Source organism: Anabas testudineus, chromosome 15 (genome assembly GCF_900324465.2).
Source record: "Anabas testudineus chromosome 15, fAnaTes1.2, whole genome shotgun sequence".
Lineage (NCBI taxonomy): Eukaryota > Metazoa > Chordata > Actinopteri > Anabantiformes > Anabantidae > Anabas > Anabas testudineus.
This window is the reverse complement of record NC_046624.1, coordinates 14,757,489-14,874,991: the sequence shown is the minus strand read 5'-3', so window position 1 is coordinate 14,874,991 and position 117,503 is coordinate 14,757,489. Positions and strand designations below refer to the sequence as shown.

Genomic DNA, 117,503 nt, shown 5'->3' with positions numbered 1-117,503 from the left:
ATATAAATATCTAGCAGGGTTACTCTTACATACGTTTTTTAAGGGTTGTTCTCAATAATAAACTTTTTTTATGTTATTATTTATTAATATATTATTCTCTTGACTTAGATAAAGATCAGATCACATTTTATGACAAATTAATGCAGAAAACCAAGAAACAAGGGTTCACATATTTTTTCTTGCCACATTATATACATGCAGTATATACTGTAGCTAGCAGTCACTGAATTTTTATCCAGCACCACCTTCCCTCAAAAACAAATCTCTTAAAAACTGCTCTGAAAACTAAAGTGAACTTCTGTGTGACTGACAGATAGAGGGCTCAGGAACTAAAACAGAAATGATGTGCAGTGAAAAGGTCATGATTTGTAATTTTCCCATCTTTTTTATGTGCAATACCTGATGGAATATCAGGTAATGTACTGTCATTATAACTAATTCTATATATCATCTTATTACATTTTGAGCTTTATATTTTTGAGGAACTAACTTCTACATCAGAATTGTGTATTATTCACAATTATTAGGGCGGCTTAAGGGCAGGTGTTTTTCATTTTCATCCTCCCTGACACTGCCCCCTCACTCAGCACGTGGCCAGTCTCTTGACATATGGTGCTACTATTACCAAGTGTCGAGAGGAAGTGAAAGAGAGCATTAAAAATTAACTGAAGCTGTTTGAAGTAATTTAGGGAGCCTATTTCAGTCATGGAAATTTGAACTATAAAATACAAATGTGTTCAAAAAGTCCGGTGGAATCATGACATCACTGTGTATTCATTAAGTTTCCATGTCTTTAAGAGTGTGTGTGCATCCAAGAGTAGAAATTAAAATTGAGACGAAGCGTGTTTGTGGCATGTACAGTATGTCTGCATATGGCTTCAGCTCTAGCTTGTCATGTGCCGGGCCGTCAGGAAGCCGGGCATAATCTTATTGGAGTTGGCAGCATGATTGTCCTGTCACAGCGATTATTATCAAATAGCGTTGTATGTTCTCTCTTTCTGCAGAGACAGCACTCACATACACATCTGATTTTGTGAAGCTGCCCTTGTTTGTACGTAAAGATAATCAACCAATTAACCTCATTTTTCAAAGACCAAATCTTTGGGTGAAAAACATTTTCTGGTACAGAATCATACAATAAGGGTTCTTATGACCCATTTCTTCTAAAACACTAAAAGAGGCTTGAGTTCAATGAGACGGTTCCTTCAGTTCAAATTGTCAGGACAGTGAGAGTTGAATATTGGGTTGGAATTACCTATTTGATTCACATTAAAAATTGCTTACTTGGATTTTGTGTCAGGTTAAATACATGAGACTGAATGCTTCAAAGACCTTTGTGAGGTTTCCAGACAGGCTATTCTGAGAATACCTTTGATTACAGGAAAACCCATTTGACTGTTTAAAGGACTCGACCATGAAACATAATAACATAAAAGTCCAAAACAAATGTGCACATTCTGCTACTGGTTTCTCTAATTTGGGCATAATTGTCTAGTGTATATGTGTAATACTAATCAACCACAATGTTAAAGCAACCTGGTGGTTTAATATTGTTGAAGCAAACTGCAACTCGCTGTGCGAATAACATCTGTTAATCTGGCCGCTATCATTTTCCCATTTGGTCTTAATGTTGAATGTTGTATATTACGAAATTCATATCCTGTGTGTATGATCTGATAGCACATTTACATCTGGAATCATAATTAGAGTCTCCTATAGCTAGTATCACAATATCTGCAACAGTCATGGCCTAAATAATGAGATTCAATGCTGTATCTGTACTAACAGGAAATGTAATTCCTTTTCATTCGAGAAAGTCATGCTCTGGATTATGTTGTTATCTGCTTCATACTGTACATTGCTTTTCTGCTCTGAGAGCTCCAGCCTCCAGGGAAAAAAGCCAAAGCCTCAAACAAACAGGCTCTTGACTGATCATTGCTTAGGATCGATGGAGAAGAGAAAACATTTTTTAACAACAAATAAACGTAAAACCTTCATGAAACTGGTGAGAAGGTGTGAGATTGTGTGTGGAGAGTTGTGCCAAAATCCGATTTAAGTTAAGTTATCCTAGCTTTGATACCCTAGCAGCTCTGTGCTGTCACAGAGCAGTATGTTTTCTCCGGCTATATCACACCTAGAAAAATGGATAACTGCCTCTCATCTTCTGGCAGAGAGGAACACTGCGTTTTGCTGCACACCATGTGTATAGTGAGAATCTCAGGTGTGGTGGGGAATTATAAAGTCTCAGACTGTCCCAAGAAAACAGATTTTAAAAAATGAGTGAGAAAAACAAACCAGCCGATCGGTTGAGCTACTCTATCAGCAAGCAAATGAGCAGAATAGACCACTGAGTCCTGTAAAGCTGCCATCCACCTCATTACCTTGTCCTCAGCAAACCCCCCGCCAGTTAGTCAGCTGACCGCTGAACTGCCTCCGTTTGTCCACCAACCAACCAGTCAACACGATAACAACCCAACAGGGTGTACTTTGTTTTAACTTTCTCTCTCTATCTACCTCTGACGCCCCGTGGTTGGGAATGGGCTTAAATCAGAGGAAATATCGCCGGCTCCATTTTTTACTAGGCAATCACTCAGCAGGACTGTGGGGCACAGTAGCCGTCCACCCAGGTAATATTCCCATCCATCTACCTGATTTCATTACCCTGTCCTCCTGCTAGTGCTTTGCTTTGCAGTTTCCAGGTCTGCTCACTATAAGATTGGCTATCAAAGTTTGATTATCACACCCCTGTGACTATTATTTTACCATAGGTGTAACTCTGTAAAGGCGAGTAAAACTGCTTCTATTTCGAAGGAAAAGTCTAGAGGAAAAGAATGTGTACCGACTTTATCTACTTTCGTCACACGTACAGTGCATTTACAGATACATGTCACATCATCTATGAAGAGAGGAGCTGCAGTGATGTGCATCCTGGTCTTATTTATAACATATCATTTCAACAGTCTTTTTTAACAAACAAAACAAAAACAAGAACTTACTTGGAGGCTTTTCAATGAGTTTTAGAGACATCCTATTAGTCATGAATTACAGTCGCCCAGTCTAGAAGTAACACATTTGTTTGAGACAGGCTGCTCCTAACTTTAGTGATATTCCTCAGGTGAAAGAAAGCAGTTCAACAGAAGGTGAAGGAGATTTATTCTGGTCAAAGATTCAATTCAATCACTGTGTCTTTGTTAGCATGGTAACAGTGCTGAAAAGAAACCTGGACTATGTGTTATATTTATATGTGGTTCTAGCATATTTTCCAGTATTGTCAACAAGTTAACTGACTTGTATGGCAGTAAAGTAAAGATGATGGAATCATAGTTTACATAATCATCTACATTTTCACGTGGACATCTACTGTTGTTGAATTCTTAATTCAAATGTTAGACAAAAGAGAGTTTGGGGAAAATGTTATTTCAGTATTGTGGCTGTGATTAAGACAACCAGCTAGTTTATGTACATTTTGAGTTAATCTGTGAATGAGTGAATGAAATGCAATGTTGAGGAAGTTGTTGGTAACATCTACATGAATATTAGTTACCCACTATAATAACTTTATCTGCACTAACACCTAAATCAGATAGAAAGTCTGAAAATCCAATTAAAAACAGATGTAGAGTCTACAATAATATCAACTTTTACCTTTTTACATTAGGTGTAGAGTTTTACCGTCATAAGTGGGGTGAATGTTGTCTCTCATTATCAACACAGGTTTTTCCCAAAGGTTTTACAAATGTCCATGTAGTCCACGTTGTTTGCTGGACACCACCCGGACACCCGGTGGTTGAATGACACCATGCCATTGCTGGTCAGATTGGGTGGATTCAACTATGGCTGTTGAAGTCTTTTCTTCACATTTCTCAGTATCAAGCTGCCAATTTTCAAACTTGGTTTCTTGTCTGTGGTGTCACAGAGTGGAGACGGTCTATTAGAAATGTGAAATAGCTTGGAGTGAACTTCTGTTTGCGATGAAATCGTAATCCCAGCTGCCCCTGGCTTGGTGGACTGCTAATAGGAGCCACACTATCTCGGCTACTCGGGCCTGACTAGCTGACTTGATTTCCATGTTGCAGAGCTCCATTTTCAGGCAGCCTCACCTCCAATGCTGCAAAAACCTTACACTTATTATAAATACCATTATCACTAAAGGAGGCAGAACAAAACGAAATGAGGTACAGTGCAGATCAGAGGCTGCAGGAGCTAGATACCCCTATGTATGATTCTATAATGAAAGTCTAATTGTGTGTACATTTTGTAAAGGTGAAGAGGGTTCATAGAAGAAAAAACATGACCATCTTGATAGACTTGTTCTGTTGCCCTTGTGTACACTGACTAAAACATCCTGCAGTTAAAGGAAACCTTCTTTCTCCATTTTTCCAAAGGTTGTACCAAATTGAATTGTCATTCTCTCTGTGAACTGATTGGAAACTATGATTGCAAAATGTCTCTGTACTTGAATAGATTTTTCTTGTAATCATAGATATTCTCTCTCTCCTAAGTAAGACTTCATGGTTTTACAGTGTGTTTGTGCCAACCAATTAAACTGTAGAGCTTATTTTGCTGTTGAACATTGAGCTACAACGTGCTACAGAGTGAAGTGTAATAGAAACTCAAAAAGCCTGGTAATAATGACCATGATCAAACACACATACGGAGTGAAGTGAAAAGAGTGGCATAATGGAACAGGCTGGGTTATGCAACACATCTAATTCTTCCCCCCTTCTATCTCAATTCTCCTCCCTCAAGTGGATGTCAGATGACATACATGCATATAATTGTAATTCTTTACTCATTATTATGCAAATTTCCCCTTTTCAAATGTCCACTTGCTTCATTGTGAATTCTTCTCCTTTTATGCAGAGAGACTGCAGATAACATCTAGTTTTATTACTCAAACCACACTTTTTTTCCAACTATACCACAAGTGAAAAAGGTAGGCACTACTAAAAGACCCTCATGGCACGCTTCTTTTATTCTCTTTAATGAAATAAGAACAAAATCTCATCTCCGCCAAGGTTTATATGACACACGACTTTGACCTCAGTCCCAGCAGACAGCATCTGCCAGGGCATGCAATGAGAAAGATAATCTCTATCCCTGTAGATTTCCATGGTGCAGTGTGATAAACGGATCTCCTTTTTTATATTACTATTGTTCTTCATGAAAATCATTCTCATTAGTGGATAGTTAGGAGCAGTCGTCCTCATAAGAGCTAATTGAAGATAAGTGAATTTATATGATGGTTGATGCTTTATCCAAACATGTATGCCTCTTGATCACACTGGTTTAATTTTCTCTACTTCCATATAGTAGGTTATTTATATTCATCGCAACACAACAGCAGAAAATATACCTCTGTCACCTACAGACAATTCAGACCCTTTCCCATGTGTATCTTAACTTGTATATGCTCAGGCAATTTTCTCCCTGTGTGCCTGGTGGGAAATACAAGCTGAAGTCAATTTTCCATGTACAAATTGCCAAAACTGGCTTTAGTAGGGATAAAACATAACAGTAACAAGTAACATTAACGAGGAAAAAGTTGAAGGATTTTTATGTCTGATGGATTTATAGACACACAGTGGCAAGAAAAACTATGTGAACCTTTTGGAATTTCTTGTTTTTTTTTCCTGCCACTGTTTATCTGATGGTATATAACGGGATGAAGTGTGTTGTGTTTAGCTCTACTATTACAATGACTTTTGTAATAGTACTACTGTTCTCGCTCCACAATTTTCTCTGCTGTGTCTAATCTAAAAACACCAACACCAAATGGGAGTTGCTATTAATAATAAAAATGAAACAAACAAACAAAAAAAAAAACTGAAAATGAACCTGACTGTGCAAAAGTGAAGTAATTATCCAAAGTGTTTCTATCAAGGGACTGAAACTTGAAATTAGGTCTGGGCAACAAAACACATATTCAACACATGGGAGACTTCCAGTTCAACAGTTTATGTGATTTCAGATCAATTAAATAGCCTGAAACTGTTGCAGCTTTTTGTTTAAAGGGCCTTAGGGATGAAGGCCTCCATAAGTTACTATAAATAAGATTAACCACTCTGCTCTATCAAAATGAATGCTCCTATTTGGAGAAGTACAATAAAAATTATCTTAGTAAAATGAGGAATATTCTTAAAGGTTTGTGTTTGGCACGTTAGGTATAGTCTTGACAAAAAGAGTGAGATTCAAATACAGTGCCTTCGAGAACAGACAGCCACAGGACCCAGCTTGGTCCAGACATGATTATTTTTAAACCTATTTCTATTTCATTGCCTATACATTCTATACATTTTTTGTCACAAACATTGAAGTTTAAATTGAATATTACATTACTATGGTGTCATTATGGGATTTACATTTTTGGTTTTGACTGAAATGCCTCAGAAATGAAATTTGGGGCAGATATTTATTCACAGAGGATGAATTCAAATGAATTTAGCTGTGATACATTCATATGCTAATTTAATCACACTATTACTAAAGTGTAAAACTAAGATGATGAACATGGTAAATATAATATTACTGTTACCTGTTAAAAATGTTACCATTATAATTAGATGGATGTAAATGGAGTAGTGCACAGAGTGCTGAGGTCACAAATACCTAGAATTGTATTAACAACACATAAGCCTCAGACAGCTAGTATTATATCTTGGTTAGCACTAAACTGATTGCAGCCGAGCTACAGTAAATGCAGTATCAAGTGCCTAGATTGCCATAGAAGCAGCAAAATATTAAGTTTCCTGTGAGGCAGAGCCGGAGGGCCAGCCAAGCAAAAACAAATGAAACTGCCCTTTATATGATTTTCAGGTTGAACTTTTTCTCTCTGCTGTTTTCATCAAGACTCTTCATGTACTTTCAGTAAATGTTTAATAATTTGTTTGAAATCGGTTTGTTTGCTATGGTGTACAAATATGCATATAATTTATTATATATCACAGTGTGAATTGCTGCGCTTTTATTTTAAACCTGATTAAAGGTTAACGCGCAGTGTAATTGGAGAGAGAACAAATAGTTACAGCTTTCGTTTCTACCCGGTTTGTTTTAGAAGGGGACCATACCGGAAGTCGTCGCTACGCCATTAAAGACCGAAGTGCGAAGGAAGATAAGTCTTTATTGTTTATCTTCTTGAACTCTCTACGTTTCATCAAATAAGTAGTAAGTACGTTCTTTACAGTTATTTGCTCACTAAGACGGTTCTATTTAACGGAAACTGACGCTTAAAGCTGTGGTTTGGGGGACTTTTATTGAGCTAGCATGAGCTAGCTAATCTCACGTTTTTGTTAGCCAGATAACTGCTTAAAGTTAGCATGCTAAGATCCAAACCGAGTGAACTGTTTACTTTTAAGTAGTAAAAGTAAACGATTTAAACGCAGATAAAATGGTTAATTTTAACTAAAACTAATCATACATGTTGTTGTTGATGAATAGATAGCAGCAGCATTGAAAATAGCTCTCATATCTTTCTCAGCATGAATCCTTCTTAGCTTCACTTAAGCTACATTCTCTCTTTTTTTCTTCCTTCTCTGTCCAGAGCCTCAGGACTCTCATCTCATCCACAATGACTGATAGATACAACATCCATAGTCAGCTGGAGCATCTACAATCGAAGTACATCGGCACAGGACACGCCGACACCAGCAAATGGGAGTGGTTGGTGAACCAGCACAGAGACTCTTACTGCTCCTACATGGGACATTTTGACCTGCTCAACTACTTCTCCGTCGCTGAGAACGAGAGCAAAGCCCGTGTCCGTTTTAACCTGATGGAGAAGATGCTTCAGCCATGCGGACCGCCGGCAGACAAACCCGATGATGCCTAGATTACACTGACTGGAGCCTTGGATATGTTTTTATAACGTGATCATTTTTGTTGCACATTCAGTTTAATATTCTGTCACAGATACACTTTTACACCTGGACTACTGGGAAACATTTCCTCATCTTCACATTATTCTGACAGCAAAAAGGAGAATCAGAAGAGTGTCATGTTTAGAGAAGATAATAGAACCATGTACAAAGTTATGCTCTTTCATCTTTCAAGTGTTTGCTTTAACTGATAGTTATACTCTGTTTTTTTCATTGAATTAAAATGTTCTTCTCTTTATTGGCATCTGTACATCGTGATTGTGTTTACATTGTCTTATATTTGGTAGGTATTAGTTTATCATAGAGTCCGTATTCAGAATAGTAGCAACAATGTAAAGTAAAACCAGCAAAATATATTCTCTATTTAGTGCTACAGCAGGTTTTAACACCTATCATTTTAGATATTGTTAACCTACTAACTCAGGTTTTCTGACACAACAGATGTAAGTTGAGTGTTTCTGAATTGGGTGTGCATATGTGTATTGTATCACCGTTCAACAGGGGAAAAAAGAACAAATCAAAGACGCACAAGAAGCAAGCGAAAACAAGGAGATGAATAGGCTTAGACTCCTGAGGAATGAAGATCTGCATGCAACCAACAGCCAACAGGCCGGGAAATTTGGGAAATATCAGACACTGGTGTAATGGATCTTTTGCACAGTGCTGTACATGCAACTAACATTTGTTTGGCCTTGCAGAATCAACAAACTATTGTCCACCTACATGTGCATCACACAGACACATGTTGTCCATCCAGACATTTGAGTGCACACAGATCATCTGTGAATGGTTTAAACACACACAGACTGATATACTGAACCTTATTTTGTTAGATTGTCAAGTACATGATCACATTTGCATGTGTTAAAAATGTGCTCTCTCTGTTAGTTTGTCATTGAGATCAATGAAAAAAACTAAGTAAATAATTCAAAGAGGTTTCTCATAACTAATGTGCTGTATCTAAGTGCAATTAGATTGCAGAGTGCAAATTAACTTCTCAAGCTGAAACACACCTCAGGATAGACATTAAAGAAATTATTCTAGTGTTGAATTTCAATCAGTGCCCTTGATCAGGAGATTCAGTTTAATAAGCTACTAGTCACGAAAAGGTGTTTTATAATGCAAATTGCCTTGTGGTGGTTTAAGTAGAATAGATTTTTGAAGCTGCAGCGGGTACAAATCTCTTATTTCTAGTGAGGAGGGCAGCAGGGACACTGAGATGTGTGAGCAGAAAGGAGCAGCAGGCGCTGGGGTTTGACTGGTTGACGTCAGATGACTTATCAAAGCACACTGCCAGCCGACTTGACACGCGCACACAGACACTTGGTGGAAGAGGCTGCCAGGCATTACTCATTGTTGGATTGAAAAGACGAGTCAGGGGGTGCCAAGGAAGTTCACCGTGTTGTGCATCACGTCTGGGTGTGGGTGTGTGTGTGTGTGTGTGTGTGTGTGTCGAAGGGGTTCTTAGGGGGGTAAGTCCTTGCCATCTGTCCTGACTGTGAGAGTCGTGGAGACGCCACTGCCAAGTCAGGCGTGAAACCAACATGAGGTCTGTCAATGTGCCATCACACACGCACACATACACACAGTAAACACTCACATGTACTTGTGCTTACTTGTACTCTCTGAAACACAAAGACACAAGTAGATCTGTTCTCAGTTTCCAGCTGCTTTAGTGGATGCAGACTCACCTTTTGTTAATAGTACAGTTATAAATCTTGCAGGCGGGTGGACTTAACAGCTTCTGAGGTTCTCACATCACATTATTCTGGAATATTTATTACATTTTTAAATGTTCTCTCTGTCCTATGTTTGTGATGATGCACCTGGTCTCATGGTCTCACCTTATGCAATAGAAAGCTTGTGTACTTGAAAACCACTGATGTGCTGTGAGAAAAGTCTCATCAGAACATGTTTTTGTTCTTTTACCAAAGACAATCTGTATTGTGTGAAGTGTGAATGGAAAATCACCAGCAGACAGAAGAAATGATTGGATAGGCAACCATCAGCATCACCTCAGCCACAGCTTGTTTTTTCTTGTTTATTCCTTCTGCCAGCACACACACACACACACACACACACACACACACACACACACACACACACACACACACACACACACACACACACACACACAGTAAGGCTTTTTTTGGAACAAGAATATAAAATCTATATTGCTATATAAAATCTTTTTATTTAACTATTTTTTTACACTTGCAATTTTATTAAGTTGTATGTAGGATTAATGTTGTGATACTGTACATAATAAAAACATAATTTGACTCAACACACAAAAAGGCCCTATCCATCCCTGCAGATGTTGACCAGATGGTTCAACTTGGTTCTCAATGTTATGACCCAAATAGAAAATTAGGTCTGATAATCAAGTCCTTTTTGCACATATATCCTATAAGTGAATGAAGTCCTGTGTGTGTTGTGTTTCTTGGTTTGCTTTTAAGGGACTACATCATTTTAAACAGTTATTTCCATTTAGTCATTTTAGTGCATAGAATAATCATCTGGGCTATGCAGAACTTTTTCCTCACCTCATTTCCCTTTATTTTTCTAATCTCCAGAGTTACTCAACCTGAAACCTCCAGAGGAAATAAAGTTCAGCTCCATTGGAAGCAGTTCAATCGTGCTGACTCTCCGTCGATAGTGAGGTGCCATCACATTGGTGCAAAGTGCAGTAAGGTCCAGGTCCACTTGAACATCCTACAGCACATCACCCACTGAACTGGCCTAATCGCACATGATAGCTCACTATCAAATCACCTCAGAGAACATTCGGGATCCTGCAGTGTTTTAATCCTTTAAAAGCTATAGCAAGACTGGAAACTGCACTGGCATCAGTGCTTGTTTTCACAGTTAAAGGCAAGCTTTTCTGTGACTTTAATGCTGAAGTGAGCGTCTCGTGTGGCCGGTCATCTGAGCTCAACTAAATAGTGAAAAGGTTGAAGAAGCACATTCACCTTCATCAAACATAAATTCTCCCACAATCCAATTATCTTTGCCCTTCTATGCCACCCACCTGTTCTATTTTTATATCTTCGTTACCTCTTCTTCTTCCTTGTTCCCCTCCACTAAACTCCTCGCTCTCGACTTGTTTTCTGCTTACACCCCCTTCCACACCTCATCACTCCCTCCTGCTCCTTCTTTCTTCCTCCATCTTTGCTGCTCAGATTGGCTCTCTAGTGAAGTGGAAACATCCGAGATAAAACACACAAGTAATGACTCTGCAGCACATGAATATTTTGAGTGAAGGACGTGCCTGCATGATGTTTTTTTAATAACTAAATGCAACAGAAATCCTGAGGCATAATGGCACTTAGACGATAAAAGGTAAAGAATGCTGAACCTTTGTGACTAAAAGCTGTGTCTGGAAATGTCTGAAATACTGGAAGTTTTGTGTTATACAAGTTCACCCTAATATCATTTTTATTGTAACAGGAATCTTTTTTAAATAAAATGCTCCACTTGCTTTTCAATCACCTCTTCAGAAAACTCCTGAGCACAGAACATGAAAAGTTTGGCTGATCTTTTTATTTGACTTTTTACCTACTTTGTCAATCTGTTATAACCTTTCAGAATGGAGGTAATCTGAGCAGTGGTTGGGATAAATCTCTAATAATCAAACTTTTTGTCACTTCAGGGTCTATTGATTAATATCCAGCCTTTTCCCAATGAGTTGTAGAGCTCCATTATGGCAAAGACTTCCAGGCAGCGTGCCAAGGACAAAACTGCCTTCCCATCCTGCCTGGGAAACCTCATTAACATGGATACCGTGTGTGTGTGTGTGTGTGTGTGTGTGGCTATTAAGAGGAAAGTTTTCGGAGGTAAATCCTCACTATAGATTTAAGATTGAACTTCAGGCTCTCAGGTGACAGAAGATGTGTGTGTACATGTGTGTGTGAGAGAGAGAGAGACAGACAACAGAAGGTTTATGATTGCTGTGGTCCAGAAGGGCATCTTTGAGATACCAGCACCAGCTGCTACAGTTACCTTGCTGCTCGTCTTTGCCCTATAAAACCAATTATCACCACTGTCAGAACAGTGGACGTATTTATAGTATATCAAACAAGGGAGCTGCAAAGTCGACAAGTGGGTGTGCTTCTTGAGCAAATTGAAAATTTCAGCTTACAACCTACCTGTCATAGAGGTCATGCTGTAGCACATACGTGTTGTCAAATAAATTCCAAAGCCAGCAGGATATAACAGAAGGACTTTAAAGTTGAACAGAAGCCTCAGTGGAGATTAATTTCCTTGGACTCGTTCTCATTTTTTTTTACCATCTCTGTCACCACAATTTCTTTCTCAGTCTCCGTGTCCCATGTTTGCTTCAACCTCTACTTCTCACACAGTGACTCCATTACATCCCCATCCTCTTTAAAAGCATCGAGGGCTCCTACTCCAGATGACTAGATGCAGCTGAAATGTGACACTTTAATAGTCATTCACACAGAAATCTCCCACACAAATCAAAAGACACACTTGCTTGAGATGTTTGCAGCACATACAAAATGATGATATGCATAATATCTGTATGTGCAAGCAAGCAGGTCATGTACCATCACAGCGCAAATAGCATCGACATTCATCAGGAACATTTATTAAAAATCTATTTGGCAAGATGAAGTTTTAATGGCCCTGTCGAGCAATGCAGTTTATCACAGACTCCTGTGTTTGTCAGATAGTGTAGTAGATCAAAGATATTGACTGTTTATCTAGGAAAGCAGCTATTAGAGTTACTGGAAGTGTCTTATTTTGATTGTGTTAGATTAAACTGATTTATTATTGCATGCAAAGAATTGGATTAGACCGTGAGTCCTGTGCACTTAGTTTTATTTCTGGTCAACTGAGCTACAAGCTTGGAAAGAGAGGAAGAGAAGCTTCAGTGTAAAGGAGTCATTTGAGACATCGCTTTGATTCAAAGTACAGCTCAGTCTAATGAGAATTCATTACATCTGTTGGTATTAAGTCACAGAAAGAGAAGAAACATGGAGGTTCATTGTGAATGTCTGTACTAACTTTCATGACAATTGATTTTGAGGCATTCCAGCCAAAAACAAAATCAACCTCATGGTGGCAATAGAGGAGTCACAACTGTGTGGACCAAAGTAGGTGACCCACTCACCCATGCACTATGAACCACGCGGCTATCATGGCTAATAGAAATTGTCTATCACCTCACTTTTTGCCAAATTGTTCTTTTGTAAGCAGAGTACAACACTTCTCAGAGTAATGACACTGTCATCACCAATAGTTTTTCTAATTTACGGCACTAAATTGAGTTGATGAGAAAAGCTTTCTTCATTTCTTTTCTAATATCCCAGAAAGCTTTAATTGGCACTAATTGGTGCCAATTGAGGCCTTCAACCTGCTAGGTTGTACATTTTCCAATTTCCAGTGCTTTTTAACCCCTTGGCAAAAATCTGGATCATTTCCTAATTAGTTCGGGAAATCTGCAAGGAATAATGTAAAGTATTTAAAAATAAAAGCCTACTGAGACTATGTGTCTTGCTCTTCGTGTCTGGGAATAATGAATTGGGTAATACGGCTTTCAAGAAGAAATATCTGCCTCCTAAAACTAGCTCAGAGTCGTGCAGCCAGCAATGATCTAATGAGAAAAGAAGAGAAGCGGGGTGGAGGTGTTACATGCTATCAGCAAGTGCAAAAACTGTATGTTATGTGGATCTATAGTTAGGAAAAGAGAAAAGCAAGAGGAAAAAAAGAGGATGACAAAATATTTTCCAATGATCCTTTATATACAAAAACAATATACACAGTTTGGATGTAACAGTAGCGTTTTTGGGATATACGACATCATTCTATGAGTTTGAAGATCAACCTTTAAAAAAAAAAAGTGCTTGAAAAAGAAATAACAAAACATCACTGCATTTCAACAACATTCACTGCATTTAAAGGTGGAGGGTTTATAGTACGAGTGACTGACACGCGAGAATCCCAGAGCAAAGTGTGACATCTTAGAAAAGGGATAAAGGAAGTCTTAAGCACCATTACTACAGCTGACATTCTCACATGTAAACATCTTCTCCAGCATTGAAAATAAGTAGATATCGGAAGAAGCGAGTGTCAAAGAGGCTGCAAATATTCTAAACTGACTCTATGCGCATTTTAAAGAAATGCTTTTTAAATGTGACTGCATGTGGGACAGTGATGTTCTGAGCTACCCATGAATTATTGGGTGTGTTACAACATTTAAAGCTACTCTTGGTCTTATTCCCTGAAGATTTTGTGGTTCCATTTAGCGTGAGATGAAATAGGCTGTGGTAAAACCATCAGATAGATACTGCAGCCAAATCTGGAATTATCAGTGTTGAAGAAAAGGAAAATACAAATATCATAATAGTCCAGACCAGGGTCATGATTTCTATTTTCTTATTGTAGAAATAGATTTCTTATTAGTTACCACTTTATATTAACCTCTGTATTTAGCATTTATAAGCAGTATATTTACTACAATGACAATCCTGCTTATGATGTATTATGCTACTGGACATTCAACAACAACAGTAGATGCTTAAAGACTTAAGACTTGTTAAGAAACACATTAATAAACACTTTAAAATATCAGTATATCTACTTCCTGCTGCATAAGCATTAACTTATTGACACTATACTGCTTACAACTGCTAAATACATCAGATTAAAATAAAGTGTTTCCAGTGCTTCATCTGGTTTAACTTTCATAGGTGCTCATTTCACACTACATGCAACTAATCACACTCATGTTGACCTAATTAAATAAAATGCACATTGTGAGTATGCTATTAATGTAATTATGTCAAAGTTTTAAGTTGCATCCTGATATTTTTCTAGTTGTGCAGGGTAAACTATCAGACAAAATAAACCTGAGGTCCAGAGAGGATTTATAATTTGCTTTTAAATTGAATCACTATCAATGGAATATCTGCTCTTTCCCACCTGCTGCCTTTAAAATCAGTTAAAATCAAGGTGGAATGAAACAACCAAGAAGAAATTCATCACCGGCTAAAAACGTCTTAATATGCATTGTTTGTTTAGTAAACAGGCAGGTTTGGTTCAGTAAATACACGTCAGTTATTCAACATACTGTGCTTGACATGCTGCGTAAAAACAGCACCGCACCTTCATGTATGCTGCACTGTTCATTTTATCATCAGTGTCCGGGGAATTATAAAAATAAGAACTAAAATCAGACCTTAAAACATTCACATGAAAGTTGTATTGTATCATATTGGTAGTAAAATTCATTTTGATGTATGCACATGCTCGATATACATTCTGTACAAAAGAATCACTATATAACAACATAAACATTAACATAAGGAATACTGTCGGTGCTCCTCCATCACTGTACATCCTTTTATGTACATCCTCTGCACAAAATAACAGAAACAATAAATCTGTCCTTTTCAGTTACTATTCCTAAGATTGACGAGTGTTGTGGAGGCTGGAGATCTATTATGAGAGAGCAAGCCTTTGGACGTCAGCAGGCTTCATCTGTCAATCACTTGTGAGCAAACATTTCCTTTCTAGTCCAAATATGCTCAGGAGGGAAAGTAACTAATGTTCTTGTATGATTTTAGACAAGCATCCACATCAATGAGTAAGCCGTTTGTTTATTTCCTGTTCCAGCTTCGTCTTATACGTAAGTGTGGATCCTTTAAACTCTGACTTTTCTGAAGTTTCCTTTTCTGAAAGCTCAGCCAAACATTCTGACATTCACACAAAGACAAAGCACGGTTTCCCCCTTTTTTTTTTGCATTAACATGCATCTTGAGTGCTTGGATTTTGTCTTGACAGAGCATCTGACAGAAAATCTGTGACTACAGCCAAGATGAATAGTGATCAAACCTAAAATCAGCACACACATACCTCAGCCTGTCTGCACTGGTAAACAAAGCCAAATCCTCCTGAATGTACTTAAGTTATCGTACAACTTCTATCTATCTATTTGTATTTAGCATGCACAAAATACAAATTATACAAAGTTGGCTATGAAATACTGCATGCTGTTTCACAACCACTTACTGAACATATGCCAATGTTTTAATTTTGTCTAATGTGGTATATTAAAATATTAGTTTGATATTTTCAAGATGAAAAGGTCGCTTCTGTGTGTAAAATTAATTCAATTAAAGTTTAGCTGAGTGCTGTTAATATTCTCACGTCACAATGAGATGGAGAATATTGAAAAAATGCCTGTTAAAATATACTGTAAGGTCGTGACTTTGACACAGTACAATTTCAATTAAAAAAGCTTCTTTAAAATTTAAATAACCTGATTAAATTCTGAAGGTTTTCAGTTTAATATAATGTACGAGAACAAAGGGCCACAACTTCCCACCTGAAAGGTGTATTCAGCATTTCATTAAAAGTAGCTGAAATAGTTAAATGATAATGTTGTTGTTGCTGCTGCTCTCTTATCAAATATTATTAATTAATGTACCTACAGTTAATCAGGTCCTTTCAATTAAGTGGCTACTGATCAAACTGTGTGCTGATAAAACCATTTCGACTGGATTCAAGGAGCATGTTAGGCAAAGTGTAAAAGGGGCACTTATCACCAGCTCTGCCGTGACATACAGTCTATATCAGGCCAACAGAAAAGTACTTCTCCGCTGCTTCAGTAGCGCACTCGCTTGCTTCAGTGCTGAAACCCTCAATGTCTGCTCATTATTTAAAAAGGAGTCTGCCACGTCACTCTGAGTAAGAGCTCCAGCCAAAAGCCGAAATCAGAAAACTGAGAAAGCTGGAAAATAGATCCACTTAGCTGCAACTCCAACACTTTGATCAAAGGCTTGCACTTAATAACTCCACACTGGATACATGTTGGTACAGGACCATCATGTATCATCAGACAGAGTGCTGAGGGATTGGAATTGGAGAGATTTGCCATTGCACTTCACTATTAAAGCCTCAGGTGCCCAACAGCCCTTCAGCTTCAGCAGCTCTAAATAAAACACTCACAGTTTATTTATTATCTACATACACATCTCCATCCTTATAGGCCATAACTCTGGTGATACAACGCCCTCTAGTGGCAAATTACTTTAAACATGTCTGAAAACTGCAGTATTTCTGATTCAGCTCAGACGCCACAGGAGAACCGAACCAACGGCCTGTCCTCCCCTCTGATCTATGACATAGGCACTGACATCAGCACATAACCGTCCAATCAGCCTCATTTCCTGCTCTAGGAGGATGTCCGTATATGGCCATTTGGAAGTTTATGACAAGGCAAACCTTGGCAAGTACACAACCTCGATAGTGCACGAGAGCCACATTCACTAGGGAAAGGGGAATTTGGCCCATTTTTCCTCTCCAGAGCCCCTCAATACAAACAAACAAACAAATAAACAAACAAACAAAAAAAATCATAATTTTCCAGTAGATTCTGGACATCTACAATAAATAAATGGTCGTAATCAGAGCACTATAGACACCACCATCTGACTGTAGATATGTACAAATGTCCCACTGCTGCCCATGGATGGTCAAGGCATTACGACACACCGATACACACAACGATACACATAAGTACATATCATCGGGAGCAAGAGGATCCCAACGCAAAGTGGACCAAGCTGTGCACTGAGGTGTGTGGAGGGCTGGGAGCTGTGGGCTGGCAGTCACAGCGCTTAGGGCCGATGGAATCTGAAAGCACAAATACCCAGGATTAGTTCATGAAATATAAAAATGAAGTCACAATTCAAATTACGTCTCCTATCACTGCTGTAACCGGCATTTACTGTATATCTTTAGTACAAAGCAAAACACTATCTTAATACTTTTAGGGGAAACTATATATAACATTAAATTGCACAGCTCTAATAACATTTACACTGCACCAACTGGCGTGAAGTGAATTAACATATGAAATTACTTTAATCTAACTAGAGGAAATTGCTTTGGGGGCCCCGAACAATATAAATGAGTGGCACAGTGAGCAAACAACCAGCAGTCTTTATGATGATCAATTACTGATGAGACACAAGTTATCAATAGTGACAGGTGGGGTACCTGGTGAACTGTTTGCTGTCTTCATGAACCTCCATCTCTCGGCTCTTAAACTCATTCAGCTCCTTGCGGATAGCAGCCTGAGGGACAGAAGACGCGCACACACACACATACACACACACACCACGTGTTAAATCAGCTGAAATCTGAAGGTGCTTGAGGGCAGGTTCAACTATTCACAACTTACAGTACATTAGATACTTATACGGGACTTCATACCCACAGACAGAGTCCTGCCCACCACACTTGTGATTTTAATGTTGAGGCTGGTACGTGTGAATCAAAGGGTTCAGTGTTAATGTGTAGCTTTAAACACCAACAGCAGAGGGCAGGCTTGACATAGAATCTACCCTCAAACACACCCAGAAAACCTTTCTCCTTTTACAGGGAGGTTCCTCTTAAGACATTAAGACATTTGTACAGTAGAGCTGGTACATACATGTAATTCTATACTTTCTATTAGTATATATAAATGATGCATATTATTATTTCACTTTTCACGTACTAAACGACAATTTGCAGAAAGCCTTTTTCCTCTTTCAGCATGACAATGTCCCTTTGCCCCAATCAAGTGGCATAAAAATAAGTTTAACTGAGTTTGTTGTACAATAACTCAACAATCCCTCACACAGCCCTGACACCCAACCCTGGAACATCAGCTGAGAGCCAACATCCAACATCTTATTAGCCAACATCCGTGCCCGACCTCGCTGTTGTACTAGAAGCTATAGGGCGCTTTAGGTGACCAAAGGCTTTAAGTCATGTAACATACTTCAAGCTTTAAGGGCATCTTAGTCAAATTATTCCAGATTGACACAGAGTTCATTGTATAAATTTAACACCAACAAGCAAAACTGATAAATGGTCGAAACTAAAAATCAGGTCGTATCTCTCCCGTCATCAATTACTAATGAGGGGTATTAGCTGTAGTACCTTATCAGCAGGAGTAAGCCGGGTCCAGGGTTTGTCTGCCCTCCGGTCATAGTCCTTGGCATCCGTTACTTCCACATACTCATTAAAACGCAGGATCCTGCGAGCGACAAGCTCTGCCACTGTAGGCCTCACACTCAGCTAAGAGAAAAAGAGAAGGGAGGGAGAGAAGAGAGTTAAATTAAAATCTAACATGTTGTACATGCCTTAGTCTTAGTCTTCAGTTCCTTCCGTGTCCACTAGATGGCGCATTTCACCACACAAAGCATCTTTTCTACCTCCTATCATGACTCATAAGGTGGAGCAAAACATTAGCAGCTAAATTTAGACTTTGCCTATTTCGTTGTCTCCAATATGTGTGTGTGTGTTTGTGTGTGTGTGTGTGTGTGTGTGTGTGGTTGGTGCTTACAGTACCTTTCTAGAGAGTCTCCTTTTAATCTCTTGCTTGGCTTCTTGTTCCTCGGCTTCATTCTTTTCTAAATGCAGAAAACCAGAGTCATTTCACACCTACTGTTGCAGCAACAAGCTTCTGCTCTCTATTTAAAACTAGGAGATGTGATTCATCATCATATTAAAAGTGTTCACGGCTACGTAGAGGTGCCACTGCCTTAACATAAATAAAACGAAAACAGGAAATTATAATGTTCGATGTTGTCTGGTGATGAAATTAATCATATGGGCAGCATCTATGATGTAGAATAAATATTGTTATACTGTATTAACAGATTTACAATATTGTGCAGCCACGCTGCACACGCTGGTTAACTCCTTAACCCTTACTGGTCCCATCAATAATCGAAATATGAGCTGTCTGGGATTCACAGCACATCAACCAGTCAATTACTGTGTTAGACTCATTCTTTCTTACTGTATTTCCTCATACATGTAAAACCACAGAAGAAATATGTGCCTGAACTTTGTGCTTTACACATCAAAAGCTGGATTCATTTTGCCTGCCTTATGTAAGGCTGTGTGTTACACTATAACACACAGTATCACACAATATATTAATAGATCAGCATCACTGGAATTATTTGTCACTACTTCAACACATATTACACAATTACTTTCACAATCATGATCTGATGCAAAACCTTTACAATAATAAAAGACCTGAGCGTGATCAAGCGCGTCAGTTCATTGTAGGAGATGTAAAGCTTCCAAAGGACAGTAACTCATAATCTAGACAGACATATCTGTCTGATTTATCTGATTAGTGAGACACACAGGGTCACATCACTTTAGATCAGATCATCAGGATCAGTCTGGCAGCAGCCGATTACAAGAGAACATTATTCTCTGCATCCATATTGATTCTTGATGTTGTTAGAATTAGAAAGTTACTATTAAAGTTTCAAACATGGTACGGCACAGAGATGGCGCCTCGGTTTTGAACCGTACTTCACTTACGCTTGAGGATGTTTCTCTGCTCCAGTTCCTCTGTGGTGGGTCTTTGGCTCAGACGCCTGAAAAGAGAAATCAATGTTCTCACACCTCTCTCTTTTTTTTTATTTTACACCTTTTCTTTTGTTGTTAGTCCAAAGCACTGGGCTTTCTGCCTCATCTGGTCAAACCAATAAACTAAACTTCAGCACAGATTCTCTCCTGTGCATCATTTGTACTAGCACAACACCCACAACTAGACCAAAACCTAACGAACAATCGCAGCCAAATCTGTCATGAAAATTCACACCTAGCTACGTATTCGTAGAATGCAGAGCATGTGCGTCTAGATGTGCGTACCTGACTAGTTTGCAGCCTATCTGCTGGCGTAGCTCGTGTCTCTCTGTTTCAGAGCTTCGTGGCAAAATGTTTTTCTCCTCCAGCTCTTTCTTGCTGGGTCGGTTCCCCAGCTTGATGTTCAGGGTGTCTCGTCGACGGATCTTGCTGGCCAGGGAGCCTGGAACAGGGAAAAACAAGTTGTAGGCTTATTAAGGCCTTGAAACAACCTCCAAGAAGATCAGCAAATTAGGCTTAAATAGAACACCATGACATCTCATGGATACAGCAGGTGACAAACACGAAGGTGTTGGAGAAATCTATGAATCAGACCTTTCATATGTCAGTTTTAACAGCAGGTAACGAGCAGGAGACCGCAATAATTATCTGTACTCCGTCTGTTGCATTAGTAAAAAATGTGTAGGTGCCCTGAGATCTCCTCTGAATGTTCTTTGGCTGGTAAGAGCATGAAAAACTCAAATGACAGTTTACAAACACACCTACTGCATGTCAGTGTGTTGTGCCTCATTTGACAGTCATATCAAAAAGACTTTGTCTGACTTTGTCTCCATGACAACTGCACCAAGCTGAAATGTCTGAAATGCACAACCACTGTAAAGTGAATAGCTTCAGTGAACTATCTCAGCTGTGGGCTGCCCTTTCCATTACATCGTGACACGTGATGACTGCTGCAGAACTCAGCGGCAATAAAAGTTCAATGTGTTCCTGCAAGCGTTCGGTGATGATACATCTCCTGTGACATGATGCAATCCTATGCTGGAACTTTCCATCTGTGATTGTACAGAGCCCACAAACTGATAAATGTCAGAAATAATGAAGATCAGTTTGACGGAAACACTGATGAAGACTTCACAAGCTGTCAGCTGCATTGTCAGCTTCATCCCCCTCAAACTCAACATCACCTCACATTATTTTCAGTATATTAAATATAAAACAAAAAGACTAATGCCATACTGTTTGTGTACTCGTCTTCCTCCTCTTCCTCCTCTTCATCCCGATACAGGATTGGTCCGTCAGAGTCAGAGTCACTAGTTTGACTGTCTCTCGGCCTATCTGGGATCACCGTCACCTCAGCGTTCTCTGTTTTGACACTCAGGCCCTGTGGCTTCTCAGCTTTGTTCTCCGCTGACCTGAGAGTGAAAATCAAAATAGTGTAAGCACATACAATATATTACATTAATGCACACACTTAGATAGATCAAATTACAGACAACTCATTGCTTAAATACTTTCTGCACTTATCGTGTGACTCCAGTAAGACTACTGTGTACTTATGCAGTGTACTTTACAAATAGAAGAATGACACGAGGAGAAGGCAAACATAAGGAATGTTTCACCACATCCTAAGTAGATACCTCGGGCTGTTCTGCACAGCAGACTCTGTTTCTCCCTTCTTCTTTTCTTCTTGTCCTCCCTCCCTTCTTGTTCTCTCCTGCTTGTCTCCCTGTGATGTGTTGTCTGTCTCTCCCTCTGTGAAGGACGTCTCCTCTGTAACATTGTTGATATGGGGAGACTGACCTGTAGGTTCAGGAGCCATACCGTTTTTGGTCTCCTCACCTGCAGCAGGGGTATTGGAAGCAGACTGAGAAGTAGCCTGAGCTCTCTCTGCCCCATTGCCGGAGGCTTTAGATGAGGCAGGCTTGGAGTCAGAAGAAAGGGGCAAGGTTTTAGAGTCTGCAGGCTGGCTAGGAGTCTCTGTGGAAACCTTTAGAGTTCCTGAAGAAGAGGTGGGAGCATCCGATTTCCGTTTGGTTGTATCTCTCCCGTCAGACTGTGCCGCACCGCCTGCATCCTTAGAACGAGGGCGAGGGGTGGAGGTGGAGGTGGGAGTGGAGGTGGTTTTTGCTGTGCCTCCTGTCTTCTTTGGATGAGAGGATTTGGCTGAGAAGAAGCAGAAGCAAGAAAAAGTGAGAAGGGAAAGACACACAGTAAAACTCTTTCCCCCAGGTGCTCCAGTATCCTCCCACAGCCTGTAGACATGCCCGTTACATAAACAAAGACTCTCAAATGTCTGTAGGCGTGAACAGTCGTTCAGTCTATACAAATTCTGTACTAATATTTACTGTAAAATCTAACTCACATGCTTAGATGAACTATACAGTTCATCATTTTAATATTTTTAATAGAGAAAACAAGTCTCTGAGGGAATAACGCACTCGCTTTCAACTCCTCAGCATAGAAACGAGAACTTAAACCTGCACTGTAGTGAAGGCCAGACCAGCATCCGTACAGTCCAAAGTGACTTTTGTGGCTCTTGTGTACAGCAGCTGTGTGTATTATTGATCACTGACATTACTGCTTTAGCTAAATGTATAGTGGTTTTAAATGAGGCTATCGGATTGGCTACTGCTATTTTGTCAAGTTAGGGTACACCTTCATGAAAACAAAGTGTGGTTGGACTTGGCTGCACAAAATAAAGGCTTCAATGACTTAAACTATCATAAAGCCTACTGATTATATTTCAAATTAATCTTAATCTTAAGATTATAAAACTGTAAAAATGTCCATCTCTAATTCACCAATTCAGATTTCCTTTTCTGTACCGATGAATTCATAATAGTAATCACGTCCGCCATAATCTGCATTATATACAGTAGGAATTCCATAATTCAAATGCTCTCTTAGAACAGCATACAATTTTATTTTTATAAAAAATATTTCTAATCATATATTTAACACATTTCTGCAACAAAAAGACCTAAACTAACATTGACATCGGACTGTTTATGAACTTCTTTGTGTGTGGATGATTAGACACTAATGAAACTACTTTGGTACCATAAATTCAGTAACAAATAAAGTCCACCCAGACCTTCAGATAAGACATCACATGCAGTATGCTGGGCTCTGATATTCTTAGTCTCACTGTGCTGGAGGCTAAACAAGTACACACACATGCCCGCCTACTGTATGCTGGTATTTATATAGTTGTGAAGACACTCATTGACCTCATTAAACCACTCTTCGAAGGTCTCACAACCATCCATAATGTCCTCACAATGTCGATTCGGTGTGCACATAAACACAGAAAGACGTGTACAGACAGACAAACACAGAGGGTGATATTCATGCCTTAATATCATGCCATCAATCAAAACCACAAACCTGTAGGAACTCATTTCATACCTCATGTTAAATCGTCTTCTCTCTTTTCTTTTTTTATACACACAAACAAACGTATTCTCACACACTCTGTTCAACAAACACATCTTCACTTCTACTTTCTAAGAAGAGAGACGGTGAGATCATAACTGAAACACTTTGTACAGTTACTTGACAGGAAATCCCGTCTAATGGGAAGGACACTATGCAGACAGAAACCTTCACGTAACTACAAATACATGAGAGACAGTGTACGTGAAGTCATATTCTACAGGTGGAGACGGCTGCAGTAATGGAAACAGTGATGCACGCACACTTTCCATGCAGGGTGGCAGGCAAGAACATCGACAGGCAAACTGGCTCCGACCCCACCTAGCTGAACTTACCAGTCCCGTGACTAGTGTTGTTAGTGCTCCGAGGGTTAGCTTTAGCTTGTGAGGATGAGCCTGCCTTGCCTGTGGTTTTAGCTGTCTTTTTAGCCCCCGAGGCCCCCTCTCTGTGCCTGGCTGTGGTTGCAGTGCCACCCGCAGATTTTGTAGAGGCAGGCAGAGCGGCGCTCTGCTGTTTTTTAGCTTGAACGTCTCGAGGCCGCACCTGGTTTGCCCGGGCGGGGGTTTTAGTGTCACACCTCTCTGAGCAGATCAGAGGAAGCAGGGTGGGAGAGTATGGTATTTACAGGATAAATAGAAACAGATTTAAACAGATGCACAGACAATAAACAGACAGCAGAAATACTTAACGATAACAGGACAGAGCGAGACAGAGAGATGATGACGATAGAGGCAGCTTCAATGTACCTAGTGACCTTCCCAGTCTCCAGTATGATGCTGTGTGTGTCCTGCTACAGTTTTTGCAGTGTTTGTTGCCTGTGCCTTTCTGACTATTGACAAATGAACAAAACAAATGGCTCGGAGGTCAATACTAACAGGATTGAGACTAAAAAAGCACAACACTTAGGCTTCAGACAGAAGTACAGTGGGCTGTCTCCTGAGGCAGAGAGAGGCATTAGGAGAAGGAGATCCTGCTCCGTTCAGACTGTGAAAGCCTGCTGCTGATTTAATGTGGATATCTATTTGAGCACATTAGACTCGATCAGAGATCCCACAGAAGATTCAATATCACCCATAAAACTGCTGCCGATACAAATGCATTCCACGACAACGTAAAAAAATAAAAAAAAGATCTAAAAGAAGCTGCAGTGTTTAGTTTTTAGTATATAAAAATGGAAATGCTTCACCTTCAGTGAAACGAAAGCAGAGGATGAATGAAGCCATATTGATCAATCCAACATTTACTCGCTCAGCAGATTAGGGCATTAGTTCTAGTATGTGCTTATTAGCATGCACAGGAAATGATTCCACAAAGAGTCCTAATCTTTATTTCTAAAAATGACCATGTCTGTCCAGTGAGTACCTGGGTAACTGTGCAAACCTCCAAATTAAGAGAAATCTCCTGGACTTCTAGACAATGAAAAACTGCTATTGTTTAAGTTGTTAAAACTAGTATCCCATGTTAACACACAGCAGGTGATCGAGGAGTTACCCGTTTTGTCGTCAGTGCTGGCCGGCCCAGAAGCCTGTATCTCCAGCGGCGTTTCTGGAGACTCAATGTCAACTTTGATCTCCTCTGATATCACACTGGACGTGGCGTGGCCGTTAAGATTTTCACTGCTGACTGGTTCGTCTAGAGAGAAGAGTTACTTGTAACTGATTTCCTCTTCTTTTCAGCAGTAGAGTTCTGCTTTTACTGACATTACAAAAGGCAAATGTAGCAGCATCGCACAAAGGGCAACGGCTACATCTGTGTGTGTACAGCATCATTATGTTGTATAATTTTCCTGTCTTTAAGCCGAATATCAGTTATATTACTGTCTGAGACAGACGTGTGAATGAATAATCAGACAAACCTTGATCAGGGATGAGAACTCCCTTCCTGATGAGCTCCTCCCTCGTTTGCCTGGTGGAGATTTTTCTCTCTAGGACTGAAATATGAACAAAAACAGGAGGACTTTATGACTCAAGTCATTTTGTTTTGTCAGCAGCTACGTTCCTCTTATTGCAAAAATATCATCGCAATTCACACCTTGTAAACGCAACCGCACCATACAACTCAAGTCACAGATGAGGAACTTAGCTCAAGTGTCATCCTGCTGCTATTTAACTATTGTTTTTCTTTGAAACCTTTTGATGGAATCAGCCGTCACGACAAGATCTGGGCACAGCTGAGTTACCTAATGAGTATGATTCTACCAGCTGAACAGATTAGTCATTACTGAATTAGTAAATCACCACAAATAATCTACCACTATGTTGATAACTGTTTATTAGTCATTTTAAACAACAATGTCAAACACTGTCTGTATCCACAGTCTCAAAGAGGGGTATTTGCTGCTGTTCTTTGTGATGCACAATATTAGACTGAATGTTTTTGTATTTTAGACAGATACAAGGAAAAACAACAAGGAATTTGAAGATTTCACTTTGGGAAATCAATGTTTACACATCTTAATAATCCGCTTAATTAAAAAAAAAGTTTTTCTATAAATTTCATCATGTGTAACTTGTGTATCAGCTGTCTCGACCCCTGGCATCCAAAAAAACTAACCTGTTACCTTGTAAACTGGAAAAGATTGATAAAACTAATACTTACATATTACATAACGATAACTGTAAGTGATTACAGTCAGTCATTTATGTCATTTCTCTTTTCACAACTGAACAGTAACCTGAAAACTGCTACAGGGAAATCAATGTATGTACATACAAATGAATAACGGAGAAAGGATCAGATACATCCTCTGCCTTTTAGATTTACTTCTATCCATTTTTATTTCCTAGCCAACCCTTCAGGAATGAATCAGCGTGAGTTACAAACAAACCGTTCACTCTTTTCCTTTTAAAGCTCTTCTGGGAGCAGCACTGCTGCTGTTCACGCCGAATGTTCAGCACAAATCCAAAAATGTAAGCCCTGATGTTGTACAGACACTTGATTGAGGAGAGCAAATCAGAAGCCACTCATCAACTTGTTCATACAACGCCATTAAAATAAAATACAATACACATAAGCACGCATTAAAACATACAAGACGTCCTACCTTTGGAAAGATCCTGGAACTTGTCGCTGGTTTTCTTCTTCCTCCACTTCCAGGGTTTGAACAGTTTTCCTAGTGACGATAGTTTGCCTCGCTGCTGCCGTGATGCAGGGGCATTCTGGGCATTGGTGGCGAACTCCACCCCCACGTCACAGCTGGCCAGCGATGCCGATTTCTCCAACCCTTCAACTAGAGGACACGCATGCAGAAACAGAAAAGACAACTCAGATCAGCATTACGATACAAACATGAGCACATACAGGGGCCAATGTCATACACACACACACACACACACACGATCATATTACATTATGATAACAGCTGCTAATTTCAAGCAACATAATGGTGCTTTGTGTTATTTTGCTCAAAAACCACTTCTTTCAATATTATCCATGGATGCTCCTGTGCATCCAAATAAAAACAAAACAAAATATAAACACAACTCGAGATATTAAAAAACTCTATGCTAACTTTTTTTTTCTAATAACAGTTTGTGTTCTCTCTTGTTTAGTACGACACCCCCTAGAACGACTTCACTACAACAATCTGACAAGGTAAACACTACTCTTTGGTTAAACTGCTCAGTGCTTACTGACGTGTGCAATCACTTCCTTCACGCAGTAGGTGTATGTACTGCAAAGCCTTAGTGTGCACCTTAAATACTCCTCCTGTCGATAGCAAAGTTGGATTATTTCTAACTCTGCCTATGTACAGTTTATGCAGTGCGTCTGATCTCTTGACTGTAGGCTAGATCCCTGTCCTTTCACAACTCCTCCTCTTCCTGCTGAAAGATTAGAAGTGCTCTGAACCTTCTGGAAAAACGCAGACAGCGTGTGGAGCAGTGGGTGTGTGTGTGTGTGTGTGTGTGCCGGAACCTTACAGAGGAAAGAGAAGTGGTGTGTGATTCCTCAGATTCAAGAACAGGAAGGTTTTTGTTTTTTCAGCTACATAACACTACTGAATGACTCAAGCCTCCTGACTGTATGGAGCCCAGAACCAACGTGAAGGTATTTTTTGCTTGAATCTGATAATCTCTGCCCTCTGGTTACTAAATTCATCCTGTCTTATTGAATTGAAACTAATTGAGGTGTTAGTTCACACCACACCACTAGTTCTAATCAGGCATTGAGCTGAGATCTGTAGCTGAAATGCTTCCCTCAAGCTGAAATGAGGAGCGGACTGCAGTGGTCTTCACTTCTTCCGCACCGAGATTTTCAAACGTACAATACTTCAATACTCAACCAGCATTAATTACATTTTTCCACTGATTAATGTATCACAACACTGCATCCTTCAGGAAATTAGAAACAGCAAAGCCATCTGTAACAGTTCCTCTGACAGATGCTTCCTGTTGATGACAGATCAATATATTGTTTCAGTAACAGTTGCATTGTATCACAAGGATCATTATATTATTACATAAAAGCTATGTATGCTTGCTCCTAACTGGATGACCCTGAATACACACACACACACACACACACACACACACACACACACACACACACACACACACACACACACACACACACACACACACACACACACAGGCTCATTTCCTGTTCCTGTGTTGATATCAAATCACAACAATAGGTGCATTTCGGCAGCTGCTTTGTGCTGCTAATGATGGGAAAATCAAACCAGTGATTATCATCACCATTAGTCCAACTATTAAACCTCTAGTGGGAACCAAACAAGGACAAAAGACAAAAGAGAAAGAGAGAGAGAGAGAGAGAGAGAGAGAGAGAGAGAAAAGAGAAATGAAAGTGAGCGAGTGGAAAGTCTGAAAGGCAGATAATTAACCGTAGAGAACGGAGAAAAAAACGGTAATGGAGACAGATAAAAAGATCAGACCTTAAATCCACAATAATCAGGCATCTTCTCTATCACAAATCCTTATACTTGCAGAAAAATGGCCATTTTATTTTCAAGCTATTTTCCTTTTTTCTCCTCAGAAAACCCAGTAATCCTGCCCTCTACACCAGTGGTTCCCAAGTGAGGTGCCTTAGGCCATGTTCACAGACTTTCACAGAGTGTGAAAAACACAGCTCTTGTAATTCATTGGAAGTGGAAATGCATTTTGCTCAGCAGGGACAGGCACTATGGGTGGACCCCTTCAAAACAATATGGTTCGGGCAAATAAGTTGGCGTTTTCAACAATCTTGTTCAACTTTTTCTACAACACAACATAATGTCATCCAGCAAGGCAAAGCATTCACTTGCATGGAAGCGAGCATGAGCTGTACTTTCACTCTTTACCGTAACATCGCCACAACTAAAGATAAAACAATCTCTGCCGAGATAACTTGAAGTTGTACAAACCACTGTGCAGTGTTTGTCTAATAAACACATAATCTAGCCCTGAAACTTCCCAGATCACATTTCACTGTTCTTACTGTATTTACCATATAAAAAAATGAGCTGAAATTGACTTTAGCTACAATTATGAGAATAAAGAAAACAAATAAAAGTAGCACACCTAATTTTATTAATGGTACAATCACACCTCTGTAGTACAATATACAAGCCCACTCCTGACACATATGAATCAAGGCTGTCAGCTGCACAGGAAGTGACAGCATGAACTACTATGAGTGACATACAGCTACAGACTGCAACACCGCTTAACCTCAAAGCCAAACAAAGACAAATTTGTCCAATTAGACAAATAACATATAATGTTGCTGCAAATCCCCATTGATGGAGATAAGGGTAATCCAAGGCTTCAGTTTATAAATCTTCTTATTAACACAATGGTAAGTATTACACTTAATTAAATCTGGGTCAGTTATACTGTACCAATTTAAATCAATTTATTACACATAGTAACGGCAAATGTATGCAGTTTTATAGCAATACAACACTAAAAAAACAGATGCGTCCAAACAAAGCAACTGATTTTTTTTCCTACTAACCTTAACCCTATCTCAGCGATGCTATCAGACATTACAACTGCTGACTTGACTCTACGATTCCACACTATCGCTCCAAAGTGTTTTATTTTACAACAGATGACTCACAATGCCGTGCACGAAGGGTGAGTCAAGGTTCTGATTCGCCGCAGCTGTGGAAATGGGTGAAATAATAAGAAACACAGCTTGATACAAAACAGACATCTGAATGAAGTAATGACACTTATTTAGTGAACTGTAAGACGTTACACTGAACAGCCTGCTATTTTCAATATGTCTCCACTGGTATGGCATCTTCTGTGTGGAAACTTTATTTATAAGGGTTAAAGCAATGTATGTATTGTGACAAACCCAGTATGTGACTTTGTGAAGTTATAGCAAGAACATGTGTTGAGGGTTGAGGAGGAGGGGAAAGGGAGAGGCTTCCTTCCTTCACTGCAAGTCACCAGGGAGTGAAGAAGCAAACGTCAATGAACAGAGGAAGAGAGATCGAGGTGGGGGGGGGTGTGTTAGAGAAAGAGAAACAAAAGAGAGGAGATGAGAAACAAGGAGAGGGGTAGAAACTGTGGCTGGAGAAAAAGGAGATGTGAGAAAGAGAGCGTCAGAAACAGGGAGGAGAAGAAGAAGAAAACCAGGCGACAAGAGCTGCTGGGCGAGAGCGAGGCAGTTTTAACACTTGGGTCATTTCTTCCAGATCTTTCTCTAATGTAGGCCAAAAAGCACAGCACAGCTTAACTCATGATATTCACAAGACCCAGCAGCTTGGATTAAATCAGGAGTAGCAGGCCGAAAAGAAATCAAACAGGGAAAACACAGTGCTACCGACACATTCTCATCTCTGCAGCGTCACTTCACGATGCTTCCCCACTTGGCGTCTCATAACAATGCTAAAGGTACCGTCACCTGTGGACACCATGGGAATGATGGCTACTGCGGACCGCCCGTCATGACAGTTACAGGGTGGAGGCATCACGATCTGACTGACTTCATGCACAAAGACAGCTGGGTTAGAGTGGATAGGTCGCATTAAAACATAAAATAAGTACCTCCTGGACTGGTCTGGTCTCATACAGTCAGAGGCTCAGTGGTGGCCTTTGCGTCAATATGCTACGGTAAAGGATGTGACAAAGCGTCACTGTCTGACTCCCTTTGAGTGAGAACAGGCTGTTTGAACATACAGTCATAACCCGTTGAAGCTTACGGGATATCATCAGAAAAGTTAATGATCTCTCTGTGCAGTCCTGACAGAATCACTTCCTGTTCCTGCTCTTTAAACTGTAGATTCAGCATTAACACACATCACAGCATCATTATGTAACCCATAATGCAGCCATGCAGCACACATAGATCGTTATTCTAGCCTCAGGTTCCAGTGCATGTTGTCTTAAGTGCGCTACTAACTGGGTTTTACTTTAAATCCTCACAGCATCATAAAAACCCCCAATTTTGTTTTGCCCAGCGTCCCTCATCCCTTCCTGTGGATCAGTGCCTTAAGGTTTTCCCATAAAAATTGTTTAGTTTTGTGGCTCATGGACAAAACAATGACTACAGATAGCATGAAAAGGTTATGTACTGTATGAAGGAACAGCCAGTAGTTCCCACACTAAAAACTGTGCCCCTGAAGGTGACATTTTGCACTATAGTGTTATACTTTCTATGTCAATCTCAGGAGTGCAGCTTGATTATTGATTATTTAACCCTTTGGAAAATAAAAAGGTATGGAAAACTATAATAATGCTACACTGACATCATCATTGTGGTTAAGCAAAAATACAAAACACCTGGTTCCACCTCCGTTCCTGTAGCACAACGATCCTCATAAACCGCCCCTGAATATGACCCCGATCATAACTGGCATCTCATACCTGACGCAAGAAACTAAATGTTAACACAACTGGTACGAGAAAATGTCAGGAAGTCTGGAAAACATCATAAGTGATAGACTAGAGGTGTGTACCTATTGGGTTTCCTACCAGTGCTGATATAAGTTTACAGCCAATAAACCAATAATACTCTGAATATCTTATATTTCTTATTTATTTCTATTTTTATTTTTGTCTTTAAGTCAGTCACCGTAGAGGAACAAGGTCACTATGTGCCTTTTAAATCGATGTGAATCAGATGCTATGGTCTTTAGTGTCAGCAGCTTTCAAACGAAGTCATGTGTCTCCGCCACCATGATGGAAGAATCATAGTGAACCCTCTGGTCACATTTCAGAGAATAGTCCAAGCTGCAGTCAAGTTAACACCTCAAGACGTTTTGTCTTGGCTTTTACTTTTTTTTGTCGTCATTCCCTAAACTAAAACTAATATTTCCCCAAAGCAAAGCTCACGTGTCAATGTTGAACTGCTGGTTTTCTACTGCATCCGGTGCTTGTGTTAACTTTTGACTGCATGTGTGAACCACCCATGATGAGGTCGAAAACCTGCAGCACCCTCGCTCACAGGAACTGAAAATTAAACTGAGGTTATGAGCAAAACATACAGTAGAAGGAATCCCCAAATAATCCACACAACTGAGAACGAAACCAGAAAGAGTTTCTCTATAGCATAAAAATGACTGAGACGTCCAGTAAAAGAGAAATCACTTTTCAGTCAACGTTAGACAGCTCGAGTTCGTCATTTGTGAGGATGCATTGGAGGCTTTTCTTTTATATGTGTCAGGTCATCACACATCTTTACGTGGTAGTCGCCTTATTATGCTTCACCCAAACTGTGGTTATGTTTCCCTCTGTTTAAAAATCATAATAGAAAACGATCTTGGAGCAAATCAAAACCTTGAGCTTTCCGGTTGTTAAACCTCAACTGTATGCTGAGTGACGACATGTCCTGTGACGAAGACAACAGAGCCACTTGCTGACTCAGAAATAATCTTAGATTGTTTGACTAATAGGTTCCTGGCTGTGAATGTAATGTAAACCCCCTTTTTTTTAGGCTGCACTGAGTTAAGACAGTGTCTGTCCTCTGGTCACTCTCTGGTCTCTTCCAACAAACTCCTGTTGAATACATAAAACACACCAAACAGATCTTCACTGCAACTTGAACAACAGCCCTTTGGTAAAACGGTGCAGTGTGAGCAGCCTGGTTGTTTCTCTAGTCTGGGTTAAAGCAGCCGGTGACAAATTTAGTAACGGGGGGGGGGGGGGTTTAATGATGCAAGCAGTTTAAATTAATTTAGCACACATCAGCACCCAGTTTGGAAGTGACTGTGTAGGAGCTTCTATACAATAAAAGAGGCAGAAAGTTTAAAGAAGCACAGTCAAAATGAGCAGACTTCCTGAATGAAGATAGCGGAATGTGTGAGAGAGAAGGAGGGAGGGTGGCTGCGCATTACGCGCACGCACATGCACATACACACACACACGCACGCACACACACACACTCACCGCTCGCTGTCTGAGACACGGTAGTCAAAGCAGTCTGACCCATATTCGGCTTCTCCGGAGCACCGGGTCGGACCGGGGCCCCCAAAAACCCGCGATCACGGATTCCTATGTGCGCGTAAATCCCGTGCGCGGCCGCCGAGTGCGTTCATTTCAAGAAACTTTGAGACCGCGACGGCTGAGCGGCTACAAACTTGCTTCACTCACTGACTGGGTCGCTGCTGCGTCGTAACTTCCCCTCCCACCGCCTCCTCCGCCTGTGAGCAGCTGAAGAATGCCTCTCATTCCTCATGCAGATTAGAGGCGCTGCTGGGGTCAAGGGTGAAGCGGTTTGACACCCGCAGCCACTGGTTTACACTGACCGAGACCGAAAATAAAGGAGCGGGGACAGTCTGAAACACACTGCTGATGAATGATGGGAGGTTTCCTTAAAAATAACAGATGGAAATCAGTGGGTCCACATTGTGTCACAGTCAGTTTCCCAGACATGCAACAATTGTGATGATTAGTCAAGTCAAATGCAAAAAATAAAAAGATTTAATTATAGGACAAGATTCTCATATTTGAATATCTGCACCTTTCTGTAATAGTAACCCCACCATTTTGGAGTTTTTGTGACTGTTGCCCAGATTAAAAACTACATTTATTTCATTTCCCATAGAAGAAACATGTTTTCTTCAAGCACAGCGTCCCTAAAAAACACCAGGGCTCATAGAGTACATTAAATAACTAGTTTCTTTGCAAATGATAGAAGAAGTACTCAGATCATTTACTTAAAGAGAAGTAACATGTGCTGATCATTTTAATGTTGTAAGTGCTAATGATGAAGCTCGATTTAACACCTATTACCATATGTTTTTGTTTTGATGGTCATATGCGTTACCATGGTAGTTTACATTGCTTCCATACTGATTAGTAGCTTGTGAATTTTAATCAGTAAAGTCTTATGATTATTGAAGATTATTTTAGATTAGTAACCAGATTGTGAAGTGATCAACATAATAACATAAACAAATACATAAAACATAAGATGAGGTAAAGTATCTCTGTGTTATCCCAAATAAATTTACTATTGATTATTTATTACAGTAAACAAAGATAGAGTCAGTATTATTCATTTAAGTAATGAAATCATTTTGATGAATAATATATGAATTCTATAATATTAATGAATGAATGAATGTTGAGTCACCACAGACGTCACATCTGCCTTATATTAGACACATGAGGGCATGCGACTTCTCACAACAGACGAAGGTGGGCAGCTAGGAAATGCATTATGTTAAGGCAACTGTAATTATATCTGTGTGTGTAAAGGAGAGACAGTTTTATCTGTCATCACTGTCAACAGAGTGTCATTGAAACTTTGCAGCGTGCAGCTTGACAGAGTGGAGAGTGGCCAGTGCAGACACACACACACACACACACACACACACACACACACACACACACACACACACACACACACACACATACACACACACACACACACACTTATCTAATCCTTAACTGCAAACTAAATGCCCAACCATTACCACAACCTTAAACTAATCCTAATTTTAACCATAACCAAAAACCAAGTCTTGACCCTCAAACAGCTCATGGGAGGCCAAAGTAAAACACGCCTGGTTTTTAAAAATACAGCCACACATTTAGGGCTAAGACTGCCCCCTGGTGTTAACTACATACCTCAACTAACTGCTCTTCGGGTTAACTAAGAAGATTTGTTTATTATGCATTTCTTGTTCATTCTTATTGTGAAACTAGCTCCTTGCTACCATCACTGTATAGCCTTTGTTTTCCTTCTATGTGATTACAAAAAAGTCACAGTCAGTCTTGGCATGTAAGTAATAGAGCACACTCTCGCTATGATTTGCTGCAGAGGGGAATCAGGCCAGCAATTCACTCCAAGTAAAACTAATTTGGCATGTTCACACAGGAAAAATTAGGCAATCAAAATGAAGAAGCACACTTGGCTTCTGCAGGCGTGTGTGCAGACCAGTGTTTTACACTCACTCGTGCCCTTTGAGTGCGGCTGAAATCTTCTAAAATGAATTCAGCATGAACATTAGTATGTTTCATGTACTTAAAGCACTATGTCTGGCTTTATTTTCCTCTGCAACCTGGTTTGTATTATACAATAATCCAAGTGTTATAAACACTTGTGACTGGGAGCTTCGGAAACAACCACTCCTCAGTGAATAAGATGGACGTGGATAACAGGAAGGAAACCAGTGAGGAGGTGTGACGATAAAGATGGAAAGAGGCTGAAAGATTTAAAGAAGTTAACAGAGCAAAGTGACTTTGTTAGCATCGACAGAGAGCTATGTGATCAACTCCATGTACAGTATCAGCAGCAAATGCCAAATGTGTTGAAGGCTAAACATGCTGAGTGTTTGTTAAGGCACAGAAAACGCTTCAATTTAAGAGGTCACCAGGTACACTGACCCCGCCCGGGTGATGCTCAGCCTGTTTACATGTAAGACACAGAACCCTTTGTAATTCGAATCAGTGGGACTTTGGGACAGTGGGTGTTTCATCTAGATTTGTATTTGCATAGTGATTTAAATTGTTACTGTAAATAACTTTTTATCAATTATTTGTGAAACTACAAAACAGTTTTGGGCCAAATATTGATAATTATTAATTATGAACATGTTCTTAGAGATGGATGCTGTCTTAGAAAATAAATCCTGGACTCTAGTTTCTTAAAAGCAAACAGTAGTGAACTACCTTTTCAAAACAGCTTTACTTGACCAGATTAAATGCCTCTCGAGGGTAGCTTTGCTGTAGTTTAACTTCTCTTGTGAAGTAACTTGTAGCTTACAAAATCACTTTACCAACACTGTCAGTTGTTTTTTTTAGCAAACACTGGCACAGCTTTCAAACTCCACTCTGCTAGTTTTCAATGCTGCTGCTAAATCAGCCCAAAGGTAATTAGATCTAGTTCAAAATGTGGTCAAATCAGATACAGATAAATATACAGAATATGTTATTTGAAGTTCAAATCACCACAGCTCAGGTGTCTAACAGGGTGAGTATGTCCTATCACACCTATCACACTGTTACATTGTTAGGATAAGTAAGCAGGTTTCACCAGTGTTACACATAATATAGTTTTTTTATTCTTTTTTTTGTTGTTGTGCATTTCATGTCTTTTATTATGTTTCAGTCTGAGTCTGTTAATGGCTGAATGACAATTTTCTCTGTGGGGCTGAAGCAATGTAGTTCAATCTGTACAGTTCACACTCCATCTGTCTGAAAAGAAAAAAGAAAACCATTTTCCACTAATCCACTCCAGTATTACACATATTGACACACGGATAGAAGTTGCAATATAATGGAACCCTACCTATCCAATGATACGAAATATAAATTGAATCCAGTCTTTATTCTACTTCTATTCCCAAATGTAAAATTATTTATAAAAAAATTCTACTAGCCAAATACAGTTGGACTCAAAACTGTCAAAACTGTGGGTTTCTTATGACTACTGCAATTTTAAAATGATTTATCCCCCTGAATACCTCATAAGAACACACATCTGCAAATCAGGTATTGTCTAATGCACAACTAAAGCAAGTAATCCAGGGCTTGATCCGCTGCACCAGGTGTGCTTAGGGTAGAACGCATTAAATACTTGTGGCTCAGGGTTTGTTGACCATCACGTTTGTTGCATGTTACAACTATGGTTAAGTGAAAATAATTCAATCAGTGCAAAGCAAGGAAACGAACGCAAAAAGATGGTAAAAGCCGTGAATGTTCCGGAGAGACTGTGGGAAGAAACAGTTGTGGCTACGCTACCTGCAACCAGATTTCTGAGGAGGCAGGTGAAGAAAAACCTTTGAGTGAGTTAATAAGACCTGAAGAAAGCAAATTTTTGGTGACAACAGGCACTAAGGATTCAGTTTGTACAGAAAGGGGGTCTGTAAATGCTGAGGGTTTCCAGGACAAGAGGTAAATCACTACGGACCCAACAACACAAGAACAGTTGGCTCCAATATGCTCAATAATAACATTTCGGGCCCTTTTAGCTACCATTGCTTCAGATTCTTTATTCTTCTGTCAATTAATGATCAGACACATGCAGGTAACCACTCCCTCTGGATTTAGCTTAAATCAATCTGATGCTTTTACTGTAAATCTGTACAAGAATAGAATATCCAACATGGAGATCTTTGAGGATACATTCAAAGTCTCTCCTCCTTTGAGTGTGGACATGTGTATCTGAAGGTGACAGGAACCGGTTCCTTTTGGTCACTACACTAAATAACAGAGATCAACTGAGGCAGCCTGACCGTTGACCGGAACAGCAAATAGAAAGACAGGAGTGGAGGAGGAGAAGGTCCAGAAGAAAGGAAAGGAGTCATCAAATATTAAGTAGTAGGCTCAGCGGAACAAGGAGGTAATAATTGTTTAAGTGCTGCTTTTCCAAGTCTTTCTCCCATACCCTTGATTTATTTATTAAACTCAGTTTCCTTACAGTCTCATTATATTGTCATGGCCAAAGTATAAGAAATCTATGTGCACGTGTGTCTGTGTGTCATTTACATGTTTCAATAACTTGAAGCAATAACAAATGTTGAGTAATCGTCCTAAAAAGACAAGCACTTTAGCTACATACACTGAATACTTGCAGTTACAGTATATTTAACCATACTGTTAAATACTATACTGCTGTACACTCTGCTTGGTAAAAGATGACAAAGAAGAAGATATGACACGAGAAGTTACATCGGAGTTACTCCCATGATTTGAAGCTCAGAACCGGACATTTCTGCACCAGAATAATTATTCAGACCACAAACTGTCAAAACAGTAAAGTGTGACTCAGCAAGCAGCAGGCTCTGTTACACAAGCAAACCAAGCTGAGCTGAGAGGAACTGAACATAAATGGTCTTAGTATACAACTACTGAAATGTCATCATAGTATGGTGAAGCTTTATTGGTCCCGATATTTGAAATACATGTATAATTAGAAATGATTGCAGGAAACTACGTGTCATTTTTTAAATACACAAACATGGTACATAGTATTTATGCAGAGTGTGTGTGAGTATTCCCCATCACTAAGTTTCAGAACTCACTGAATACTTGCTTTCCTAATTCATTTTCTTTCCTACAAGCAAGTTTTAATCCAAAATTATTGTATTTAATACATTTTATTCAAATCAAAAGGATCAATTAAGCTTAAAATGAATTCACATATGTATCTTAAGTTATGCAAAACTTGCCACGCAGCTCTGATAAAGCAGATTAATAAATTTTTGGGCGGTACTTCATACCGCAAAGGCTTATTTAGTCAGAAATCCTTTATGCTATAGATTCATTTTCTGATTTGTAGCCATATTTTCAAAAGAAAAAGTGAATTTTCATCCCAAAGCTGCAGTATACCTATTCTCTCACTAGACCCAGGGTTCTAGGTGTTTAAGCAGTGTAGCCACCAAATATAAATCACTCACAGACTCTCCACCTTCATACCCAAAATAAATTTTATTAACTGTCTTTTGTTGCAGTGATACAGTAGAGGTTACTGTCATTTCTCTTCCTGTTTTCATCTGCTGGCCAGCCCGTCTGAAATCCGATCTCCTGTTTGTTGTATTCTGTTTGGCACAACCCATAAGCCGCCATCACTGCTAAAATGTTGCCTGTATAAATCAATAGTTGACATCCTGCCAGACAGGCAGCCAGAGAGCCTGAGAGAAAGCGAGCTCAAGAGAGACAGACAGAGAACGAGACAGAGACAGGGACAGAAAGCAGTGGAGGAGAGACTGATACCACAGTGTGGGGTCTTAAATAAAGGCCACAGTAGCAGGAAAATGTAATAACAATAACAGAATACAAATACAAGCTATGACTATGTTTAGAAGTGTGTGTGATAAGGGGACAGTGAATGGAGAGAGTAAACAAACAGCAGCGAGTATTTATTTCTACACCTTCATATTGCAGCTATATAAGGCCATATCTGCACAGATTTACTAGAGAGCCCCGGTCAAGTGGAAAAACAGCTGTCCTAAGCACGACAATCGCGTCTGCTCATTTGTGCCTTGTGGCTCTTAGTCAGGACATTATAACTCGTACGCAAGACGTGGTTTGTTTGAAAGCTTGATGAGCGTCACTGAGCAATGGTGCTTTGCTTAGCTGCCTCAGCTGCAACTCAGGTCTGTTTCATTAGAGTGGGGAGCAGATGTATGTCGTAGCTCTACGTGCTAATGTTTCTCATCTTTAACACATTTACCAAGTTTACAGAAATCCACAGAATGCAGCCAGCAGTGTGCAATGGTACATTACTTCAGTCAAATGAAAATACACACATTCAGTGTCCTCTTACAGAACACAAAATATGACACATATACAAGGGACAAAGAGCATTGTGGCATTGAGCATTCGCGCCCACTGTACACACGTGCACACGTGCATCCCATAATATGCATATGCATGTGTGAGCGCGCACTCGCAGATGCTGTTTTGCCTTGCAAAATGTTGTTTCACAAAGTCACATCAGCCATAATGTGTTGTATACCTATCCGATTCTCAGCCCACATCTCTGTCAATACAGGCAAACACACACACACACACACACACACACACACACAAAGGAGTATAGGTTGAAGTAGATTTATTGGCAGAGACAATTGAGACGATAATAAAGAGAAACAGCTGGAGTCTAAACATCATATCTAGTTTTCTTTATTAACACATGGCAACAGGATCATTTTGGCTATTAAATGCTGTGATGTGTTATGACAGCTTCTGCAAACAGTAATTAAACTATATTAGATAACATGGGCCCAATATAGCCTGCTTGCTTCCTGTTGCTGAGTGTGATGCCAACAATACACCAACATATCACTGTCATTTAGTGTAAAACACACAAGATGGCTACCAGTCAAACGCACCTGGAGTTACTTTCCTTAATAAGTTTTCTTTCTTTTATAAAAAATGTGTTATTGTCAACTATAATGCTACAAGGCAACAGTGGGCAGACTTAAAATACCAATAACTGCTTTTAAAGTGAAGCACACAACCATCAATGATCATAAGCATTTCAAAAAAAGTTTTTAATAAAATTATCATCAGCAGATCCAGCCCTCACGACACACCAGGAGCCTGGTTAAGTGAATATATAGTCATCCTTAATGTTATTAAGTGGTCTGCTTGCAGCATTAGTATCTTATTAATATTGCACAGTGTAGTTCCCCCTGTCTTTTAGGTAGTATTCCTGTACATAATACATGACTGTGTGTTGTTGTCATTGATGTATGTGGATTATTCATTTTAGATTATGACACAAGAACTATTAAAAAACTTTCCAGCCCTGCATTTCTCAGAAACATGCATGACAGGCACCCAGGCTAATTATTTCTGACAACAACTTTATATAAATTAGCTCACATTGTACAGATTCGCGTTTGTACTTAAATGCATAACAACACCCATTTTAATTTGTTTAACTGAGTGACAAAGCTTGACAAAGCTGGCTTCAAACTAAACAGAGACTGTCATCAGGCTCGTTCACACACCTCGGGTAATAGCATAAAGGTTTACAGCCTGGCTGTAAGGCTGTCACCTGTTTAACAGGTGACAACAAGATCTGCGTCTAGGAACAGCCTGTGAATTAAAAGAAGTAAAGAAGTGGAGAGAATCTGTGCATGTGTGTCTGACATGCCTTCAGTTACAGCACTGACACAGGAAGTCGACGAGACACTGGACAACACACAGAGAAGCTTATTATATAAGGAGGTAACTCACCGACATGTTCCATGGCTTGACCCGGGGAATATTATCAGCAGTGTGAGCTGATCCTTACCTCTTCCCAACACACCACCTATTTGCCTCCCTCCCTCCCCTACTGACTCCCCTTCCTCCCTTTCCCACTGTCTCCCTCCCCTCCCTTTCACTCTCTCTCTCTCTCTCTCTATCTCCCTCTCTCGCTGTCCACTTCACTCTGCCCTGCCTCCCTCCTTCAGTTTCTCTCTGCTGCTCATTTTCCCCTCCTCTCTGCATCCCTCCCTCCGTCCCCTCGCTTCAATAAAGAGCATTAAAAGTTAATGTTTGTTTCCATCTCAGTTCCTCGTTCTCCCTTGCAATCTGTGTCTTGTCCTGCATTTATCTCCATCTCCCTGCCTGTCAAGTTTTTCCTCCTTCCTCTGGCTACAGAGTCTGGCTCCAGTCTCACTCTTTTTTTTTTTTTCTGTCTCTCCTTCCTGTGTCGCGGTCTCACAGTGATGTAGGACATAAGGAGAGGAGGGTAAAAGAAAGGGAAGGAGAGCAGGGTACAGATATGGAGTAACTGGAATGAAAGTGGACAGAAAGAAAATGGGAAGAACATGCATGAGATAAGACAGAGATGTGCCGTGTTTGGGGTGTTACTTTTGGTTTTCACAGCTTTTCTTTATCTATATCACTGTTGCAACAACCAACCCCAGCAGATATGAGCAGACCTCAATGGAGAAATATAATTAAGCATAAAATATATAAAGATAAAGATGTGCAAATATGCATTAAAATGTGTAGTTTACTTTTTACTGTAAAGTGCCTTGAGATGACTTCTGTTGTGATTTTACGCTGTACAAATATAATTGAATTGAATTGAATTTGTTTTTAATAATAATAATAATACATTTGTTGTTTTTTCTGTTGTTTTTCTTTCATCGTTCTGAAACAGATCTGATCAATATGCATTTTTCTGCCAACGTTAGAACAATTTTAGTTATTTAACATTATAGATTTCTGCATCTCTCTCAAAGTGGCCTGATCTCTGTTGGAAAAAAGGTCCACCAATCAGTATCAAATGAATCCGGGTGAATGTAAGCTGTTTAGTCATTCGCAAGATAATTATTTCTGTTGCATACATACTTGAGGTCCCTCGAGTGCTGTGAAGACTCACTCTGAATGGTAAATATGTGATCTGTATGCCAGTAAGAGGTTCGCTTGTGATATAGCAGCTCATTGTATAGTACCACACCCTACTACACTGTTATACTGTACTGTAGAACTGAGGATTTTTAATTTCCTGTTCTTTATAAAATGTCTTTGTTTTGATACCATAGTTCCACCTGTTAAAAGAATAAGTGGAGCATGATGTGGTTTCCACACAACCATTAGGTTATTGAATATAGCTGGTATTATGTACTACAATAGCGCTCTGTCCTACTGTTTATATTTTACTACATATGCTATTGTTGCTATTATCTCTCCACATGACTTGTGCAACACAAATATATGTTTCATGTTTTTGCCACTTGTGTCTCTCTATGCTGGCTTTTTTAATTAAGCCCACCAATCTACGTGTTTATTAAATTTCCATTACGCACACACACACAGTACACTTGTACATACTGTACAGTCTGTGCAGAGCATTATTTGAGGATCTGATGCATAATCTGAACATCCTGTCATCTGCCGTTAAAGTGTTGTAACAAATATTAATAGAGTTAAAGGCTTAGTAAGTAACCACAGAGAGTTACTGATAGACAGATGGAAGGGGAGAGAAATGGAGAAAGTGAGACTTTGACTTTTGATGCAGGCCAATAAAATGTCTCACAACAAGTGAGAAGAAAAACAACTGGCTCATCAACTCCAACAACACACACACACACAATTGCAAACAAAAGGAACAAATTAGATAAGAAAACATGTTAAAGCATCAATACCTCATGAAGTCAACTGATAATAAAACAATTATCTCTCTTTTCTCGCCATTAAATGTGAGAACAACACATGCAAATGACCAAAAAAAAAAAAAAAAAACGCAAGGCAGACAATCACATTCACAATCACCACTGAGAGTGTGATTATAAAGGAAGAGAAGTCCGTTCTGAAATGTACTAAATTACACATGTATTCAGAAAGACTGAAGGACAAAGACAATAAAAAAGTAAAATCACCTGTTTACAGTATTATCATGTAGTGTAGCAAAGACAAAAGAGCCACAAACATGTACCCAGTTAAATTCAGGTCAAAATATTGCTAAAGCTCCTGGACGAATTTCCACAACCTTTGGTCCCTGGAGGCTGAAAATCTGATTTTAACCATCAACTTCACATTTGATGATTTGAGTGATTGCTGTGACTAATGGTACACATATGTTCTCCTCTCCATTAATTGTAGTAAATGTTTAAGCTGTCTAATACATTTTGACCAAATTTGGATGAATGACATTCTTGAACACCTCAGCTAACAGACAAACCTGGTCATGTGGAAAACATGGTCCAAACACCAACCTAAGTGCTAAAACATACAACATTCTGTCATGTTTCCATGCCTATCTTGGATTTTATCTGTTAAATGTCAATTTTGAAATGTTTTTTGGAGATTTCAGCCACGGAGAAATGTCTTGCACGTCTGCTTTATCGCACTACACTTCCAATGTGAGCACACTGGAAATATGTCCAACACAGTTATAGATACAGCAGGGCCTTTAATTACTAAAGAAAACCTTTCTCAGCATGTCAGTGGCTGTTACAGCTGTTACAACAGTGGCTGAGGATAGACTGTGTGTGGGCAGTGAAGGGGGACGAGCTGTTCTCTACATTAGAGCACATTTAACAAGTAGTTGTTGCACTAAAAGGGTCTGTAATCAGTGTTATTTTGAGGAGAGTACCCACAAGGAGCAGAGCGCACCAGCAGGCTGACACTCCTCTGTTGTTCGCTTCTTTTCTAAAGCCTTTCCATCTGCCTTTTTGTCTTCCTTAATCATCCTGCGCTCACATCCATTTTTGTTTCCTCTCATCTCTTTACTGTTTGTGTAATTTTCCCTTGTCCCCATCAAACCCTTTCTTTGCTCTCATCTCCTATTTTAGTTCTTTATAGTTTTCTTTTGTCTTAATATATCTCTTCTTACTTCTTGGCATTCCCTTCCATTTTTTCCTCTCTCTATCAGCCTCTTCTGCTATTTGATCTCTTCTTCCCTTTTAGCTCCCTCTTGTCTTCTTTCTACTTTTCTCTGCCTGTGTAATCACAAGAGTGATGCAGCACCCACCCAGAGGACAGCATGCTATTTACGACAGGCAGCAAAGACCATCTCAGCCTACACATTCTCCCAAACCAATTTTTTTTCTCAAATACACAAATGTACGTGTGACTGCACAACTCCCCATGCACACACGCATTAATGTCCATTCTCATATTTTCATATTGGAATAGTGAGAGTCAGAATCACAATAAAATAATATGTCAGCACCATACCTATTATCTTATGTTTCAAAAGATAAAGCCGTAATTAAGACTCAACATCTTTTATGTTTGATGACAAATGATTGGATACAAATGAAAGTTTGTGATATATAAAATTGTGTGTGTGATTTAATTGGGTTCCTTCACAACGACCAAATCATGTTATGCAGAAATAGAGTAAATCCACAAACCTTTCAACACAACTGTATTTATGATATTTACCAAGATATGTGGCTCATTAGTTTAAGTAAAGTCATTAACGACCCTAAAAAGGATAAAGTGCGCATAAAACGCTTATTTCTTCATGCTCATGACAACCATCTATAATAGCTTTAGCTAAAGTGACCTACTTTTGTTTAGACTTCCTGCACACTGCCAAGTCTGTAGGCTGCACTTTCAAGTTTTAATTTCTTATGCTTTCATAAAAGTTTTTTTTATTTAAATTGTCCTTTCCATGGAAAAGACGCCCCTCCCTCCCATTCATTTTGGTAATATTCCCCACAGGACACATTTTCTCTTGGCTAAAAGAAATTTCTCATCAGCAGGGTCACTACACAGAGAAATACTGTTTGTGCCATTTGTAGTTTATCTTCATGTCAGATCTCGTCAGATCAGACATGCTTTTGAAGCTTCTTCCTGCAGACACCTTCAAAAAAAAATCTCATGTCAACAAACAGTAATTGTGTGGTACCATTTCACTGTCTGCCTGTAAAAAGGTGGGTTAGCTCCCTCTGTTGTTTGACTTACAAACTGTTCAGATTATACCAAACATCAAAAGTTAGCACTTTACATAGCATAGATAGAATTGTGATCTTAAATAAAACTATGACAAAAATATAGTGACTCTTAGTTTAATCCATGACGTCAAGACTGTCAGGAAACATAAACATTTTTGGACATCTAATTTTCATGATCATTTCCTGTAATTACAGCCATAAACACAGGACACCTCCTTCAGCAAGCACAGTAACTGCAGCTACTAATACAGCGTAAGTATTTCTTTACTTGTGAAATATTCAAATGAATTAATCAGACTGTAGAATGTGACTGATATCATGAAAAAGCAGTTTATAAATAACTTTTCCTGTCTGTGTAGACATAGTGGTATGAATTGGACAAAACTCTCTGCTGCAGGCTGAGTTTTAGGCGAAGACGCTAAGGATAGGAAGTGGTTCTAACCACTTTCAGCAATATACAAATGTGTCAGGTCTGAACAACTAGAGGCTGCAGGAAGCAAAACGATGACACTGACATTTAAGCAAGACGCTGAGGACTTATAATCGGTTAACACTGTGACCTCGGGGCTTACATTACCTGAGAAAAGGTTTCACCTCCTCCTCTAGGATAAAATGTTTGATTGTTTTACAACTTTTTGACACTCTACAGAAAGAGAAACCTTAAAGTCACGAGAAAACTATTTGATACATGCAGGTGCAAGTGGTTATTATTAGAGAGACACCCTTTTCCACATCCCTAACTTTCCGGTAACTTCATTGTGGATTTGTGTGGCGTGTCTCCTTCTCCTTTCACAGTGTACTTTTTGGTGCTGGGTGTATTTCATCCAAAATTAATTGTCACACCTTCATGTGTCATACAAACAGCTCCATTCAACCTGTTATGTGACATCTGGCTATAGCAGAAAGGATTTAGTTGCTGACTTAATTATTAGGGAATTCATTATTAAGCTTTATAATAAAGTTCAGCTTTAAAGGTTCATTGTGTAATTTGTTACAAAAATAATTCAATAATATGGTTTAATAGTTTGAATATCTATAATAAATTTAAAAAAATACAAAAAAATAAAGTGTTTGCCTAAGAGAGAGGAAGAGAAAGTTTTTTTTTTCTGTGTAGGAGAGCAGGAAGCTACTGCTGCTTTATTACTCATTTGAAGATTTCTAGCAAAGAGCATCTGGTACTTGGTAACTTGCAACATTAAAAACACTGATGGAAACGGTTCTTACAACATTACAACACATCTTGCAGCAATAGAGGCCTAATTTAAATGAACAAACGGCACAAAAGTAAACATGTTAACGTTTTAAATCCCCCTCTAACAACCTGAATTCACTCAGGGTCTGTGACAGCCTACTGGTTTTGAGCTGGCCTAGTTCAAACCGTCTGGTTTGTCCTACCTGAGCGGGCTCCCCGGAGCCTGAGCAGCACCCTGGAGCGGAATCCGGAGGTGTCACTGTGAGAGCGGAACCTGGGGAGAGGCCACAGCAGGGGGAAATGTCTCATCTCTCCGTGGGTATCCCCTTCATCTTCCATGGTAGCCTCCTCTGTCATCAGGAGACGGATCGCACATTCACAGTGACAAGAAGACGACCGGGCAACTTCCCTTGAAGCTCGCCAACATCAGCAGCACCTCCCCCCCCCCTGTTTCCCTTGAGCTCAAAGTTTTCTTCTTCAGCAGACAGACGTGTGTGTGGCTTACAGTTTGTCGACGCCCATCGCCTCTGACAGACAGGTTTCCTATAAAATGACGGGATGAAATGTGACCTGATGACTAAGAGAAGAGTTGTGAAAGGATTAAGGGACCTCACTACACTACATGCCATCATCTGGAGGACTGCCATGACATGTTCTTTTCTTTGTTATAAGTTGGGTGTAGGTGTAGAAAATACCCATAGCCTGCAGGCTACTATTTATCAATAACTTAAAATCAAAACAATGACTTATCTGATTGCAGGTCATGAGGTCAAAGATGCTTATTTATTTAAAATCTGGTCCATGTGCTTGAAATAGATAAAAATCCTATACATAAAAACATGTGCTGTCGCCATTTACACCATGGTCACACTGACATATCTTAGATTTGCCTCTAATCAGTGTGGGTGAACAGGATTAACAATAAATAAAATACCGATTTTGTTATTGCAGATAAAATACGCTGCTTGAAGGAATACTTCATTTCATGCATGGCAGAATAAATATTACTCAATAATCGTTATTGCAACATCGTGGAAAATAAGACAAACCCAACGTTAGGTGTCGCCAGATCATCACACTGCCATCAGGTGTGTTTTCCATCAGCGCTGACACTCAATGCATGTCTCACACTTAGCACCCAGAGGTGAAGAACGGTAAGAGCTCTCACTGTGGTCTTCTTTCCAGGGCCAACTTAACAGACATAGAAGATGGTCATTTTTATTTAAAAAAGCATACAAATAGAAGGAGTATTTCTTTTTCGCAGTATGTTTTGCACAGTCTTATTCTCATTTGATATGATTGATTGAACATTTTTCAGCAGGTGTAAGCTATTCATGCATGTCATCGCAGTCGTGTATGTTGTTAAAGGATAAAGGTTATTGCACATAGGATAAACAAAATGACATTCATTCATTTTACTGAATAGGTTTGCACTAAATTTCGTTGTACTGCTGCATAATGACAATAAAGATCCTCATTCTGCTTCTGAAAATATCATTTCAAACATCTTGGATCATGTAACATGGGAAAATACTATAATATATGTAAATAATAAAAACAAAAATGCCTCCAAAATGGAGACTATTCATGCTATATACTTCACACAAGTAGTTAGAAACTAAAAAGGTAAAATAATAATAATAATAAAAACCAATTTAATATATTTAGAATAGAGAAGAAGATACAAGAGGGAGTACATTAAAAATAGGAACAGCATCCTGTGGAGTGAGTGGTCGTCTTCGCAGTAGACGATCTTTGCTCCACTCTCCCTCACGCTGGATCTCCCTCTGTCCTGGATCAGTGGAGATGGGCTGAGGCGGAGGGGACAAACCCAACGACACCGACACCCACGGCCTCTGACTGAGGCAGCTACACGAGCAGAGACTCGGGTAAGCTAACCAGTACTGTTTGATACGAGTAGTCGACACTATTTAATGTCGCTTTGCTGTTTTCGTGCAGGTAAAGTTCAGTTATATCTGACAGGGTTGGCTAAGACGAGTGTTAACGTTAGCTAGGTGAGGTTCTCGGTTATGAACAAACTTCTTAGCCATAGCGCCAGAAAGGATTAGCTACTCAATTAATCTTGTTTTTATGTCACTCGGGTTACAGCAGCACAGTAAGGGCAGGTTTTGGTGCTAAATGAATACAGTGGTAGGTGTTTGGTACAAGTTTACCGTGTGAAGTAGTTGCTAGTAGCAGGCTAACTAAACCGGGCCGTCCCCCAGTCAGCTGAAGGCCAACGACAGTCCGACTTAGTGATGCTGCTAACTAACACCATCATCCACGGTAGCTAGCTGTTTGTGTCTCTGCTGGTTCGGGTTCTTTAATCCCATCCTGCGTGGGCTGTGGGCTCTTTGGCCAAGCTGTTTTGTTTGACTCACCCAAGACGCTAGTTCACATAAGTTACCAAGTTCAGTGCCCAGTCACTGTCACTGGCTAACAAGTGAGCTTTTATTTATTTATTCATTCATTCATTCATTCATCTATTGTACCCATTAGTCCAACCTGCTGGAAGTACTGTATGTGCTGCTGTCAGAGCCACACTACTCCTTTCTCTTTACTTCCAAACCGGAATGACCTGTCCCACCAAAAACTAAAGTGATTAATTACATCTGAACTCCTCAACCAACTTGGCAACATAGACAGGGAAAGCCCTGAAGTCCCAGTTTGTCTCTCTATATTTGATCATAGTATTTGATAAATTCAGATTCAGATAGTCAAGTTTTATTAATTTGCTTTAATTTGTCTGTCAAATTATAAATACACAGAAAACCTCAGGCAAGGTGGGATTATTCCATCATAATTTCGCAGTAGTAGGTCTGATTTTTGCCGTACAGCAAACGTAAACAGTGAGTTTATCAGGGGAGCGTTTGACCTAGAAATAAGTCAACTTACATCAGACTTGGTCTTATCTTACCTTCTTCAGAATCTGGTCTTTAAACTTATTTCTCTTGTGTTTCTTGCTTTACTTCCCCCCTCCCCATTATTTTGTAGCAGCCATCTCCCCTTCTCTTGTTCACTGTCATGACTTTTCAGAGTATCACATGCATTTCACAGGAAACTCTGCTCTGTAACCTCCCATTTGTGAGCCCAGACAGAATGAGAGTATTTGTACACTAGTGTACTGGTAATGATCTGTTTTTGAAATATCCCAGGTATGCTATTGTGCATGTAAGCGTAATACCCTGGCTTCAGAAATCCAAATATGCTAGTCATAGTACTCAATTACAAACCAGGTGGCTGTGTCAAATACACACCTTTTGGCTTCTGATCACAATCTGTCATGTGTGCTGGTGTTTTCTCACAATAATTCATGATTATACAAGCAAAAAATCTGTAAAATTAAAAGAATGTGATGATTAAAAAGTTTGATACTAGTCATAGATACTTAAAAATTACCCTTAGGGATTAATAAGGTTTTATTTAATTCTGAATATACAGGATAAGAGGTAGATCGATACACTGGACATGCTTCTGTCATTATTATTAATTTCTTGTAGAGTCATCGGTATTGATGTATATGTCTAACAGTAAGTAGCAAAATATTGCTGTACAGATTTGTCAAGATTGGTAAACTCCCAAATACTAGAGTGTTATATGACTAAAAAATCGCCTCAGGCTGTGGAGAAGAAAATTTGTGTTGTTTACCTCTTGAATTTCACAGGCAAGTAGCTATCTTTCAAATGTAAGCCTGATACTTCCTCTCCTTTTAGCTCAGTTTTTGGTCTCTTGTCGTGACTGAAAACTACATCTTAAGAGAAGTTTGAATGAAACAAAACAATAAAGATTGTGGGCTGCACAGTTCAATACTGTGAAAAAGCTTGTAAAGCTGAGGGAGGTAAACATTAAACTGATAACTGTAGCTTTAGCACTTCAAACCTCTTTGTTAATATCACAGCTTTTTCAAACTTTCATCCTCCACAGTGATATTATAAAACCTTTATTCTAGATATTATATATGCCCTGCATCATAATATCTTGGTCACAAGTATATAAAAAATGCTTGATTGATTAAAAGATATATAATATTAATAAAATAATACAATTATATTAACTAAAACATTGCCATAACATTTTTACTCTCAAATATTAATGATGTTATCCACCATGCTATGTACCTGCTTATCCACAGTGACAAGAAAAGGAAGACAGTTTACCTGTCATTGAATTGAAAGCCTACATACTATTCATGGTTTACTGTTCAACAGTTCACCTTGTGGAGTTTTTGATCTGTCATATCACCACCATCTAATCTACATGAGCATGCATGCAGATAAACCCGTGCATGGCACCTTTTTTGCAGGGTCACTAAAATCTCACTCTTACTTGACATTCAGTGTTTTTGTCTCCTCAGTGTTGCTTCTTTTTTGCGCTTGTGTGTCGAATGGGATGACTATTGTAGATGCAGGGGCTAACCGAGATGCCCTCAGCTCAGGGTACATGGACAACAACCAGGCCTTTTGTCCCTGCTTTGCTGCCTGCACCCACACAGTGCTCATAATGTCATGGAGAAAGAGCGTCTTTATCTTTGCTTTGCAAAGACTTGTTTCACTCACATATTTTCAGGCTCAGTCCATAAAGACAGCAACTTAAACAGGCCAATGCGACAATATGCCTATAGTAATGCTGCGCCCACGCACACAGAGTTTGAAATCGAGTTGTGTGCATTCAGACACGTAGAACAACACAGATATCTAAACTTTAATCATTGACCTTTTTGTTAATTTCCAGTGAGCAGTAGGTTGCTGAGGTGTCAGGCCTCAGTGGGTTAAATATTGCACATCCTCTCTCGTGTAGCTCCCGAGGGTTTTTGTGTGTTTTTGTTTGTGTTGAACATGGCTGAGCTCTGTAGCGTTTTGGCGTCTTCTTTTTTTTGACCATGCTCAAGTGGGTGCTCAGCTGTGGAGGGAGGGGTAGAGGGAGCGAAAGGGAAAGAAGGGGCTGGCCAGAGGCTTGCCAAATCGGATAAGAGAGCAGTTGAGAGGAGAAGAGCGAGGACTGCATGAGGAGGGGGAAAAGGAAAGAAAGAGAGCTACCAGGGCGGGTGGTGGAGATAGAAGAGAGGGTGACAGGGAGTAGCGCGTGTTACAGGATAGAAAGAACTCAGAGAGAGGCTGGGTGAGGCTGATATAAAAGAATAAAGGCGGGGTTGTGGTGGTGTCATGTGATCCTGTGGCAGACTGTAGCCTAGTGAGCTCCAGGTGGCAGAGAGACCAGATATACACTACATACAGAGAGAACGAGAGAACAGGACACGCTAGCAAGCAGCCCCACAAAGACAGCCAAAATTTTTCATTTGCTCCCTCCCTCCTCACACATCTCTCCTGCCACTGTTTTCTCTCTGTCCTTCAGTAATTCTTCCCGGTCCTGCTTGCCCCCGCTCTTCTTTCTTCCACTCCTCTCCACTCCCGGCCCCAGCAGGCCAGGGAATGTCCCGGTGGCGAAATGCCTTACGTGGACCGACAGAACCGCATCTGTGGCTTTCTGGATATCGAGGAAAACGAGAGCAGTGGCAAGTTCCTGCGCCGTTACTTCATACTGGACACACAGAAGGGAAGCCTGGTGTGGTTCATGGACAACCCACAGGTAACAATACAAGGCTGCGTTAGCTTAGCTTTTAGCTTTCTGTTTGGGAAAAACTTCCACAACTGCACAGGCACACATTAAATTTGTTGTTGGGAAAATGTGATGATTTACAGGCAGCTGCACACTCGCTAATGTTAGTTAGTGACCACTAGCATGGATGGTCAGCTCAGTTGCAACTGTAAGCTAACTGCAGCTTCTAGCTAAGGCGGCTTCATTCATTATAAATGTAAACCTAAGTAGAGACTAAATGTTTCTATTGTCAGACAGTCAAACAAGGATATAGGAACATGTGTTATATAATTCAAGTTGACAGCAATTGGGAAGCACATATCACAGACACAGGAGTAGGTCAAGGCTAACAATGTTTATGTTTTAGCTATTTGGCCGACATTGCTGTAAATCACTTAGAGTGAGGGTAGTATAAATTCACAATTTAACCCAAAGCCAGTTTTAGTTTTTTTGTCTTCCAGTCATCTGGATTTAACCAAAGATGATTGCAGTGACCACAGTGGTCATCATGTTCTGCTCAGTGTCCCTCAGTGTCGCTATCATGTGAGTGTGACTCTCCTCTTGGTTTGTACACCATGCTGCTTTGGAGATTCTGTATTTGTAAGTGTGCTGTTACATCAAGTATTCATAAGTGATGTAGTGTGGGAGAAATTTTGAATAATTCAGTAAGTCCTTTTCTTATTATAGATTGGAAAAGGTTAAATTTTAATGATGTTAAATCTGGATCCCCTCGTTCCAGAAACGCAGCAAGACACTGAAATGAACCATTATGGAGTGTGGCCAAATGTACACTGTACCTGCTCTGTATTATTGAGTGCTTCTCAGAGCTCAACTTCACAGTCCAACCATATTATATTCTGTCATTAATCCACAGCTAAGATCCTTGTTTAATTTAACTTTTGGTGATTACTTTTGTTCTTTTTACCCCTCTCCTACAGAACCTGCCTATTGGTGCAGACTGTGTTGGCTCCCTCAAGCTCACCTACATATCTAAGGTCAGCAAAATATTACCACTGAGGCTTATCTGACACTAACATGATAAGATTATGTGTAAATAGAATCTATTTACAGTATTTGGTTGAAGCTAACAATTGTGAGCTTTGTTCTTCTGTAGGTCAGTGATGCCACTAAGCTGAGGCCTAAGGCAGAATTCTGCTTTGGTAAGAAAATACTGATGGTTTCATTGCATAAATGATAACTTGATGTGTGGAGTCATATGAAAACATAGACTTATGTATTCACCAGTGGCATTTTTCTATACTGCCATGGTGTAGCAAATAGATGAGAGAAATGTGATATTAAAGAGTATAAGAATTTACAACAACGTACAAGTGCTTGAGTCATTTGCAAACATCAGCAGTGATGGTGTGAATTACATGTTGACTATGCTAACTACACTTAATGCAACAGACCTGTCCTTGTCTGCCCTACAAAATCGGTCTAGCACTGCTCTCCACATACTTCTACTACTGACCAGACAGCCTTGTTCATCTTTGTTTAGCCAAAACATTGAGATGTAGGAGGCTGCAGCAGTTGATCTAGGCTTGTGATGATCAGGTTTAACTATCTTAATCTAGTTTGTGCTTTTCATATTTCATAACCCATAACAATAATATAGTTATATTTTAAGTGAATTAAATGGAGATGCCTGGTAATAAATATGTTTCATATTCTACAGCAGAAATGCAGCAGTTTACATTTCACCCATATTTTTTTTGTTGTTAATCTAAACACTGAAGGAATTGTTTGGGATTTTTGAAGCTGGTCTTAATACAGTATTAAAGTGCTTATATGTTCACTACAATAGGTCTTAGTCACATAAACACCATTAGAGTATAAGAAATTGTGGCCAAAACACACAGCCCTCATTCTTTTCACAATGCACGCCAAAGTAAAGCAGTGGCCCAACAGTCCCACTAAGCTAAATCAAGTTGTCTTTTAAAGTAACACTGTAATTTAGGCAAATTTAGCTGTTTTTGTTTTCTCTTGCCAAACAGTGGCAGTGGGATACCTTCTACTGGATTTTTACTCACATTAATGGTTTAGAAATATTGTACAAACTAGTTAAAAATAATTATTAGAATAGTATTTCACACTGTATGTCAAAACATCAATACCACAAAAATACTTCAGATAAACAACTAATCAATGAATTGAGAATATAATCAGCATATTTAATGGTAATAAAAATAATTGTAATGCCACCACTAGACCTAAGGACCTTTAAGACTTTGGAAATGTTGCAAGTATTCATGAATAGATTCTGATTTAAATCAACCCAGAATTAATACACTAATACAAACAATGTTGTCAGAAAGACAGGCATTGAAACATGCAATATACACACAAATTCAACAAAGCAAACATCTACTCATTAACATCTGAATTAGATTTGTTCAGTTGAAATTATTTGGCCCTATCCACCAAAAGAGCTGCTACAACATTGATTGTAGATATTGAACTTCAAGGGGTAGGAATAAAAAAAGTTGCATAAGTTTAAATCATTGTCAGGTTATTTAGAAATACCCCTCAATTACCTGTTATTGTTTACTAGCCCCTCTCTTCCTCTTCCATCCAAGTAGCAGGAAATACTGATGTGTGACAAGAAGTTAACTACCATGACTGTGCGGGTCTGGCTGTGTGCACAGCAGTCGCATTGTTGAGATTTCAACAGGATGCCGGCATCCTAATCGGAAACTGATCCAAAGATGTATGAAGCTATTTTTAAACTGCCATTTGTGTGCCACATGTTTTGAAGATATCTGTGAATCCTGCCCCCCCCCCACCGACCCCCTTTTCCTGCATTTTGCAACTTAAGAAAAAAGAGTGAAATGTGTTTTGAACCTGGAGGTGACAGAGATTAAGAGTTTTGTGAACCGTGGTGCTCGGCTGCTTTTCTCAGCAGCACACATTGTTTTAAAATGTGTAACTGTGAGTCAGACGTGTTACCCCTCCCTCCCAGGTTTGTCATCCCAAAAAACCCACCACACTTAACCACTACAAAGCATTTTCTATCTCCCACAAATACAGTGGACACATTTGCAAGAGAATACCATTGGATTTTTTCTAGCTGGTCATCTGAATGAGACAAGACAGACAGATTTATTTACAGGGAAGTGGGAAAAGGCGACAGTGAGGTCTTGCATGTGTCTACAAGCTGGGCCAAACACACAGAACAAGGAAGAATGATCTTCATTGTGAGAGTTCTCAGTGCCTTTTATAGCTTACCCAGGCCAGATCTACCAGTCCAGCTTTAATGTAATATATTCCCACGGTGTTGAAAGGATGTAGATGAGTTGCACGATTTATGATAGAGAGAGCAAGAAAAGAGAGTTCTTTCAGTTCCTAAATCTTGATCCATAGCTAATGAGCATTTGACCCAAACATGTCTTTGTGATTGAGAGGGATTTGCTCATGTTCATGTTAAAATGTATGGGAATATTTGGTGGTTGGTGGCTCTGGGGTTTATTTTTCTACATCATTGTTAGAAGTGGGTAGGTGGTGGCAGATTGAAGCAGCCGAAACTAGCTGGGTCATCAGTGTGTGTGAATCCCTTAGCTCAGTTGTTTTTCACTTTGAGATAAATCTTGCAGTGGATCTGTTCTCTACTGTTCTGACACCCAGTTAGTCAAGTTTCTTGCTACACATTTTAGTGCTTATTTAAATGTAATTCAAAGAACAAACCAGACAATGCAGTGTGGAGAATGTGGTCTCACTGAACAGGCTTGAAAATACTTTCACTCTTTTTATTGTTCCTGCTGCTGTTTTTTTTTTCTATTAGTTATCAATGCTGGGATGAGGAAGTTCTTCCTACAGGCCAATGATCAGCAGGACCTTGTGGATTGGGTCAACGCTCTCAATAAAGCCACAAAAATCACTGTAAGGCACACAAACACACACCCAAGATATGTAGTTCATTACTGACTCAGCCTTATCACTCAGAGAGACTTTTATTTCTTCCTCTTCTGTAGAAATGAATAAGTGGACTGTCAACAAACTAGATAGGACTGAGTCAGAGCATGACTAACAGGATGCTGTATTGTTACATTGAGTGCAGTATTATAGGACTGTTCCCATTGTTCTCAATAAAAGCTGTAATTTTGCATGAAGGAAACTAATACTAAATGTGTGAAAGGTTTGTGAACTTCTTTTGTTTTGTATTTAATATGTGTATTTTATGTGTTCCCAAGGTGCCAAAGTTGGCTGATGGGCAGCAGCATTCAGAGAATCCAAAGACTTTGCCAGATGTTGTAGGACCCAAGAAACAAGTGTCCTATAAAACCGAGATTATTGGAGGAGTCCCCATTGTCACCCAAACACAGGTAAACATGACTTAAAGATATGTTGCGCCACATAGTGTACCTACATAAAGGCACATGTGTTACTACTTCAATTACATGGTTTAAAAATGTGTTAGACAAACATAACTGGAAAATTGCCACTTACAATTATACTTCTGAATATTAACAAGTAACCATGCAGACATCTGTTTATAGGATCAGAAATAATTAGTTTATTAAGAAAAAAGATTAACCAGCTTTTGATCAATTTGTATTAATTGAAATATTTGCTGATGTAATTAATGGATTATGTGTTTTGCAGTTGCTGAATTTGGAGTATAATTTTACCCTGTAGACTGTCTTTTATAATATAATAATAATATTATCTGGTGTCTTTCACCCCACAGCATGAAGGTGGTGACGCTGTAGACAAAACAGAGCGTGAGGCCATGCATCGCTCTCACAGCCAGCTGCCATATTTCTTGGGCAGGCCGGCTCAGGATCACACTGTCATCAAGTCAGGCTACTGCGTCAAGCAAGGAGCTGTGGTGAGTACCTGCTGTTTTATAGGTTCCTTGTGTGCTTGGTTTGAGTTTGCCTGCTGATAATGTTTAGAGAAATTGTCAGGGCACTAGGAATTAGTACTCTTGAAACATCCTTCAGATTAGACATGTGGTGGTGGTTAGTGTAGGTGTAAAGTGTAAAGTATTGTGTAAGTGCATCCACTGTTCTGAAATTTCTGATGGATAAGGGTAAATATATTGTTCGACTATTGTCTCCCGTGTTTACAACCCTGTGCTTTATAAATGAGCAAGGATAATGGACTTATCTTTTTATACAGTATGGGAAGATGTTAAGATTTCTAGGAACTAGAAAGATTGATCCTTCCATTACTGTGACAGATTTTCTTCTGTCATAAAATTATTCAAAAGATCTGAACACCTCTTTCCCTTTTCCACAGATGAGAAACTGGAAGCGACGGTATTTCCTACTGGAAGAAAACGCAATGAGTTACTTCAAGTCTGATCTGGTAATTAATATTAAGTTATGTTAAGCCCTACAAGAATGTTTTTATTTAAGATACATGTGGATTGGATTCTCCTCTAACAGTGTCAGGCAGAGTAAAAGCAAACACTGTGCCCAGTTCTAACACGTTTCATCCACAGTCTGTGGAATTCGATGCCTTCATTTCATGTCCTATCTTGCCTTGTTCCTTCGCCTTTCTTATGCACACAAACACGTACAGATACTGTCCTCAGGATACTTCTGCATATCCCATTCCCCGTCCTTGTTTGTGTCTGCTCTTATTTGACAGCAATATTGGTATAATTGGATATCAATTGGCTCCAAGGATGCAGACTCTAAGTCTGCTGAGTCCAATGGCCAGGTCAAGATACTTCCAACCATCTGGGGTTTTATTTTGCACTCTGCTACTTCCAGCAAAATTCAGAGTCTTATGTTCATGTGAAACAGAAAATACTCAGCAAGATAGCCTTGTGTATAGTTAATGTATTAGAGTAAGAATTTAAAATATACATGCAAATGGTAACATTTATCCTGTGGATTTGGGTTAGGTTTCGGCTTCTGCATTAAGATTTGTTATTTGCTTGTCTTTAGGAGAAGGAGCCTCTGAGAATGATCCCACTGAAGGAAGTTCACAAAGTCCAGGAGTGCAAACAGAGGTATTTAACATGCCCCAGCATTTCTGTATTGTACAAAAAAGATCTTTTGTCCAAGAAAATGGTGTTTACCTTTTTCAGTTAAGATAAAGATATACAGTAGATGAGGAAAAGATGATTCAACTTGTTTTCCATTGTTGTTGTAGTGACATTATGATGAGAGATAATCTCTTTGAGGTCGTCACAACATCAAGGACGTTTTACATACAGGTATGTCTTTTACTATGGTAAAAGGAATGCACAGTCCATTCTCACACAAACACTGAGACGTTATTTAACTGTTAACATTCTTGCTTGTCTGCATCTTCACGAGCAACATGCTTCCTTTCCTGTCACTATTCATTAATTTAATTAATTCTGTTTCATTGTCCCTTTTTCCATTTCTTTGTTAGGCGGACAGTCCAGAGGAGATGCACAGCTGGATTAAGGCTGTCTCAGGGGCTATTGTGGCCCAGCGGGGACCTGGAAGGTCTGCTGCCACAGTATGTATAATACCCTACACAGCACACACAATAATTATACTTAAGTGTGACTGTGGTCCCAAACTCAGACCTCAACTACACTCTTGGAAATAGGAAATGACTTCAGACTTCACTTTGTTTTCTTCACTTTGTCTTACATTTGCAGAAATGGAGAATTAACACTTAGACACCTGATTGTTTCATATTTTTACAAGCTACAGAGATGTCATGGAAACGCCTTTTTTTACTTCATTTCAAACAGATGCGGAGTAGCAGACACAGCAGTTTGGCTGTATTATGTTTTAGGTTAGGGCTTATTGTTTTCTTTAACATCCCAGCTCTTCTATTTGTGTTTTTTTTTATAGTCCAAAAACATAGATGAAACTAAATTCAGCACGGTGTACTCTGCAGAAGTAGTTCCCAAATATTGAGCTAGGTCAGGTTGACAGGAACAGAGCCTTGGGATATTTACTGCCAGGCCATCAGGAAAAAAAGTATAATTTGGCAAAAACACTGATTATTGATGGGTTTTTGCAGTATTTACTGAACTTAGCAGAGTCTGTTCTGCATTTTCCAACCATTCAACAACATACAGACTTTTTAATCATTTCTGGCAATGTCATACCTTTTACTAGACAATCAACTGTTGATTGATGACAGAAAATACAGGGAGAATGAGATGAGGAGTAACATGCAACAAAGGTACTGAGCTGGATGCAAACTTGGGATTTTTCCCAGGTCATCAGTACACAAGATAACAAGTCATCATTCCCTGCTCTCAGCTGTACATGAAACTTTGTACTTCGTAATTAGTTCCATGCATACAGACAGACAGGTGAGAAGTAAACCAGTTCTACAGTCCATGGTTCTGACTGCAGAGTGCAAAGTGTCCTCTGCTGCATATGGTCCCTTCTTTCTTGCCTCTTGTGTCTTTGATTCTCTTGCTTGTTTCTCTCTCATCTTTCTATCCCTTTTCCCTTTTTCTCTGTCACATTCTCTCCTCCTCATCCTCTCCCTGTGGGCAGACGGCCCATCTGCTCTAATCCTGCTTTGCACTGTGTTGTTGCAGATGCGGCAGGCCAGACGGCTGTCGAACCCCTGTATACAGAGGTATACATCTCGAATCGGGGAGTGCAGCAGCACGTATGTCAGCTCGTCTAAATCCCCCCTTTAAACTATAAGTTCACCTATTTTAATACTGTTTTCCACTCACTGGCTGGCCCTTTGTGGTTGTAGACACTATGAGAGCAGATCAGATCTGACAGCATCTGATGCTCTTTTTTTTCTGAGACCCAACCACACCCTACGTATGGCTGTGATAACCCAGCAAGCACTCTACCCCTCACACCCTCGTCCTTGCTGCTTTTCTCATCCACTTCTCCTCTTTTGCTTTTATTCTGCTGTCACTTTAAACTCAGCTGAAAGTATAGTCTATTCAAAAAAGTTTCTACCTAAGCAGGTGAAATATCTTGTCTCAAGTTTTTTAAGCTGAAGTGTTTTTAATCCAGCTTCTCTTGCATGTGAAGGCTGTCGCCATGAGCATGGCAACTGAAATAGTTGACACCTCAAGTCCTTCAAGTGCTAGAAACTTTCAATATTTTTGCTCAGTTTTTTTGATCAAGAACTATAAACAGCTGCAATATCACACTATGACAATCTAACCCCTAAAAAAAGACCTCTGGTCACTGCCCCATGTCCTCCCTAAAGCTTCACTTGCACAGCTTTTGCCATTACTCACTATTATTGATGATGCTTCAGTGAAAGAAACTAAATACTGGGCACTTGTACAATTTTTGCACAGACACACACTCACTGCATGAACTATTTGACCACCTTAGCCTTGGATATCTTCAGCCTGTGTTTATCTCTGTCTTTATTACTGGTTACATTTGTCTTTCACACCTTCTGTTTTTCTTCCCTTCATGCCCTGTTATCTCTGCAGTCTGCTGCAGATGTGTACCTGTCTTAGATGTGTGACATCCTGCTTGTCTCTTCTCCTCCCTCCTGTTCGCTGCCTGTATGTTTTTCTTTCTCTCTCTCATACATGATATGAATATACTTGTTTTCATGTTGGCCTCACTTTGTTTGCTTAGCTGCTTTGAAGAGAGATCTCCCCTGTGCTGAATCCACACAGAAAAAAATTGGGTCTTCATGGAGGCATAACTATAAATTTATATACAAGTTTGGGGGGTTATAAGGCTTGAGGTGGTAGGGGAGGGGTTCAATGACCTTGGTGTGAATAAAAATAAATGCACGCATAAGCAGTGCACACATTTTAACAATTTCTTTCTAATCAAATAAGCTAAATAAATCAATAATCAAATTGCAAGCTCACTAAGCCTTAAGCATCTCCTCTGCACTCCATCTGTTGTGTGCCTTAGAAAAAATGCGACAGGGTGTTTGTGGCTGGATTACATTAGTATGCAACAGCAGTGTTCACGGTAGTGGTTGCTGTTTTACTTCCACTATGCAAGTGGACTTTCTCTTATGCTAGATGTGCATCCAGGTGAGTTTTAAATGGCACATTTGGCATATTTGGCTCAAATATGAATTTGGCTTGGTCAAATTCCCAAGCTCAGATATAACCTATTTAAGTCCACATTTTATTAGTGAAATTACAATTAAATTATTACCAATATCTTACATTCAGTCGAAGAAAATAAATACTTTTAAAATTTTAATTGAAAACCAACTACCTATTAAATGAACTATGTGGATAGCTGAATATTTGGGCCTACCCATGCATATGCAAAAGGAAACACTTCATGAACTAAGTATAACAACTCTGCAATAAATGTTTTGTCACCTTTATGGTTTCATCACATCAGTATTATCTTGTATTTATCGTGAGAAAATAGGCTGTTGACGCATTGTGTACATCTATGTAACATCACAACTTTCACTAGCGCAATAAACGCTACTCTTTATGGTTTGTAGTCATATTTGTGCTAGGAAACTGATTCTGAAATCTTGTGAGGCTCAAATTATACTTTGTGGATTTACTAATCACAAGTTTCACAACCCTGCCTTTGCCTTGTACCTCACTGCCAAATGACTGAAAATAAATGTAAATGGGAGTCGCTGTGCTACTGTAGCACTATGTGGGTGAAACAGTATGAAGATACAGAAGACACAGGAATTGTATTGAGGTCTCATGGTGCTTTATAACTGGACCGTTTCTCTAACCAGCATTTCACTAACTGCTAACGCCTACTACTTGTTGTTTTCACTACCTCTACTGTGCGTTTTCTTTCTTCTCATTCTTCTGTTTTGTGTTTCAGAGATTGAAATCTGACTATGAAAAGCTGTGAAATAATGTGCAACAACCAACCACTACTTCCTAAGACACTGCTCCACTGCAACCTGTTGAAACTAAAACCTGCTGACACTACTACCACCACTCCTGCAGGCTCTACTACCACTACTACTACTACTACTACTACTACTACTACTACTACTACTACTACCGCTATTACTACTACTAGTCCTGTTTCTACTACTTCTCCTACTTCCACCATCTCCACTCTCTAGCAATGCTACATTCTTCAGTACCTACAACCTTCCAGCTGCATCAGGTCCCTCACGCTGGTGCTAATTCCAAGTCTGTACATCACGTTGCCTCCGCTAAAATAAACTACACATATCAGGATTTCACTTTTCTTACTAACAACCACACATTTTGTCTTCCCGCTGTTTCTGCTGCAGGAACACGGCAGCCGTTCCACTTTCTACCGCAGCCCCACGGGCCCCCCCGTCCCTCGCTCGCCCATCTCTGCCATGCCACCATGCTACCCAGAGCGGGGGGCTGCTGTCACGTGCGGCACACGCTCGCAGCCTGGCCTGGGACAGCGAGCACTTCATGAGCCTGCTGCCACGGCCCAGTCACAGCCACACGCCAGCACGCCTTTCTCTGCAGGAAACGCGTCTGGCAAAGTGACATGCCAACAACCTGTGACCACCATCATCTTCTCTGAGGAGTCACCGTGGCGACGACGAAGCAGCTTTGAGCCCCACATGCCTGATCCACCCCTGGACTTGGATGAAGCTGACTTGCCAGTGAGCGAGGTCTGAGTCTTGGAACTGGACAAAACCAAAACTGGCTTATCTGAATGGATGTGGACAGACAGGAAACAAGGGGCAGGCACTTGTTTTTCTAACCAAAGCTGTTGGAGGAAAACAGTGTACAACATCACAAACTCACCTTTTGAGCTCAGTACCGTTAGAGTGTGCAAGAGAAACATGTTGGGTCACCACTGAACTGCACTCGTGTGCCAAAGACAACCCAGTCTTCACCCATCCCCCTTCCGCCCGCCTGTGGTCACATTTACAATGGTGTATTTATTTACTAAGAGTTGAAGCTGTCAAACAAAACTACACATTTTAGTTTACTTGTGCTAATTAGAATCCAGTGACTGAGCTTTATTTTAATCTGTAAAGGCACAGTGATGTATTAGTTGGCAGAGGATTTTTGTAAACCACTTTGTGCCAAGAAAATAAGGGAGCTTTTTAAGGATGCAAGGTATTTCCTAATATCTCATAAGTGTTCTAACCGTGGACTGACTTTTCATCACCTCTCTAATAGCTAAAGTGTGTGATCCATACATACACTCACTATACAATCACTGGATTTGTTTATTGTTGACTGGTGAGAGATGTTGGTCAGGTCAAGTCTGGTTCTAGTACAACATTTTATTCAAGTATTTTGGACCGGTCTTGGGCAAGATGCAAAACAATAATAACATTTGTGTGTGATCCAGTGTGTATAAGAATGCAAGACAAAATGTATTTCGATCACATTTAGTCTTGATTGTTTTTTAAGCCTTTGACATAAACTTATTTTGAAATATCTCAAAGGTTAAGAGCAGTTGTTTAATCATATAATGGTGTCCGTTGAGTGAATTTATTAGTTGGCTGTCATTGACTACAAACATCTTACAGGTATATCTGCAGTTTTCACAGTTAATCCAAGTCTGTAAAATGAGAGTACTGCACAAAGAAATGGCTATCAGCTATGAGTATATGTGTCATTTCATAACCTTTATCTGCCTCCTTACAAACTACATGTCAGTGCACGAGACTTTGTGGACTCACATTTGTAACACTGGATGACATGGAAACAAGCAATAGCGTTGCAAGTAAACAAGTACAAGATGTGCTTTTATGCATTCTTTAAATCCCAGTAATATAAACTTCAACAATAAGGCCAGATCAGTTATGGGTAAGTTAAGTGTCCTGACAGACTAGAAACAGGTTTTACACAAGTTAACTAAACCTGCAGCCAATTGTTTGAAGATGATTATACTGTATAAACACCATGATGTTTAACGAGTTAATGATTCTTCAAACTGTCTTTCTCTTTTTAGTTTCTGTGACCCATGTGGCTGCTCTGCATGTTGTGTGTTTGCAGAATAGAGCTCTCTGCATCAGATTTATTTTGTATATGCTTTTAGAAGAGTCTTGATCTTATTCCGTTTGCCTGTGTTGCTAACTGAGCAGCAGGTAATTTCTTCATGGTTTTATTTAAAAATGCCAGACGGTAGTCCTGCTAATTAAGACACTGTTTTTTTTTTCATCCCAACTTTATTTCAGACCAACAAAAGTGAATTATTCCACCCTTTTCAGTTTGGTGTAATTGGTTTGAATTGCCTCTATTTATTATGTGGATGACTTGAAAGAAATAAATACTAAAAATGTGCTCAGGTTTGCTTGAGTATTATTTTGCAGTCTAGTTTCATATAGCACAGTCTGTGAAGATAAAGTGAGAGCTTCAGAAAGTGTGAAAGGACAAAAAAATGTGTTTCTTCAATGACACTGCTTCTCCACTCATCAAGGCTGCCTCTGCCCTCTTGTGGTGAGAGAGAAGTCTTCACCGTGGTTCACTTCAAGAACATGTCAGTGTTCTACAAGTCATTGCACGTGCACTCAATCAACGACAGCATGATTTAGTTATTGGTATCAGTGGTAGGCACGAGATTCACACATTAAAATTCATTCAAACGTAGTTTTGCTCTCTTTATCCAAATGACACATTATCTTATCTACTAATTGCATCTTCTGATATTGCCATTGGGCAATATAAACCTATATAACCTATGATTTGATGAATGTATATAAAATTGATGCCATCAAAACTAGAACAGATGTGGACAAAACTGTTGGTACCCGCAATGGTCACTGAAATGACTTACTTACACTGACAAATGTAATTATAAATAACAATTTCAATTACAATGAGACATTGCTTTTGAGTTGTGGAAAAGTTGTCAATGTGCTGTTTGGTATTATGGTGTGGAAAGAAAAGCAATGGAGAGTGTTGTTACAGGAGATTTAAATATGTTAATGGTAACAAATATAAGACCATCTCTAAGCAGCTGATGTTTCTGTGACTACAGTTGCACATATTATTCAGAAGTTTAAGGTCCACAGGACTCTCAACCTCCCTGGACTTGGATACAAGAGAAAAATAACAAATTAAAGAGACAGATAATACAGATGGTAACCAAAGAGCCCAGAACAACTTCCATAGAGATTAGAGGGGAAATCCAAAATTACATATTATAAGGTATATCAGTGTCAGATCACACCATCAGTCACTGTTTTAGCCAAAGTGGACTTAATGGAAGATGACCGAGGAGGACCCCATTGTTAAAAATGAGGGAACACATATTGACAAAGGCTGCAAAGGTTCTGGGAGAATGTCCTTTGGACAGATGAGACAAAACTGGAACTTTTTGGCAAGTCACATCAGCTCTGTGTTCACAGACTCAAAAATGAAGCATACAAAGAAAAGAACACTGTACCTATGGTCTGACATGGAGGAGGCTCAGTTATGTTCTGGGGCTGCTTTGCTACATCTGGCACAGGATGTCTTGAATCTGTGCAGGGTTCAATGAAATCTCAAGACTATCAAGGTATTCTGAGCAAAATGTGCTGCCCAGTGTCAGAAAGCTTGGTCTTTATCACAGGTCATGGTCCTCCAAAAGGATAATAATCCAAAACACCCAAGAATGGTTAAGAACAAATCATTGGACTATTCTGAAGTGGTCTTCTATGAATCCTGATCTAAATCACATTGAACATCTGTGCAAGGAGCTGAAACATGCAGTCTGGAGAAGGCACCCTTCATATCACTTAAATACCTACAGGTTATTATCAAAACTAAAAGTGTTTTTAATGCAGCAGCAGCTACAATAATGTATGTTTGTTACTGGAGCATTAATGCATGGTAACTGTTGTAGTTGATTAACATTAAGATTTTTGTATACTTTTTAATTTACCTCATATTTTACAAGGACAGTGAATTTCCAGGTAAAACCTTAGTACAGTGTCAATAAATAAAGGTTTTTTAATTGTGTCCTTGACTAAAGGACTTCAGTAGGGTATTTCTTACTGGCCTTAACTGTAGGATACAGGACTTTGGTTCGACTTCAGACATGGAAACTCGCTCACAGCCAACGTATCATTGCAGACTAGAGTGAAGAGATCACACAGACCTCAGTGGCATCCATTCTTGGTTACGCTCACTGGTCTTGGTCGGAGAATGGGTGTTCCTTATAGATGAGGTTGCTTTCATCCGCGGATTTTCCCACCATTTTCTCGTGGTTTCTCGGTTTGCTGATGTTGTAAGGTCTTACTACTGTTTCATTCAGTCAACAGAGTGTTTTGTTGTGCATGAAAATGTCATAGTGCTCACATTTCTTGGCTCACAAATGAACTTACCCTCTCAATTAACTCAAAACAATTAGCCTAGCTTTAATTCCGGTTCACAGAAAAACACTGTACACTGTTACAGCTTCCTTCCATACTACCCTCCATGCTTTTATGGCCTTTCTCTAATTGCAGGGATACAGAGGCTTGTGTTACCCAGTGCTCCGGCACACCACAGGGGGCCTCGACCCTCCACTCCCCTCCATTCCCGAGCAGCAGCCCAGAGAAGTGCTGCCCTTCATTCAACCACCACATTTAAACCAAGAGCCATTTAAACGGCCCTGTGCTGATAATCAATCACACTGTGCTGAGGCATTTTATGACACTGATTCATGGTGTAAGTGTTTACAGGACTCTTTTACAGCTCTTTTACAGGACATTTAAAGCTAAGAAATGTGTTGTGAAATTCAGTCCCTTACTGTTGGAAATGTGTGTCACGTCAACCAGCGATGAATTTAAACATCTTTTTATGATATTTTTAAGAAAACCCTGCACATGAATTGGTATCCAAAGAAATTTTTTCATTACTCTTTGACTGATATACACTTAACTTGATAGGCAATGATTATCGTTATTTCAATAGCCGCATTGGATGCTGTTTATTTCCCTGCCAGCTGGGTGTTACAGCCCATAGAAATGGGATTAGATCATAATAAATGGATAAATTATGCTTCCAATTACGACAAATTTGGCTGTTTATAGAGGCTACATGAAAGTGCCACATTAACTCCCCAAATCCCACAATGCACCCTTTCACCCATTTTTATTTCCACAGCTGATTCTTTTCTAATTAGCCATAAAACCCGTGTTAATGTCAGGAGTGAGTAATTCACAAAGGGGGTAGTGAAAATACAGGAAATGGGCATGGAGGACATGTGGAGGCTGTGCAGTATATAAAACACTTAGGATGCCAAGTGTCCCTTCCACCATTAGGTTTTCATTTTCTCATTTTATTCTTTGAAATAAATCCCATTCCAGTCAGGAAACACTGCCACGACTGTTTTTGAGGTTTTTCAGTGTTGGTCTATGAGCTCCAGAGGTGCAGGGACTTACTGTTGGTATGCAGCTTGATCTCTCTGACCTCCTCAATCCTCCAAGGAGGGAAGCAGCCGCAATGACAATTACACACGTCGGTTCCATATCCTGTTGTTCTATTACTCGAGAATAAAGTTTAAAGCTCCTTTATAAATAGAGCTCTGCTGCTCGTGCCTCTGTTTTTAACCCAACATCTGAGGTCACTGCGCGTCACATCCACTCACCAATCACCAGGCTTGTGGTGATTATTTAGAAAGTGAGTTGCCTCCGTGATGTGCATGGACGTAAAGTCGCGTAATTGGTTGCGGAGTGGAGTTTCTGTTAAATGCCTCTCCAGCTGAAGTGGCTCTCAGCACTACTGAGCTCTCTCATCCCCAAACACTGCAAGCAGAGAGTGAGCTTTTTGAACTCTTATAAGCTTTTTATTTAAAAAAAATTCAACTTAGTTTCTTTAGTTTCAGTCATGTTTTGGTCACTGTTGTGCGTAATTCTAGCGTTTGCTTCCGCGCCGGCAGATGCGCAAATCTCCAACCGGTATGTTATCGGATGTCCTGCACGGTGTGACAAGTCGATGTGTCCCCGGCTACCAGCGGACTGTCAGGCGGGACAAGCCCTCGACGCCTGCAACTGCTGCCCGGTGTGCGCGTCCGGCGAAGGCGAATCCTGTGGCGGCAGCGGGAAGCTCGGTGACCCTGTGTGCGGAGAGGGGCTGGAGTGCTCGGTCTCCGGCGGCGTGGCGTTTACAGCCACGGTGAGGAGGAGAAGCAAGACTGGGATTTGCGTGTGCAAAGCCACCGACCCGGTTTGTGGAAGCGATGGGGTGTCCTACCGGAATATTTGCGAGCTCAAGAGAGTCAGCCGCCGGGCGCAGAAGCTGCAGCAGCCACCTGTTCTTTTCATTCAGCGGGGAGCCTGCGGGAAAGGTAACTCTCAACAGCAACCCAAAACAAACTCTGACTCCATAAGACAGGGTTGGTTAGATCATATTTATTTATAAATTATAAGAGTATGAACACTATTACATGATTTAAAGTTGAACTCTAATAAAACCAAACAATCTGAGACGTTTTCTTTTTCTTCACTTTTAGCACTGATTTTTTTAAACTTGATGACATCTTCATTCTTCACTAATTGATCTTGAAAATGACCTCTAAAATCCTCACTTGACGTTTGTGGTCTGACCCTCACACTGATGTTGTAACTTAAAGCTGCATTCAGTGGCACACAATCCCCATGTGTGTAGGATAACAAGAGCCCCCATTCAAGCGTGCGCCCCTCTTGTTCCTGCATTACAATTAGAGTCGATCAGAGAACTGTTCTTACTTTTGTCTGGTTCAGTGAAGTCAGAGCAGCCTCCTGATGTAAAGCTTTGGATTATCTCTGGCATGTCTAACCAACAGTCACATGCCTTTAATCTGCTCTGCTTATTATAAAATTCAGTGGATGCCAGGGGTGTCTGCTAAACATAAACTGAACAGAAAACACTTATTAATTAATAAGTACTCATCAGTAGTGAAGTGAAACTACACTGTACTTTATCAGCGTCATGCGAAAAGTATTTCATCCTAATCAGTGGAGCTCAATCATACACAGACATCCTTCTTCCCTTCTGCTACTCTGTGAATCTGTACATTTTAATCAGGGGGTCATTTGTCATCATTAGTGCTTTAAAGATTGTGTGTGACGTACTGCACCTTTAAATGGTCGGATTCAAACAGACACTTGCACATTTGTGAGTCTACATATGGTAAAGATATTGTATCGTTCTCCAGTTCTGGTGTCTGCCTGTGTTTTACATCTGTCCATCTGAAGTGGCTGTCACGTGGCCCACAGCAAACTTCTGAACGTGGAGTCCCAACACCTGCTGCCTCAAACATCTATAACTTACCTTAGGGCTTGGAAACTTACGGCCCCTTCTCCTCCCCTCACAACCCTCATCTCCTTCCTCTCTCTTCTTTCTCTCTCGTAGTGTCTCTTCGTCTCTGTGTGTTTCTGTTGTCACACATAAATCACAGTTAACAGTTACATGAAGGAATGTCTGGCACTGATTCAGAGACACACATCTTCCTCTGCTGAAGACATTTTAAAACAGACAGGAGACTCAGAGGAAAACACAAAATTAGCAACCCATATTTTTGGGAAAGGTTTGCATGTACATCAGAAACGCTTGTGGGCGCAATGGTAGGGCAGACTGTATTGCCACATTTGTTTGTAAGCAAATTAAATGGTTAAGTCATTCCTAGGCAGCTAACCATGTCTGAAACAGAGCAATACTGTGGTGAGAGCTATTGATTTTCCAAGGCACCCAGTGAAAATTTCCACAGCTGCAATAAAACACAGTCACATTTCATTTGGCGCATCAGATGTGCCTCGGTACAAGCCGTTGCTGAATAATGCTGTCTGTAGCAGCAACTCTCCTTCTTTGATGAACTTTACTATGGGATGTGATTGGAGTTGTAGACTTAGATTTGCAGGGGCCGACGCAGAAAAGAAACTCGACCCCCTCCAAGTGCCTGTAACTACCCTGCAACTTGGCCCCACGTTAAGAAAACACATGCAAGTATTCTTTGCGTGATGTCATTTTGTGGCTGACCTGTAAAGATGGTCATTATGCACATTGTTCATTTTGGCAAGGAAAATTAGGTTAAACTTAGCTATGACTGCGATAGTGGAGCGTCTGATAGGAAAACAATTGAGACTGAGCCTTGAGTGTTTCGTTTACAAAAATTCCCCAGATTACCCATTTTTGACATGGAAGTACATTTAGGGAAAACTAATGTGAGGCATGTTCTAAGGGTAAGTAAACACATGATCGTCCATACTTCTTAATAATCAGGAAAGAATTTAATCCAGTTAAAATCCTAATTCAATGTGTAGCTGTTGTACTTCACTCTGCAACTTAGGCTAGTGGCATGTGCTGAATATGCACATTCTTACCCGGCTCGTCTCAGACACTCATAATATTAAAACATTGTGCATGTGTATTTGACCTTTCCTGGTTGTTCTATCAGTCTGTCTGTCTGTTTTTCTCATCTATTTTACTTCCTGTTTGAAATCCTTCAAATTGTCTTACTCATACACATCCTTTACACTTATGATTTTGTAAATATCTGTATGCATCTAATGCTGACAACATTATTTTTGTCATTTTTCCCTTGATAGCACACATAAGGCAAACAAACTTCACCTGTATAATTACTTGTGGACCATCTTAAAAAATGTTTCATTGCACTGACATTAATTCCCTGGGCTTCAAAAGGTTTCAAGTCAAATGGATATTGGAGGATTATCTGTGCATGTCTTTGTTCCTCAGACATATTTTTCTACTAGAAAATGTAGAGTAGTTTTGACTGGGACACACTCAGATGTGAGCACGTGTTTCTGGTTGTATTGTGTGGAGTGCCTAAATGGAAAAATAAAGTTCTTATAGTTGAAATAAATTAAAACACATTTATGAATTCAGACAAAATTGTAACAACAAAATACACATGTACACATAAGTCAGTTAAAATGAAAAACACCAGAATTTATGTATCCTTATCTTGTTTTAAATCATATACCTCACTTCTTTGAGAATTAATCCTGCTACAATAGAATGTGTTTTTTTATAGCTCTGGTGGGCCTCAGTTTGTCCAGTGGTAGAGCCGAGACTCAGTGTGTGAGTGAGACTGTCAGTGCATGAAAAAGAGAAGCAAAGCCCATAGTATTCCCATCTAGTTCCTCCAGTCTGGTCGAAAGCTGCTTCCGCCTGCAGGCGCCAATAAAACAGCGGGTATTATGTATGGGAAAATTGAAAAGAAAAGAAGCTGAGAACTTGAGTGGGGCCTTTATGGTGAAGGTCAGTGTGCAGTGAGAGGAGGGGTAATGTGTAAATGGGATGATGGGACTATGGAGGCTTTGAGTATGTATGTAGTATGTGCATGTTTGTGTGTGACAGAGAGAGAACAGAATGCTGAAAAAAGCAATCACCGTTATATGAAATGTATATTTTCAAATGCTGTGTTTGAATGGTTTTCCACCATAGGTTTTAGTTTCTTATCATAATTCGCCTTCGCTCTTCAATCGCTAATCTCAACTGTTAACCTGTTAAATCTCTAAGAGTAAAAGTGTAACACTTGATGATTTAAGTGTTTTTCTAATGTGTACTAATGTCCTTCATCTATTGTAAAAGTGTTCCATTTAATATTGCTTAATGTAACACAGTATCATCACTAGTACTGAGAGGGCCTAGATGTGACAGTCATTACAGTTTCTGTAAAGGATTCATCTGTCTTTCTTTGCATGTCTCTCTTGTGGAGTCCCTCAGGGTTCTGTTTATGGTCCGCTGTGATCAGTAGTTTTGGTTGAATTTTCAACCAGTGTTTCTATCAGTGTTAAATATATAAACATTAAATATAGTACATATTGCATTAGTACATACACTAGTTTATCACTTTAGCTATCTCTTTATTATATAGTGGTGACTGCAACTATAGAAAATTCAGCTGTAGATAAACGTTACAAAAGCTCCTTACAAAGCAATATGTAGATTAGACACTGACAACTTTGCATCTCTGCTTTTTCTCCACACTTCAGTGACTTTCAGGGCTTCAGCGTTAAGGATGAGTTAGTGTTTTGGGAGTTTAAACTAAGGCGACAGCTGCTTTTCAGTTTGACATCAGTAAGACGTCTCCAACAGTCTCCAAGTCTTTTTAAGCTCATCTCAAAAGTCAAATAATCTCAGTCAGAAATCAGTGAACAAGGGTTGGCTGATCTCTCTAACATTACTAAGCTGTGCTCTACATCCAACTTATGATTTCCCATCTCCAACTTGGAGCAAATTGTCACCTGTGGACCTATTAGTCTACTACCTTCATATTTGCTTTGTTGTTGTAGCAGCATGTTTCTGGCTGTAGCTTCCAGCATGTGTGTGAGGAGGCAGCACCCATCATAACATAGTGAAGTGAAAGCGACTGAGAGCCTATATGGACGCTCCAAAAACAACATCATTTCTGGACACTGGTCCTGCTTTCTAACTGTAATCTCATCAGATCTGACCATGAACTCCCCAGGTGTGAAGCTGGCACAAAGAAAATGTCTGCACCATTTCCATAACAGCTCTTTCTTACTATGGTGAGAAACACTACTGTAAGAAAGAGACATTTATCATATTTGGTATTTGATTTGTAACTTAAAGTTGACAAAGAAATCAGTGTATGTAAAGGTTTGGAAAAAAGCTGTTCATCATTTTCATTATGAGTTTCAAAATTTCAGTTTGTCCAGTACTTTTGTCAATGACCAAACACCTCCTGTAACCACATTACAGCAAGATGATGCTCATTCCAGGTTTGTGTTAAATTAACTGCAGATCAAGCGGAAAGTCTCTCTTTCCTCAACCCTTCACTGCAATCAGTGATATCCCAGGGCTTATGGGTGCCTTTGACTTTCTCAAATGTTGCACTCTAGGAGCATGTAATGACTGAAAATTGTCCTTGTGAGACAAAATAGTTTGAGGTATGTGGCAAAATAGGGGTTTGCAAATGGAAAGATGAAACGCTCCAAAGGAAAGGACTGAGGAGCCTTGATTCATAGCTGTGGTTAAACTGTCTTCTGGGTAGGACCTAATTGCCAGGTAAATCAGTCAACATTTCCTGACTTGCCCAGCTCTGAATAGTTGGTGGGATGGGTGATTAAATGAATTTGGCAGTCTTCATACATACAGTGAGAGTGGTGTCATACTTATGAGGACAAGTTTGGTCTTGACAAAAGACCTTTTGATGCTTTAAGATTACATTTAGTCATTTGGCAGACCCCAAGCAACTTACAAGGCAGGTAAGCATAAGAAGGTCCCGCCCAAGGACCCCTACAGGAGGCAGGCCATGGCTACACTATCCAGTCACCAGAGATTAACCTCTATTATTTAGAGTCTGTGTATATCCTCAAACAGGGGCTAAGCAAAGGTTTAAGGTGATGGTTAAGTTTTTTTTAGCACATTTACAGCCAAGGTAAATGTTAGTAAATGAGTGTCAGCCCTTGCCTAGACAGTCTCAACCATAGATGAACCATCATCTTTTACTTCTCCTTCATTGTTATGATAAAACACAGTTTTATTTGTTGGGTTTCTATTCTCACACCGCTCTTACATCATGCAGTATTTCAGTACATCTGTTGTTTGTTCTGACGTCCTACGTATGTGTGTGTTATTTCCAGCTCAGGACAACCCAGACAGCCCGAGGCACAAATACAACTTCATCGCCGACGTGGTGGAGAGAATTGCTCCGTCTGTGGTTCATATTGAACTTTACCGCAAGTAAGAGCCGTGCAGCTGTGTATGAGTGTGTATGCGAGTGACTGAAACACACCACAATTTACAGCCCACCTGTGTATTTAAGCAGACCACACTGGCACCTTACTCTCCACTTCAGTCTTTAAACTCTATTTCTTTCAACGTTTCACCAGCTTTCAGGCTGTTTTATCTGTGTTTCTCATCCTCTTCTGTCTCATCTCCACTCCGTCTATGGTTTGTAAAGTGGTTCTTTGAATGTCTACAGCACTCTGATTTCCATCTTTCTGTTTCACCACCCCCCTTTAGATCTGTCTCTGATTGTCTTCCTTTCTTTCCTCCTCCACTGTTGCTGCCTGAGGTTGACTTGAAAGCAGTTTTTCATTGAGTCTGACTCTATATTAATGCAGCAGGCTCTGTTTGGTTCCCCTTCTTGTTTTATGCATACCTATTCTCTCCAGCTTACATTTGAATACTTGCCTGCCTACTCTTAATGTTTATATATGTATCTCTTGTTCACAGAATCAGTGCACACCCTCAGATGCTTTAAACTTTGTTTGCTTTCAACTTTCAAGTCTTACGCTGCTATTACATCAGACACCGGCTTTGGTGTGTTTTTAGTTTGTTTTTCTAGGAGACCTATTTAAACAGTAGTGAAATTAATACCAGTACTTTAATTCCATCCTCCTCCCTCTCTCAAACTTCTCTTTTTCCCCCAACAGGATGACTTATTCCAAGCGGGAGGTGGCAGTGGCTAGTGGTTCTGGTTTTGTTGTGTCAGAAGATGGCCAGATTGTGACCAATGCCCACGTAGTCGCCAATAAGCACCGGGTGAAAGTGGAGCTAAAGAGTGGCGCCACCTACGATGCCAAAATCAAAGACGTAGATGAGAAATCAGATATTGCCCTCATCAAGATCGACGTACCGGTCAGTAAACATGTTAAGCGGTGACAAAACAGATCTGTCCTTTGGTACCACAACTCTAACTATCTGTATAGCACTAGTTGACAAAATATCTAGAAAGTAAAACGCTGATAAGGTGAAGTGTGTGAAAACCGTCACGTTTTCTGCTCACTTGTATTTGATGCTACTTACCTGAGGCAGATTTCCTTACTTAAACCTTTTGAGAAATATGCTTGTTCAAGATGAAAAGATCAATACCACACTCATGTCTGTACAACAGAAATGGAGCTAGAGCCAGGAGATGATTATCTTAACTTGGCTGGCAACGACTTGTGGAGACAGTGGAGACTCCAGGACGAGATGCGGCCTGGTTGCCAATAAATAATTAGCTCATGTAACTCAGAGTGAAAATACAACTGATTATTTTAACTTTTCTGTTTGTGTATAGATTAAACAAATGGCTTCAAAGAAAACATAAAGTCATGCGAATGGTATTGATCTTTTCATCTAACTGCTAGAAAGAAAGCAAATTAGGGTATTTCCAAAAGTGTCCTGATATTCCTTTTAAAAAACGAATATGATCGGTTTAATTAAAGCCAAAGAAACATATGGGTCCAATTATATAGGTTTTTAAAAACAGCTGGAGGGAAGTCTTTTTGTTCCAAAAAGAAACTTACAGAGATATATGTAATCTAAAACTTAAAACCTGTGGCCTATTTAAACAACAGATTTCTAAAGGAAAGGAAGGAAATATCTTTCTACTCTTTGCTCCACATTCTGTGTCTTATTCTCTTCACGTCCCTCTCTGTGTTTATTTCCTTGTCTGCTGGACAAGAGAAGAGGCATCCACATTATATTTTAATCACAGCCAACAGTTATGTGAAAAAATGTGTGGCAGAGAGCCAGAGCCCTTCGACTGGGAGGCAGAGCAGAGCATGGCTGTGTGACACAGCTGAATAGATGTTCACAACAGGAGCATAAAGTGTGTTTCAAAGACCTCCAACTCTGAAAAAAAGCCTGAAAGTCATAAAATATATCTTAACATTCTGGTCAAATGGCACATGTATTTATTTATACATATTTTTTAGATGTTCACCTAAATGTATTTGCAGCATTCCTCTGCATGACCCGATCTGCTTGGTAAACAACATCTGATTTTAATAAAGCAGGTTTACCCTAATCAGTAACAGCCAGATGTATCCAGGGTGTCATACTAGCAGAAAACACATTCAACATCACGAGTATTCTTGTTTTGTTAAGGCGTGAGAGTCATTGTGAGAAGTCTGAGCAGGTCGCCCGAGCCATGAGTCAGTGTAGAAATGTCAGATAACCTGTGGTCCCTTTGGAAAAGCCCCATGATTTAGATGGAATGGCATTTCTGTTAATGAGGGGAAGTTACAGTGTTCACACACCCACTGTGTACATGTCTGTGTGTGTGTGTTTGTGTTTGGGTGCATGTGTGTGTGATACGTGGAGCTAGTGAGAGTTAATATATGAGCAAATTAGAGGAAGAGTGAGTCTAATGAGAGAGCACGAGGACAAGCAGAGTTGTCATTTTGGATTACATTTAAAAAGGTTAAATATAGTCATCCAACCTTTAGCTACCGCATATTTTATTTCAGTACCTAAAGAGTAATAACTGAGAATTTGAGCTTTGAAACATGCTTCTTTTATTCAGGCACAGTATACTGCAGGTACAGATAACAGTGTGGTGTCAAAGCAAGTCTGCAATGAACTGTCCCCTGAGGACACATATTTATAAGCAAATTGCTGGTTAGTCGTACTCAAGTCTTGACCAATAATATGACGAATAATTGGCACAGTTATTTGATGAGCAATACAACTGCACGCTGCTACAACCACTTTCCTCCTTACCTTCCTGTCCTCCCTCAGTGTTTTTCCTGCTCTACTCCTCTTAGTGTTCTCTTTATTAAATGCAAACTAACTGCTCTTGAAGTCAGCACTTTAGAAGCAGGCACAAATAATCAATAAACAATTGCACCAGTTTATGAGTGAGAAGGTTTGAGATTTAAAAAGTTTCCTTGAATGTAATGACTTTGCTTTCTTATTCCTTTTCTGTGTGAAATTGGAGTTTATTGGTAGAAAAGCCCTGTCTGTTCTTGGGGATGTGGTCTACTCCTCAGCTCTGGGGAATACATTAGTCTGTCTACAGCAGCAGGGACTTCAGAGAGGAAGGGAAGGGGGGAAAATAGTGCACTCACTTGTTCATGTGAAGAGAGTATGAGAGAAAAAGAGAAAGCACGGGGGACAGGGAAAGAGGGTGTGATGTGGTCAAGGCCTGGAAAATGGATCCGTATGTTTAGAGGGCTGTGTGAGCTAATAGGCTAATGAGTGCACTGTGCGATATGGCAATGGCACAACAAGCAGAGGTCATCATGTTTCAGATTGAAAAAGGCCTCTCATTAACCTCATTCTCTCACTCAGAACTTGGAAGTGGACACGTCGACTTGGAAATGCTTTCAGTAAATTGGATGCACTCACTTTCACCTGGAAAGAATCACTCAGCTTCTAAAACTATACCCTCACAGACTTGGAAGCAACCATTCAGTGCTGGAAAGAGTTCAAAACAGTCAAATGTAGTGTGAACGTGAAATTTTCCATTTCATTAAGGATACTTTTATGACACAGCTTCTGCTATCATTAACCTTGAGTTCACCACATTAAAACTACCAGGTGAGTTTAATGTTGTGACTGATTGATGCAGGTGGTACTGCTGTGTCCACACTACTGATCACTGCCTAACTAATCACGTAGCTCCTCCTTTTAAGAGTGGCTAGTCACTAACTAGTCACTGTACTTAGTTTCAGAAGGCTTTTTGAGCTTTGAATTTCTCCACTGGTGTAAAAGGAGACCTGGATATAGGGCTGCCACTCAGCCTTGTTGCCAAATTGTCCTAGTGACCAACCTGGGCCCCATACACCACCATTATAAAACAGACATCTGTAAAACTGTTGACAGCACACTTCCAACTGCAAACAAGATAAATGACTCTTTCCATTGCAGACTTCTAATCTGTGATTAGTTTATTTTCCCAGACACTAGAAAAGCAGTTTGGATGTCAGTTTTGAATGTCTAATTAAAGTCTGTGGGCCCAACAGGACCGTGAGGGATGAAGGGAAAACTGTGCTGCTCAGTTTGACAGAAAATGTGTGCAAAGATACTGTGGGTCGTCTCAAAAAAATAACCCATTAACTTAACCCTCATGCTAATATCAGCTTAACTTTAAGTGTTGCATAGTGGCAGGGAAAACTGGAGTCATGTTTCCTGTGTTTGATCCCTTAAAACAATGGCACTGTTTGTCTCTGTGGTACCCATCAACTAGTATTAAGACTCTCAAACTATTCTCTCTGGGAAATTTGCCTGGTGTGGGTTTGGGTTGGGCTATTATTGGAATATGTGTGTGTGTGTGTGTGTGTATGTGTGCCTGTGTTGGTGTGCAGAAAGAAAAGAAAAGGGATGCGTCTGCATGAAGCCATGTGTTTCTGCAATGTTTACATTTCCCTACACGTCAAGTACTGACAGACAAAGGCAAACTTGCAATCAACTACTCAATTCAGCGTGTGTGTGTGTACACATGTGCACATGGATGGCTTTAAGAGAGCTCACTTGCTCCTACTGGGGGATGTAGAGGAGCCACTCTCACACTCCATTGCCAGTGGAAAGGCCCTTATTGTCGTTCTTTGGAGACAGGCAGAGGAGAAATGAATCATATCCTCCTCCCCTCCTAATGTATCCTCTCTTCTTCATCCCTTTCCCTGAAACAAAACTGGTTCCCATGCTTGAGGATGCATTTGGGTGAGAGAAAGCCAAGGAAAATACACACACTCTTCTGCCCTGCTGGGTCTGAATGCACTTTGTCATGGCGTACTTTGGCTTAGTAATTGTTTTCCAAGCCCACTCGACCGGCAGCAGCCCTGCCCAGAACAGTTTTGGCCCGTCTGTTGATGACGTCACTTCAAATGAATATGAGGCATCATAGAAAAGCTTCAAATCACTCACAGCTGTAGTCACTTTATTTTTACAGAACAAAACGTTTTCCAACGTACACCTGGTGCCACAGATTTTAAAAAATTGGTTTGAGATTCTTCTCCGAAATTGAAACCACTTGACGTAAACAGAGATGTGCTTGTTGTCCTCACAGTGTGGACATTATAAAGCATCTGCAGCAACACATTTACATGTGTAGAACTCACTGTGAATAGTGTTTTTGGTGCTTTCAGTGAGCTTTTTATTGCTACGGCCACCATTCACCACCACTGTATCATTTGAAGCAGATATCTCAAAACAAATTCAACAGCTTTTTGCATTTTGTATACTTACCCTTTATCCAGTAGTGCCTCTTAATATCTACTAACTCATTTATTGCATGTATCATAATCCACAGTTTGGTTATAGGCTTTAGGAACAGCACTTACAGGCAGGACTGCAAGGTTATAACCCTCTAACTCTTAAATACAATCCAGGGACCCTCTGAGTTGCTTGAGGAGATTCCAGTATGCTCTCTTGGCCATATAAAGAATTGTCTAGACTACAGTAGAACCACCCTAGACATATAAAACCTATAGAAATTTAGTACTACTGACACAGGTTTCATTCTTAAAGCTATAATCTGTGCACGCAGCATGCAGACAGTGAAACATTCATCAGTTTTCCAACTTTCATCTTATCTTATTTTAAGAGCTGGAATGTTTTCCGGCACATGTAGAGTAAGATGTGGGATAAATGCTGTAAAGGTTGCCAGACATCAGAGTGAAAAAGTTGCCGTAATGCTGTAAATATAACTATGAGCTAATACCTTAGAAAGAGGAATAAAGCACATACTGTAGGAAGCACAGGGACACAGACCTCACATCCTGTCATCATTGTGATTTGCGAAGTTCAAAGTTTTGTGGTGTCCAGCCAGAACCGAGACGGCCTCAAGTCCTCCAAGCTTTCATGCTAAACTGCACAGAATGCAACAGACACACGGAGCTTGCAGACATGTGTTTGCTCTTTTAAGACTAAACCACTCCCAACAACATATGGAAACCATAGCGGTTTCAAGTCATGGTAGTGTCAGCAAGTATACGGTTCAGCGTGATTTGAACATGTGGATATTACCTACAGTCCAGGGACTTGCTCAGTGGAGCGAGTCCTAGTTGATGTGTTGACTGTGGTTTTGATTAGCACCTACTTGTGTTATATTTATAGTCTGGGTAAAAGTCACTGTAAAATATTGCCCTACATACAGCGTCTGTTTCTTTAGTCGCCCTAACAAATAGACACAAGCAGGTATTCGTGCACACAGTCGCCACTGTCCCCTCTCTCCCACCTCTCAGCTTATTCTTCAGATCCTCAGAGTTGATGTTATGTACAGTATGAACATGCTGAATCCTGCCCCATTTTTATCTGCATTAGCACAACCCCGAGGGCTCAGTTCAGTCGTCAGCTGTAAAACCCTACACCTTAGCGTACGTATGAATTGTGCAAGTAGAACTTATAAAAGCATGATCCCTGCTTTGAAGTCACTTTTATGAAAAGAAAAGAAGAGCTTAAGTGACTGCATTTGAGCTTAAACGCTGTTTGGGTCACGTACTGACGCAACCGAAGCAGCTTCTGTGTCTGAATGTGTGTATTTTGAAATGGTCTGCCTGCATATCCAAGTAGTGCCAGGTGTGTGGGTTTTAACTTACAGATTTGACTATGTGAGGGTTCATTCCCAGTCAACCTCGTCTCTCTCTTCGTTTGTCCTTATGTGTGGCTGTGTGTGTGTGTATATAGTATGTGCCTTTAGGAGCTAAGCCACAGTTCTTCCCAGCTTGACTGGCATTAGCACCTGGTCTTCTCGCCATAAAATGGTGGCGTAATTAGTTAGTGTCCCTGCTAACCTAATTATGACGTAAATGCAACAGGCTGAATCAAAACTCAGTTCAGCAACAAAAGATGGAAAAAAGTCTGGAAATGTTCTGAGCACGTGGCCCTGGCGACTTTGTCTTCGGCCAAGTCAAAAATAACTGTTCAACCCTCCTTCTTTAAGTCTGATGCCCCACTTCTTCTTATCTAAGCACTCTAGAACTTAGAAAACATGTTTTTTTTCAAATGAGAGGGAAAAATCTTTGGCATCGTGCTGAAGTTCAACAACAACAATGTGAGTTTAAACACGTAGCTCTCATTTGAAGAAAGTAAATGCCATCCTCCTACACCTCATCAGACCAGACTCTCTCAATAGCTCCGGAGCATGTATGATGTGCTTCTTAAAAATATTTCTAAATTGGAGCTCTTTTGGGTCTCAAACCAAAAATATTTTTTGGTCACAGGCTCATTTCTGCCAACGGAGACTGAATGCATCAACGTATCAACACGTTTGAGTAATTCGTCTCACATTCTTAGACTCTCTGCCTGCGGTTTGTGGTGTTTGTTCTTCCCCTCTTTCACCTTGCCTCTTTCCTTTAAGTGTGGCTATAGTGTCTTCGGTTGAAGTAACAGTGCATCTTAACCTTCATCTGAAATAGCAGGGTGAGTCACTTGGGTGGTCAGGAGAGGTGGACTCACATGGCAAAATGATTTTCCACACGCCGTTCCACATTGCTGACTACTCACAATTAGTAAGTGATATGTAAGCTTGAGTCTTTTGCTGAGTTGGACGGTGTGCATGCTCAGTGTTTGTTCTGTCTTCTTACCTAGGTGCTGCTTGGTTGTCAGTGAACTGATGCATTTTCCAATGTTTATACATGATTTTTCTAAATGCATTGTGATTTTGTGTGGGTGTGTGAGCGTGAGATGCACAGAGTCGTCTATAAGCAGTGGAAAACGGCTGCACTGCATTGGGATTAGGTGCAGTTAAAGCTGACATTATGGCGATACAAGGTCTTCACCTGATAGCAACAGTTGCCAGGACACCACCAGTATCGCTGACTGTTATCGCAATCACGGTGACGAGCAGTGGCCAAGTCCTGAATGTCTTGGCACTGACTCACATCCACCTGACGTCCTCTCTCCCTCAGCTGTGTGTATGTTTCTCTTGCTTCCTCTCTCGGTCTGGTTATGCTCTTATCTCACCGTGTGAAGGGAGAAGTGGGGGTGATTATACACGCTGCTCCTCCTGTGTCAGGTGTCTCTTCTGTGTGTTTACACATGCCAAATAAATGTTTCCTGCAGCCACTGTGAGCATGCCATGTTTGCGTTTAAACTGTCATTGTCATCTTCTAATAATAACTTGCGTTAAATACACAGCCAAACGTATGTCATGTCATGTTCAACTGAATGTGCATGTCTCACATAGATCCTTTTGTCTGCATGTGCCAGCTTGTGGCGCTGTCTCAGTTATCTTGCAGCCTCCTCTGCCTCCTATTTATAACCCTGAGTAAACAAAGTGGATATACAAGAGAAGCACTTTTTAGATAGTGCTCACCTGCCATCAGGGCATCGGGTACAGTCTGTGCACAGACTCAACATGATGTGGCAACGTGTGGGCGCTGACTGTAGGCTGCCCGGCAATGATTATTTCATTCAGAGAAAGAAACTGTCATCGCGGATGAATAAATATATCCTTAGTGTCTGTCTGCAGAGGAAAGCTCTCTGTGGCTCAGTTTCCACTGGCGAGTGTAATGGGGCAAGTTTAAGGAAGAGGTTATTTACAGTTTATCAGTAAGTTTTCCAGCATCTTTGGTGTGTTGGCACACATTCGTCATTAGAAGTGATTTGTCAGCTGTGCTACACTTTCAGCTTTTGATCTGGATTATTAGCATTTTGAGTTGAGTTGTGTGACATAAATGCCACTTCTCCCTGTGATGGGAAAGGAGTAATTGTTTTTTTGTTTTTTTTTTTGGGTGTGGGAGCTTTGCCTTGCAGCATTGAGTGGCTTGTGTTTAAAAGATTTGTGGTTTTGCTGTAATTATTTCCCACTGTCCACTCATGAGAAGTCCTAAAAGCTTTGCCGACTGATTGCTGAGTAATTGCAGTTAAAGTAACTGTGAGCTTTTGGTTTTCTTTTATGGCTCGACTTGTTAGTAAAGTTAAAATACATTGTCTTTTGGGTTGGCAACGTGAGTCACCAAAACAACACAATACACATTTCCTATGACATTTTCTCACATTGGGATTACAGCCAGTTATAGACAGTCTCTTCTACATTTGATCTAAAGCTGCTCAACTCTTTATTAAAGCACCAAGTAAAGGCGAAGGAGGCTCTTGTGTGACGATTCAGACCTCCTGTTTGTTTCAGTAAGCAGCTGGCAGAGAGAGGGGCTTTCCACAAACACACACACCACCTCTCTGCAACAGGCTCTTAGTCCTGATTATAGAGTCTGACTCTGACTCAAAGTTTATATGTGTTGCGTTTTTTGAACGTACAACCATGTAGCCTATACCTTCTCACACATTCCTTCATGTTTACATTTCGAATTTAGTTCTTACTCATCTACATGAGTATTAGTTTAATTCTGATTTGCACTCTGAGTCCCCCAGTAAAATAAACATACTATCTCTTTGTCTTTTTACCATGCAGACCAACCTTCCTGTACTGTTGTTGGGCCGTTCATCAGACCTTAGGCCGGGGGAGTTTGTGGTGGCTATCGGCAGCCCGTTTTCCCTGCAGAACACAGTTACCACAGGAATTGTCAGTACGACTCAGCGAGGCGGGAGAGAACTAGGCCTACGCAACTCTGACATGGATTACATTCAGACTGATGCTATCATCAATGTAAGTGGAAGAAGATGTCAGTGAACATATACTTTGTTTCTCATCACAAACACAAATAAAAACTGATTTCCTTTTTGGTTCATAGTATGGCAACTCCGGTGGGCCTCTAGTAAATCTGGTAAGCTATTTCTTTATTTTGTGGCAGACAGAAAACATTTTTGCATTTCCATGTCTTCAAACCCTCATAATCACTTTTAGTTGTCTATTACCAGGCATTAAGTTGTGTTTTGCTGTTATAGGACGGCGAGGTGATTGGGATAAACACACTAAAAGTGACGGCTGGCATCTCCTTTGCCATACCCTCAGATAAAATTCGTCAGTTCCTGGCAGAGTCCTACGACAGGCAGTCCAGAGGTATGAGCTCTCACTGATGCAACTTATGATGTTTTCATTTTATTGCCTCTATTCAATCACCAAGACAAACTGTGGGCGGCAACTTTGAACACTGAACACTGGCTTCAAGAGTTGGACGCAGAGCTGGTGTGCACAGTAATACAAGTATATAATTTAGCACACCATTTTTTGTGCTTGTTATTTTTCATCGCTGCTCTCTTGATACATTCTTGGTAGAGTTAATTCCCAAGCGCTGTGGAACACCGTACAAACACGTGTATTTCATATGTGGCTGCCAACATGACAAAATTTGACTTGTCTGTATGATGAAATAACTAAAAACACTCTCTAGATTCAAGAAACACACAGGATGGAGCATGTAGTTTTGCAGTTCACACTGTCCTGCAAGACGTGCAAGATTAATGAGACGATGTGTGATCCACAAAAGTGGTCTAAAGTAATATTTCTTTTACTCATACATAGAAAAAAACACCCTGGAGGATTTTATTTTTTTTAGATCAACAAACAGCCTCATAAACCTAGAACCCAGACTGTCTCAGGCGAGAGGATGAATGATTGTATTTGTATTGTGTTGTTGTCCATCTGTAGGAAGAGCTGGTGCAAAGAAGAAGTATATTGGTGTGAGGATGATGACTCTCACTCCTGCGTAAGTTGCACACTTATGTTCAGTGAAATATCAGCTTTAAATGTCTACAAATGTATTAAATGATTCCCTTTGTCACGACTACAGCAACATTTACGTTTATACTTGTGTGGTGTTTGATGGCTGAATTGTGTTGTCACCTTTTCTACCTCTAGCCTGGCCAAAGAGCTGAAGACTCAACACCGTGACTTCCCTGATATCACCTCTGGAGCATATGTTATGGAGGTCATCGCAAAGACACCAGCTGAAGTGTAAGGAAGACATCTTGCTCACATGGCTCCAAAATTACAAACCGCATCCCCAGAAAAGTTTTCTAAAAAGTCAAATCTGTGTCAATTGGCTTGAACTTTTATTTACCTGCATACCTGCATTTACGTTTTATTACATTTTTAAGTGTCCCAGCTTTTCTAGAAATAGACTTGTAATGCTAAGGTTTTATTGAAGTACAAATGCATGTCTCTGACTCTTTCTCTGCAACAAGCTATTGTCTTTGGCAGTTTCTACTGCGTACATGCATGTAATTCACACACAGCTCTCATCGCTCTTCATGCAGCTCCCTCAGCTCTCTCATAATGAAAACAGACAGCATATTTCATATCCTTCCTTTATTCTATTGTGCACATAGAGGCAAACTCAAATACACACACAGCCTCCTGCACAACTGTCTTAGTAGAACGTAAATTCCAGTCCAGCGTGCCTGCCCCCCACTCTGACACGTCCTCCTCCTCCCACTGTCCCAGTCCACTCCAATCAGCCTCCACCACAATTCCAGCAGAGTGGAGCTCGGGAGACGCTGAGGTCAGCTGTTTCCTTCAAACCTCATGCAGGGTGGTTACTAGCTGCACTGTGGTTTTCCTGCTCATCCAGCCCACTCCAGAGTGGTCTCCTGTATAAGACCTTGTCAGAGTTTACTCATTACTTTAATCAGCCTGCTTCTTTTTTTGTATAATGACATTTCTGTGTTATATTTTAGGCTGCACTTTCTGCTTTTGATCTGACTCTGTCTTGTCTTGGTTTACGGCTTCTGGAAAGCTTGACCCTGTCATCGGGAACGTTCCATTTGCTGTGTTGAAGGCGTTAGAGCAGCTGAGTGTAGTGAGGGGAATACTGAGCTGCACTTGTGTAAATGGATGCTGTTGCAAGTGAGCGTTTGGTGCTTGCATGTGGCTGTGATCAAGCAGCTGTGCTGGAAGTTGAGCTTTTGATATAACTGATGGCAACCGCCTAGGTCTCTGTGTGATTTCACATTTACTAGTTTGTTTTTGTTTGTTTGTTTGTTTCATTATAGGTCTACATTTGGCCAGCATGCGTTTATATGCTTAAAGCTCCAACCTTGCTGCACTGTCCTGCCATCATAAAAATTCTTAAATGGATGCTGCATTTATTCACATTGGTGCTCACAGACCTGTAAACAAACCTGGTCAAAATACAGGTCAAACGTGTTTGTATAAACACATCTGTAGGTTAATAAATTATAAATGTGTTGTTTTAATAGACATGTGGTGCTATAGTGAATATTTACAGCAGACAGTCAGTAATAGAGTACTCTAAAATAAAAAGGATTATAAATGTGTAATTCATGAGTAATATGTATCATCAGTCATCTTTCTTCTCTCCTCCAGCGGTGGGCTCAAAGAGCACGATGTGATCATCTCGATCAACGGACAGAGGGTCTCATCAGCAACTGATGTCAGCACTGCTGTGAAGAAGGACGACACCTTGAGAGTAGTAGTGCGCCGTGGAAATGAGGACGCCATCCTAACTGTCGTTCCCATAGATATTGACCCCTGACCCTGGAGCTTGGTTTTTGCTTGTCACCAGCGAACCTTTTAACAAAGAGGGGCTTTACTGACACAGCCTGGACCTGTGGCCGAGGGCCAGTGACGCCACACACCCAGGAAAGTTCTGGCTTTGCCTTGAAAGGAATGACTTCACAGTTGTTCCAAAAAGCAGCACTGTCCGTTGATTTCCATTTGTCTTTTCACTTTTAGTCTTTAATGCTTTGATTGATGCTTCCACTGTTGGGTCAGAAACAGAAGAAGTTGGTTATTTCATCTTGTTTTTATCTGCTTTTTCTAGTTCTGTGTCTTTTTCTAAATATGGACTTTTGCTCAGTCAAGCCTTCCACTGCAATTTTAAGCAATTTAGAGACTCACTGTGCAAACCTTATTTGTATAATTGCTGTTTTCTAAACACCTTTTTAAAAAGTACTGTAGAATATTTTTGTTGTTTATGTGATGTATGCTGAGAATAAAAATAAAGGACTTCCTTTCTTTTGTTTTGACACTCACCATGTCGCCCTTCACATTTTCTTTGCATCTCAGTTCACTCAGTGTTAAACCCATATTACCACAAAGACACACACGCATTTTGAGATCAACCACAGGCTTATTACAATGCTTTCTTTGTGTGTGTGTGTGTGTGTGTGTGTGTGGGTCTGTGTGTGTGCGTGTGTGTGGGCCTGTGTGTTTGTGAGCATAATTTCTCTAACCATCGATCCTGCATACACACACAAGTGGGGACATAAAGCCAATCGGAATCTGGTTTAAATTTCCTTTTATTGCCTACACATGGGCTTGATAGTGGTCTGGTGTGATTGCTGGGACAGGGTATCTGCAGGACAACCTCAGAGACAGGAGTGTGAGCCAAACAGAGATCCGACTCCCAATGCAGTGGCCACAGCCGCGGCGCTTGTGCCAATACACTTAATGTTTTGGTGGAGATATTTGTTTACCACATACATTTTGGATGAAGATGACGAAGTGGGTCTCACGAGAACAGCAGCAACCACCACACAATACAAACGGCTTCAAAGAGGCCTCTGACCAAAAACTGCTTCGCTAAATTTAAAATCTGCTATGGAAAAACTGTGCTTAAGCTTTTGTTTTTCTATACCCACCAGAACTCAAATGAAAGGTCAGGTTTGCTGCACTGTCCACAGGGAGATGAAATGCAACTTCAACAGCTTTGTATGTATGTTTTAAAAGACAGAGGAATATATTTTATCATTCAGTGGTGCGGCAACCCAGTTTTACTTCTAAATAACCAGTGGATGTTTATCCTTCGCCCCTATTTTTCCATTCCAATACGTCACATGGAAGTAATATTCCTGAAAAAAACTGCTTTCACGTGAGTACAGGCCTGTGTCATAATACCACATTATTATTAAAGATCTATTCCACATTTGAAAATATTTATACTTGTTTTGGTTAGATGTTATCACATGCTGGGAACAGATATACATTTGTGGTCAAATGTCAAAGGGGCAACCTTTAAAACAAACAAAAAAAAAGGCTCTGAGACTGAACAGTGACAGCAAGTGTTGCTGCCCTCTCATGGTTCTGTATCAGTGTTGCAATATCATTTTCCAGCTACATTATGATTTAAACATTTAAAGCAGATGTTGCACAAAATGTTTGAATTCAGTATTTTTATTTAACTTGGCAGTGGCACAAATTCCTGACTCATTTATTCCAAAACTGCAAAACATCCAGACAGATGACAGTATACACATGTGTAGCACTGGACTCAGCTGTACAATTTGCCTGTTAATGAAGTAATGACTGCAGACTGTCAAAACCTAAGCTCGAAACCATCAGTCATCCAGGGCATGGCTGTATTACCTCAGCAACTCTGAACATTTATGTAGGGGGACAGCTTTGCTCTCTCTGCTGGCACAAATGCACACAGATGACAGAACTATAACTGCACATGGTGTGTTTTTCGTACTCTGATACCTCCAAATGTTGCATAGTGTTGACAGAAACTGAGTGACTAAGAAAACCTTCAGTCATTTGGTTTATTGTGAACCTCTAAAACAGGGTTCCATGTCATCTGAAAACAAAAAATTAAACACACTAATTTGTCATCTTAATGTTAATGCTGTGCTATTATATTGATATATAGAGCAGCCATTATGTAAATAAAACAATTATTTTACCAATGTGAAATTATCAGGAATTGCATGCTTCAGAGGAGATTGTTGTTGTGTCGTGTCTCTAGGCTGAGTAATGGCCATTTCTGTGTTGATACAGTTGGGACCACAGTGCACATTTGACACCATCTGTGCCCCAGACCAGTGCCAGTATTGATGAGCTAAGTTTCTGTTTCCAATATTTAGTCCAGTGGCGATGCAACAATCAGACAAATGGAAAAACATTTGTATACATTTTAGGAAATACATCATTGTATCTTATTGAGACAACAGACTGGCTAATGAACTACCTAATGAACTAAGTTAATAAATAAATTGACCAAAAAATATATTTTTTTCCCTCACTGACAGTCTTGATTTTAACACATCAGGTTTCTATCACCTCAATGGAGTCAGATGAAAATAGAGGTAGTCTTTTTATTTTTATTATTGGCCTTGTTTCTCTACAAAATTGTTTCCTATAATTTTATGAGAATTTGTATAATTTTACATTTTAATTAATTTATTATATTTTGTCAGTATTCATGGCAGTTATGTTCCCGCTCACATATTATAATGAACTTGTAATCATGTTAGATGTCTGTGTGAACTAAGTATAGGGACAATAAACATTACAGTATCTAAAAATACCCTGTAACCTGTAAACAGTTTTCACAACATGCGTTGTAATCTGAGTGAACCTATTCTGTTCATAATTATTACTGAGGAAATATTAACAAGAAATCTATTATTTACCGTCTATGCTACCTTTAATTTGTGTACAGATCACAAAATAATAGTGAAAGGACATTAAGGATATACTGTTCTTATGTAATGCATTTCCCAATCATGAATCCCTTTGATCCTATAGGCTTATCCCTCTTAGAAGCTGCTATTATTAAGAATAAATTAAAGAATAGAATAGATTAAATTAAAATATCTTAAATATAATAGTTGAGATTTGGGCTTCTTTTTTTGGAGAGCTGAACTGACTTGAGCTACTAGTAACTGCTGATGGCAATGATATTAGCAGTAAAGTTTCCTTCAGAACATCACCTCGTTTATGTCAAGAACAACAAGTGGAGTGTTTAACATTAGATAAGGACTAGTCTTCATATTGCTGTTTTTTTAACTAAGTGCCATCTGATTTGAAAATGAAGGCAATTTAAAAAACAAGTCCCTTTAATTCTAAAAGCAGATGACGCCGTCGGAGCAGTTTCAATTTGGCACGTTTTCCCGTTTAAATCTGCCAAAGTGGTCCTCCAGGGCCCCCTATCGTTAATTATGGGTGCAGAGTTAGACCAATCAGATTCACGTTTGCTGACGGAGAGTCATACCACGAGGCAATATGCTCGCTGCTAATTGGTCAGCTCCCTTCTTGCTACGCACTACACGGGGGTCTTGCCAGGGAACGATGAGGGAGGGGATATTTTAATGGCCGTCAATATCACTACAAAATGCAAAAAGTCCGGATTATCCGCCACATTTAGACTATACTAACTACGGATTTATTTAGGTCGCTTTTCTTTGGCAACGAACACTGCTGTAGAGACGTGCTCGGGTTAGAGATGTGTTTCTAGTCTTGTTTCTACTGCGCTGGACGGACTTTACCCGCTTGATTTGTGCGCGAGTGAGAGATCAGGCCTAGCCGGTCGGCTAAAAAAACAAGCGGACGGTTAGCTAGTCGCCGGAGTTGAAAGGTAACAGTGTGTGACGATAATCTTTTGTTCTAATGGCGATATTTAAGCTTTGAACTCGGTATCAAACTGCGCATGTTAAGTTACGCAGTCCTATTTAAAACCCAACATTTCTGACATTTGATTCAGTTTGGTGTGAAATGTAAACACGGACTAGCACAGTTTAGCAGTGTTGAAGCTAGCGGCTAATGGCTAACTTTATAGTAACTTTACACGCAGGAGCAGGTTTAACTAGAGTTAACAGTGTAGGTACGTTAGCTGCATTGTTACAGTCGCGTTTGGTTGTGTACTTAAGTCTAAGTTTTGCAGATGTGCATTAACGTCGTTCTAGCTTCCTGTCCTATTGCTCAGCGATAATGTTATTTAAAGGCTATGCTGCTTGAGTTAGCGAGCTAGCCATGCTAACTACTAGCCCATTAGTTGACATATAAGCTGTGAGCTGACGCCAAGTTAATCATCCCATCCTTACCGGAGCGATTGTTCTATGACGCAGATTATTTATTTAACGTAAGTTAACAGTAAAAGTAACGTTAACATTATAGTTAAGATTACCGGCTCACATACATTAGTTGAGATGTACACTTGCATTTTATTTGACGTTGGAATGGTATGTTAATGGCAAATGTTAACTGTTCTGATTTTATTTACAGGGAATATGTAACATAAAGCAGCCGACATGACTTCCAGATTTGGCAAAACTTATAACCGCAAGGGAGGGGAGGCTAATTCAAAATTTGAAGAAGTCTTCTCCAATAAAAGGCCCACACTCACCACCAAATGGGGGGAGACCACCTACAAGGCTCAGTTGGGAGGCAAAAGGTCTCTTTTAAAGTCTGATGTTTCTGAGCTTTCTAAGAGACCGAGGCTTGAAGACAGTGACAGTGAAGAAGATCCATTTGGATTTGACAGCGATGAAGACTCCAAGACCGTAACCTCCCACAGTGTATCCGAGTCGAAAGTCACTGAAGGGGATGCTGAAAAGACAGCAGCAGTGCAGAGAGGCGGCTCAGCCACTGTTGTGACCTCTGCACCTCGCTCTGCAAGCTCAACAGCCTCATTCGCAAGTAAGTAATCAATATTCAAACTGGACAAGCATATCTGTCTGTGTCAATGCATTATTTATGTCTGTTTGTTTATGCAGTGTCTGTTTGACATTTCTTTGTCAGTATTTTTATGTGGCCATCTGTTGTTTTTTTTTCCCTTTTTAATTGTAGGCAAGCAAACAACTGAAGAAAAAGTTGTAAAAAATAACCAGCCCTGGTACAAAAGTATATCCGATAGTAACCAAAAACCTGCATACGTGGCCTCTTTGTCAGACACAGTCCCTTCTGGTGACCAGAAACTCTCAGTGTCCCAAAGGGTCATCTCTTCCTCTCAAACTATAGACACACCTCCTAGATTGTCTACTGATGCACCAGGCGGTAGCAGAGACTTCCAGACTTCTTCCTCTTACGATGAACTGTCATCAGAAGAAATAAAAAGTGTTGAGCTGGAGCCTTCAACAGAACCTCCGCCAGAACCGGTGGACAACATACCCCCTTCCCCATTTACCTTAAGGGCCTCGAACTGCAAGAAGTACCAGCGCCCCAGCCGGTCTAACAAATCGTCCTGCGAACCTGCTGAAAACAACAGCAACAAGCCCACTGAAACAGCCAGTGCCAACAGTGTCCATTCTGCTAGTGCAAGTAGTACTGCTGCCAGTGCTAAAGCCGCAGCCAAGCCTGCAGGCAGGGGCGGTGGGAGGGTACGAGACTTCACGGTTCTGCACCCTTCCTGTCTGTCAGTGTGCAATGTCACTATCCAGGACTCAATAGAGCGGAGCATTGATGAACTGGTGACCCCAGCTACCCCTGCTGACCTTGGAGAAGCAGGCCAGATGAAGAAGAAAACTGATGCTCCACCGCCCAAACCTACCAGGTAAGTCTTTTCTTTATATATGGATCTTAGCAGCCAGTATTAGTGAGAATATGAATAAAAATTGTCTTTTAAGATGTGTTCGCTTTTATAAACCTATTGTCATATGAGTCATCACTTATTCAACCTGAGTTTATACACAATATGTTATTATTAATACATGCATTGTTGCATGTGTGTACAAATAAATATACTGTACGGTATGTGCATGACATAAGTTGGTCTCGATTTATTGACCTGATATAAACACTTAAAGTGGGAGGTGTGAAGAAGTCTGACATCTAATTATCATTGTTCAAATGTGGTGTTGGAGTGTGTTACCTCTTAACTTTTATAGACAATCCTTGGCTACACATACCACTGCTATATTGAAGCCTGTTTCTTCGCCAACTCATGGAAAGCACACACCTTTTAAATACTGTAATTAGCATTTGTTAACTTCCTCTATTTAATTGATCATGGGTGGCGGTATTTTATTGTGATCAACCCACCTTGAATGGGCATTGTAAAGGGGGCATACAAATGTCCTAGAATCATAATTACTACACACAAGTAGAAAACACCTTTCTGTAGCTGCCAAATACTATCATGAAAGTTAAACACTGCCAAAACCTGCTGCAAGCACTAATGACATATGCACTGTAACCAATTTTTTTAAGACTTGGATTTCCTGCTTGGTGACCTGCAATGATACAGCAATTATCTTCTTTTTTAGTCCTTTTCTAAGCAGTTTATCTTCTGTTGCTTTTTCCCAACAGCATCATTTAAAAATAACAGTCCAACCAAATAATAGCAAATTTTCTCACTCTGTCTTTCCAGGTTCAGACCTACCCAGACTAAGACCAAGAAAACCAAGGCTGAGACCAAGCTAGAGTTCTTTGGCTTTGAGGACAAAGAGGACCAGGAAGGCGAGGAGGGTACAGAAGGGGTTATGGCAGGGAAGAGTAGCTACAAGATCAAGTACTTCGGCTTTGATGACTTGAGTGAGAGCGACAGCGATGACGAGAGCTCTCAGGCCAAAGAGAAGAAAGCCAAGAAGGCATATGCAGCCTTGGCTGCTCTGAGCTCCAGTGTGGACAGCCCTCATACCAGTGACTCTCAGGACAGCCAGGCTAGCAGCAATACAGGTGAACTAGCCTTTTACATTTTGGAGTGAAAAACAATTTTGGTAACGACGAGCTTGATCTTGATAAAATCAGTCTCATGACAGGAGGTTTAACAAGTTAAGTTGGGAGAGTTTGGATGACAAGTGGTTGATGTCTCCAGTCCATTTAAACAGGGGCTTTTATTTTACCAATCCAATTTCTCCAATAGATGCTTTTGACTTTTGTGATGACACCGGTCCCAGCATCACTGAGGGACAGAAAGGACGCTCAGGGAAGTCAAGTGACAAATCCAAGGACATTGGTAGTGGACCTAAAAAGATCTTCAGTGGACCCAAAAAGGTATAGAAGTGTGTTTGTTTGTTTTTTTTTTTGTTTTTGTTTTTTTTGTCTTTGCATTTCATTGATTGCTTTTGCTCAAAGGTACCCTTGTAGCTTGCGGTTGGTTTAAAAGGAATCTGCAATCAATATGCACAGGTCGAGGAGCATTATCCAACCTCCCTTTGTGACCTTCCCCTTAACTGGTCTTGAACTTGTGGTGTGACACTGCTTGGCATTGACATTTGTTTTAATGCTATTGATGTTTGATGACAATTATTATAACATATTGCCCAGCCTGTCCAAAATAGAGATAATGGTGGAGTGAAGAGTATGGGGGGGAAAATGGAGCATGTAAGTAAGAAAGAAGCTACATTTATTTGATTATAATTTCATGTAAAGAAATGGAGTGAGTAAAATGTGCTAGATTTATAGTATTAGACTTGAGGCTCTAAATGAAGGTGCCCAGTATTTAATATGTGACAGTTCTACCCTGAATGGTCTTCAATATGAACAGGATTTGAGTATCACCTCTTGGTCAGGCCCACAGTTATCCAAATAATTCAGCTTCTATTTGCTGTGCTTTGTGTCATGCCCACATTTGCTGTTTATCTGAATCATGTTTTACTGTGGCTTTAGGTTATTTGTGATCGGTCTTCCTAATTCTATGTGTTTACTCTTTCTGCATCATCAACAGAACTCCCAACATTGTTTTTTTGTAATATAAAATTGAGTTGCACATTGTGTCATTTTCAGGAAATGTTTTGTGCTGCTTGGGGACTGTTGTCCTCCACACTTATGCTTCTGTTGTTTCAGTCTGTCATCAAGATTGTAGTATGCACTATTTATGTGTTCAGTCATGCTAATTCACAACATTACCATAAGATATGTGTTAGAATGGTTTATGGAGATTTATGTTTGTATATTTGTGTTTCTATGTAGTCTATTTTTCATGTTGATATGGTGAAGCTTTTAGTGCCATGAGCTTTGGATGTCTCAAGATGTTTGCAGTGATGAAAGTATATATACGTATGCATGGAACACTAATATCATGTCATATGCCCTGTGTGGCGTCTCTGTTTCACCTAACTAATTAATTCTTAAATTCTTCCAGTCTCCCGCTAAAGCTGTGTACAACGCTCGCCACTGGAACCAACCCGAACCCGAAGAGATGTCCGTGCCTCCACTTTCTCGATCACAAACTGCTCCGGTAATATTTTCATCTCTTAGTAGTAGTTGTTGATATTGTGTTCTTTTATTGATTTAAAAATAAGTATTTAATTGATGCCACTTTGTCAGGAACAGGTGAAAGTAATGGACAGTTCTCTTGGAATTCTTTAAAATTTTTATGTGAAATCTGTCATTTGAAATGTAAAGTGGGCTCATTATACAGCAGGGAATTGCAGTACATTCATCCACAGACTTTCCATACTACTCGTAATCCAGGATTTTGTTTATCGGTCTGTTAGTAGTTAACAGTTTTGCGTAATTACACTAATTTGACTGTGGACATGAAGTTTATTTTCCAGACAAGTGAACCGAAATGTACTTGTATATTCAGTGTTGCATGTGCCCACATGGAAATAAATGTTTGTTCGGAGAGAGGCTAATCAGAGACTGGCAACTGGGATTTAAAAGTTGTTAACTTAGCACTACCTCATCTGACATCTGTTAACAACACTTATTAAAGACTTGCGTGCTTAACAGACTGTTCAGCTGTGGTAAATCTTGTCGACATGTCATTAAACAGATTTTGTTGCTTTGCTATGAACCTCATTTCTCCGCCTCTTTCCTCCTCAGGCCATTTTATCGAGCAGCAGTAAGGACAGCAACTCTCATAAAGATGATGGCTTGTTCAAAGCCCCTCCGCCGCCCAAAGTCATTAAGTCAGAGACCATCCCTACACGACCTAACCAAGACATTGTCACGACCCTCAAATGCAGGAAGGAGGACAAGGAGGTGAGTCGGACACACATAGAAGTGCTATTAGTTGTCTGCTGAAAATTAATGTTTCTCTTTTATACTGAGCCCAACAGTGTTTACTAATTCAATTCAGATTATACATTACATGCAAACTACTGATATTATACATTTCAGGTTCAAGCTTGTTTATTTTAACCCAACTGTGGGTAGTAGTGATGAATGTTTCTTTAAATTCAAGCTCCCCTGCCGCTTGTGTCATTTACAAATGAACCCTCAGATCAGGCTTTTAGCCACAGATCCCAAAAGGTAAAATGGCTCCAGTTAAACTGTGACCAGCCACTGGTGTTGTCCTAAGCTCAGGTTCTCCCTCCTGTGTCATGCTGAGGGCACACACAGCATGACTGACTGACTGATACTGGAAACATACTGCCAACATGCTGGGCTGTTATCGATGAGGGGTATTAGCACAGCAAGCTATTGCCACAAACAATGAGACCATTTCTCTTACTGTTTGTGCGAGCTGATTGTATCTCTGGATAAATGCATTGTTCCCCAATTAGCTGTAATTAACCTCTTTCTCTTTCCACCAGCTGTACACGGTGGTGCAGCATGTGAAGCACTTCAATGATGTGGTGGAGTTTGGAGAGAATCAAGAGTTCACAGATGACTTTGAGTACCTGGAGACTGGATTGAAGAGCAGTCAGCCACTCAACACAAGATGCCTTAGGTAAGTGGAAAAAACACTTCTTAAGCAGCGACTTCTTTATGTTGTTTTGTATGAGGAGTACCTAGATGCTGTAAGTCTGCTTTGAAATTGGAAAGTACAAGCACCTGTCACTTAACATTTGTTCACGTCACCTAGTATTAGCCTTTGTATAAAGTAACATGGGAACAGCTTTATCAGAGCTTTATAATACTACAATCAACGTAATTGACCCAATTAACATAAACAAACCATTAATGATTACAGTGTTGTCAGAGAGCAGCAGGAGGTAGAGGCCACACTTAATGTTCACGTGCAGCATAGTGATTTCCTGAAGAATCCTCTGTTCTTTTGATTTTACCAGAGTTTTTATTTAAGTCAGATACTACAAAATAAAGATTTCAAAAAAAAAAAAAAAAAAAATCTCTTAGACCTCTTTTTATATTTCATTTTTGTGAACATCTCTTGGTAATATGCAAAGATAAAACATGTTGAGAGAGATGAACAGTAGAAATAAAAAAACTGAATAGGTTTAAAATGGGAATCAAAAGTGATTATCTTGAATTAGAAGTACACTGTTCCACCTTCTCTTTTATTCATCTTAGGTATTTGTGAAAAGCAAATAAATACTTAACCAGATATTTCTTTAATCCTTTGTCTCCATCTCCCTCAATTTCCTCTCCAGTATAATCAGCCTGGCCACACGGTGTGCCATGCCCAGTTTCAGGATGCACCTGCGAGCCAGAGGGAAAGTGGCCCAGGTCTTCAAAATGCTCAGTGATGCTCCGCAACACCCGGTCAGTAAAACTGTCTTCTGTCAAAGTATTTATATTACTGTAATATAATATAACATAATATAATAATAGTTATATATTTGACAATGAATTATCCTCACTAGTGTCCTAGATGTGAATGTATTCTACAAACAATTTTTTCTAGATTGAGCCCAAGTTTAACCTCTACTGCTGAAGTCATGAAAACCATACAAGCTCATCTGTGAAGCACAGTGGAAGTAGTGTCATGGCTTAAGTTTCCATGGCTGCTTCAGGAACAAGCTCACTAATCTTTATTGATGAGATGACTCATGATACCTAGCAGCAGAATCAATTCAGAAGTTTTGTCTGCCAAGTTACAGAGAATTAAATCAAAACTAATGGTAGGAGCTTTATCATGCAGCAAGACAGTGATCCAAAACACACTGCCAACTCAACCAGAGAGGAAAAGTGGAAGGTTTTAGACTGACTAAGTCAATCACTAGACTTTAACTCAGGTGAAGTGGCATTTCACCTGCTGAAGAGAAGATCATACTGATCTTAAACAAAAATATCTTCAGTGTTCAGCAAATGCAGATGAATTGGCCTTGACGTTCCAGTGCTTTTAGAAAGCAGTGCAAGTACAATTTCAGTTATTCTTGATCCTTGACCTTTTCTAAGCATGCAGTACTTCTTGTGAGAACTTTCTTTGGTTGTACATTTACATGCAGATTTACGCTTTTAGTAGTGGTTGATTGAAGTGGGTACTTCAATAACTGATGCCGATCTGCCGAGAACAGGGAGAGTTGAGGCTAATTTATAATGTCGTGATTTAGTTTTTTTTTTTTATACATCACTTTAAAACAATGTAATATTTATTTTTTTTATATTAAAATTATAAAATAACTTTAAAATAAGAAGTATTTAAAAATACAAAAATAACAATTTTGGAAACATGGAGGACTTGCATTTTGTACTCTACTTGAACTCCTCACCCTCACCAGTGCTCTGGCTTTGAGGACGGTCACTCATGCTAAGAGTACTCCTGTGTGCAGCACCCATTACACCAAGATATGAAATATCTGATATCTTTTATATCATTTGCAGGGAGTATGAGAGCCACTATTAAAATGCAGGAGATGTGGGGGTTTGTTATTCTACTGAAACTGTAATTTCAGATTTGTTAATTTTACTCAGTTCTTCTTAAGTGCTATTATTAAAATACATCCTGGTGAGTCAGTCACACTTGTGCACCCCAGTCGGTAAAAGCTTTGTAAAAACAGTCTTTTTTTTTGTTCTGTCAGAACCTTGCTCTGTGCACAGCTGCCCTGATGTACATTTTGAGTCGGGACCGTCTGAACATGGATTTGGACAGGGCATGTCTTGAGCTAATGATCAAGCTACTGGAGATGGATCAGGACTGCTCAGCCCACCAGGATCAGCTCACTGCAAAAGAGGTGGCAAAAGTGAAGGAGAAGATCAGGAAGCTGTGTGAGACCGTACACAACAAGCACCTCGACTTGGAAAACATCACGGTGGGTTGTTCCTAAACGAGACATAACAAAAATGAATACAAGCGCTACAAGCATCTGGGGCAGTTGTACCAATGTAAGGGTATTTCTGTTTTTCATGTTGCTTTTTCTGTTTTAGACGGGCCACCTTGCTATGGAGGCGTTGCTCTCTCTAACCTCCAAACGCGCTGGGGATTGGTTCAAAGAGGAACTGCGGCTGCTGGGTGGTTTAGACCATATTGTAGATAAAGGTGGGCACAGCTGGATATAAATATAATATAATATAATCTTCTGATTCGATTTGGATTCTTTGAGTCACGTCAGATAATCACAGAATGGATCTTGGGAAGCTAAAATTATGCTTAACTCAACAAGTGAGCAACATGTTTCCTTATATAAGAAATTGTGTAAAGTGCGTATTACAGGCTAAATTGTAAACATCCAATTTTATAACTTCCAATCATAAAAGTGTGGACCAAGGATTTATTTTCTTTGGCCAAAGATAAATGTTTTATATTAGAAATTCTTACACGCCTATGTGTGAACTACCCGGGATAGAATCGGATGCTAAAACTAACTGAAAGTCTGCTCACTAATTAATTGTTAATATTTGTGTTGAAATAACCTCAGCCTGGTGTCTGCAGGTATGTGACTAGCTAGTGTTATCTTTCTGGAAGGGACAAACAAAAAATATAAAACCCACAAAGTTCTACATAACGACTTGAATATTTGTTTAACTAACAAACCACAAGCTCAGATCAATGTGCACAATCTTGTTTCAGTCTTCCCTCTAGTAGATGCAATTGTTAGTGAGATCGCCAGAGTCAGCTAACCGGCCAGAGTTACAGTTCTGTGAACTGTGGCTGGCCCAGACTGTTTATCTATGTATGCCAACCCGCAGCAGTTTAATGGGCTGTTGCGACTCCAGATGACTCATATGACCAGATATGATCTTACTGTTAACTGTAAATAAGCTTTTTGTGCTAACTGAACCACTTGCATATACATTACATTTAGCACATATGTACATATTTACTAAGGAAAGACAAAAATGAAATGTAGATCCCTATAAGAATGTTCAGATATAGATGGTTAACCAGATAATCTTTGTCTAATTATTTGTTGACTTTTATGTAGGGGGTCAGCATGTGTAATGGTCATGTTGCTTGTGTGTTGTTTTTCATCACAGTTAAAGAGTGTGTGCAGAACCTGAGCCAGGAGGACGACAAGGAGAATCTTGTAGCGTCTTTATGGGGGGCCGAGAGGTGTCTGAGAGTGCTAGAAAGTGTAAGTATTGCTTTGTCAAGTTCAGTCTTCTTTTTCCAAAGTTACAGAGGAGTGAAACGCAAGGACAGGAGTAGTTGAGTGCTGAGAGATGTGAACTGGCTGGTAACTTTGGTCTCCTGATAAAAGGGTTTGTTTAAAACTTTGTCTCTTATCAACTATTTTACTTAAAATGCCATTGATGAAAAGTATGAACTAATGTGTCTTCTTTTCTGTTTCTTGTCACTTCAAGACTTTCACTGTACTTCCCCCTTTATTGATTTATCATTTCTCTTTGATCTTCTGCCAACAGGTGACAGTCCAAAACCCAGAAAACCAGAGTTACTTGATAGCCTACAAAGACTCACAACTCATTATCTCCTCTGCCAGGTGAGCCTGATATAGTTTGAGACTACTATTGACTGGACACTAATGATGGACACACACTGAAACACTACAGTTATAACAGCTTTGTACTCTTTGTAACACCACTGTACCCATCATATTAAAAAAATACCCTCAGGGGAAATTATGTGTCTTTCACAGTTACTTACATATCTGATGAAAATATCTTCACCTTATTAAAGCAAAGGAATAATTGATGTAGCACAGACTGTAGGCAAAAGAAAACTGCATGATGTCTAATTCCCCCGTTTCAAAAATAGTTAGCATTTGATTTTCAATCTGCATTAATATGAATTAACTTTAACTATTAACTGCTGAATTATCTTGGATTAATAATTCATATCGTTTTGCACACAATAGCAGTAAGAACCAGGTGATGGATTCAGTTCTTCCTCCTCTTCTTGTTTATTTTCTTGAACATGTCCCTCATTTTGACTAATGAACATTTCTGTTTACTTTCTCTCATGAAAATGTTTCTCTTATTTTCCTCAGAGCTTTGCGTTACTGTGAAGATATGATCCAGCGATACAGCAGGGCATTAAACAACAGCTCTCTGTCATCATCGAGTGCAGCGCTGCCCCACTGCAGCTTCAGTAATGTAGGCAAGGCAGTGGAGGACTGCATGAGGGCTGTCATAGGAGTGCTGCTCAACCTCACCCATGACAATGGTATTCCCAGTTACTAATTTGTATGAGCTGCATGCATTTGAATTTCAATTACTTAGGCCTTGTTGGTATACGTTCACCATGAAGGATGCAAAGTGTTAAGATTGGAACTATGAGGAGAGGTTAGTAATAATGTTCTTTTCATCTGCAGAGTGGGGAAGCACCAAGACAGGTGAGCAGGAGCAGCTAATAGTAACTGCTTTGAATTGTGTCCTTCGAGTGCCACGCTACATCCCCCAGGAGCAGCGCTTTGACGTGAGAGTGCTGGTAAGATGCATCAAAAAAAAAAAAAAAAAAAACCACCATAATTGTTATGTATATATTATATTACCAACCTGTGTTTTCCCTGTGTGTGTTTTATTTGTGTATTGTGCTGTATTTACCAGGGCCTGGGTCTGCTAATTAACCTCGTGGAGTACAGTTCTAGAAACCGCCATTGCCTGGTTGACATGGAGTACAGTGTTGACGACAGCTGTCTAGAAGACAGCCTGATGCAGCCTGCAGACCAAACAGCAACAGACACTGCAGCAGAGGCTGCTCCACCAAGCACAGCTGATATTCAGGGAGATGGGACTGACAAGCCCAAACCCTCCGGTGCTTTGGCTGCACTGGTGAAGGTAGGAACTGTGCCACAACACAACAGTTATTGTCTTTTTAGTCATGGTTACAGGAGTTATTTATGATTTCTTTTGAAACAAGGATGTGAGCAATAATGTCAAGTTATGAACAGTTGTGAGGAAATGTGAATGAATGCTAAATTCATATTCATAATTATATTCATATTGATAATTTCCCTTCAGTACACACAACAATAAACTGCAACCTTCAGAGCATGTTAAGTAAAGGCAAAAGTCCAAAGTTACATACATTTGATAGTTTGAATGTTGAAGTAATAAGCAAGTGTAATGTAGTGCAGACTCATTTGCGGATTTGAATTTCAAGATGTTGTGCTTTATTATTGATATTACTTAGTAACCAAATTCTTTGCCCAACTGACTTATTAGTGGAAGGATTTCTGGAAGCTTAAAAAGAACCTTTGAGAATAAATTAACTAACTTTTAAATTATTTTTCACTGTCAAAACTTTAGGGTCTACTTTGGAGTATTTGGCATGCCCTGTTGGTTACTAACCTTGCCATGAAGCAAATATTTTTTGTCTGTCATGCAACTTTTATTCTTTTATTTCTTAAGACTTAAAAAAATAATCCGCCTTTACATTGCCTTAGTTCACATTCCTCTATTTCTCTCATCCCCAGCTCTTCCTGGAGAGGGAGCGCGCCGCCATCCTAGCTGAGGCTAAGACTGATGACCTCATCAGCGAGGCACCCAAGCCCGCTCTGGACCAAAGTGGAGAGTGGCAGGAGACGTCGGGGGAGATCCAGTGGGTGGCAGCTGAAACCAGCGATAGCCAAGCTGAGACGAAAGAGTCTGAAAAGAAAGAGGAGGAGGATGAAGAGTTGGACCTAAATAAAGGTAGGTGTCAGTGTTTGAAGTTGTCAGGAACTGTTGTTAGTTTTGGATAAAATCACTATCTTAATTAAAGTGGCTTATGTTGCAGTAATAATGTCTGGCAACAGCTTTGTTACTATTTATGCATCTCATCTAATTAGTATTATTGTTGGACAAAAGTAAGCATAGTTGTGTCTCAGAGTTTAGGAGTACACTGAATTTTGGTATCACACTGTGTTAGACAACTGTATGTATAGTATAAAGTACTCACACTGTATTACCCAACATTACGTAGTTCTGAGTTTTAACAGACATTTTCACAAGTTTCTGACATTTTATAGACTCGATTTAAAAAAAGTCAAAAAGGCAATTGTTAGCTTAATCTATATTAAAAATAATCATTCGTCGTAGCCTTAATACACAGATGAATGTCCCCAGTGTCTTACAGTGCATGCAGGAACATCATTTAAATGCAGCCTCTAATAGCCCACAAATTATGCTTCGTCATATTGAAGTCCTTGAACAGCTCAATAATTTATCATATTTAAAATTGAATGCTGATGAGATTCTTATTTTTGTGGTTTAAATTGCTTGTAAGAGTCAAACACAGATTTACGCTTTTCTACAGCTCACGAGGTTAAAACACTGGTTCAGAAGTGCAAATCTCTCTTCTTTACTTTTAATGTTTAAATATGGACACCAGCAAGTACAGCAAAACAGTTGGGACTTACTCTACTTTTAGCAGCTCCGTCTAAATGTTTAGCCACAGTACAGATAGTTGGTTAATTCAGCAGTGAATTACAACTACAACAGGGACAGGGATGTTTCCAGCCAAAAACTTTATCTATTCAGCAGTTCTGAAAATCGAGTTTAATCCACTGTCTCCAAAAAAAGCATAATTGAATCATTTTCTTTCTCCCTTGTGTTTGTTGTAGCTCTGCAGCATGCAGGCAAGCATATGGAGGATAGTATTGTCGCCTCCTACACTGCGCTGCTGCTTGGATGCCTCTGCCAGGGCAGCAAGGTGAGAGTATCAGACACGCACACAAAATAAAAATGCAGAATTTTTTCTGAACGTGTCATTGCTCATCTGCCTTTTTTTCCCTGACAGATTAATGTGACTACTGTGCGAGAGCATCTACCTAAAGGGGATTTCTCCATCATGACAGAGATGCTGAAGAAGTTCTTGAGCTTCATGAATCTCACTGTGAGTAGAACTGAGAGGACCCATTGGCATCTGCTTTGTGATCCTGACAATGAGATTTAATGTTATAAAGACACTTAAATGACAAGTCTAAAATTGAGCCATTTAATTTAGCCCACTGAAAACATTTTGTGCACTGGAGTGGTTTGGATAAAATAAACATTTTAGAGGACTAGTAATTCTGTACACTGCTGCAGTCCCCTTCAGCCTCAGATAATTGCACGTTTTGCACTTCCTTTTTCTACACCTTCATTGCACTTAAAAAGAAATACTATAAAGTGGATGAAAAGGAAAGCTTTTATTTCTTTTTACGTTACTAATGAAAAGGATCTCTGATTGTCACTCATCTAAATATCTCTAAGTGGTTTCTTATCTGCTCTGAAATCACTTGCACTCTCACTCTAGTGGCAGCTAGATGTTGTGATCAGTAAATTATCAAATAATGATTCCTGTGTCCAAGCAGCACAATTCTAGTAGTGATAGGAATGGTAATTTCTTTAAATTCACAGACTGACTCGTGTTGTCAGAACTGAAAATTTCAACCATCTGTTCGATAAATATCCCTTTTCAAGCAAACAGAAGATGATGGTCTGCCTCAAGTGCAGAAGTGCAGCTGTAAATGTTAGCATCTTCACGCTCCTGTTTTTGTCTTTGTTATTCTCTACACAGTGTGCAATGGGCACCACAGGACAGAAGTCCATCTCGCGGGTCATCGACTACCTGGAGCACTGTTAACAGACAGCCAGACAGTGAACTCACACATTCAAGCTGCACATTAAAGGATCCAAGCTCTTTTGTGCTCCCCACCTGACAGGAGCAACAAGGGGTCATTTGAGTCTTAGCAGCATTCCCTCTGACTCTGGTCACCCAATGCTGTGATCACTCTCAATTTTCAATGAAGACATACACTGATATGCATTTAAACACACAAATACAAAAGTTTCACTCCCTCTCTGGAGCACAGCCTGAACCAAAGCCCTGCTAGCTGACAAGGCACATAGATTCCTTCAGTTCCACTCAACTAATGTCACAGTTAGAGTCAGATAAATGTGGATGGTTCAAGATTCATCCTCAGGTAACTGGGAAATGGGCGGAGGCTATGCTAAAATTTCTAAATACTCTGTGGAATGTCCAATACGAAGACGGACTCAGTGCAGTTCTTGAAATCTTACAAAAGGTTTGACAGTAACAGGCCACTGAGGTGGAGTCTCCTGTCCGCCGTGTGGTCCCCACACACAGGCTGTAATTCACTGCTGAATTAACCAACTGTCTGTACTGTGGCTAAATACTTAGCTGAAGTGTGTGAACCTCCTGAATGAAATTTTATGGATCATTACATTTTAATCTCTGCTTATCCATGTCAAAGCCAAGGGTGAAATCATCGATTAGCATGGAAAAACAATCACTTTCATGGATGTTCTAATGACATTTGTGTGTATACTCGTGTGGAATGATTTTGAATACATACATCCATTAACCTTCGTGTTTGCAGTTGGCTTGAATGTTTAAGGGAAAGAGTGTTTTTAAGATTTAATTTTTTATGTTCTCGTGCCAGTTAATTTTCTAAACTGTGAGTTAGAAAGGCACATAGATGTTCTCTGTTATGTTTTTAGATTTTTCTTGCAGTTTTTTATTTTTTTTAAATTTGGTTTTATTTCCACCTGGAATCAGGACTATGTGTCATGTCAACTCTGATAGGATGTCCCTCATTTGACTGATAATGGCACTTGAAAGTTACACAATATTATGAGTTTTGGATTTCCTTCTAACCCATTATCAATTTGGTCATTAGTTTGTGTAGATTATTTAAATTTCACTTAATTCAACAGTATGTAATTAGGGTATGCAATTAAACTCACAAGTGTATCAGATGTTATTAATTACTCAAATTGATGGTTGTGCTTCCTTTTGAATTTATAATGAAGTTAATTTTTAATGTATTTAATTTAATGCCTACTCCTCCTTCGTAAATGCAAAGTCTTTAGCTAGTGAGAAACCATTTGTGTCTAAAGTTTCACGTCATATTTCATTATAAAAGAACCCGTATGACACAGGTCAGTGGCTGGACACAGTGCACATAATGACAGATGTAGTCCAATTGTGTTTCCTGGCTTAAAACTATTTTTCAATAAAATGTGCCGCATTTAATAAAATAGGAAAAGTCCTTTTTATGCTCCATTAATTGACAGGGATTTCCTGATGGCTTCAGGTTTCTAAACGTCCAGCCACGTGTAGCTTCATGTTTCCACATTGTATCATGATGTGTCTGTATTGGACAAACATTCATTAATCTCCCATTTATTTATTTTGGAGTGACATTTTACCCGTGATGATGCACCCGAACTTTGAAATGCCTCTGTCTTGTACTGCTCACCTGTATGATCACTGATTTGAACGACAGCCATACCTGTATAAGCAGATTAGTTTTATCTGGTTTGTAGGGCTGCAGTGAACACAGCTGCAACAGATTACTGTTTATTACTTAGCAAATTCTGGTCTGAATGGAATTTTAGAATGTAAATACTCCTGTATATAGCAGTTATTGGACACTTAAAATGCTTAGACTTTTTTCCCTGAAGCTGATATTTTTATTTTATACAATATTTCTGAGTTGTCATTTGGAATAACAAAGTCGCAGGAAGAGAAAAAATGTTTGTACCCATTTTAAGGACACTGTCTTTGGTTACATGTAAATAGTTGTATCTCAAAATGGAAAAAAAAAAAGTTGCTACTTTCAGTACACTCCCTATGTGTTTTGTTTTCTTGTTTTGTGTGAACAACAGGAATGTCGTTTCCAGACATTGAACTATTTTATGCATTCAGATCCATGGGTGGAACACGTCATGAAACAGAAGCGATGTTTAGTTTCCATTTGTTATTCATGCGTGTAGCCAACTCAGAATGCTTTACTTTTGGTTTGTAGCTCGTCCCTGTGCATATATGGTACAAGGCTATAATTGAAAGTGCGTGAGCCTGTGGTGCACCCTCTGTTTCTTTCTTATCCCTGAAAGAGTAGCTGGAATGGAGAGAAAGTCCAGAGCGGGTATAGTTGGTATCCTTAACAGCCCTCAGCAGTGACAATTTGCAGTCATGGCCAGATTGACTGACTCCTGCATAATGGAAACAAAAGATTGTTGTTGCCTATGCTAGCTGAGAGTCAAACTTACAAATAGCTCTGGGATTCTGGGAAATGTAGTAAAATACAACCTGGCGGCACGGATTCTGTGCAGGCGACAGCTGTGTCAACCAAGACACAACAAGGTGGAACAAATGTAGGCTCTAAATCTGAAACGTCAGCTATTGGCAAGACGGGGCAGCACCTGTGCCTTTCATCTGTCTCTATACATTATACATGGCAGTTGCTCATTTGAAGAAAGTCAGTCTGAGAGATCATTCCCCCTGTGATGATCAGTGTCGAGAAGGCGGGTGATCGTAAACACGAGGTGGGGAAAAGGCAGCTTTTCTTTAAGGTTAATGAGAGTGTTAAAATGTTCTCCACTGAGAGAGCACAGGGAAGAATGAGGCGGAAAGTGATGCAGAAAGCAGGGTATTAAAGTTTCCTACCTGTCCGTCACAAGCCTCCGTTCGAAGCAGAACCGCCTAAGGGCCGCAACTACAACAGAATTTTGCTCTGCAGCATTCATCTATCCATCTCATCCCATCTCTGGCCACATTTCTCCCTGGCTGCACTCATTTGTCTTTTTCATCCGCGCCTCTCCCCTGGGCACCTGCTGTTTTAGTTTTTCATAACCTGCTGTCTTCTCGTTTCTGTGGTGGTGTTTAATGTGAGATTTACTCCAGACCGAAAATTGTCTTTCAGCTTGATTTGTTGTGAATGGAAAGGCTGAATGTGTGAACAGTCTACAGGTGTACATGTTCTTGTTTGTGTCTTTTCATCTTCATGCTGTTTCCTCTGAAGGCAAAGGCCTCAATGCCACTAGGTGGTGTGAGTATGCAGCCTCTGACCGCAGCGCTTGAACGCTTCATTGATGTGCACACACCCATGAATATATATATATTTGTGTGTGTGTGTGTGTGTGTGTGTGTGTATTAGCACACACATGTAAACACATAAGTTTCCTCTCATCCTTGGCGTTGCCTTCTGATTTCCCCTCAAGCTGTAAGAACTCCGCTGTCTTTCTGAAGATAAACGCCTTCATCTGGCTGATGCAGTCACGCGGGCGCGCACCCGCCCTCATGCACACCCCAGAGAGCGGTGAAACATTTATCAAGAGGCTCAATACTTACTGTGCCGGCCATCAACACCCTTATTCAGTACATTTAACTCAAGCTGTCAGGCGACGGAAACATTTTACAGCCTGTGCATACATGAAACGCAGATGGGAGCGTACACAACCATTCATCTCTTAAATCTGCAGCGCTCTAAGTGCTTTTGATGACAGTTATGTGGGTGAAAATTTCAGAAACGACTCCTGCACTCTGCCTTTTTTTTTTTTTTTTGTTATTGTCATAGAAGTTTAATTCATATCACAGAGTTTCTAATGTGTGTTTAACTGTTATACTTCAAGGATACACACCCACTCATCCTGCCTTTGTTAGAGGATCAAGTGAGGCATCGTGAGAAGTCGGCTTACAATACAATATTCCTTCTAGTATTGTTTTTAAGTAGAAATCTGTCAAGCACATATCCTGCATACACAGTCTCACTTCAGGGAAATTACAAAGTATTATATAATGCAGATAAGGATACAATGATAGAGTGGTGTGGATATCGATGCATAGTTTCCAACTGTTTATCGTGAGAGTTATAAAGGTTAATGTGTGAGTTCATTAGCATTCTTGTCGATAGATGTTGGGCTAATTATGCAAACTTGCTGTCCTTGTTATGCATACACCGTCTTTTTCCTGAGCTGATCACGTCTGCAATACAGTTCAAATACAGCACAATACTGTATTTATTTCCAGAATACAGCAATAAAATAGTGAAATACAAGTATAAGAGAAACAGTATTTAGTTGAAATACTCAAGTACATGTGCCCTGATTTGTACTTAGTTACTTTTCACTACTGCTGAACCAATGCTCTCTTCTCTAACTCCTGCTCCTCAATTTGTATGTCAAGACAGATTAAGTGAAAGAGTAAACAGTGACGCTGTACTGAGTGTATTTTCTTAAAACTGCAGTAGAACCGAGAACGATCCCTCAGCATCACACCGTCAGCTGAAGGAAGAACTTCACCACACCGCAGAGTGGTGATAGAGCCGGCGCTCACTGATTTGTGTACAAGCTTTGGATTATTTCGCTTTTACCACAAAGGATTTATTCAAAGAGTTTGTCCACCAGCGTTGCCCTATTCTGCTGCCACAGCACCGTGTGCTCTGTGCCTTAAACGGGTGCTTTCACTGGTGTCTTGTTTACTCACACACGAGTACACATTTGCAGGTATACATGGGGTTAGCCAGGCGTATGGGAAAAATACACACAGGTCTGCAAACACATGGCAGTAAAAGCAGCGAACAAAGCAACAACAACACTAGGTACCCGTGCAGCACATCAAATTACGCCGTTACAGATACCTTCACATCTTAACAAAATAAAACCCATACACACCCTATTCTGTTCATACACGTACAGGCAGCTCCTCTTGTTTAATCTCGCCCCTTAAATCATTGAGTGGCAGCGCAGAAAGACTCACCAGCCCATCTGTATTCCTGTGTGTGCGTGACCTGCACTCTAACGGTTGGGCTTTGTCCAAAGGCAAGCCAGATGAGGAGCAGAGAGGAGTGGTGGTATTACCACCTCACACTGCCTTTGCCTTTTACAATTCTCCACCTCCAGGCTTAGTCAGCCTTCTTTCTGTCTGTGGCAGCATGGTGGAGGCCGATGAGTGTTGTGTGGGGTCGGCACAGATGCTGTTGATGTGTGTGTGTGTGTGTTTATGTCTATGCTTCTTTGTGTACTGTATGCATTAAAGCTGGAAGCGGTGTGTGTGTGTGTGTGTGTGTATGTAAAGGGAGCAGGAGGTTGTCTATTTGAGATGGATGCCATGGCAGGCACTCCTTTGCAAGTTCCTGGGTCAATTGCTAAGGGATTGTTTTATTTCAATTCATTGCACAAGTCCCTGAGACACACATGTATTTATGCATAAACACTGTATCCTGCCTACATCGGCATGGAAATTCCCAGAGCGCACCCAAGCACCCTTAGAATACACATCCACAAATCAGGAGCCAGATAACAATCCATCTCTGTTTTTATTTATTGTGTTGAAGTTTCACCCAACCGAATCTGACGGCTGGCTGCTGTGAAAGGAAGCTAAGTGTGTGGGTCGGGTCGTAAGAACGTTATGGAGGAGCTCAGGGACACTTGCTCATTCACAGCGTGTGTGTGTGTGCGCACTGGTCCTGAGATCACAAGATCAAGGGAGAGACCAAGAGAAATGCACCCAACAGAGGGAATATATTAATAGTAATTAACTACATGTAAAGATTCCACTGTTTCGAATGGAAACCAACCGAACTGTACATGCAGAATGTTTGCACCCCTGTGTTTAAAAGGGGACAGGGAGACATCTTAGATCTCCAGCCCTCTAAGGTGACCCGCCTGTACGTATAATTCATCCTGCCTTATTTAACTAGTAGATGGTAGATTACACTGCAGTTCCAGATTTTCTTCAGCAGAAGATTATTTCTGTCTACAGGCTGTCATCATCATCATCATCATCATCATCACCACCATCATATCATTAGTGAGATATATAGGCTTTTCTCAACTGTACTTGAAATAATAAACAGTATATAAATAAAACTCCCCATTAATACTGATTATCACGTCTCTGTTTCACAGTTTTACTTTCTTTCTTTCTCTTTACCTCTTTTTTTCATGTACTGCGTCTCCCGTGCCGTCTGTTAGTCTCGTTTTCTTTCCTCTCTCTTATATATTTCTTTCTCACTTGGCCTCACTGGTTCTGTTGCCGGAGATCTAAGTGATTAACTGCCACTGTGAAGCGTTCTGAGGGCATTCCAGCCCAACTAGCAGAGACCCCTGTGGCTTCAGAAAAGCAAACCAAAACATCAGCAGCACAAGCCTCTAAACGGGGTTTGACGACCTCCTTTTTTCCGATCTAATGGTCTCTGTGATACTTCCCCGGAGGCTGGCATTCAGCTAGGCAAACTTTCAGTGGCACTGTGAGATGACAAGGCGAAAAGGGTTTTCTATAATAAAGCTGTATTTGATGATAGGGCTTTGGTTGTATTATATATTAGCAGTGGCAATATCTCCCAGGTGTTATTACCTTTACATCCTGATGTTTCACCAGTGCAGAGGGAGCTTGCTCACTAAAACTGCATAAGTAGAAAAGGGGAAATAGCTGTGTCAGACAATGCTGCGCAAATTGGCAATTTTCTTTTTGTCTTTTTGTCTTAGAGGAAGTAAAACGGAACTGTAAGACTCAGTATTTGCGTTATCTTGTATAATTGAATCTCCGAGTAATTTAGAAGGAATTAATATTAATCTTTTCCTGTGGCAGGGTTCCCTACAAGGCTGTACTGCCTGGGGGAGAACACAGAGGTGCACAGAGGGAGAACATGCCAAGATCCTCTCCGAGTAAAAACATTCAGCATCATAGGGAAGGTGGCTAAACTGTGATTTGCAGGGTTTGACTTGAGAGCCCTCGAGAGCCTGGGCTTCGTGTGCGCAGCTGTAATAAAGCAGAACTTGACGCCGTCCTCCAGATCCAGTGCATTGTTGGGTTCTGTTCACACCCTGCTACAGCTCAGAAAACAACAGCAGCAAGTGTTAGGCGCCTCAAGACAGGGAAACCTGGATTTGTGCACTGTGTAATGTAGTCTGCAGATTTTGTTGAAGTTATCAGTTATTGGAGAGTGGAGACAGTTTAGTGAACACTGCACTCCTAAGGTACTATAGGAATTTGCACCATAGCCTGTAGACAGAATATCAATTTGCTGAAACATTTTAAAGTAATATGTGTAAAGGAAATGTTACAGTCCTCCAGGCTTCAGCTATAAATAGTTGTTTTTCTTTTTAGGTCCTTGTTTTCTGTTAATATAAACAATTCTTTCATTAACTATTTACACACCAGTGCAGCAGGACATGCTGCAAACACGGACACGGACACCTTTTTGAATTTATAATTTGCAGGACATTAGCACTGATGAAAAATCCAGCTCCTCAGCTGTTAAATGTTCCACTTTCAGCACTACTTTGTCTATTGTTTAATGGTGGAAAGTTGCACAATCAGGTTTGAGAAGTTCTTTATTGCCAACAGTTTCCTCGTGCATCTAAAAAATGATCTGAAAGTAAAGTTGTGTGTTGCTGGTGCATCTAAAAACAACGCTGAAAGATGTTTGTGGAAGTCCGGCTTTCATTAGCTGTGGGTTTATAACTATACATGTAATCATTTGATCCAGTGTTGATAAAGAATATTGATTCCAGCTAAATGCAGAATCACGCTGAATGAATCCAACAAACTGAAAATACGTGAACAGATTATGAAAACTAGGTAAGCCTCTTCTTTGGAAATATAAAAGGACAGTGATTCTCCTGAGGGGCATCTTTTCTGGTGCAAAGTTAGAAGAACAATAAGGGTAAAAGAAAAGAACGGCAAAACTTTTTCATAGCTAAAAAGTATTTAAAAAACGTTTAGCCCCCTGAGGGTAAGGAAAGATTTGTGGTTCTACTTTTAACAAAGGAAAGCATTGATCTGGGAGTGTTTTGTCTCCACTGTCGCTAAGTGGAATGTGTTTTTTTGCCTGGATTTGCTGCTGGACTGCTTAGGATTTTCTTAACACACTAAACTGAATCAACCTGCTGTGCGCTTTTACTCAGAAACTTTTTTCTTTCAGGACCGTGTTTTGGATTTTCCTCTAAGCTGATGACACTTGCACACAAGCAGTTAATTCCCTGTGAGAGTGTTAACAGTTTGGAGTGAGGCAAACTTTCAAGCCAGTATCTCCCAAGTGTGGTCTTTTGCTTCTAGCCTAACTGATTACAGCTTCTAGCTGCACGACAACACAACACTGGCTGTTTCCAACCAGAGACCTTATAGCTGCATTTCAAGTCCTGCAAACAACTTTTATCTCTTTGCATTCATCATCAAAATCCAAATGTCTTTCAGGTGTGTAATAAGGAATCCAGGGAGAAGGTCTAGTGTATTTTTTTAATTAGCACCAACTCGTTGCTGTGCATATCGTACGGTGAAACTTGCACAAAGTTAAAGATTGGTGTGTTCACCGGAGCCTGGGTGGAGTGAAGAGATGATGAACAGCCTCTAGGCATGTTACACTCCTCAGTTCAGCACAGTTACCTTCTGTATCTGCAGGTAACTCATTTTCCAGTCTTTGCTGCATGGTCAGGAGCACATTATGAGGACATTTAAAATTCAGGGCTCCTCCACTATCAAAATTAAAACACAGATTCATTATAAATAAGACTGTCTCATGTTTATTTTATTTTATTTTAACCTTGGGCAGGTGCAATTCAAATTTGTACACAACCTCCCTGACAGCCACAAATCGCATATTTAAGATTTTAATGTGTGATGTAATTTACAGGGACCAAGAACCAACATCTTGAATGTCCACTATTCATAAAATAAAAATATTAGCCATGTCTTTGCAGATTTTAATCAATTTTTATTGTGTTTTAACCTGATTTTAAATGTGAGACATTTTGAGTCCCCTGCAGCAACATAGTGATAAGGTTTTAGGGTCATTTAAACACAATTCTCTTTTTAGACGCAACATTTTGCACCAACAGTCATCAATCATACAGGGTGAAATCCATCATAAGCACTAACTGTATCTAATAGATCATAACAGAAGCAGAAATACCAGTTTCTCCCCCAGCAGCAGCAGCAGCACCTTTAATAGACCATGATGCAATTGAGAAGACACACAGCGTTTTTGATAGGGGAAAAAACTGCCACTGTCTTGGTCTCATTATACCTTTGCCATACCTGTCAGAATCACTAGTTCCCTCTCTACTATTACCCACAGCTAAATTCAACAATTTCACACTTTCTTCCTACAAGATGTTGAAAGTCAGTCTAAGAAATATAGGAAGTCACTGTCTGAAATACATGTCGACAGGAATCTTTTTAGGAAAAGCGGGATTCTAAAACATACGGAGCATCCCAAATTAGAGGCATGTGGTGCTTTCTCCATGGCATCATCCTCTGCAGTGGTGAGAGATAATTGAAATAATAATGTCCACGCTGCACCAAAAATGGCAGAGCTGTGGTAGATGGTTGAGGAGAAGTCTGTGATTTTGGATCAGGGAAACGACAAACATGCTTTGAAACTTGTTATTTACTGTTTGTTGACTGTTGGCAGGAAAAGAGTGATATTAATTTATATAGTCCACCAAACAGATAAATATATATTAAACAGAAATTAATTGACACCAGGACATTGAAGGGACACTTTCCTTGGACATTTGTGCTGTATATTTACTGTGCAGTAGACTGACTTCTTTCCTTCCCTCCTTCCTTGTGACCTAACATACACATACAATACTAAATACAGCTGAGATTGACAGGGATATTTCTGCTAGTGTAGTAGAAGTAGAAATTTTAACGTGACAAATGGCACTTCATGAAAACTTGTTCCGAATCAATTTAGAGCCGTGCTGATAGCTCGGCTAAACATTGGCTTTCTGTGGTCCATAGCGATAGTTTAGAAGTCCCCTTTATACTTTAGGAGATGACAGATGATCATAATAAAATAAAGATGGCCTGGCCGACTCAAAACATTTGAAAGATGAACTGTCCGTGTTCACAAAACAAAGCACGTTGTTTTTCTAATGTGTCGCAGCAGGTGATGGAACAAATGTGCCTGGAAAAGCTGACAGATACTGAGGACTGACGCATTTGTTTTGGTTAGCTGCTGTGTGTTTTACAAGTACACACTAATGAACATCCAACCAATCGACTGCACCACATAGTGTAGCCTCATTTAGAACTGTAATGTACACATGTCCATTTCTAGCACATTTGCATACTTTCTGCATGTTGGTCATTTGTAATTTCCTTATACAGATATACATAAAAGAAGCCTGCAACACTGGATGTGGCCTCCAATTAAGCTCAGTGGGGAGTTTCACATTATAGAAACGAACATGAAGCACAGGAAGTTGCGGTGTTCCACTGTTACATCATTGATAACTTAGACAGCTCCAGGGATCATGACCTTTTGCATGTGTTAATTAATAACCAACTAGGCCTGATCCATAAGACCTCCAGGGGAAAAGGTAATGATAAGTTTGTCTGTTCCACATACCAGAAAAAACACTACCTTCTCTGACTTATCTGGTCATTAATGTGGTGAATATGTAACTACAACTCTCATTTATTCATTTCACACAGTGAAATTCTATCGTAGCGTTTTCATTATTGATCAAGTCAGGGCAACATAATCACTGCTGACACCCACTTTTTCGTACCCTTTTAAGAGTCGAGGTGAGCCTATCAGGCATGAAAATATTTTTAACTGAGGTTGCCGGTGTTAAAGTGGCTTTGTTGTTCTTAATCCATGCGTGACTAAAAACATTTGCATGGTAATTCCAGAACAACGTGTGCCTCCCCTGCTCTCCCTAAGCTCCAGCTTGTACTGACTGAGTCCTGTAAACTTTGCAAAGTTCACTGAGAGTTTCTGCATCTCTGCTCTGATTATCCTCGCTTGTCCGGGCAGAGCTACACCTGAACCACCAAAAAAAAAAAATCTGTCCTGAAGAAAAAATTATGCACTGGAGGAACAATACATATCCATTTTTTAACCTTGTAGCTCTCCCCTGTCTCTCCTGCCATTCTCTCCTGGCTCCCACCCCTTTCTGTTCCTGACTTTTTTTACCCATTTTTATTCATTCCCACCATCACACTGTCCACAGTGGTTCCAATCTCTTTTCTCATAATCTGCCCGGCTCAGACTCTGACAGACAGAAAAGATATTGTCGTAGGCTGCAGAAACAAGAATCTATATAAAATACTGGACTGCCACACTTGCATTTGCACGTCATCACCTATTGGGCACAGTATGCATTTACACATGCAAGTCTCTACTGTCGTAAGCTGTCCCTCATTGTTCTTTCTTTTTGTATGAACCTTATTTGTGGCAGCCATTGAAATGAAATGGAGGGTATAAATGTAAGGTGACCCCTAGTGCATGTTCCTTGGACTGACCCTTCTGACCTGTTGTTCATGTGTGTGGTTTATGAATGACTGTGGGACTGTTCTTACACCTAGATGTAGTTGGACAGAGAAAACTGAAGCGTTCCACATGAGCCCCAGATATATGTTATGCCCTCCTTCCATCCTTTTAACCATATCTTCATGCGCATGAACGCACACACACACACTGTCTCATGCACTATTAATGCTCTCATCTCTTTTAATTACCCTCTTCATCAGAGCTTCAGCTCGGCAATCAGCCAGGGGACCACGTTCCTCTGGGGATCACCGGCTCTGTCTCCTGCTGGGATGATGCATCTAATTTCAGGCCTGCCAGGCTGCTCAGTGGCTGGAGCACAACAATCATGACTGAGCACAATGCATAAACTCGGACTGGGTTAGGGTTGGGGCGAGTATATAGTAGCAATAATAATAACAGAAATACTGTTGACCAAAGGATGATGCTGTCATTGCACAGGCTCTGTTGTAGCGTGAAAGGCAAAACTGATTTGGAATTTAAATATAGGGGTAACACCTGGGAACGATATGCATGAGTCACCTGGTTCGATGCAGCAGTCGATTCATTATCCTTTTTAACGAGACAAAAACAGAACATACAGCGCACTGTGTGAAATCACTAATCAAACACTTAATTTCATTTAGGTGGCATCAGGAATGTCATGATTATTCCTGTGAATTAAAAATAACTCAATCATATTTAGATTAAACAAATGTGGAGCACTGATGAACTGGTGTAATAGCCAAGATTTTACAATGACAATCAAGCAAAGCTTTTTAAGGTGTTCAAAAACACTGAGTTGAAACTCAGGTTTCACTTTCATAAAAACAAATGTGTGGGCCAGGCTAAATCAATAAACCCCCATGCATTCTTAATGCAGCAGAATGCATAAACATTTCCTCTGAGGACAAACACATTTTTCAGAATGTGATGCTAAACTTCATTAAAGACAGATACTGTAACACCAAAGTGGTTTTGAGGAACCACAGGCAGATTGAAATTTATAGCTTTTCAACAATCTATCAGTTCTACCAGTTGACCTGACTCGTCGAGGATCCTGAGGGTCATCATACTGTACAAGTGTGCCTGCACTGAAAAGTACGAATTACATGAAAATTAGGTTTAAATGGATTAAATTCAAAATAAAGATATAGCAAGAGATTAGTGTCTGTGGGTAGGTCACCTGTACAGTCTAATACAATTCAATACAGCAGCTCTGGCATGATTTTTACTTTCACACAGTTATAATTCCTGTTTTTTCCTGATTCTACTACATTTCTATTATGGAGGTCATAGTGGGTGGTGGACTTGAGCGGAGTGCATTTTATTAAAAGGTATTTCTGATGATTTGCCCGCCTTAGTTATACATCGTAAATGAGGGTCTCAGATCATTACAAACACCTCTTGATATGATGCTCTCCAGCTCAGTGCACTTCAGTAATAAACACATAGTAGTAGCAGAATTATCACCTTTGGAGGGATTTTGGAGCATGTGCACAGGCAGGTGGCGATCGGGTGAGTTCAGTGGTTTAGGACTGCAGCTGAGACTAGTTATGAGGTCTGAAATGAAAGGATGTTTGATCGATTGGTAAGATTGAGAACATTAAAGTCAGAGCAAATAGCTAGTAGGGACTAATTTCCTCCAGGTTCATACTGACTAATGACACAATCCAGGTATGTTTACATGAGTTCTTTATGACGTCTCCTTTATTGATTTAACAATTAAATGCATAGTGTTTCACTACATCCAGGTTTCTTTTTCTGGCCACTTGGAGCATTAGAACAAGCTGGATAGACGTGTTGACTTTAACTAGTAGTAAGACATAGAGCAACATTTGCATATTTCAGTCAAACACTGAATCTTTTATTAACTTTGTTTTGGTCTCCACCGACTCCTGAGTGACTCTTTCACTACATTAATCAGCTAATTGCTGACTTTGTCTGCCTTGTTTGATGCTCAGCAGGTCGCGTAATGGGAGTTTTTTAGAGCTTTTTACTGAAAGCAGCTGCCTGCCGGTGCTGGAAACAACTGGCAGAGAGAGTGAACACCGCATAAAAACACATTCATGCACAAGGAAAGAAAGAGAGAAACAAACTGTGTATATGAACCAATATTTAATTCCTTAATCTTTATGAATTTGCGCACTGACCAGTTAATTAATAATTTCAAATTATCTCTCCAATCAAAGAAGAGATAAACTGCACAAAGCAGATAATCAATCATAGCTTCCTCATTGCACACGGTCTATTACTTATATTTTTCTGCCTGCTCAAAACAAACAAACAAAAAGCAATAATTTTTTTTAAAGAAACGCTCTGTCTGACTGTTACTAAACATTTCTGTGTCCTCTCAGTAATGCACCATTTTACCACGTTGACTAATGATTTCCTGACTGGTTTTATTTATTTCTTACAGCACAGATTGTACTTTGCTCTCAACACTTACCAAAAGTCTCTTGTAGAATTCAGCACAAATGGGCTCACTATCAAGATGAATTGTTAGATTTGTCTTTGTAATTGTTATTTTTGGTTGCACGCCTTTCATGTTTATGATTTAATTTTAAATTAATTTTCCATCTCTCTCCGCCTTCGCCTCCTCCTGCTTTATTGGTGTGCTGTCACTCCGTATGCTGATCACACCACCACTCAGTGATTCTGGGCCTCACCTAAAGTCATTTTGCTCTAAGACCAAAATAGTGTTCAACCTCACAGGGTCTTTGATATATATTGTGCTCACAG

At 40.0% G+C, this 117,503-nt stretch overlaps 5 protein-coding genes across 17 annotated transcripts; 4 read left to right on the top strand and 1 right to left on the bottom strand.

The window, feature by feature from the left end:
* The first annotated feature begins 7,059 nt into the window (after positions 1-7,059).
* Positions 7,060-8,112, top strand: sf3b5 (splicing factor 3b, subunit 5). 2 transcript variants are annotated; one of them, XM_026355631.1, is made up of 2 exons: positions 7,060-7,168; positions 7,541-8,112. In XM_026355631.1, the coding sequence occupies exon 2, from the start codon at positions 7,568-7,570 to the stop codon at positions 7,826-7,828; it is 261 nt and encodes an 86-aa protein (XP_026211416.1). In that variant the 5' UTR covers positions 7,060-7,168; positions 7,541-7,567; the 3' UTR covers positions 7,829-8,112. The 2 variants fall into 2 exon arrangements, with proteins under 2 accessions (XP_026211416.1, XP_026211415.1); XM_026355630.1 differs by having other exon boundaries at positions 7,060-7,164; positions 7,541-7,960.
* Positions 8,113-13,618: 5,506 nt separating this feature from the next.
* On the bottom strand, positions 13,619-47,577 carry phactr2 (phosphatase and actin regulator 2). Of its 6 annotated transcripts, none has more exons than XM_026354334.1 (13): positions 46,366-47,577; positions 26,764-26,949; positions 25,576-25,650; positions 25,212-25,352; positions 24,056-24,301; positions 21,923-22,448; positions 21,522-21,697; positions 20,571-20,727; positions 20,238-20,293; positions 19,242-19,303; positions 18,831-18,968; positions 17,901-17,977; positions 13,619-17,534 (listed from the first exon to the last, which is right to left on the bottom strand). In XM_026354334.1, the coding sequence occupies exons 1-13, from the start codon at positions 46,517-46,519 to the stop codon at positions 17,519-17,521; spliced, it is 2,010 nt and encodes a 669-aa protein (XP_026210119.1). In that variant the 5' UTR covers positions 46,520-47,577; the 3' UTR covers positions 13,619-17,518. The 6 variants fall into 6 exon arrangements, with proteins under 6 accessions (XP_026210119.1, XP_026210121.1, XP_026210120.1 ...); XM_026354336.1 differs by lacking the exon at positions 46,366-47,577 and adding an exon at positions 40,808-40,882; XM_026354335.1 differs by lacking the exon at positions 46,366-47,577 and adding an exon at positions 33,059-33,302.
* Positions 47,578-47,936: 359 nt separating this feature from the next.
* On the top strand, positions 47,937-63,872 carry LOC113158725 (pleckstrin homology domain-containing family A member 1-like). Of its 6 annotated transcripts, XR_003298583.1 has the most exons (14): positions 47,937-48,051; positions 51,515-51,748; positions 52,696-52,752; positions 52,872-52,917; positions 55,539-55,636; positions 55,948-56,079; positions 56,445-56,585; positions 56,999-57,067; positions 57,655-57,719; positions 57,863-57,926; positions 58,109-58,198; positions 59,247-59,320; positions 61,459-61,778; positions 61,883-62,006. XR_003298583.1 is itself a non-coding variant. In XM_026354849.1 (13 exons), the coding sequence occupies exons 2-13, from the start codon at positions 51,608-51,610 to the stop codon at positions 62,112-62,114; spliced, it is 1,209 nt and encodes a 402-aa protein (XP_026210634.1). In that variant the 5' UTR covers positions 47,937-48,051; positions 51,515-51,607; the 3' UTR covers positions 62,115-62,243. The 6 variants fall into 6 exon arrangements, 5 of the variants coding, with proteins under 5 accessions (XP_026210634.1, XP_026210636.1, XP_026210633.1 ...); XM_026354849.1 differs by lacking the exon at positions 61,459-61,778 and having other exon boundaries at positions 61,883-62,243; XM_026354851.1 differs by having other exon boundaries at positions 61,459-61,976.
* Positions 63,873-67,234: 3,362 nt separating this feature from the next.
* Positions 67,235-86,032, top strand: LOC113158127 (serine protease HTRA1A-like). The gene is made up of 9 exons (XM_026353836.1): positions 67,235-67,842; positions 73,109-73,208; positions 73,904-74,108; positions 82,591-82,785; positions 82,871-82,903; positions 83,025-83,139; positions 83,728-83,785; positions 83,938-84,033; positions 85,405-86,032. Exons 1-9 carry the CDS (start codon positions 67,383-67,385, stop codon positions 85,571-85,573), a joined length of 1,431 nt encoding a protein of 476 aa, XP_026209621.1. The 5' UTR covers positions 67,235-67,382; the 3' UTR covers positions 85,574-86,032.
* A 3,060-nt stretch (positions 86,033-89,092) lies between these two features.
* On the top strand, positions 89,093-105,350 carry wapla (WAPL cohesin release factor a). Of its 2 annotated transcripts, none has more exons than XM_026355261.1 (20): positions 89,093-89,395; positions 90,043-90,456; positions 90,607-91,309; positions 92,126-92,433; positions 92,621-92,751; positions 93,842-93,937; positions 94,528-94,686; positions 95,241-95,377; positions 96,039-96,150; positions 97,410-97,640; positions 97,756-97,867; positions 98,806-98,903; positions 99,193-99,269; positions 99,777-99,952; positions 100,101-100,216; positions 100,336-100,566; positions 101,205-101,421; positions 102,333-102,421; positions 102,509-102,604; positions 103,271-105,350. In XM_026355261.1, the coding sequence occupies exons 2-20, from the start codon at positions 90,069-90,071 to the stop codon at positions 103,334-103,336; spliced, it is 3,543 nt and encodes a 1,180-aa protein (XP_026211046.1). In that variant the 5' UTR covers positions 89,093-89,395; positions 90,043-90,068; the 3' UTR covers positions 103,337-105,350. The 2 variants fall into 2 exon arrangements, with proteins under 2 accessions (XP_026211046.1, XP_026211047.1); XM_026355262.1 differs by lacking the exon at positions 89,093-89,395 and adding an exon at positions 89,402-89,899.
* The last annotated feature ends 12,153 nt before the right edge of the window (positions 105,351-117,503 follow it).

Bases quoted from the DNA above. Each gene is read 5' to 3' on its own strand.
- sf3b5 (XM_026355631.1), top strand. From the start codon at position 7,568: ATGACTGATAGATACAACATCCATAGTCAGCTGGAGCATCTACAATCG.
- phactr2 (XM_026354334.1), bottom strand. From the start codon at position 46,519: ATGACAGAGGAGGCTACCATGGAAGATGAAGGGGATACCCACGGAGAG. The intron at 25,353-25,575 runs GTTTGTCTGATT...TCTTCTCTCTAG, and splicing joins AGTTCTCATCCCTGATCAAG to ACGAACCAGTCAGCAGTGAA. The intron at 21,698-21,922 runs GTATCTACTTAG...TTTCACTCTCAG, and splicing joins GCTGTGCAGAACAGCCCGAG to GTCAGCGGAGAACAAAGCTG.
- LOC113158725 (XM_026354853.1), top strand. From the start codon at position 51,608: ATGCCTTACGTGGACCGACAGAACCGCATCTGTGGCTTTCTGGATATC. The intron at 52,918-55,538 runs GTAAGAAAATAC...TTTTTCTATTAG, and splicing joins TAAGGCAGAATTCTGCTTTG to TTATCAATGCTGGGATGAGG. The intron at 60,195-61,882 runs GTATGTTTTTCT...TTTCTGCTGCAG, and splicing joins CTCCCTCCTGTTCGCTGCCT to GAACACGGCAGCCGTTCCAC.
- LOC113158127 (XM_026353836.1), top strand. From the start codon at position 67,383: ATGTTTTGGTCACTGTTGTGCGTAATTCTAGCGTTTGCTTCCGCGCCG. The intron at 82,786-82,870 runs GTAAGTGGAAGA...TTTGGTTCATAG, and splicing joins AGACTGATGCTATCATCAAT to TATGGCAACTCCGGTGGGCC. The intron at 84,034-85,404 runs GTAAGGAAGACA...TCTCTCCTCCAG, and splicing joins GCAAAGACACCAGCTGAAGT to CGGTGGGCTCAAAGAGCACG.
- wapla (XM_026355261.1), top strand. From the start codon at position 90,069: ATGACTTCCAGATTTGGCAAAACTTATAACCGCAAGGGAGGGGAGGCT. The intron at 97,641-97,755 runs GTGGGTTGTTCC...TTTCTGTTTTAG, and splicing joins TCGACTTGGAAAACATCACG to ACGGGCCACCTTGCTATGGA. The intron at 102,605-103,270 runs GTGAGTAGAACT...TTCTCTACACAG, and splicing joins TGAGCTTCATGAATCTCACT to TGTGCAATGGGCACCACAGG.